The following is a 136,881-nucleotide window of genomic DNA, read 5'->3' on the forward strand; positions in this document are numbered from 1 at the left end:
GTCCATGATATATATTTATATATATATATATATATATATATAAAATTTAAATAATAGATATTTATAATATTATATAATAAATATATATATATATATATATATATATATATATATATATATATATATATATATATATATATATATATATATATATTAATAGAATAAATATAGAATACAATGTACAATATACTAAATTATTTTATATAAATATATATTATATAATAAAATAAATACAAAATACATTATTGTGTTATATATATTATACATTTATGTAATATAATATATTTTATTATATAATATATAATATATATTATATAATAAAATAAAAAATACATATATTATATAAAATATATATTTTTATATTATATATTTATGTAATATAAGATACTTTCATACATACATATTAAAAATAAATATAAAATACAATATATTATATGTTATAGTATGTTATAAATATTATAAAATATAATAGGTATTTATAATATTATATAATGAAAATATATTAATATATACTTTAATATATACATATTAAAAATAAATATAAAATAAAATATATTATATGTTATAGTATGTTATAAATATTATAAAATATAATAGGTATTTATAAGATTATATAATAAAAATATATTAATAGAATAAATATAGAATACAATGTACAATATATTGAATTATTTATATAAATATATATTATGTAATAAAATAAACAAACAATACATTTATGCAATATAATATTATACATTATATAATAAAATAAAAAAGTACACTTTATTATACTATGTTATTTATATATAAAAAATATATTTATATATTATATATTTATGTAATATAAGATAATTTCATATATATATATATATATATATATATATATATATATATATATATATATATATATATATATATATATATATATATATATATATATATATATATATATATATATAGTATATCATTTACTATAGTATGTTATAAATATTATATATTTCTATTTAAATTATTATCTATGTAGATATAAATATAAGATATTTACCATATATCTCAAGAGTTATCAAACACTGAAACTATGAACTTCTTAACTTATCAGGGAGGTTATCAAACACAGAAACAATGAACTTTTTAAGTAACTTCTTATTTACAATTCTTCAATAACTTCAAATTTCCAATTCATGTTCTTGCTTCCTGTTATCAAACACACCCTTAAAGAATAATATAGAATAAGATCATTTACTTTTGGTACAAGGTGAGACATTAATCTTGACTATTGGCTGTGAAATTGGGTGACTGCAACTATTCCATTGATCAAGTTCAAACTTCAAAAAAAATATTCTCGAACTTTGTGACACATGCAAGCTATTAAATTTTACATCGGATGGTTGTAAGTAATTGTGACCACCTTGTATCAAAGCTAAATAGCCTTATTGTATACAATCCTTAAATTTAATTGGATGCTATGGCATGTATATAAACGTGTAACCTTTATTTGGATAAAGTTTAGCCACTTGAAATATAAAAAAAAATTTAAAATTACTTAGCACAAATAAAAGAATTAAATCTTATATATACTTCATCATATATTTTTTTTGTTAAAAATATAGTATTGTGATTACATAAGTATGGCAATGTTCGCATAGCCATAAAAAAATTGAAAACATAAAAATTATAATTGAAATTTATATATAGGGAAAAATTGAGAAGAAAGAAATTGATACATCATTTAACATAAGAATCAAAAGGAACAAAATAATCTTTTTTCTTTAGCGTTAATGATCAATGGGCCTTATCTAATAAGATAAAAGTAACTTATAAAAAATATATATATTACTTCCGAACAGAGATATCAAAAGAAACATAATCTATTTGAAACATAGTTAGAAAAAGCTAAAAGAAAGAATAACATAAATAAATAAGATACAAGAAATTAAAATAAATAATAATAAAAGAATTCAATAAAATAAAATAATAATAATAATAATAAGAGATAAAAATAGAGGTTTAGGATTCAAGATACAGGGCATTATAATGGTTTGATGGAGCGGATGGAAAGAGAAAACCTGCTAGAGATAGTGTTATAATGGTTTGATGGAGCGGATGGAAAGAGAAAACCTGCTAGAGATAGTGTTAGGATAGCTGAGAGAGTTTCCTTATAGGATAAGATTTGACTGTGATAAGCTTTTGGGTTTGTGCGCGTAAGGGTTTTATCCTTTTATTTAGAAAGGATAGGAGAGGTTTTTCTCAAAGAGAGATTTAGGAAAAGAGAGCTTGAGAGAGAGATAAATAAGAAAGAAGAGATTACAGGAGAGAAAATAGTTTTTAAGAAAGAGAGATAGGGAGGAAGAAATTGTGAGAGATTTAAAAAGAGAAGTGAGTGAGAAAGAAGAGAGGTTACAAGGGAGATTCAAGAAAGGAGTTATGACATAAACAAACATTAATTGCATGTTACATAGTGAAAAAAAAAAAAAAAAAAAAGAGAGAAGAAAATAACGGGTGGGAGGTGGATAGGAGCGTGGACATTAGAAAGAGGAAATTAAATTTAAGGGACAGAAAAGTGGGAGGTAGAGGGAATGAATTATATATATATATATATATATATATATATAGACATTTAATTAAAAAAAAATTCTATTTATATCTTTTTCGGAGAAAGAAAGAAAAAACGTGCAAGAGTGATGAGGAAAGAGAATAAAATAAAAAAAATTAAATGGAATTATATTTATACCTTTGTTTTGGAAGAAGAGAGAGAGGAAACGTGTAAGAGTGACATGGAAAGAGTATAAATTAGTAAGAAATTAAATTAGAGAGAAACCAAAGCAAACTGAAATATGAAAAAAATATAATAAAGAAAAAAAATACGTGGCAAAGAGAATAAATTAAGAGAAATTACCGTAGAGAAAGACAAAATCGAAATGTCAAAAATATAATAATAATAAAAAAAGATATGTGGTATAATAACAAGGTAATGCTTCTTTTTATATGATAGATATTCCTCATTTTTTAACTGGCCGATTTCTACCTTTACTTTTATTTTTTTTGGACTAAAACCGATTTATTATCGGTTTTTTAATTTACAAAAATATTATTATTAGCTTGCTCACCATGCCCTTGTTTTTGGAAAAAAATTATGGATTCTTTTTTACAAATAAAGTCGGTTCGGCACAAATTATGCTGTACTGACTTCATTTTTAAAAATAAAGCTGGTCCGACACACATTGTGTTTGACATGCTTTATTTTTACAAATGAAATCGGTTCGGCATCAAAGCCGATCGAGCATATATTGTACGGACATGCATAATTTATAATAAAAAAAAGACAAACAAAAAAGTATGGGTGAGAAAAATATAAGTTTTGAGAGGGTATTTTTGCCTTAAAAATCACTACTTCCTTGTGGGGCTACAAAGGTAATATCACGAAATTGGGTCATGTGGGGATTCATAACTTTTTTTTTGACAAAACAGATTTACCATACTCCTGCAGAAGCATAATGTGCGTCTCATCCCTCGCTCAAAGAATTTTCTTAGCCTAAAATTTTGGGGAAAACGTAATATATTTTGAAAAGAAAAACTTGAATTTTAGGTTTTGGGGATAATTAGATCTAGCCCTTCAAATATTGGACGGTCGGTATTCAATCTTGAGACATAAGTTTCTTCTAGAATATAAAGAGATTATTTTAGATTTTTTTATTTAAATGATTATATAAAGTTGTAACCTTAAAATGTAGAATTAAGATGCACATTAAAAATCCACTAGAAAAGACTGTTTTAATATTGAAAAACTCTCTAATTGATAATCTCGACATTGAGATGTATGAACATGAAGAAAAAAAAGATTTCGAGTTCCAAAAATAGTGTATCTTGCAACACGTTATATAGACCGTCTATTTTCAAGATTTTCATATGTTTATAGATATGCTTGATTTGAACTATTTTAGAGTAAAAATTTTCTAATTAGAAATAAAAATGGACTCTAGGCCATCCTAAGAATTTTTCATACCAAAATTACATGCTACGATAAAATTTGGAGGTACGCCTTAATTTGATTGTTTAAGATTGCAACTTTATGCAAACGACGCCTTCATTTTTTGTTTGCTGAGAGATTAAAAAAGAATACGTAATATGTATATTTGCACCAGGGAGGAAAATGAATGAATAATATCCTCCAGCGGGAGCAAGGAAATCTTTTGGCCATTGAGGGTTTTATTTTGGAATAAGTTTTATATAGAATCGAGGTTCTAAACAATCAAAATATAACCCACCTCAATAACTTCACCAGAAGAAGTGATTTTGATGCCCAAATATCCTCAAATTGATCATCTCGATATCAAGATGCATGGACATGAAAAAAAAATAGATTTCAAACTTTGAAAATAATACATCTTGTAATATATAGAAAGTCAGAGAAACAACAAAGAACAAACCATTTATTTGAGAAAAATAAAGTCAATTTTTGTTTGCTTTTAGAGAAGGGAAAAGTTTGAATAGAGCGGCGGCTCTAAATAATCAAATTCCAACCTACCTCAAAAATTTCACTAGAAGAAGGTTTTTTGTTGCCCAAATATTCTCAAATTGATCATATGGACATCAAGATGCATTGACATGAGAAAAAAAATTGATTTCAAGTTTTGGAAATAGTGCATTTTGTAACGCATTTTTGGACCATCAATTTTCAAGATTATCAAGTTTTCATAGATCTCTCCATCTACACTATTTTTGAAGCTTTAAAATTTATAAAATAAAAATGAAAATATATTTTAAAGCTACAAAAAAAATTCCAGTATTGAAACCACATTTCTTAATACTATTTGAATATATGCTCTAATTTGATTGTTTACATCCTAGGCTCTATACAAACCGTACCCTTTAGAGAATAGTGTGTATTAATTGAATGGTTGCAACATGTTTTTTTTTTGGTAATTCAGTGGGGAATAGAAGCCCCTACCTATTTTTTCAAATAGTTTTAAGAATTAGTTTTTTAAAAGTATTAGTGGGGTGATGTGAAACTACAATGTGGTGACCAGGGTATGGCACATGAAGATCCATAACACCCAACTTGCTTCGAAGAAATTATAATTTCTTGCGACTTAATAATTTGATGAGAATGTCTACGACTTGATGTTCAATAGAGATTGTAGGGATTGAGATAATCATAATTTTTAGAATGTTCAACAAACTAACTAATATATTTTTTACCAAAAAAACGAACTTGTCATATTTCATGGAAGGGTCAGGTTTGTATAAGGCTGATACCCTAAACAATCAAAGACACATTCAAATAGTGTCAAAAAATATTGTTTTAGTACTTAAAATCTTTATGATGGCCTAAAACAAAATTTCAACTCTAATTATAAAATTAAAGCTTATAAAATAGTATAGATTAAACAAATTGATAATCACTTGAAAATCTTGAAGTCTTCAAATCCATAAATACCATCTCGACCTTGAGATGGTCTACATAATGTATTACAATATGTACTATTTTCAAGACTTTAAATTCTTTTTTTTATTTTTTTTACATCCATGTATCTCATGGTCGAGATGATTGGATTTGAGAGTTTTTCAAATTGGAAACAACTTTTTCTGATCAATTATTTAGGTGTGCCCTAATTTGATTGTTTAGGGCCTCAACGTTATATATTTTTTATTCATGAACTTTTTCTTCATGTAATCTAAGTCTCAATGTTGTCAAATTCGTTTTTGGGGTCTTTTTTGGTTTCGTAAGAAAAATGAAACAATTCGGTTCTTCAGGGGAATACTTCGAATTTTTTCTTTTTAATTTAATATAAGTAAATTAGATATTTATATATAACAATATATAAAATAATGAAAAATATCAAAAAAAAAAAATTTCAAAAAAAAAAATGTATATCAATATTTCTTTGCTTGGGTCGAAAAGGTCGAAAAAGACCTGAATCTTATCGAAGCGGCCCGAATCTAATCGAAGCAGCAACACCAACATCAACATATAAAAATAATGAAAAACTTCAAAAAAAAAAATAAAAAAAATATTTTTTCATAGATATTTCTTTATTTTTTCCTCCGAACCTGTCCGAATCTAACTAAAACGACATAAATTTGACCAAAATGGCAGCACCAAACTTCGTTACAGCCTAAGCCTAAAATCCAAAGGCTTTGACCTCTTCGGCCAAAGCGAAACGAATATGACAGCACTGCTGTGTCCATGCCTTACGTAGAAGGTGACATGCCATCCACAAGACTCCTTACTCGAGAGTAAATTAGTCACTGAACCAGGATATAAAAATCAAAAACACCAAACCATTTAACTCATAACCACCTACCTCTCTCTCTCTCTCAAGTTAGGCTTAGAACTAAGCACAAGCTTCACCTTCAACTCTTCATCCCCAAACTCTTTAATGGAGGAAAAAAGAGTTGCAGGGCTCCATGGCTACAAAAAACACCTTCTTCTCTTCCCTCTGCCAGCTCAAGGCCACATAAACCCCATGGTCCAGCTAGCTAACATACTCCACAACAGAGGTTTCTACATAAGCATAGTCCAGACAGATTTTCGGGCTGCTCACCTCAAGCCTAGACCCGGGTTCGCCATCGAGAACATTTGCTTGGGCCTATCGCACCAGGAGATTCTAGTCATGGATATTATGGAGGTTATTTTCAAGCTCAATGAGAAGTGCAACCTCCCATTCCGAGCTTTAATAAAGGATTTACAGTCGAGAGAAGGGAGTTTTCCAATTTCTTGTTTGATTACAGATGCTTTATTGTATTTAACGCAGGATGCGGCTGAAGAGCTTGGGATTATGAGAATGGCTTTGAGAACCAGTAGCCCAACGTCGCAATTGGTTTATGAGTCTTTTCCGGTTCTTATAGAGAAGGGCTATCTTGGAGATGGAGGTGAGAAAATTATTGTGCTTGATCTGAACCTCAACAATATCTTTTTCATAGACGATTGCTTAGTAAATATGATTATTTGTACTCTCCTTTAGTCTTTTTTTAACATGGAAAGTTTTGACAATTCAATATATATTTCATGGGAAACGATCATTCACTCCAGAGAGTCTCATAGATCATTTGAAGAAATGATTGATCGGAAGAAAATAGAATAAAGATAGAGTCTCATTTTACATGTCAATCCCGGCAACAATGCAATTTTTAGTAAAAAGAAAATCGAATGTTGGAAAATAATATCTTTTTGGGCATATTTTCCAAATAAAGAAAAATGCTCTATATTGCAGAAAACATCGAATGTAATATTTAGGGAAAAGTTTTGCCCATCCTAGTCACTTTTTGGGAGTGGAAATATGACAGCATTTTCACTCTTCTTAAACTGCAATGTCAAGACAAAACTGTTCAAATTTAATCTCAAACTTGATCTCTCTAACCCAGCTCTATTCATGATTTTCTTCAAAAATTGCAATTAGAATACAAGGCTGTTCAATACTCTAACCCAGCCCTGTTCATGAATTTTTGCAGCCCAGTTCTCTGATGAGGAGCCGCTTTCCGACCTCTCTCCACTCCGGGTCAAGGATATCCCCTTAATCGATAAGAAACAATCGGAATCCTTATATATCTTTGTCTCCACTTTCGTCAGCAAAACTTACAGTGCCTCTGCTATAATATTCAACTCCTCAGAAGCTCTCGAACACCTCACTCTCCAAAGACTTCAACAGCAATTTTCCGGCAAAGTCTACACCATTGGTCCCCTGGTCTCACCAATTCCTGCGAGCCTTTGGCCAGAAGACTGCAGTTGCATCTCCTGGCTCGATACAAAAACCTCTGGGTCGGTAATATACACAGCTTTGGAAGTGCAGCCACAATTGATTCAAAGCAATTGATTGAGATAGCATGGGGCCTGGCAAATAGTGGGTGCCCCTTCTTGTGGGTGGTGCGCCCAGGCTTGGTTAGTGGGGTTGATGAGGCCGAGCTTCCCAGTGGGTTCATGGATCAAGTGGGCTCGCGTGGGCTAGTGGTGCGCTGGGCCCCTCAGAAAGAGGTGCTAGCTCACCGAGCGGTGGGTGCATTCTGGACTCATTGTGGTTGGAACTCGACACTCGAGAGCGTGTGAGTTGGTGTGCCTATGGTAAGTTTGCGGACCAGAGGGTGAATGCAAGGTTGGTGTGTGAGCTTTGGAGGGTTGGGGTGGAGATGGGGAAAGAGGCGGAGAGAGGAGAGGTGGAGAAGGCGGTGAGGAAGTTGTTGGTGGAGAGAGAGGGGGAGGAGATGAGAGAGAGGGTAAGAGAATTGAAGAAAGCAGCAGACAGAAGCATGGAGAAGGGTGGCTCTTCCTATGAGGCTTTGGAGGCACTGATGGAGCATCTCATGTCTTGCTAAGAAACAATGGTCTCATCTCTTGCGTTAAATTTTAGTATTTTAAACCAATCTTCCATTCAGCATTATAAAGTTAATTTGGCTTTTTGGGACCATAGTTGCCAAATAATTATCTATATTGGTTCATTGGTTACTAGTATTTCTCTTGGGGAAAAATGTTTTAAAAGTACTACTAGTTGATCTCATGGTCAACAGCACCTCAGGTGAAACATGATTTTTTCAAATAGATTTTATTTTTTAAAGTTCCATTTTTTATTTTATTTTTTCTGGTCTTTTCGGGTAAATCAATTTGGATTTGAACCCTATACTATTGCAATTGCACCAACACCCCACCAATAGCAAAGTCTGAATCATCCGAGTGCACCTTAAATGGGACCGCATGGTCAGGGAGCCACAACACTGGCTCACACGTTATATTCTTCAAATCTTCAAAGGCTTCCTTGCACTTGGTGTCCAACTCCCTGGTCAATCTTTCTTGAGTAGATCGGCCAATGGTGCAGCCCTTCTTGAGAAGCCCTCGATGAACTGCCCTATACCTATAACCTATATTATAGATAGTAGGAAACTAATCCCAGGAAGGATCATAAGATCATTTCCTTACTAAAAAAATAAATTAGGGAAATTTTATATAATTATCCAAAAACGTTTTTTAACTGTTTTACTTTGCTCGTGCATTTGATCTTTCAAAGCCGTGTCATAGAACTTGGTATTCATAATTTGTTTATTATCATTAGTCATATTTAGTTTGTGGAATTGATTGCTTACCTTATGATCAGAAACTTTTTTACTCATTGGTTGCACTAATCCTCCCCAGACAAAATTCACCAAATACATTCACATCCATAACTATTTTTTCTAGTTTGCTCTTTAGTCAAATCCGAAATATTCACGTTTCCTTTGTCAAAGTTTCGTTCGTGCTCCATAATCTTGGTTCTCTTTTTTTAATGCAACTTTTTTAGACCAAATTGAATTAGTGTGTATTTTGTTTCTTCATAGATTAGTTATCAATGAGAACTTTGCTAGAAGAAAAAAGTTGACATAACAAATCCATTAAGTAACCATGCCCCTCTCTCGCCCCCAAACAAGAATATTAGGAAGATAGGAGATTGTAATTTTCATAATATGGTGAGAGGTTTTTTTAATCTTTTAACTACTATATATTACATCAAGATTTCTTCATTGAAATCTTTATTCTTATTTGATTAGCATTTAATCTATGCCTGGTTATCCAAGATTATCATTAGAATGTGACTTCGATGAGGGGAAGATTTTTGTAAGGCCATGGCTTAAATCTTAAAGGATATTGTTGTTCTGGTATCGGAAAACCTCAATGATCATCTCTTCCTTTACAATTGTGAATATGAAAGAAGATAGATTTTGAGCTCCAAAAATAATATATATTTCACCATCCACATTCAAATACCAACATATTCTAAAAGATAACAACCACAGTTTGGGCAAAAATAAAGAGAAAGAAAACTAGTGTAGAAGATTACAAGAGTGAAATACAAATATTTACGTGGTTCGACAATTGCCTACATTCACAGAGGCAACAAACTTCTCTTTCACTTAAATAAATAAATAAACAAATCAAATCATACAACCATAGAAAATACAATAGTTTTAAAGCTCTCTCTCACAAGCCTTGAAACAATATTTTTCTCTCTCAATAATACTGTCACACCCCAAGAATTTACAATACTGTTATTCCTGAGATGTGACAAACAAAACATATATACATCTATTGATAGGACAAATTTACAGTGGCGAGGTCTTACAAAGCAAATAAAAAAAGCTAGCACAACAACAGTATCTTCCAAGGTTGATCTTGACTAACACTCAAAATGAATCTGCAGTTATCCTGAAAAAAATGTTTACCATAGTTTGATGAGTTTGGCTACTCAGTAAGTGATCATCATAATCCTAAAAATAATCATGATTGAAAGATATCAATATTTTCCAAAATGAGATCTATTAACAGAAATGCATCAACAACTTCACTTTCAATAAATGGATAATTAAGTATAATCCGAGTAATTGAAATGCTTATAACACTTATAACGGCAGTGCATAATTCAAAGGATTTCACAAAATACCCTACTGGCGTCCCAAGTAGGTCACCTATATACCCCATCAGCATCCTGATGGGTCCGCTTAATCCCTATCGGCGTCCCAGATAGGTCCACTTAATCCCTGCAGGTCCACTTATGCCTCACCGGCGTACCGGATGAGTCCACTTAATCCCTACCGGCGTCCCAGATAGGTCCACTTATACCTCATCGGCGAACCGGATGAGTCCACTTGCATACTTAAATTATTTCTAAATCTCTTTAAACATTCGAAAGCAGCAATATCATGTACTCAACATATCACTGAAATCATTAATATGAATTTCACTTAAACCATTAATAACAGTCACTCTCTATAACATTTCAAAAATAACCAATCAAATATTTTGGGCTCAAATTTAGAAAGGTAGCAGTTTGTAAAGGCATTCTAGCATAATTGCCAATTTAATATGTATAGAAAAACTCTTATAGAAATTCAAGAATACGGAATTATCACAATTTATGGGATATCAATCCACAAATAAACATTTCACAACAATACTATAATCAATTGCAAAAATGACAATTTTTAAATAATAAGGCAGTCATTTGCACATGAATTTTACAATGTCTAAATATTCAAAACAGTAGAAAGAAATATCACAATTTTACTAAAAGCAAAAATATCACATTTATTTCTAATAATTTGATAATATCTAAAATTTTCTAACAATAGCCAAGAAAAATAAATAAATTTATTTTTCTAAGAATTTACAGCATTTAAAATTTCTAACATAGATAAAATATCACAATTTTTATTAAAAAGATTATTTTTCAAGATAATGAGGTCGTGTGCGCATAAAATTTATCGCACCTAAAATTCATGATAATAAGCAGAAATAATTATTTCATTCTATTTTTAAAAAGAATGGATTATTTTTTGAGACAATGAGGTCACTTACATATAAAACTGATAAAATAAAGATCTTAGACGGAAATATCACTATTTATTAAAAATATACTATTTTTCAGAAAGACGATGTCACTTACCTTAACTTCGAAACTGGGGAAGCAGATAGAACTAAGAAAACCAGTCTTCTATTTTTTTTTTAATGGGGCTTTTCTACGATTGATCATATTTCAAATTCAGAGAAAAAGGAAAGAACCCAAATGATTTTCTATTCACTGATTTCAATTTGTACGATGGAATGCCATTAACGCTATTCACATGTTCTTGCCGCCATCAATCACTATTGATCCTAGCCACTTTTGTATTTAGAGAGAGGGTGGGAACAAATTTGTTAAAAGAGATGTGCATAGGAGAGAGAGAGAAAAAGACGTATAAAAAAGGAACACCTCAACGCAAGGTGTGGTTTAAATGGGTGTTCTTATAAACCTTTAAGGTGGTGGACTTAAGGTCTACCCAAGTAAAACTGGACCTTCAAATATATTAACAATAATATCTTTTATTTATTGTTAATATAAAAACAACAATATCCTAACGGTATATTAGTATTATTATTATTATTATCATTACTAAGATATACTTATTATTTTATTTATTTATTTATTTTATTTTATTTTATTTTTTTTTTTTTTTTATTTTTTTTTTATTTTTTTTTGTATTTATTTCTGTTAACAACATTAATATTATTATTATTATTATTATTATATATATATATATATATATATATATATATATATTTGAAAGTTTAGGATTGTTACATTCTTCCCCCCTTAAAGAAATTTAGTCCTCTAAAATTGTGTACCTGATTACTGAAAAAGATAGGGATATTCTTCTTTGATTTCGTCTTCTCGTTCCCAAGTCGACTCTTCTCTTGAATGGTACTGCCATAATACACGGACCACATGAATCTCCTTGTTACGCAACACTTGCACCCTTCTATCCATTATCAAAATTGGTTGCTCCTGATCGGTAAAGGTTCATATTTTAAGATATGGGATGGGTCGGGCTGATATTTTCGTAGTGAAGATACATGATAGACATTATGGATGTTTGCCAATTCGGGTGGTAAGGCAAGTCTATAAGCGACACCTCCGATTCTTTCCAGGATTTCAAATGGTCCGATGTAACGTGGGCTCAACTTTCCTTTCTTACCGAATCTCATAATGCCCTTTATTGGAGAGATTTTTAGGAAAACTTGATCATCTTCCTCAAATTCAAGATCTCTCCTTCGGTTATCGGCATAACTCTTTTGCCGACACTGAGCTATCCTGAGCCTTTCACGAATTAATGCTATTTTATCTGTGGTTATCTGGACAATTTCTGGCCCCAAAAGCTTTCTTTCACCAACCTCGTCCCAACATATGGGTGACCTGCATTTCCTTTCATACAGGGCTTCATATGGTGCCATCTGAATACTGGCTTGGAAGCTATTATTATAAGCAAACTCAATCAGGGGTAAATGGTCATCTCAGCTTCCTGTAAGATCAATAACACAGGCCCTCAGCATATCTTCCAAGGTTTGGATGGTCCTCTCCGATTGTCCATCAGTTTGGGGGTGAAAGGCAGTACTAAAGGTGAGTCTCGTCCCCATGGCTGACTGTAGTCTAGCCCAAAATTTAGAAGTAAACCGAGTATCCCTGTCCGATACAATACTGACAGGAACTCCATGCAATCGTATTATTTCCCTAATGTACAGTTGAGCCAGTCGATCCAAAGTGTACGTCATGCGAATCGGTAGAAAGTGGGCAGCTTTGGTCAACCGGTCCATAATGACCCAAATGCTATCATGTCCTGAATTTGTTCTAGGCAAGCCAAAGACAAAATCCATAGAGATGTGCTCCCACTTCCATTTTAGCACGGGTAAAGGCTGCAACAACCCAGCGGGCCTTTGATGTTCAGCTTTTACTTGCTGGCATGTTAGGCATTTAGACACAAATAGTGCTACCTCTTTTTTCATATTATTCCACCAAAAGGTTTTCTTCAGGTCCGGATACATTTTAATACTTCCGGGATGTATCGTATAACGAGAATGATGTGCTTCTTCTAAGAAAGCTTTCTTTACACTCTTATCATTCGGGACACAAACCCGACCTTTGAATCTTAGCAAATCCTCACTACATATAAAGAATTCATCTCTCTTTTCTTGCTTCACCTCTTCTATAATTGTTATAAGCTGAGGGTCTTTCTTTTGTGCCAATCGAATCTGTTGGATTAATTGAGGTTCCGCCTTAATGTTGGCAATCATACTTACCACACCATTAATGGACGAAGTTGGATGCCAATCCACTATTTCCTCTAACAATCGCATTTCTTGGATCATTAGATGAGCTAAGACTCCCGTAGATTTTCTATTTAAAGCGTCGGCCACAACGTTAGCTTTTCCTGAATGATAATGGATTGTACAATCATAATCTTTTAAGAAATCCATCCATCTTATCTGCCGCATATTTAAATTCTTCTGAGAGAAAAGGTATTTCAAACTCTTATGATCCGTGTATATTACGAATTGCTCACCATATAGATAATGCCTCTATATTTTCAAAGCGAATACTATTGCAGCTAGCTCCAAATCATGAATTGGATATTTTTTCTCATATTCTTTCAACTGTCTGGATGCATATGCCACTACTTTCCCATATTGCATTAATACACAGCCCAAACCTTTATGTGAAGCATCACTATAAATCACAAATCCCCCACTTCCCTCAGGAATAGTTAAAATAGGTGCTGAAGTTAATCGAACTTTTAGTTCTTGAAAACTCTCCTCACATTCACTTGTCCACTCAAATTTGACATTTTTCTGTGTCAATCGAGTCAATGAAGTTGCGATTCGAGAAAATCGTTCTACAAATTTTTTGTAATATCCTGCCAATCCCAAAAAGCTTCGAACTTCAGTCACATTACTTGGCTGTTTCCAATTAACAACGGCTTCAACCTTTGAAGGATCAACTGATAGACGTTCCTTTGATATGACATGTCCTAAAAATGTCACTTGTTCAAGCCAAAATTCACATTTACTAAATTTGGCATACAATTTCTTTTCTCTTAATATTTGCAATACCATTCTTACATGCTGCTCATGTTCCTTCTGATTCTTGGAATAAATTAAAATATCATCGATGAATACCACAATAAATTTATCCAAAAAGGGCTTAAAGATTCGATTCATCAAATCCATAAATGCAGCCGGTGCATTGGTTAATCCAAAAGGCATGACTAAAAATTCATAATGGCCATACCTTGTTCTGAAAGCTGTCTTGGAAACATCTTCACTTTTAATCTTAAGCTGATGGTATCCAGATCTAAGATCAATTTTTGAAAACCCTTGTGATCCTTGTAATTGATCACATAAATCATCAATTCTAGGTAATGGATACTTCTTTTTCACTGTCACTTGGTTCAATTGTCTATAATCAATAGACAATCTCATAGTCCCATCTTTCTTTTTGACAAACAGTACTGGAGCACCCCAAGGTGACACACTGGGCCTGATAAAACCTTTATCTAATAATTCTTCCAATTGTTGTTTCAGTTCTTTAAGTTCTGCAGGAGCCAATTTGTAAGGTGCCTTAGAAATTGGTGCTACCCCTGGCAATAATTCAATGGAGAATTCAATTTCCCTGTCAAGCGGTAATCCTGGCAATTCTTCTGAAAAAACGTCGGGAAATTCTCGAATAACCGGAGTGGTATCCAAATTTATTTCTTCCTTCCTATCTTCTTTGATATAGGCAAGAAAGCCTTGACACCCTTTTCGAAGGAGGCGATTAGCTCGAATACAAGAGATTAAATATGATGGGGGAGTCTTCTTTGACACCATTGAAGTAAAATACTAGTTGATTCGGAATACGAAAGGTAACAATTTTCTTTTAACAATCAATACTTGCATGGTATGCAGAAAGTCAATCCATGCCTAAGATTACATCAAAATCTTGAATTTCAAGGAGTATTAAATCAACCAACAGTTCCTTTTCTTCTATCTTTATTACACATGATTTGTACACTATATTGGTGTTAATTGAATCTCCCATCGGTGTGGCTACCTCTAGAATGTATTCTAATTGTTCTGGTTCTACCTTTAAGTGGCATGCAAAGTGTTGTGACACAAATGAATGAGTAGATCCAGGATCAATCAAAACATGAGCTGCTTTTTGGAAGATAGTAAGAGTACCTTGGATCACTGATTTTGAGGCCTGAGCGTCTTGCTCGGTAATCGTAAATACTCTTCCCTTCATCTGAGGCTTTGGAGCTATCTCTCCTTGCTTTGGAAGCTGTTGTGTCTGTAAGCTAGGACATTGTCTAATCTGGTGTCCCAATTTTCCACATTTAAAACAGGCTCCGGTATTCCAATAACAAGGGCTTGATCCATGATTTTTCCCACATTTTCTACATGGTTATATTGGGTTTTGAAATGGCGAGGGCCTTGGCTTCTTGTTTGGCCTTTCAAACTGTTGTCGATTAGATGATGTAGGTCTAATATGACTGTTCTGATTTTTTGTCTTTTGGTAATCTTCAAAATCTTTTTCGACAATTTGGGCACGATCCACTATTTCAGCATAAGTTCTTAATTTCAAGACTGATATTCTGCTTCTAATAGCTAGCCTGAGACTCCTTTCAAATTTCTTCACCTTTCTTGCCTCATTGTTAATCATATGTGGTGCAAACCTGGCCAATTCAGTAAAGTTGGCATCGTACTGTGCTACTGTCCTATTTCCTTGGATTAATTCTAGAAATTCCATTTCTTTTTGGTCTCGAATAAAATCTGGGAAATACTTTTCATTAAATGCCTCTAGAAATACTTCCCAAGTCAAGTTTTTATTTTCTTTGACCAATACTCCTTTTGTCATTCGCCACCAGTGTTGTGCTTCACCTTCTAACATAAAAACTGCCAAAGCCACCTTCCTATCATCAGGACATTCCATAACCTCGAATATTTTTTCCAATTGCATAATCCATCCCTCGGCTTCCAGTGGGTTTACAGCATCCTTAAAAGAATGTGGGTTTAATTCTTAAATTGTTCGATATTACTCCCACCATTTCCTGTAACTGACTGCCTGGGTGGATTGTTGTTTTCCATCTGATGTTGCATTAGAGCAACCATATTTTCCAAGGCTTTGTGAATTCCTTCCATATTGGCTTCAGCTATTCTGGATCTTGACTTTATCCCGGTCTGTACACACAATAAATGTGATTTTTAAGTACATTCTTTTTAAATTTCCTAAGAATCTTAAACCAACTTGGCTTTGATACCAGAATTGTCACACCCCAAGAATTTATAATACTGTTATTCCTGAGATGTGACAGACAAAACATATATACATCTATTGATAGGACAAATTTACAATGGCGAGGTCTTACAAAGTAAATAAAGAAAGCTAGCACAACAACAGTATCTTCCAAGGTTGATCTTGACTAGCACTCAAAATGAATCCGCAGATTTCCTGAAAAAAATGTTTACCATAGTTTGATGAGTTTGGCTACTCAGTAAGTGATCATCATAATCCTAAAAATAATCATGATTGAAAGATATCAATATTTTCCAAAATGAGATCTATTAACAGAAATGCATCAACAGCTTCACTTTCAATAAATGCATAATTAAGTATAATCTGAGTAATTGAAATGCTTATAACACTTTTAACGGCAGTGTATAATTCAAAAGATTTCACAAAATACCCTACTGGCGTCCCAAGTAGGTCACCTATATACCCTATCAGCGTTTGGATGGGTCCACTTAATCCCTATCAGCGTCCCAGATAGGTCCACTTAATCCCTGTAGGTTCCCTTATACCTCACCGGCGTACCGGATGAGTCCACTTAATCCCTACCGACGTCCCAGAGAGGTCCACTTATACCTCACCGGCGAACCGGATGAGTCCACTTGCATACTTAAATTATTTCTAAATCTCTTTAAACATTCGAAAGCAGCAATATCATGTACTCAACATATCATTGAAATCATTAATATGAATTTCACTTAAACCATTAATAACAGTCACTCTCTATAACATTTCAAAAATAACCAATCAAATATTTTGGGCTCAAATTTAGAAAGGTAGCAGTTTGTAAAGGCATTCTAGCATAATTGCCAATTTAATATGTATAGAAAAAGTCCTATAGAAATTCAAGAATACGGAATTATCACAATTTATGGGATATCAATCCACAAATAAACATTTCACAACAATACTATAATCAATCGCAAAAACGTCAATTTTTAAATAATAAGGCAGTCATTTGCACATGAATTTTACAATGTCTAAATATTCAAAACAGTAGAAAGAAATATCACACTTTTACTAAAAGCAGAAATATCACATTTATTTCTAATAATTTGATAGTATCTAAAATTTTCTAACAATAGCCAAGAAAAATAAATAAATTTATTTTTCTAAGAATTTACAGCATTTAAAATTTCTAACATAGATAAAATATCACAATTTTTATTAAAAAGATTATTTTTCAAGATAATGAGGTCTTGTGCGTATAAAATTTATCGCACCTAAAATTCATGATAATAAGCAAAAATAATTATTTCATTTTATTTTTAAAAAGAATGGATTATTTTTCGAGACAATGAGGTCACTTACACATAAAACTGATAAAATAAAGATTCTAGACAAAAATATCACTATTTATTAAAAATAGACTATTTTTCAGAAAGACGATGTCACTTACCTTAATTTCGAAACTGGGGAAGCAGATAGAACTAAGAAAACCAGTCTTCTGTTTTTTTTTTAATGGGGCTTTTCTACGATTGATCATATTTCAAATTCAGAGAAAAAGGAAAGAACCCAAATGATTTTCTATCCACTGATTTCAATTTGTAGGATGGAATGCCATTAACGCTATTCACATGTTCTTGCCGCCATCATTCACTATTGATCCTAGCCACTTTTGTATTTAGAGAGAGGGTGGGAACAAATTTGTTAAAAGAGATGTGCATAGGAGAGAGAGAGAAAAAGACGTATAAAAAAGGAACACCTCAACGCAAGGTATGGTTTAAATGAGTGGTTTAAATGAGTGTTCTTATAAACCTTTAAGGTGGTGGACCTAAGGTCCACCCAAGTAAAATTGGACCTTCAAATATATTAATAATAATATCTTTTATTTATTGTTAATATAAAAGCAACAATATCCTAACGGTATATTAGTATTATTATTATTATTTTCATTACTAATATATACTTATTATTTTATTAATTTATTTATTTTATTTTATTTATTTATTTTTTTATTTTTGTATTTATTTCTGTTAACAACATTAATATTATTATTATTATTATATATATATATATATATATATATATATATATATTTTTTATTTTTTATTTTTTTTTTGAAAGTTTAGGATTGTTACAAATACCCACCTAAAGGACTTTAAGAACTCGCCCTCTCTCTTTTCCACTAACTTTTTCTATTTACAAAATATCTTTAGGGCACTTTCGTTTCGTATGAAAAATTCACGAGAAATATTTTCACATGAAAGGATTCCCTCACATAGTTAAGTATGAGAATATTTTCACTCAAATAAACGAATTGGTCCCAATGCATCTTTCACACTAATTGACAACAAACTGGTGTGAGAATATTCCCAAGCCTGACCACCTGAAATTATTTTTTCACGTGAGAAATATTTTCAGGCGAACCAATTGTGTCCTTAATAAATATAAACACAGAGGAGAACGGCATGATATCCTCTCATCCCTATCCCCTTTTGGAATAGAAATAATTCTATCTACCATATATTTGTAACTAACTCTTAAGAATAGAAATCCTCATCCATAAGGAAATGTTAGTATTTTTTGTCTGAAAAATATTTGTGCGTATTTCGAAACAACAATATGGTTTTATGGTTCTTTTTTAAACTGGTTTTGTATAGAGAGAAGTTGTGAGTTTGAGTTCCACATTAAAAAAGAGAGAATTTGTTGTGTTATATTTAAGAGCACATATTCCCTTGCATTATTCTATTAATACAAAAGTAAAAGAGATAGTGTATGTCCATGTGCAAGGGATGGGTGCAAAAGTGCTTGATGACACATTTTGAGAGGCAGCCTTCCCTCGAGTACAGGTCGGGCCCGTACTCGAGGCTCGATATCTTTTTGAGAACCCAGCTCGAGAGGGTCACCCAACAATCATATAAATGTTGATAAAATGGAGGAAAAATGAGGTTGTAATAGTAACCATCAAGTAAGTTAAGGAACTGATAGCAACCACCACTATAGAGCCTAAGGCTCGATATCTTTTTAAGAGTCTAGCTTGAGTAATCTTTTTGAAAGCCCAGCTCGAGTGGGTCATCCAACAGTCATATAAATATTGATGAAATGGAGGCAAAATGAGGTTGTAACAGTAACCATCAAATGAGTTAAGGGACTGCAAGTAACCACCACTATAGTAAATGTGCAGCCACAAGTAAGACGGCTCAACAGTCATATAAACATTGATGAAATGGAGGCAAAATGATGTTGTAACAGCAACAATCAAGCGACTTAAAGGATTGCAACTAACCACCACTACAGAGCTCGAGGCTCGATATCTTTTTGAGAGCCCAGCTCCAATGGGTTACCCAACAGTCATATCAACATTGATGAAATGGATGCAAAAAGAGGTTGTAACAACAACCATCAAGTGAGTTAAGGGACTACAAGTAACCACCACTACAGTAAATGTGCAGCCTCAAGTAAGATGGGTCTTTTTCCCATATGACATAGAGTTCCCTAGCCATTTTGCATCTCTCTCAAAACACAATTCTCTGCAATTCCAGTGAACAAAACTAGAGGGATAACCTTTCTCTACTCAATTTTGTCTCTTTCACTATCTAAACTATCAATATTCTGGTGTCTAGTGTGTGGGTTTCAAGTTCGAGTGCATAGATTTTGTCTCTTTCTCTCTCTAAACTATCAAAACTTTGGTGTCCAATATGTGGGTTCCATGCTCGGGTGCATAGAGCTTAGGAATATCTAAGAGACCTTTTTTTTTTTTTGTATCCCAAGGACAAATTTCCCTTCTTATGCACTTCAAATTCAGTATCGCAGTGGGATAGATCTTGAGATACAGCTCCTATGTGTCCGAAAACACGAAGAATTTGAGCTTTTATTTTTTTAAAATCATACCATTTTCTACCTCCATTTCACCCACCAATTTTGCAACAGAAAATATATTTATTTTCTATATAATTTGGCTTACTAAAAACATTAGATTTCATATCCTATTTACTGAAAACATGAGATTTCACATCTTATAAAATAGGAATCATAATAAATATGACAATTTGGGCTTCATGCACTAACACATATTTACCCGTTTCACACCAATTTTGGAGCTTCAATTTTCATAATCATGTGTAAAACATAAATTTGGGGGGCCATCATAAGAGTTTTTGATGTTAGAACTGCATTTAGGGGTGGCAACGGCTTAGGTCGAGTTTGTGTTTGATCGGACCCAGACCCGGACTCAGACCCAATTGGAACTGGATCCGACCCAAAAATAAAAAATATATATATATTTAAATATATTTAAATATTGTGTTAGATATATACCTATATTATTTAAATATTATAATTTCAAACATATAGTTATATTTATTTAAATATTAATTCAATATTATTAAAAATATTATATATTAAATATTATTTAAATAATATCACTATTTGAATCGGGGCAGTTCCACATGGACCCGGACCCGATCCGTTCAATCCAATTATTGGACCCATACCCGGAGCCGACCTAGATCTAGTTGTCAGGTCCGGGCCCATTACCTCCCGTAACTGCATTTTCCAGTGGGGTTTTGAGGTGTTGATTTATTTTCCTGCATCCAATCCCAAGTTTTTGTCGATCTTTATCTTTCTCATATTAATCCAATAATTATACGGCTCAAAATCTTTATGTTTCGTTATATTTCCATCGTATATGGTCTCTCATCGTTAATGTCTCATAGTCTAAGAACTCTCTTACATAGGAAAAGAGTTCGGGCTTAATTTGTTAGTGGTTGACTATTTGCAACGCTACGTCCGAGGCTCAATTCTTATCAAGGGTAGGGGCTCTTTCTCCATTGATTTACCCAAAAAAAACTCTTTTATATGTTATATAAGAAGGACACTGTTACTATACGGACAGCATGTTGTAGAACTGCGGGCTTGGCAATATACAGGCTAGGAGCATTGCTATGCGGACAGCATACTGTAGAACTGCGGGCTTGGCAATATAGGCTAGGAGCAAAGTGGTGTTTTTATTTCCATCAAAATGGTAGTAGCTAGAAGAGGATGGTCTCTTGACCACCAAAATGGTAGTAGCTAGCAGAGGATGGTCTACTGACCACCAAAATGGTAGTAGCTAGCAGAGGATGGTCTATTGACCACAAATAAATATACAGGCTAGAAGCAAAGTGGTGTTTTTATTTCCACCAAAATGGTAGTAGCTAGCAGAGGATGGTCTATTGACCACTAAAATGGTAGTAGCTAGCAGAGGATGGTCTATTGACGACCAAAATGGTAGTAGCTAGACCACCAAAATGGTAGTAGCTAGCAGAGGATGGTCTATTGACCACAAATAAAGAGGATGGTCTATTGACCACAAATAAAGCTAGGAGCAAAGTGGTGTTTTTATTTCCACCAAAATGGTAGTAGCTAGCAGAGGATGGTCTATTGACCACCAAAATGGTAGTAGCTAGCAGAGGATGGTCTATTGACGACCAAAATGGTAGTAGCTAGACCACCAAAATGGTAGTAGCTAGCAGAGGATGGTCTATTGACCACAAATAAAGAGGATGGTCTATTGACCACAAATAAAGCTAGGAGCAAAGTGGTGTTTTTATTTCCACCAAAATGGTAGTACCTAGCAGAGGATGGTCTATTGACCACCAAAATGGTAGTAGCTAGCAGAGGATGGTCTATTGACAACAAATAAAATTCTATACATTAACTAAGTTTGTCGATTGGGGACGACCGACTCGGTTACGGGCTTGCGTTCAGGTTCTAGACAGTATTCAAAAGAATGGATTTGAGAGTCGAGTCAGGTTAGGTCGAAGTCAAGCTTCGACCTAGTCGAGTTGGATCGGGTATAGATTTAAGTCTAAATCCACCCGACTTGTTTTACATATGAAATGTATTTTTTAAACTTTTTGTTTTCTTATAGAGTCTGGTTCTGGTCAAATTGAACCTAATTGGATATGGGTCGGATCTAAGTGCGGTTCCAACCTTGGACTTGTTAGGTTGGTTCTAGATCGGGTCCCACCCGGATGCAGTTGAAAATTACCCACCGCTAATAGCCGCGTTTTAGAGAGAAAAATAAATAACAGAGAAAAAATTAACAAAAAGAAAGCATAGTTATGGGTGCCCGAGTCTTCCGCCACTTAATACAAAGCAAACAAAAAAAAAAACACAAAAGGGCTCTCTCACTCTCTCTACAATAATTTTTTTTTCATTCAACCAAAAATCCATCATCGAATACATTGTATGTTTTCTTTTTTTTATGTACTTAAGAACTTGCTTTGTAAAACTCTCAAAATATATATATATATATATATATATATATATATATATACTTCACTTCATCATTAATCCTAGGGATCTCCATATCAACTGAACTTCCTTATCCACAAGATAAAGAAAGAACTTATTCACAAAAAGAAACTACCAACTCAATCTAATACTTATTAAAAGGAAAGGAAACGGACTTGCTTCATCTTCCTAGAATAACTCAACAAAAACAGACTCCTCCAAAAGAGAACTCCAAATATTTATTCCAATTTAAACATGCTAAAGAAAACGATAAGCCAACCTCACAAAAGAAAAAGATACCCAAAGAAACAAAAGTTTCCTTCTTATACTTCTAAAAAAAAAAACGTTTTTTTTTTAAATAGACTTTATCAAACTAATCTAAAAATCCTGTTTTTAACAATTAACCCTAATAAATAAATAAGTTACTCACATCTCTAAAAATAAAATTAACAAAAATAAAAATAAAATTTTGTAACAATCAGATCTTGATTTGCATCACTCTCTCCTGGTGGGAAAAAACTCGACCTCGAGTTTTGAAATGTGTTTAGATAAATTTTTCAATAGCCTTGCAACCTTCTTGGAGAAAACTCCACCACAAATTTTGAAATGTGTTTAGATAAATTTTTCAACAGCCTTGCAACCTTCTTCAACTCGAGTATTGCAAATACGATTCTGGGACTTGTAGGTAATTGGCCCTCGAGAAATGGGGCGTTTCATGTCGATAGAGTTTATTCAACCATTGCTAAAATAACTCAAGCATAACCTCAGAGCACACCACATATGCATTTTTAAGATGAGCACTAGATTCAACTATTGATTATCTTTTGAAGCCTTCCTTTTTTTCTTCATCAAATATTGGTTTATTCACATAATCTTGATCATCATCACAGATTGGATCTCCTACACGATTCATCTAAGTAAACATTGAAAATTGGTGGTAGATCTCAATCTACAACATGCTGATTCCCGATATGATCAATGTGAAAATCAACCTCAATTCCCTTCAAATCATTTAGATCAACTAAATCTCACGATTCATTCTCCCAAACTTGGGGATCCAGACGCGGAGTATACGCATAGAACGGGTTCTCGAAAACAACGTCCAATTCGCTACCATCATCACAGTGTGTCGGTGCTAGATTTTGGGCCAAGTGCTAGGTCAACTTCTCTGCTGTCTTCTCAAATTTTCGATCTCTATATCCCGGAGGTCTAGCTCTTGCTGGATGTACTCATTCATGGTTCTCGACCATAGACCAGGTCTATGAGCCATGATGTCTATCTATGAACACCTCAATCCACCAGAATTGACTGATGCTAAACGAAAAATAAATTTTTTAAAAAAAAATTAGCAAGAAGAAGGCATAAACGTGGGAGTTCCACTACGCACCATAAGAGCAAAAAGAAAAAAGAAAAACCCACAAAAAGCGCTCTCACTCTCTCTCTACAAAAAGCTTTATTCATTCAACCAAAATCCAATACATTGTAAGTATTCCTTTTTTATACATTAAGCAACTTGCTTTTTAAAACTTCCTATAAAAATAAAAAAAAATAAAAAAAAATAAAAATAAAAAATAAAATAAAAAAAAAAGAAAAGAAAGAAGTCAGTCTACCATTTCAACATTAATCCTAATAAGGATCTCCATATCACGTGAACTTTCTTATCCAAAAGATAAGGAAAGAAGTTATTCACAAAAAGAAAGTACCAACTCAATCTAATACTTACCAAAAGGAAAGGAAACGGACTTGCTTTATCGTCCTAAAACAACTCAACAAAAAACAGACTCGAAAATTTTGAGATGTGAGGAATTAACAATGGAACGTTCGATTAATTAAGAGAGCAGCATGCTTTTAATCTCTATTCATAGAGCATTTAAAACGTTATTGACTCTTTTATATTTTATATGCAACTCTTTTACCAATATTTCCCCCTTTTCTGCACAACTATTTTGATTTTTGACACCCTAACCCTGACCTCCTTGAGTGACAAGACTAAGATGTTAATATTCATCACCACTTTATCTGAAAGTTTGGCCTACTTTTAGTTGAGGACCACCAGGTTTAGTGAACTTTATCAAAGAAAGATTGGCAAGAAACCATTTCAAATTATTTTCTTTCTTGAAACACAACGCACTTAAAAATAATTAGTAATGTGATAAACGTGACACTTAAAAGGGCAACTTTGTTTATTAAGGCATAAAGACCAACACATAATAAACTTCTAGCCTACCTCTAGGGGTAAGGGTGGCAATGGACCGGGATTGGGGTGCCCAGCCTTGGCACTGACCCACTGGCTTGGGCTAGGCCAATTTTGGCCTGGCCCCAGTACAAGGCCACAATCATTAGCCCATACCCCTATCTTTTGCGAGTCAGGTCGCACATGGCAGCCCATTGCCAGAGACCATGAATGTAGTGATAACTTTTGGTACCATAATAATGGCCATCAGAAAACATTATATATGTGGGGCACGGCACTTTTAGATTGAAATGCCAGTGGAAAACGTATCGCAATGTCCCTGAAACTCTCATTTTACTATTTTCTTAGTGGTTCCATCTCCATAGACCGTCATTCTTAATCTATTCTCCTATAGAAGCCACTCCTATTTTTCCCACTCTCCTTTCAGCCATCAACATAACATCGTCATCATTGTTATTATAGTATTTTGATTTGAGGTCAATTACACGAATTTTGGTTTGCCACTCTATTCTATTAAGGCCGACGATAAATCTATTTATCTTTTCTCATTACTTTTAAACCATCATTAACATATCAAAATAATAATAAAAAATTTATAAAGCTTATATAACGAATAATAAAAAAAACCTAAAAAGGTGGTGGGAATCACCTGGAAATGAGTTTGAAAATTCCAGGCTAAAAAAAACTCCTGAATGGTTGTGGTCTCCCAATTTTTCAATATCTTAATTATTATTTTTTTAAGTATATCTCAATCTGATTCGGACGTTGGATGTAAAGAACTCTACGGAGGACATTACCCTACAAGAACTCGGTTCACGTTTTTTAGAAGACCGGAAATAAAACTCGGAACTGGCATGACAACCCCTAATTGGACATAACCGGCCAGCCATCACCGTTATACCGTTGATTTCAACGGTGATGTTAGGGTGTGGGTCCGACAAAAGATGACGCTGATTCACACTTACGGTGATAGCGTACAACGTATACTCAATCAGCGACACCGTTATACCGTTGACGGTGATAGTGTACAGCATGTACTCAATGATCAAAAGTGTCCCATAGTGTACAGCATATACTCAATGAACAAAAATGTCCCACATGACATGATGATAGTTACAAGTGGACGTAGTGAAGGTACACGCACCACATGGTTTGCTACCACTAAGGTGCCCCTGGCATTATTGAAACTTACAAAAACGTGCTCAAGGATATTGTAATTTAATATTTAAAATTTTTTGTACTTTGTATCCATTTTTCTTTTCATTTTTTATACAAGTTGCAAATAAGTTCAGATTCCCTTTATTTTTACATTCAATTTAATATTTGTACATTTCACTTGGGGTAAATTTTAAAAATGTGAAATGTACATGTAAGTCCTGTTTTATTTTTTATGTTTAAAAATAGTTCAAATGTATTTTATATTTCACAATCAAGTTCTATTTTTTTAAGAGTTATTGTAAGTCTATGTCTTTCTCTATAGATCGGATTAAAGTCAAATTTAGTATATACATACTTCTCAACATCAAACACCTACAAAAATATTTTAAAAAAATAAATTACCAAACTCCCCCCGAATATTATCATAGCTAGTTTGGTAATTTTATGTATTTTATTTTCATTTTTTTTGTATAATGATAGTAATAAGCATGGACATACCAAAATTGAGCTCAACAAAATGACAAGAAAATAGATAAAATTAAAATATAGTTTATATTCTCAAAAAATAAGACTGGATTGTAAAATATGAAATACTTTTCAATTTAAAAATATGAAATATTTTTAAGTACAAAAAATATAAGACTACTTATAAGTAAATTTTCCTTTAAAAAGATAAAAAAAGGAAAGCTACAAGGTTTTGCACAATGCAAAGAACTCGAGGTTCGTTTCTTCCCGCTATCTACTACGGGACCTCCGTCCCCGTACAAGAAGCCTGAGGCCTCTCGCAGCAGCTACGCAGTGCAAGGATCCCACAGAGGTTAAGCCTGGCCCCTTAGATCCGAAGTTGTATGCCACTGCCATGCGTGGTGTCGATAGACTTGTCACTCCAGCACCGCAATGGCTGGTCATATCCATCGGATAAGAGATTTCAAGTCCTTTATTGATCAAGCGACACCCGGATTTGAACTGCGGAAAAATGATTTGCAGTGGCCCACCTTACCACTCGGCCATGCAACATAAACACTTTTTCGGGGGGGGGGGGGGGGGGGAGGGCGGAGGAATACCGAATGATTTCTTATTTCATCATCACATTTGAAGGATAATTTTCATCATCACATTTGAAGGATAATTAACTAAAGTAATTGTTAAGCATGATGGGACAATTAAGATGCATTGCACATTGCCTTGCATATCTTTTTGTTTATATAAGGTTGCGAGCTTATGGAAAAAAAGTAGTTTCGTAATTCAAAACCCGTTCGAAAATATTGTTTCGATGATGGTAAAAATCAAAATTGATCATCTGCCTCGACAATTATATCTTTGAAAAGAAAAAAAATCCAAGCTCTAAAAAAAATAAGGCATCTTAACACACAAATGTCGTTCTCCAATTTTAGGTATTCATATATCACTGACTACATCTTTTTAGAGCTTTAAACTTTATAATTAGAATACATGGGTACTTTTTCTTTTTAGAGCTTTAAACTTTATAATTAGACTACCGGGGTACTTTTTTTTCATAAGATCGTCTCGTTATATAAACTGCACCCCTATTTTATTTACATCAATAGCTTTTTGGGTGAGTCAATGGGGAAGAGCCCTTACCGTTGATAAGAATTGAGCCTAAAGCATAACGTCGCAAATCGTCAAGGGCTAACCAATTAAGTGAAGGTTCTGATAATCTAAGTTTGGCTCACGCATTTGCTTTTCTAGTTCTTTTCCTTTTTCTTTTTTTTAGTTCTTTTTCTTGAGTGGGTTAGTTGGGATATGAAAGGAATTGTGCACTGGCCTAAAGACCCAACCACCAAGTTAATACGCCCTCTATGCTTTTGAGTTTGATATATATTAGTTTAGTAAAAGGTTTATTTAGTTTATGCCAGTTGGGGTTATGCCCCTTTGCTGAACTTGCCAGTGAATGAACCTAACTTATCGAGAAAGTTTATATTAAAATTTAGAAAGAATATCAAGAAAGGGGTTGAAATCTTTTATAATATACTAGTGGAATGCACGTTCTTTGCCCGTATGATTTAAGTATCTTTTTAAAAAATTAAAATCTTTATTTAATTGAAAGGGACAAAATTTCAATATAAAATCTTTATTTAATTAAGTTATTTGCAAAATGCTATTTCAAATGAATTACTTCAAAAAAGTCCTTAAAAAGATCATTAACCAAAGTTGATATAAAACAAGGGTTTATTAAAGTCAAATAGAATAACGGCATACTTTATGAAATGCATGATTACTTGGTCATTAAAATAGAAGATTAAAAATTTTTGATTATATTGCACACATTTGAATTTGGATTTGGGTGAGAAGATAAACTAAAAACTGATGCTTCAATATACCTAGTGTAAAGACTTCTCTATGTCCTGATTTATTTCATCAAAAGCTATATTGCTCCAACACCCCTTCCTTCTTTCTAAACTCTTTCTCCTACCTGGTCTTTCATATAGGTTAGAGAGTTGGCTTTTTTGAATGTGTCAGTAGGTGGTGTTAGCAAGATTGAAAACCACAACGTGGTAACTTGATATGAGGGTGCTACTACCAAGACCGAGCCCCTTTCCTAATAGATATGGAAAGGTAACTTCTTTCTTTTAGCAATCGCGATTTTGCAATTAATTGTTATGGCATGCTAAAGTGGCAAGTGCTATTAATTAGTATGGTTTTATATTTATCTCAAGTACAAATAAACTTAATTTCTCCTTTTCTCTCATGTCCGAGGTAGCATAATATTCTAGCCCTGTTTTTTCTATTAACACTAAAATAACAATTGCCTTTAGAAAGGTATCCTCATCCCATTTTCATAGATGTAAGATACGTCGTTTCTCTATCTTTATCCCTTTACGCCCTGGTCAAAGATCGATTTGCTTTGCCCTGGTTGGCCAAAGTCGTTTTCTCCAAAGTCATTTGCTTTCTACTCTGGTACTATCTCTCATTATATGGTTGTCTATCTCTTATTAACATTATAAATTACACTTGAAGGTATGTTTTAAAATTTCTATATCGATCAGATAAGTCCCTCAAAGATATAAAAATATTTTAAACTGCCCTTAGTCAGTGTTGGGAGGTGGAAAGTTTGAACAATTAAAGTTATTTTGATAAATTTAACCCTAAGTTAAGGCCTCTTTGGGGTAAAATTTAAGATTTGATGATGTACAATTCACATTCTCCGGTCACACCAGTGTTGGGAGGTGGGAAGTGTGAACAATTAAAGTTATTTTGATAAATTTATCCCTAAGTTAAGGCCTCTTTGGGGTAAAATTTAAGATTTGATGATGTACAATTCACATTCTCCGGTCACACCAGTGTTGGGATGTGGGAAGTTTGAACAATTAAAGTTTATTTTGATAAATTTATCCCTAAGTTAAGGCCTCTTTGGGGTAAAATTTAAGATTTGATGATGTACAATTCACATTCTCCGGTCACATCAGTGTTGGGAAGTGGGAAGTTTGAACAATTAAAGTTATTTTCATAAATTTATCCCTAAGTTAAGGCCTCTTTGGGGTAAAATTTAAGATTTGATGATGTACAATTCACATTCTCCGGTCACACTTAAGAGGAATGGTAGGTCCAGAGATTGGGGCAACTGTTGAAACTTGTGATCTCGGGGCAATCAATCATAGACGGATGACTACCATCAAAGGTAACGATACAACTCTGGAGTCGGGATAAGTCCCCCGATCAGAGCATGGACTTCGACCTCCCAATGAAGGAATAGACAAAAGGGAGCAGGGGACATCATGCAATGGTGATTGCCTCTCATCCTCCCCAGGAGGTTCAGAATGTCTCCCTCTATTTAGGAAAAGCTTTTAAATATGTAGAAGAACCCAAATTTTTAAAACTTTTTACGGCAATGTGAGACTCGTCTTCAGTTTCCGTTGATGAGGCTTTATCCCCATTCAAGTTTTGATCCAGCAACTTTGGGACGAGAGAAACTGCTTATACCTTGTGTGTGGTCTCGGGCCCAAAAGCTCGGACCGAATGCTTAGATGTTATAACTCAAATCGTTCGAGGCTGCTACACATTTATTTGACAGTAGCAAAAAGGGCTCTTTACTACTAAGATTTAAACTTAGATTCATATAGAAATTTAAAAGCAATACTATCAAGTGTAATTATGGTCAAATTTTCTTTTACTAAATTTGGAATCCAGATGTAATATATAGCACTATTCACGATATTGTAAGAGATTTCAAATGATAGTTTCCGTAAATTTTAATTATTATTTTTTTGGAAATTTTAGTCCAATTTTCTTTTACTAATTACGGAAGGAAATTTGTTTTTGTTAATGAACAAACAAATTTAAAAACATTTGGTCTTACGATTTTGGAATATGGGTTTCCAAGCTTATCCAACTTATCTTGGGGGAAAATACATGTCCTTATGCTAAATTTGGGACTTCTATGACATTCAATACCTCACTGTAGGTCCCTTGAACTTTGTTGTGTTCGAACAAGACAAATTTGACAAAATTGTTTGTAAAATTACTTTATTGGAAATAAATTGGCCGAATATGTAATACAAAAGTAGTTGACTACAGATATTTAATTAAGAGATGATATTTGGTGCATAAGGGACATCAAATATCCATCATGGACCATAAAACCAAAACATAAAATGAACAACAGATGAATAATTTCAAAAAGTATACTTATAAGTTTTAGTTCATATGGAAAGCTCTAAAAGGGGTAACGGAAATGCCCGGCAATGAGAAAAAACATGGTGACTTTTGGTCTTATTGAGGGTATGGCCTCCATAGAGAAGAATGGATGAACATGATTCATGTAACCGACCCCAAATAATTGAGATAAGATTTGGATGATGATGATGAAGACACTTGCAACTTTTAAAATTTATTTTGTTTTTATGTGTATGATTCTCCTGGTCAAGATTATTAATCCCCAAAAATTTAAATCCAAAATCATATCTAAGCTTTAATTCCAATGTTTTAAAACCCTGATTGCTGAGGTGGATCGTTCGTCTAGAGATCTATGTCGAATCGTTGGATCGGAGATCCAGATTAAGTCTAGATCAGTCCGAGTCAGTGACCTATAAAATATTAATAAAATAAATAAAATAGAATAAAAATTCAAATAGGAGTACATGGGGGTTGGGATTTATAGGGACCTAAGAATACATTAGATAAGTTTCAAAAAAAAAAAAAAAAAAAATATAAAAAAGAGTTTTAGGGGTTAACTAGGCCAAGACCCATACCATACCATAATCGATATGGTCTCAACCAATTCTCATCTGAATTGCCAAACTCGATCGAAAATCACCATGAACTTCTTGGGGGGATCCCAAAAATCCAAACAAGGATGAGCCACACCCATTCCAAGATGCGCACATAGTTGACAAGAGATTCCAAGAAGCCATTCACATGGAGGTCGAAACTACCATTAATTTTTTAATCTTAGGGGAAACTACCATATTTTTATGAGTGATGAGGAAACCTATCATGAAAACAAATAAAGAAATGAAGAAGTTGGCATAGAACATAATGAAAGCATGAGGAAGTATGGTCTTATTCTATCTCATCATGCTCATTGACCTATTTTAAACTTGGCCATATTCTAAATTTTAAAATAGGAAAGAGTTTATATAAGTGTGAGGCTCTAAACAATCAAATTAGGGCACATCTCAAAAATTTCACTAATATCCTCAAATTAATCATCTTGATCTCAAAAGACATGGACATGAGAAAAAATAGATTTCAAGTTGTAGAAATAGTGCTTGTAATGCATTTTTGGACCGTAAATTTTCAAGATTTTTTAGTTCTCATAGATCTGCTCGATCTACACTATTTTTTAAGCTTTAAATTTTATAAGGGAAAATATCCTATTATCTCCTTTTTTTAACTTCTATATCTCATCAGACCCAAAAACTAAAAATATTACTTGTAAGCAAAAAGGACTCCATCTTTTCTATCTTCCAACCCCCTAAACCTTTTTAACCATATATTATTGATCTCAACAACTTATGAAATAACTCTATCCCTCTCTCTCTAAAACTCCATCTCTCTCACACATCATCGTCTCTTTCTCTCAAAACTTCATTTCTCTCTAAAATGTAATCTCTCTCTCTCTCTCTCAAAACTCTATCTCTAATCCTAAAACTCAAACTCTATCTCTCTCTAAAACTCAAACTCCATCTCTCTCTCTCTCTAAAACTCTATCTCTCTCTCAGACATATAAGAAGGTATGTTCGTGTTCGTGTTCGAGTTCAAGTTAAACCCCTTTGTCTGGTAAACTCATCGAGAAGCGAAGAGAGAGATAGAGTTTGAATAGGGTGTGATTTTAGTATTTGTTTAAGTAAAAAATTTACGGTCAAAGTGGTCCAAGGGTTGTAAGATAGAAAAGATGGAGACATTTTGCTTACAAATAATATTTTTATGAAATATAGAAATTAAAAATAAGAGATAAAGAGATATTTTTCCATTTTATAATTAGATATGTTAATATATTTTAAGGCTACCACAAAGATTTCCAATATTAAAACGACATTTATCGATGGCTTTATATTACCCGCACCCTTTAAAATAACCTTCAGCCTTGCCTAAATCTATTGACTTGTACCGTATCCCACCTTTGATGACAACAAATCTTACAATCTTACTAATCTAATGTTACCACAGGATATAAATTAATATTTAATTATAATATAGTACTTAAACCTCGGACAGAAGCCACTACTTATAGCATAAAATAACTACCCCAAGTAGAAAATAAATTAGATTTCAGATCAAAATTGGGAAACCCCTCTTTGAATATTGTTAAACAATTAAATAAATTATAATCAATATTTTGACTTATACCTGTTGTTCCCTACCTAAATTTAATACAGCACATGCTAAAGATGAGGACCACCATGCTCACTTTTATCGTCCTAAAGTTTTTGCTGTTTTTTTTTTTTTTGGTTTAGGGAAACTCTCCACAAATATTTAATGCCTATGTGATTGAAAAATCCCAAGTATGGGACAAAACAATAAAATGAGACATAAGTTATATATATCATGAATAATATATGACATCATTGTTAGCTTATTTCTGAATTGAGATTGAATAATTAAATAACATATGTGGATAATAGAGATACCCACAAAAGTCGCCTGAAAAATAAATTCTCCACTAATGACTTTTGTTCATTAATTCTTGAGGTACATTAAACAAGGAAAGTAACAAGAACCTTCAAACTCTACTGGAAGATATTTATGGTGTTAGCAAAATATAAATTCAAAAATCTAGTTTTTCATTTAAATATAAAATTTAAAGTTTTACAAATGGTCCAGATAGAAAATCTTAAAAAATGGGCACTCCAGATAATATATTACAAAATCCGTTATATTTAGTACTTAAAAATTGCTTTTTAAATATTCCCTCGTGTTATCCTGTTCTTCATTTCTAATTGTTTTGTTTTTTGTTTTTTTACTTCTTTTATTTTTGGTGGAGGATTACCCACGTTGACGACCAAAATGTCTTTCACATTTTATTGACGGGTAAATAAGTCATTCTGATGCTCATATTTAATAACTTTCGCCGAGTGCAAAACGACAAAAAGAACGGAAAGTTTCGCCGAAATTTCGAACGATCTCGACAAACTAATGGAAGGGCCGCACAGAACGAGCTGACGCTGCTCTCTTCTCGAACCTAAATCAACGGTTCACATTTTCCCACGTTCCATTACTATTCTGAGAAACGAAATGGCTCCGATCATCTGTCCATCTATATATATATAGCCATGGCAATGGAGAGTGTAAGCATGTGGAAACTCAATCATTGTAGAGAGAGAAAGTAGGTTTTCATGCAGTACAGAGAGAGTTCAGAGAAAGTATTTAGAGAGAAAGAAACAGCTTTTGGGTCTGAAAGGGTAAGATTTTCAGATTTGAATTTTGTTTGAGTTGGAAGTGGAACATATAACTTCGCCTGTGGTGGAGAGAGAAAAGATAGTGTTCCAGCAGTAAAGAGAGAAAACAAAGTTTTCGAGGAGAGAGAAAACGAAGTTTTCAAGGAGAGAAGTTTCCAGGTTTGCATTCTTGGGAGAGAGAGAATTTAGTTTGAGTTTTCCAAATCTAGAGAGAGAAAGTTGTCAATGGGTGAATCTGGAGCAGTCCCTCATGTCCTAATATTTCCTTTCCCAGCTCAGGGCCACATAAACAGCATGCTCAAATTAGCCGAGCTCTTTGTTTCTCTCACTAACTTCCACGTCACCTTCCTAAACTCGGAACACAACCACAAGAGACTCGGTCTGCGAGCCGATTCGTTATTGGAAAGGGTCCATTTCGAGGCAATAACCGACGGTTTACCCGAGTGCCACCCGCGCTCGGCCGACCGGATCATGGACCTATTCGACTCGCTCAAAGCTCGAACAAAACCGATTTTCAGGGAGATGTTGAGAGAGAAAGCGAAAAGGGGCGAGCCACCAGTGACCTGTGTGATAGGTGATGCGATACTGTCTTTTATTTTGGAGATTGGAGAAGAGGTTGGGGTGCCGGTTATTGCTTTTAGGACTGTGAGTGCGTGTTCTTTGTGGGCTTACTTCTCTATCCCTTGGCTTATCGACGCTCGAGTTCTTCCCATCCCCGGTAATTTCTCTACTTTCTCTCTCTGGACATTTTTTTTTTTTCTAAAAATTAAAATTTAAATTAAAAAAGAAAAAAGTTTTTATAAAGCCGAAGCTCTAAACAATCAAATTAGAGTTCACCTCAAAAATTATTAGAGCTCACCTCAAAAATTTCACGAGAAAAAAGTTGTTTTGATGCCTAAATATCTTCAAATTGATCATCTCGACATCAAAATGCATGGATACAAGAGAAAAATGAATTTCACGTTTTGAAAATAGTGCATCTTGTAATGCATTTTGAGTCATCAATTTTCAAGGTTTTTGAGTTTTTATAGATATGTTTGATCTATACTATTTTTGAAGCTTTAAATTTTATAATTAAAAATAAAAATATATTTTAAAGCTATCACAAAGACTTTCAATATTAAAACCACGTTTTTGGACATTATTTTAAGGTAAGTTCTACTTTGATTGCTTAGAGCCAACCCACAAAATTTAGAGCCAACCCACAAAAAAAAAAAAAGGGACATGGTTTCTATGGGTTCCTATGAGTTTCTATATAATGCTTAATATGGAAATTATTAATACGTAAAAAATAAAAAATAAAACGATATTCTTCATAAGGAAATATTTGAGCTGTTAATTTGACTTTTTTTTTTTTTGGACGGACTATCATTTAGGTCACCCATATCCTCCTCTAACGCGGAACAGGTTAGACCAATGATTTAAAAACCGTCGAGGGTTCGACTTGAGAATCGGCACAGGCCGTACTGGTTTCAGCACAAAACCGAAAACTGCCCAGTTCCAGAGCAGAACCGTCGGTTCCCTCCCGGTTCTAGCCTTCACACGTTTGTACACGTCACGCGTGCCACACACACCACTCACACAAGTGTGTACGTGTGACATGAGCCGTATACACTCCCACACGTGCCACAAGCATATACACGCACGTGTGTGCATTACACGTGCTACACGCACCACTCCCACACGTGTGTGCGCGTCACACGTGCGACACACACCACTCCCCGATGTGCCACCGTGCGGCACACATCACTCCCACCCGTGCGACACGCACATGCACATGTGTATGTGCACTGATGCCCTAGTGTTTTCATACTTGCATTAATCTTCCAATTACATAATTATTTGTATAGCATATTTGAGTACGCATCATTCGATGTGGAATAATTCCCAAATATCACTAAATGAAAACATAATGTAAATATATGCTATTAATAGGCAATTTTAAACACATATGTTAAGGAGGCATGATGGTTATCACTAATGTTATTTGTTTTGACATCTTCGAATCCCCTCTTAGGCCATATAATGGTTATCCCTTCTTGAGCTAATTTTTGTTTTCCCTTGGGTATATAATAAATTAAAGTGTTTTTTCTAAAATCTATTTTTATTACTTTTTACATGATAACCAAGTCTTTTATTTTATTTATTAATTTTTACATTATAAATCATGTAATGTACTATTTTTCTTACTGTTGTCAAGAATACATTTTAAATTAGATAATTTTATAAAATATTTTTAATTTGTTATTATTTATCTAATAAAATAATTATAAAATGTAAACTAATAATTATAATTTCAGTATATAATATTATAATTAGTTAGGTTGTAATAATTTTGGATTATAGTTAGTTAGGTTGTAATAATTTGGGATTGTTTAGCAGATTAGGGTTTTTCGTCAAAACGAGATTTTAATGGCCATTCTTTCATTGATTTAATCTATTCTTTATTATAGTCTATGTATAATTATATATTTTATCCATGATAATGCTACGATTTTTTTTTATGTGATGTAAATTTAATACTTAAGTTTATACAAGGAAAGAGCATCTCAATATTCACAAATTGATGAAAAAATTGAAAGTTGATAATGTAGTACCTTCATTTCTTATTGGATTCCTAAAAAACAATATTTATAATGAATTTTAATAATATTTACGGATTTTTTTGAAGCTTTAATCCGACCGATTCTCGATCCGGATCGTCGATTTGCCGATACGGATCGGTTTTTGAGGTGCCCGATCCGGATCACCGATCCGCTTTTTAAATAATTGGGTTAGACAAAAAAAATAAAAATCGAAGAACATAGTAGGACCAATGTGGGCTCCGGCCCATGTAATGTCGGCCCTACAGGCTTCAGGGTAAGGTCGTAGTTTCTTGGGTTTGGCCCAGTCCTCTTGGTTTTCGGGGCCCGGTGCGGCACCCCTCTGATTTTCAGGGTTCAGGCCAGGCGCGGGTCAATTTTTTATTGTAACCCGCCATTTGCAGGCTGGCCCACCCCAATCACGTGGCGAGACACGCCCACTCTTGTTCAGGTGGCCTCCACAGATAACGCCATGCGAAACTCCCCATCGAGTGGCCCCTTGCTAAAAAGAGACAATGCGGGTCTATTGTCCCTTTCTCACAAGCATCGGGTTGCAGTGAAGGGTGAAATACTCGGATCAAAGTAAATATGCTTCGCATGATTCAACTTTTTTTTAATTTTTTTTTTTATATCTTTATTTCCTATTTTTTAGGGGAAAAATATTGTTTTTAAATTTCTTTAATATGATAACATTAAGGGGCTTTATTTTTATTTTGAACTATATGATATGGAAGTGCTTTCTAATATTTTTTTAATCATGTTTATCATAATATTATAATTTATAATTATATATTGATAACCAAATCTTATATTTTATTTAGTAATTTATTTGTAATATAGATTATATAATGTACTTTTTTATTATAGTTGTAAATAAGATTTTCAAATAAGATGATATTATAAAATAAATTTTAAATTTATTCTTATTTGTATATTAAAATAATTATAAAATAAAAAACAATAATACTAATTTCAGTGGATAATGGTATAGTTAGTTCGAATGTGATAATTTGAAAAAAATTTATATAAGATTATAACCTTGTAATGTTGAAGTAAGGTGCACCTCAAAAATCATACAATGGAGAGTGTTTCGGCGTTGAAGAACCCTCTAATGGACCATCTCAACCTTGAAATGAATGGACATGAAGAAAAAAAAGAATTTCAAGCCCAAAAAATAATGCATCTTGTAACAAGTTATTTGAATCGTCTATATTCATGATTGTCATGTGTTTCTTGATATGTTCCATTTTATAAATTTTAAAACTTGTCAATGAGCATAAAAATAGATTTTGAGGCCATCACAAAGTTTTTGACATCGAAACAACATCTCAAAGAAATTTTATAGGTGAGCCTTACTTCTACAGTATAAGGAGGCAACCTTATAAAAACCTCACCCTGATAATTTTAGATGTGTAAAAATAATTAATAAATATTTGATGTGATACATGAATTTTATTTTATAAGAGTATTATTTTTGGGTATGGTTTCTATAAGGTTGCAACCTTAAACAATCCATTTAAGGCGCACCTCCAAATTTTATTATAACATGTAATTGTACTGTAAAAAATTCTTTGAATTATCTGAAAATCTATTTTTACTTCTAATTATAAAATTCTAAACTCCAAAAGTGGTTATAATCAAGTAGATCTATAAACTTATGAAAATCTTGAAAATGGACGGTCTAGATAATGTGTTGTAAGATGCACTATTTCTGGGACTCAAAATCCTTCTTTTTTTCTTTTTTTTTTCATATTCACACATCTTGATGTCAAAATGATCAATTAGAGGGTTTTTCAACATTAAAACAACATTTTCCAATATTTTTTGAGGTGCATCTTTAATTCTACATGTTAAGGTTGCAACCTTATATAAACTTTTTTCATTATTTTTTGGGATGGTATACAATAAGATCATTTATTTTTTATACAAGGTGGTCACAATTACTTATAATCATCCGATGTGAAATTTGGTAGCTTAGGTGTGTCATAAAATTCGAGATTTTTTTTTTTTAAGTTTGAGTTTGATCAATAGAGTAAATGCTACCACCGAATTTCACATCCAACAGTCAAAATTCATTGTTACTACCTCGTACCAAAGGTTAATGGTCTCATTCCATACTTTTCTTTATTTTTTTTATCTCATAATATGAAAGTATTTTTTTAATATTTTTTAATCATTTTGATATAATATTATAATATTATATTATAATTAATAATTATACAAATGTCTAAACTGGGAAGTAACCTCTAAATATTCACGTATATTTTGCAAATAAGGAAAGTACATAATATAAAATCCCAATTTTTTTGAAACTCAAAAAAATTATTTTTGGAGATTTTAATAGATATTTTGAAGTTTTTTTGGCCAAAACAAGTCGATCTGACCAATTCTTCGATTCGAATAGCCAATCCACTACACCGACATAATTTTTGTGGTGGCCGATTCGGGTGATTGATCCGTTTTTTTTTTAAAACCTTTTAATAAAGTAAGGGATTGTATACACAAGCATGAAAGGTCAATGTAAATAATCGAAAACTACTCTTTTTTTTTTTTCTTTGTTCTTTTTTTTTATCTCCAAAAAGATTTACATGTTGTCTATCTACTTCCTCAGCCAAAATCAAAATCCATTCTGCAGGTATACTGAGGACCCCAAAATTTGGGCAAATAACTACTTCAACCGATATGCTATACTCAATAAACAAACTTCCAAATTGCATTCTCTATGGGCTTGAATAAAATCATACCTCAAGTTGAATAGAAACTGACAAGTTTTTTAAAGGCAAGATTTAAAATTTCAATTTTTAATTTTCTTTTTCCTTTTAACTATAATCTAGTGATTTTTACCCAAAATTGCAGATAAAAAACATTTCCTAGTTATTTTTCTGACTGAAGAGTCTATGTGTTTTTTTTTTTCTTTTAAGCATACCAATTTCTTGTGATTCCACAACGACAATCTCTCTCCATGCTCAAATTACATCTCTGTTTTTAAAATGCATTGGTCTGTTTTTGTCAGGCGTCAAACAAAGGCATCCTTTTTGCATATCATGGATTTAGCAACAAATTTAGCAGTATTATTTTTGCATGTTTATAGATAGGCTAATTTTGTGGCTGACCTTCTTACCGAAGAGAGTACTAGTCTCTCTAGTTGTTTATGATGATGTCATTTCCTTTAATTAAAGTCTAATGAAATTATTGATCTTACTCAAAACAAAGGCATCAAACCTTATCCTAACATCAGCCAGAAAAGGTTCCAATTTTGGAAAATGGTCTAATTGATCATCTCGACATCAATATATATATAAATATGAAAAAAAGTATTTTAGATCCTAAAAATAATGTCTTGTAAATATGCTCCATGTATTATTAATATTTTCAAATATTTATAGATAAGGTAGTGGGTAAAATAAGATAGACATTCACATTTTCAAGCAAGTAAAGGCATTGTGTCAAGACAATATTTGAGCCTTAATAATTAAAATCAGTGTCCAAAAGGTTGTACTAGATAAATTAGTCTTCGGGATACATGAAAACAAAAGCAAAGAGTAAATGTAACATGTTAAAATGCATTGAAATAACAAGTTTGTAATGTATTAGAGTTGCCTTATTTTCTAAATAAAAAATAAAAATTCGCAAAATAATGTGATTGTTAAGAGATGCGATTGTTTTGAAGTTAAGAGATGTGATTGTTCGATGAACATAATGTTAGAAAGTGTTTAGTACATCATTTTCTTTTCTTTGTTCTTCAATGTGTGACGCATGGTCTATTGCTAGCTCTATAGCATAGCGACTAATACTAAGTACATGTTGTGTCTTCTATATTTATCCCTCGTGCATGGGAGGATTTTTGCTTTTTTCTTTGAAAGATTTGGATCCTCTTTTTAATGATGTTATTAAATATAAGGAACCCTCCTTATGCTGTACAACCAACGCGAGGTGTCGAAAACTTTATGATTGACTTGAAAAAATATATTCGTTCTTATGAAATTCATAAAATTTCAAAAACGCTATGAATCAAGCAGATCTATAAACACTTGAAAATCTTGAAAATAGAAAGTCGAAGTAACTTATTATGATGCACTACTTTTAAGACTTATTATTATTATGTTTCTCTATACCTATATATCTTGAGGTTGAGATGATCAATTAGAGGGTTTTCCAATATGGAAGTACTCTCTTCTTCAGGATTTTTTTGTTTTGCACCATACTTCAATTGTAGAAGGCACACCTTATATAAACTTTAAAATTTCTTAAAATTTTGTCATGGACTTAGAAAATTGCCGGACCCCAACTGAGCTCACCGTCGTTTGTTGCTTGCAGAGGGTGCTGACATGGACCAGACAGTAACTTGTGTACCAGGAATGGAGGGTTTGCTCCGGCTACGGGACCTCCCAAGCTTCTGTCGAGAGCGGGACATCTCGAACCCGGGCCTCCAACTCGTACAGAACGAGACTCGCCACACAGTCAAGGCTAGAACCCTCATCTTGAACACATTTGAGGCTCTTGAGGGCCAAACACTCAACCAAATCCGCAAGCATTGCAAAACGGTCCGAGCCATTGGGCCACTACACGCGCTACTCCGTGCCCAAGGCCCCAAAGCACCACCACTTTTTCCCTCCATGAGCCTATGGCTCGAGGATAGATCATGTCTCACGTGGCTCGACTCCCAGGCCCCTGGCTCCGTCCTGTACGTGAGCTTCGGCAGCTATACTGTAATCTCCCGCCGTCAGTTAACAGAATTCTGTTATGGAATTGTTAATAGTGGGAAGCCTTTCTTGTGGGTTATACGTCCCGACCTTTTGGATGGAGAGGAGGCGGTGCTGCCCGAGGAACTCGCATTGCAGGCAGAGGCACAAGGAAGGTTCGTGAAATGGGCCCCTCAGGAGGAGGTGCTCCACCATCCTGCGGTGGTTGGATTCTTGACTCACAGCGGATGGAATTCGACTCTGGAGAGCCTGGAGGCCGGAGTTCCCATGCTATGTTGGTCCTTCTTCGCAGATCAACAGGTTAACAGCCGGTTTGTGGAGGGTGTGTGGGGGGTTGGGTTGGACATGAAGGATGTGTGTGATAGGGTGGTCGTAGAGCATAAGGTAAGAGAGCTTGTCGAGAACGAGGGGCCGAGGCGCGCCGCACGTGCTATGGCGGAGCGGGTGAGAGAAAGTGTGAACCCTGGGGGCTCTTCTTTCATGGAGTTTGAGGAGTTGATTGATGATATAAGGTCAATGAGAGCTTGTACCCTCTAGGCACCTGAGTGATACACATGAGACTGGAATTGCAGGAATTTGTTTTGGTGTTGTGCTTTAATTCTTTAAAAATGTTAGGGAAGGTAGGAAAATTTGATAAATATGGTACCAGAAATTTTGAAATTATTCTGTGTAGTTTTGATATGTTTTAGTGGTATTTAAATTATTGAAAAGTTACTTTTGAGTCGGGAGATGCTATTCTACATACCAAGCATCCATCGATCGGCTGCCTCTCCAGTAGGTATTGGTCATTGAAAAGGAAGACACTTAAAAAACTTTTCTTTCTAGGTGTCTACTTATTTATCATTCATCCAATATTCCAAGTAAATATCAAAGAAGTATTTATCATTCATCCAATATTCCAAGTAAATATCAAAGAAGGATAAGTGTAGTACTCTAGGTGAATCCTAAAAAAGGACAACTACATATACCCTCTTCAAAATTCTGACTAAGAGATTTTTTAAAAGAAAAATTATTTCATGCAAGCTAGACTGCATATATACATATTCGGTCTAAAAAGTGTAAAACATCAATATTAAAAATGGATGCAAGTAAGTGTTCTATCTAAAAACAATAGAAACTAACGGTCCAAATGTTTTATTCCTAGAATTATTTTTCTAGTTTTTAAGATTTATTTATTTTTTCATATTTACGATCTCCATGTTAGATATTTACATGTCCTTAAAAATTGTTTTAAAATCCATCTCAAAAATATATTGAAGCCCGCATTCCTACATATGCGGGCTTGACCACATAGAGCTTGGGTCCTTCTTAAAAACCTGACTTTGAGTCTGAATAACCACACAAACCAGATGGATGCATAAAAGTGATGCTCCCACAAAGAACTAAAATGAGTAGTCAAGAATTTTTCTCAAAAAATATTTTTTTAATTTTTTAATTTCAATTTTTTTTACATATTTATGATCCTTGTGTTAGAGAGTTATATAACCGAAAATATTGGATTCAAAATCTATCTAAAAAATAGAGAATGGAGAGAGGCTATTATCTACATATATGAGTCGGCCCCGACTCATACAAAACGTGTCGTTAGATTATTTATCTTAGGATATATGTCCCTTACGGCACCTTAGGGTGAATACTATAGTTATCCACTTCAAGGAGATACATAATTGTCAAAAAACACTTTGGTGATAGGAAAGGGCAAGCTTTCTATACTTCCCCTCGTATGCTTAGAAGTTCTATCCTTCCCCTTATCCAACCGTCGATTCTGAATGGAGGGTTAAGATTGCTCGAATCACAATGTCATGTCTTTATACTATTTTATTTTTAATTTTTTTTTCTATAAACTATTTTGACACCAAATTTTGGACGCCCATTCTTCTATTAAACTCACACTAGCAAAAAATATAAAACAAATATTTTCAATAAAATAAAATGAACAAAATACCCTTGAAAATTTTAAGGGGTATTTTATTGAAAAGTTATTTTTAATATTTTTTATAGGTGCATTCCAATGAGAAGATGACACGTACCAAATTTCATATTCATACAATTTGTACAAAAAAAACTAAAAATAAAATACTTTAAGACGTCGGATCTAAAATCAAACAGTGAGTGGCTCTCTTGATCAAAATTGGACGGCTGGATAGGAGGGAGAGGATGAAACTTCTACACTACAGGGGAGGCATAGAAACTTTTCCCTGTAGTTTATGATTTGTTCATATCGGTTGGAGATCATAAATATACTTGAATGATGGATCCCCATAGAATGTTTCTATGCCTTTTTTTAATTTTGGGAAAGGTTTATACACTTCCCCTACTTCTATCCTACCCTACCATCCAGTCGTCCAATTTTGATCAAGAGAGCCACTCACTGTTTGATCTTAGATCTGACGTCTCAAAGTATTTTAGTTTTAGTTTTTTTTTTATAGAAATTGTATGAATATAAAATTTGGTACATACCATCTTCTCATTGGGGAGCACCTATAAAAAATATTAAAAATAATTTTTTCTAAAATATAATGACCAAAATACCCTTTGAATCTTTCAAGGGTATTTTGGTTATTTTATTTTATTGAAAATATTTTTTTTTAATATTTTTTTCTAGTGCGAGTTTAATAGAAGAATGGACGTCTAAAATTTGGTGTCAAAATAGTTTATAGAAAAAAAATTACAAATAAAATAGTATAGGGACATGACATTGTGATTGGGGCAATCATAGTCCTCCATTCAGAGTGGACGGTTGGATAAGGGGGAGGATAGAAATTCTATACTATAGGGGAAGCATAGAAAATTTTCCATTTTATTTTTGGGTGAGGTTTATATGAAATTAAAACCTTAAACAATCAAAGTAAGATGCACTTCGAGACTTGGTCATAAGATGTAATTTTTATATAAAAATATTTAGAATGACCAGATAATATATTTTTATTGCTAATTATAAAATTGTGAACTTCAAAAATAATTCAAAACAAGCAAATCTATAAACACACAAAATTTTTGAAAATGAACCGCCTAGATAATGTTGCAAGATGTACAATTTTTTAGACGTGAAACATTTTTTTCGTTTTTCTTATCTATATCTCGATGATCAGATGATCAATTATATAGTTTTTCAACCTCAAAATAGCTTTATCTGATATTTTTTGATGTGCACCTTAATTCTAGAATCTAAGATGCGAACTTTATATAATTTTTTCCTTTGTTTTACCATTTCCCTTTTCAGTAAAATGAAGAATAATGGTTTAATGAAAGAAAACAAAAAGGATATACAAACAAATAAAATGAGATGTATGCAAAATTTTAAAATAAAATTAAGAGTAGAAAGATTGGTTATTTTACTTGCTATTAAATAAGAGAACATATCTTTTTACACTTTTTTTTTAGGTTTCATTTCTCAACGGGCTCAAGGTTTCAAAACATATTCGGTGGCATAGAGGTTTCATGTATTAAATCGTTTAACCTCCTAGACCAACTTTATCTCTTTTGACCTCATCTTTTAAACCCAAACAAAAGTTCAAAAAACATCCATTTTTTTTATTCCTTTCTAAATCCCCTTCTACCTATTTTTTATCGCATTTCTCCCCAAACCTCTCCCATTTTTTTCAATATTAAAAAATATTTTTTTGTAATATTTTTTTTAAAAAAAGATAACGATTTGAGGAAAAATATGGGAATGGTTTATAAATGAATACAAACAAATATATCTGTTAAACTTTTGTTTGGCTTAAAAAGACGAGGTAAAGGTGCTTGAGGGATTAGAAGATACAATATATGGTATTTCTGTCCTATCATATATGTTTTGAAACCTTGGGTTTATTGAGAAATGAAATCTAAAAAGAGAGTTAGAAATATTTTTCCAATAAATAATTGTATTAAAAATTTATCTAAATAACCTATTGAAATATTTACCATTTTATCCTAGGTTTTATTTGATAAATTTTAAAGTGCATCATGTTATGTCATTTGATTTGATGAGTTATTTGAATTACGATCAAAAGAAGGATGGGCTATTTGAAATTAGATTAAAAAAAAAAATGCATGATGCTAAATGATTCATGCGTTAAAAGTAGTTTAATAGATTTCCTGCATTATCATTCTTAGAATTTATCTATGAAAATTTATGCATTTCAAATTGGATGGACCAATTTCCTAGAAATTCACCTATGATAAAAGCAAAGCATGCAGGAATAACATGGACAACTGCACTAATGTTCTTTTAAAGCTTGCAACTCTTTCTCATATCCTTGGTCTAAGAAAGGTGAGGATTTTACACTTTTGCTTACCTCTTTCTAAGCCCAAGTAAAAGAGATGGGTTGTGTTATGTAGACAACCAACATAAAATTTTATCAAATTTTTTAATGAATTCTGACTCAACATTATCTACTTATGCTAACGTGTTCTTCTTAATCAACACTAAGGGTATGACTCTTGATAAAGCAGAATGGTAAACCAAGATTCATGTAACTGACCCCAAATAATTGAAAAATAGCTTTGATGATGATGATAAACTCTTTGCCATGGGCTTGTAGACATTTACTATATGCATTTCTATTGTATGCTCCTTAGTGCACATAGCATTTAGTCCTTGTTTGTTGAGTTTGTTTTCCACATAAATGAAAATTCTTCCTTACAACAAAAAAAAAAAATTGGACCATTTCTTGATTTGTGCCGGTCATCATTGAGCCAAGGCTATGCTAATCTTCTTTGTATCGTTTCGATTTTATCCGATGCCGCCAAACAGACGATAAAAGTTGATATGCCCAACAGTTGAAAAAAAAAAAACAAAAAAAAAGTTAAGATCAAAATAAAAAGTACATTAGAACCCATTGGACTCAAAACATAAGTCCTTTACGCCATCAATAATTATAGCTAACGACAAGTAGTATAGAACCAAGTAGAACATGGTGGGCCCTTGATGGGCCCCACCATGCTCTCTAGATCTTTCTAAAGAATTGACACCCTAACACTCAATAATGAGAGCATTTTGGTGATTAGCATCTCCATCTCCGATTTCAGCCACACATTCAAATAAAAGTGATTTGCTATATAGCAAGTAGTTTTTTGGGGGTGACGAGTTAAATTGGTGACATGTTACAAGTGGCGTAGTTTTGCGGTTGAAAATGATAGATTTGGAGAGGGCAAGGAATGAGAAGAAGACGATCTTGTTGGGTTATTTATCGCAAGAGTTTCAGAATACGGATTGATGGTGAGGATTGTCACCTCATAGATCCATGCCATTGCCGAGCCAGATCGGTTTGAGCTAGTGATCTAAAAACTATTAAAAATAAAAAATAAAAAATAATTTTTATTTTTTTCTTTTTCTAAGGGAGACCTAAAAAAACCTTAGATGTGGTTTAAGAAAGAGAGAGAAATAAAGGGTTTTAGGAGGGACCAGTTATTACTTATACCTTCTTAAAACTAGCTTGGTCCCAGCCGACTCTCGATTCAGGTCGGTGGGTTTTTTAAACACTTAAACTCACTAAGAAAATAATAAAACATTATCAATTTATATAAAAAATATATGGGATTGTATACAATGAGACAATTTACCTGTGGTATAGAGAGGTCACAAGTACTCATAACCATCCGATGTGAAATTTGATAGCTTAGGTGTGTAACAAAATTTGAAAAATTTTCTTTTAAACTTGGAACTCGGTCAATGAAATAAATGCAGCTACCTAATTTCGTATCCAATGGTCAAAATTCATTGTGACCACCTTGTACCAAAAATAAATGGTGTCTTTACATACTTTCTTAAAAATATATTAATATAGAAATATTGTATACACATCGTTAAAAGTTGTAAGAGGATATGTTACCCTAATTTTCCCCATAGACAATCTATTAACAGTCCATCATTTCTTAATTAAAATATGATAGAATAGAAACGAGTTGTGGTAAGTAGCATCTATATGCTTAGGCCCAATTTGATCGTAGATTGTGAAGGCGGTGGTATTATGGGAAATTTAAAAAGAGAGAAAAAATAGAGTTTTTGAAGATAAAAGTGTGCACTCAAGTATTTGTATATGTTGTCAACCTTAAAGAGTACTATAATTTCATTAATCTACTTAAAGGGTAATGTTTGTATATGGTGTGTACCTTATGTTATTGAAGTAAGGCGCACCTTAAACCTAATGTTTGTATACGGTGTCAACCTTATGTTATTGAAGTAAGGCGCACCTCAAATCTATGCTGAAAGATGCAGTTTTGATATCGGAAAGTCTTTTGATGGTATACAATCTATTACTACCCCTAATTATGAAATTTAAATTTCAAAAAATGGTAACGATCAAGTAGATCTATCAATATTTGAAAATCTTGAAAACAGACGGTTCAAATATGTGTTTGAATATAAACTTTTTTTTAGGAATTAAAATTCTTTCTTTTTTTTCTTTTTTTTTTCTTTTTTTTTATTTTTTTTTCCATATGCATGAATGTAGAGGTCTTGATGATTAAGGTGAGCGTTTTTTGGTGTCGGAACATCTTTCTCTAAAGGGTTTTTAAGGTATATGTTATTGGAAATTGTGGTCTTTCAGGCCCTTTTATTCAAGATATCCAATTATTATGGGCATAAACATATTTAGTTAATAATATCATAGTATTAACATGAAAAGAGTCACACATAGATATAAATTTTAGTAGGTCTTTAGTGATCTAATTAATCCTAATGAGAGTTTTAATAACTAGGTGACAGCTTTTCAAAACTCCTAATGCCTTTTAAGTAAATAACGATTGTGATGCAAATAAAAATTGAAGTTTATTTATTTTTTATTTTTAATTAGGAATAGGAAGAGAGTCAGGATAAAGATAAAGTTAAGTAGGTGGAGGAAGGAATTTTTATAAGTATTATCAAGTGGGAGATTTTATGCAGATTTTTAAGGGGCTCTAAATAGATTTAGTGAGAGATTTAAGGGGGATTTAAATATGAGAAAGATATAAGATTTAGATATGGGAATGTGTGTTTTAGATGCATCAAAAGTTGAGGGGATGGAAAATAGGGATGGCTTGTGAGGTTAAGAGAGAAGATAGCGATAGAGGTGGGTTATCTTTTAGAAGCAAATCGTCTAAGACATAAAAATAAAGAGAAATAAAGAGATGAAGAGAGAAATGAGAAAAGTTGGTGTACGAGAGAGAGAGAGAGAGAGAGAGAGAGAGAGAGAGAGAGAGAGAGAGAGAGAGAGAGAGAGAGAGAGAGAGAGAGAGAGAGAGAGAGAGAGAGAGAGAGATTTTAGTTTTTTTTTGGAGGTCTATTTGAAGGGATATATCTTTCATTGTAAAGGATCGGAGAATAATATGATAATGGAGTAAAACTGTTTTTGTGAAAATATCTGAATTGATGAAAGTTGATTTTATGAAAAGATCTGAATTGAGGAAAGTTAATTTTATGAAGAGAATATATGTGATGCAGTATCCAAAATCCAACCTTGCGAGTCTAAACGAGAAATCAAGATGGATCTTGAGATCTCTGTGTTTTACTTCGAGATAAGCACCATAAAAAATAAGCACCATGCCTTTGATGAATGAACCAAAAATTGAAAAAAAAGTACCACAAAAAATGGTGGGACTTCACCACCAACTTATGAAAAGACCCCTAAAAGATTTGAATTGATAAGCTCAAGGTTGAGCGTCTCCCAACCTGGGAAGAGTGATGCAAATAAAAATTAGAGCTTATTTATTTTTTATTTTTAATTAGAAATACAAAGAGAGCTATGATAAAGTTAAGTAGGAAGAAGGAGCATTTTTTGGTAAGTATTATTAAGTGAGAGATTTTATGTAGATTTAGTGGGAAATTTTATGTAGATTTAGTGGGAGATTTAACGGGTTCAAAGAGATTTAATGAGATATTTAAGGGGATTTAAATATAAGAAATATATGGGATTTAAATATAGGAAGTTAAACTTTGAATTTATCAGATGTTGAGGGGATGGAAAATAGGGATGGCACATGAGGTTAAGAGAGAGAAGATAGGGATAGAGTGGGTTATCTTTTGGAAGCAAATCTTTTAAGACTTAAAACTAAAGAGAAAATATGGAGATAAAAAGAGAGAATAGAAAAGTTCATGAATGTGTGTGTGAGAGAGATATATATAGGTTTTTTTTAGATATTTGCTTTGAAGTCCATTTTAAGGGAGATATCTTCATTGTAAATGTTTTCGATATCTTGAATCGATAATCTAGAAAAATGGAGAGATCGAAGAAGATGTTGCACGAATTAGAGCTAAGTGAGTGAAGCGGAAATGTGCAACTAGAATTTTATGTGATCGTCACGTACTAATAAGGTTGAAGGGCAAATTCTATAAGACGACGGTGATACCAGCTTTGCTCTATGGGGCGGAATGTTAGGTGGACAAAAAATAATATACGCATTAAATGAGTATAGCTAAGATGAGGATGTTGAGATAGATGAGTGGCAAGCCAAGAATGGATAGAATTCACAATGCATCTATTCAAGATAATTTAGGTGTGGCACCAATAATCGATAAAATGAAAGAGAGTAGACTTTGGTGGGCTGACCATGTGTGGTGCCGACCAAGCATAGCATGTATTAAGAGGTGCGAATTAGTTCAAGTGGAAGGACAGAAAAGCACAAGAGATAGACCCAAAGTTCGAAGTAGTCCGAAAAGATTTGGAGATATATGACTTCACTGAGGATAATAGAGAACCAGGATTCATGGAGCTAACCCCAATTAATTGGTAAAAAGCTAAAATGATGATGATGACGATCATCCTTCATTGTAAACGATCAGATAATGATATGATAATCGAGTAAAATTTATCTTGTGAAAAGATCTTAATTGAGGAAAGTTAATGTTGTAAAAATATCTGAATTGAGTAAAATCATTTGTCAAGTGGATTCCCTTACCGACTTTGAGAGAACATATATTATCTTAACTCTTTTATTTTATTTTATTTTCTTCATGCATAATCTTCTTATCTCTTTTAAATCTTGTACTAAAAAAAAAGAAAAAAGAAAGCCCTAGTGAGGAGAAAACAAAAATGGCAGAGAAAAACAAGGATGACCGAGGAAAGCCTTTCTTCATCACGATCCGACTTCTAGAAAACAAATTAAAATTCAAATAGTGATATGTATTTTGAACCAACCGATGAAAATCTAAATGTTGGGATTCAATCTATATTACTATTTATTATAGATGCCAAGTGTTTGTGATATATAGATATATAGATAGGGAAAAGATTATGTCAGCCCAAGGGCATATTGCCTACAGTAAACGCCAACGACTTAGATTGAATCTGAGCTTATCTGACGATCTCGAATATCGGGGTAGTATTTGAATTATAATTTTTTTTTCTACAAGTCAAATTGATCTAAAATTTGGAACATGTGTACTTAAAAATAGGTGAATCTTCTAAAAATATAAAAAATTATTTTACATGAAAAATATTGACCAAAATACCCCTGTAAAGTTTCGGGGCTATTTTGATCTATTATTTATTGTGGATTATTTTTTTGATATTTTTATTAGGTGCACCTTGATGAGATGAATATACACGTAAAATTTCAAGTGATTTTGATTTATAGAAAAAAGTTCAATTCAAACACGAAAAAAAGTCGTGAACGTTAGATCGGCCTAGATTCAATCTGGGCGATTGGCATTTACTGTAGTGGTCAGCTAGTGGACGTGTATATATATATATATATATATATATATATATATATATATATATATATATTGATTTTTGCTTATCTAGAGTTTTTTAGGTTACCCCTAAATCACCACCCTATAAACCTTTTTTTAAATTTTTAAATTTTTTATATTCTAATATTTTAATTTATCCATAGAATTCGAAATAAATCTAATCAAGAGAATTTAGACATGACACCAATAAACAATAAAATGAGAGTGAGTAACTTAGGTGCGCTGGTCATATGTGGCATCCACCAAGTACAACATCTGTTAGCAGAAGCGAGTTAGTTTAAGTGGAAAGGCTAAAAAGGGCACAGCGTAGGCCCAAAATGATGTGGATGGAAATAGTTCGAAAAGATATGGGGACTTATGATCTCATTGAGGATATAACCTTTAATAGAGCAGAATGAAGAATCAGGATTCATGTAGCCGACCCTAATTAATTAGAAAAAAAACTAAAATGATGATGATGATGATTTTAATATTTCTTGAATCACCGATTCGGATTTATTTGCACCAATCTAAATAGCCAATCCAACAATTTGACACATTTTTGAGGGTGGATGATCACCCTACTAATCCATGCTTTAAAAACTGGTGACTGCAATTCTCATTTGATTTGAATGGAAACCTAACATTACAAGTAAAATTTAGTTTTTCTTACAAATCATTTTGCGATAAAATTTTAGGCACCCCCTTATAAGCAAAAAAAAAAAAAAAGAATTCTGATAATAAAAATGATCAAAAGCTCCTCTAACTTGCATGCAGGGTGTTTTGGTCATTTTTACTGTCAATAATATTTTCCTTACTTTAGGAGGTACACCCCAATGAGAATTTAGATCAGGGGCATCCCAAATTTCTTCTCAACAGCATTTGCAATAAAAAGTTTAAAATAAAATCATATTAGGCATAGTAATGTAACTAAAGCTTAGCCAACCATTTAGATAAAGAACAAGTTTAAATAATGTTGACGTCTTATATTGTGGAATTAAGAAAGATCCATCGAAAAGGCTCGTTTTGACATCAGAAAACCATTTAATTAATCATATCGACATTGAGATGTATGCATATGAGAAAATATTTTGAGTTAAAAAAAAAATACATCTTACAACACATTATTAGGACTTTTTATTTTTTAATATTTTTATGTGTTTATAGATCTACTTGAACCATTTTTTGGAGTTTTAAAATTTATAATTACAAATAAAAATAGATTTTCAAACGTAATTTTCAACACCTCTTATGACAAAGCTTGAAAGTCCACTTTACTTTCTACAAACCACACCCTTTAGATAATTTGATAAATCGGGTGTCAAATATGTTTTGTCTTATACTTGGGTGGCCCATGTAGAAAAGTTTTCAAGGAAAATAGGGTGAAAACCATGAGGAAAAAGGAGATGCCTTGATGATAATTCGCAAAAGGGTATTTAGAGAAATAAAAGATTTAGAAAATTGAATAAGAGAAAATAAAAATAAAAATTTGAGACTCGTCCATGTAAGCTTCAACCATTCACCATTGGTAGCAGGCAGTCCATCATCACTACAAATCAACGGTGAGCGACCTTGTCCCATAAAATATCAAATGTGGTTTTGAAATGAAAGTGACAAAAGATTCCGGGGATTGCAAATATCGCTAGAATACGACACAAATTTGAAGTTCTGACGAAGTTATATATTTTGGTTTCTTTAAGGTTACAATCAATGTGGACCCCATTTTTTTATAATAGTATAATTTATATTATATATATAAATATATAAAAGTTATATAAACAGGCTAGTCTAGAGCGAACGCTTAGGCTAAAAGCATGTAGCGCGCTTTTTGATTCGTGGGTAAAGGTATCTCAACTAACCGTGTTGTTAACTTGGTAAAATGACTTGAGAATCAAGCTCGAGGGCTTATTGCTTACCCCTCTCTAACTTTTTTTTACACTTGAGACAACGAGGGCTTTGATCTTGCTATCACTGCCTTTGCTCGTTGCCACCGTCATAGTCACGAGTACTAATATATATAACAATATTTTTTGAGTGAGTTATAGCAATTTAAATTTTAGAACTTACGAGGCTTAATCCCCACCGTATATTAATTGATGATGAATAGTGATTGATCCAATTCTTTTTCTCTAAACAAAAGATTTAAGGTTTCTATAGGTTCCCAAGCCAAGCGGTTATCGTGTTTCCCCACCTTCCTTGCCTTCTCTCTAATCCAAACACACGAAGAGCCCAAGCTACTGTGTTTGTTTCCCTACCTTCCCAAGCCACCATCGGCTCTCTCTAAAAACATGGAGACGCTCTGTTGTTTGATTTTGGACTGTTTTTGCAAAACGAGGAGACCATTATTGAGTAGGCTTTGAACCTGTAATGCGTGAGACCATTTTTACTGAGTAGGCTTTGAACGCTTCTAATGAATTTCAGTCGACACCGAAAATAAAAGGAATCCTTAACAGTAGTCTTGTGTGACCACCGAATGTTTTGCTTTTTTAAAGAGCATAAAACCCACTCTCAAATCACTATTTTTTGGCCTTTACGCAGTTGTCACGGAGTTAACAAAGCCACCAAATGGACGGTTAAGATCTTTTGCAAATTCCATCACAGTTTTTGTCCGTGAGAGCGATAGGCTCCAACCACCTTCCCCATTTACATTGACCTCCTGTTCCTGGCTTAGGCCTAGAATCTCAGGGTAGAGAGCGAGAGAGAGAGAATTTCTGGCAATTAGAGAGAAAAATAAATAGTTCCACAATTTAGAGTAAAAATAGAGTTCTCCAGCAATAGAGAGGAAAATATAGGAGCTGGGGGGAGCATGAAGAGAGAGAGAGATTAAGTTTTCAGGGTTTAGGGAGAGAGAGAGAGTAGAGTTCACAAAACTTTCAAGCTTATCATTAGAGGGAATAGAGTTTTCAATGAACGTAGAGGTTTCAAGGCAGAAAGATAAAGAAACAAGTGCTCGATAGTGACAAGGAAAAGCATGAATTAAAACGAGAAAAGAGAGAATTTTGAGGTGGGTTTCCAATGGGTGAACTCGCGCCCCCTCACGTTTTGATATTCCCGTTCCCGGCACAAGGCCCCATAAATTGCATGATCAAATTAGCGGAGCTCTTTGTTTCCCTCACTGACTTTCATGTCACCTTCCTAAACTCGGAGCACAACCACAAGAGACTCGGTATCGGACCCGAGTCTGGATCCCAGAGGGTGAGATTCAAGTCTATACCCGATGGCTTGCCGGAGTCTCACCCGCGCTCGGCGAGTCTGTTTTTTGAATTACATGACTCAATCCAGACTCAATCCAGATCAGTTTTTAGAGAGATGCTGGTAAAGAAAGTAAGGGTGGGTGAGCCACCAGTGAGTTGTGTGATAAGTGATGGGCTCATGCCTTTTGTGGTGGACGTGGGCGAGGAGGTTGGGGTGCCCGTTATTTCGTTTAGAACACTGAGCGGCTGCTGCTTTTGGGCTTTTTTCTCCATCCCTTGGCTAATTGAGGCTGGAGTGCTTCCTATTCTCGGTAATTTCTCGTTCTCTCGATGTACATAGAGGGGATTGATACGATGAAACGCTTTATTTTGATACAAAAAGGTCATAATTATTTTTAATTATTGGATATGAAATCGGGTGAAGTGTGGCACCATCCAATAGTCAATAGTAATTCTAACCTTTTTGTATAAAAAATAAATGATCTTATCAAACACATTTTTTATAGAAAAAAAAGCGTCTTCCTCCCGTATATTCCCTCTTACTTATGCTCTAAGCATCTTCTCTCTATTAGGTATAAAGTTCACTTGTGAAAAAACACCATACATTTTTAAAAGCTTGCTTAAGTAATTTTTTTAATATAAATATTTGGGATTTAATTTGATTTAATTTGTAACATCTAGTTCAATATTCTAAAAAAAAAAAAAGAATTTAAGTTCTTAAATGCGTAAATTTTAAATTCTTAAACGCCAAAAATTTATCCAATCTCTATTGTTGTGTGTGTTTGTATTAGTTAGCATAATAAATAAGGGTGCCTTCTCCTCTCCCCATTTCCCTCTCATATTTTTAAATGTCTCTCTCCCTAAAATCCTTTATTGTTGGTTATTTAAGGATTATTTAAAGGGAAATGGTTTGATAGGGCTGCAACCCTATTAAAATAAGTAAAGCCTCACCTAATGACTCATTGAAAATTGTAATTCAAGCATTGGAAAACCTTTACATCAATCATCTCGACTTGAACATTATGGTTATGAAAAAAATTAGGATTTCAAACTCTAAAATATAATGTATATTTTAATAAATTATCTAAACATTTTATTTCGCCCTAAAAATAAATGTTCAAAGATCTACAATATCTTTACAAGTTTTTGAGTTTAAAATTTTATTGTCGGAATTGGAATTGATTTTAGAGCCATCATGGAGATTTATGACTGAAAGTGCTTTCCAAACGAGGATTTAAGATGAGGCTTTATTTAGTTGAGCAAGCTTTCTATGCTTCCCCTACAACATCAAACTTATATACTTCTCCTTATCTAACCATCCATTCTGAATGCAGGGTTAAGATTGCCCCTACTACAATGTCACGTCTCTACACTATTTTTTTTTTTTTTTCTACAAACTATTTTAACACCAAATTTTGTACGTCCAATCCTCTATTAAACTCGCACTAGCGAAAAATATAAGAAAAATATTTTTAATAAAATAAAATGATCAAAATACCTCTGAAAGTTTTAAGGGGTATTTTGGTTATTATAGTTTATTTAAAATTTATTTTTAATATTTTTTATAGGTACACCCCAATGAGAAGATGATATATACTAAATTTCACATTTATACAATTTGTACAAAAAACCAAAAAATAAAATACTTTGAAACGTCGGATTTAAAATCAAACGGTAAGTGGCTCTCTTGATCAAACTTGGACAGTTGGATGATAGAGGAAGCATAGATCTGCAGGGAAAAATATATAAACCTTTCCCTAATTAGTTTTCAGAGACTAGGCCTTCTACAAACTACACCTTAAAATGTGCTACTTTTTTAATGAAAATTAGAGATACACAAGAGAGTTGGAATCCGGACATTAAAATAAAATAAAATAAAATAAAAGAAGACACAAAAGTCAAGGAAAAGATCCCTATAATTGGAACTTTGGATCTTGAACAAGCTTCACAAAAACATATCCAAAGTAGGAACTGCCATCAAAAAAAATAATGAGTCCAACAAAATATGTATGAGATTTTATAATGTCAGCACATCTAAAACATACAAAAAAGTTAAATGTTCAAATAGAGCGTTAACAGCATTTTTGACGAAAATACTGTGCCTTTCATAAGGCTTCTCACCATTATTAGAATTATCAATCCACTATGCTCTAAATACTATGCTGAATAAGCCTCATTAAAGTTCAAGCTGAGCCTGTTCAAATAGAGCGTTAACAGCATTTTTTTTTTAATGGTGCCATCTTGAACTTATTTTTTATGTAAAGAAAATTTAGCAAAATACCTATACGAGATGCATTATTTAACACTTTACACATTTGCAACTACTTCAAGTCATAATCATGTGTATTCTGATAGATATTTTGAAATTAAATTAAACAATAATGATAAAATATTAAATTGTTGAACTGTTTTGATAAATTGTCATTTATTTAATAACAAAAATTTATCGAAATATCTTTAAGATACCGATTATTTAACAATTTATCCATGAGCAACCACTCCAACTTTAAATTATGTGTTGTTTTATTGTTATTATGAAATAAAACCAAAAGATATAAATAAAATGTTAAATTGTTGAAGTCTTATAGATAATTTGATTAAGGGTAGAGTTTGTATAAGGTGCCATTTTATATTATACAAGTAAGGTGCACCTCTAAATTTTATCGGAAGATGCAGTGTTGGTGTCTGGAACCTTTAAATGACTTGAAAATTTATGTTCAACCTTAATTATGAAATTCAAACTTTGAAAAATAGTTCAAATTGAGTAGATTTATTAACTTTTGAAAATCTTAAAAATAGACTGTCCAGATCACTTATTACAAGATGTACTAATTTTAATACTTGAATTTTTCTTCTTCTTTATATACATACATCTCGAGAACAAGATGATCAATTAGATAGTTTTACAACTTCAAAACAGTTTTTTCGATTGGATGTTTTAAGTGCATCTTACTTAAATGAGTTAAACAAGTTGGCATTAGGTGAGATAACGTCAAAGGACTATTGAAAAATTGAATGAGAGTTACCTAGTACCAACTACCAACCACTTGACCAAAAATATATTTATTATTTATCGAAACTTAAACAATAGGCACTATAGTTTGAGAATGGCCTTGGGCCTTGGTAGTAGTATTGCCGAGCCATCATCAAAAAGTAAAGCCCAAATCCTCGCTAACTTACCACTTTTTTTTTGTACTCCATTATCATCAAAGGGTAGGGGCTCAAATCTCCACTGACTTGCCAGAACCCAAGTTTAACTGGTTAGCTCTTGACAATTTGTATCACTACGTCCTAGGCTCAATTCCTACCAAGGGAGGGGCCCTCTCCCCATTGACACCCCCAAAAGAAAAGAGTCAAATGCATGACTCACCTTAGGGACCCTTGAAATACCCATTTTGGACTTTCTCTACTACGAGGATGCATGAGTAGATTCGCTTTGTTTCTTTTTCTTTGTGAAAAAGTGAAAGGGAAAAGATTTGGATTCTGTCCATTTCCTCCCATGGTAAAACATGCTATGGATACTTTTTTGGATCTCAAACTCTGAAGATATAATCTTTACAACTCATAAAACAATCTCGACAAAAAAAAAAAATCAAAATAAACTCTCTATGTACGAGAAAAAATGTATGCCCCCTGATTGACTAGAGACCATTCAATTTTTGAAGGGCTTAATCTAAGCATCACAAAAAACAAAATTCAAAATTCAAAATTTTTCTTTTAAAAATAATCATCTGGTAATTAATATGTGTTTTCCAAAATTTTAGACTAAGAAACTTCTTCTAAGTAGGAGTTTTGAGCGAGGGAGGAGATGCACAAAATCCTCCCTAAAGAGGATATTATATACGCTTGAAGTGAAAATTCACTCCGTTAAATTTGGTAAATATCATTTAATCAAGTCAAAAATATATTTTTGATGAATTAGAGAAAAATACAGCTGTTGTGAAGTAATATGAACGAACTTATTGATAAAGGAAAAATTTTATACAAGGCTATTTTAATTTTGTCATAATCTACAATGTCCATTTTAATTGGAAAATGTAGATTTACTATATCTCAAAAGACATGTTAAATCTATAACATTCAACTAAAACGAACATTGTAGAATACTAACCTTCTATAAGCTTGCCACCTTACCTAAGCAAAAAATTATATGTGAAAAGAATGGTTGTCCGTGCAGGAGCCTGCTCTCAATTTGTTGCCTCAGGTAAAAGCTATAGAGTATTTTTAGGACCCCAAGTTTTCGTGATGCAACTAACCAACCTCCAAAAGGGAGAAATTTATGCTCATATCCACTTAAAAGTAATGTTATTACCATATTCTCTCAAATTTTTATTGTTTACATTCATACCCCATATATATATATATATATATATATATATATATATATATATATATATATATATATATATATATATATTCAAATGCTCATAGTTCAAACTTTCAAGGTCTAAAATGCATAGAAAATTAGCGTAGGATCTTGACGATCCGATATTAAGTCTCAAAGTCTTGAATTTTGACCTTTAAGATCCAAAGCCACTTGACTTCATAAAACGAAAAAAGATGGAGAGATACAATTGACTTCAATTTTGAAAGTTCGAAGTCAAGACTTGTCAACATGGCTTCAGACTTTGAGGATCTATAGTCATTTTAACAGAACTTGACTTCCAAGTTCAAAGTCATGGTTTATTGAAATTGCTTCGGACCTTGAAGATACAAAGTCATTTCAATAATACTTGACTTCTTGGTCTGAAATCAAGACTTGTTGAGATGACTTCAAAATTTGGAGCTCTGAAGTTATTTCAACAAACCTTGAAGGTCCGAACTCATCTCGTCAAATCTTGACTGCAAACTACTACGGTCTAAGTTAGAACAAAAAAAGAAAACTTGACTTTGGACACTTGACATTCAAAAATCATAGTAAACAAAAAACAAAAAAAGAGATTTAGAACTTATATGAAAAGTCACTGACACTTGGGAGTGAGAGAATTGAGAATTGGATAAAAGGGGGCATGCATATAAAAAATGAGAATCAATAGTATAGACAAGAGGGTGCATCCCTAGTGTGAGGGTATACCCAAGTGGACCACACCCCTTTCATATTTGACTTACATTACTACATGAAGAGAGGTGGAGAGAGATTGCACCTCTCATGAGCGGGTTGCCCTCTCATGAATGGCTACACCATGCACCATAAGGGTGCCCATTCATGAGGAGGTTACTCCAACATGAATGAGAGGTTCTTTTTTCTCATTGTAAAAGGGGGAGGGGTGGGGGTCTCTACACATAACAACACTCACGAGAAAGGTGTGAGCGCTCCCATTGAGAGAGAGAGAAATTGTGTGAGAGAGTGTAAGTACAATCCCTCTCCCATTCAAGTTCTAAGGATAGAACCAGCCTTGAGAGATAGAGTTGTGCATGAGAGTCAAGCTCGGACTGCTCCTCAATCGTACTTGTTGGAGTATTTGTGAGCTTCTACTTCGTTCGGGATTTGGGGTGCGAAACAGATTTTGGCAAATTGAGTAGTTGTTGGACGTGCCTACGTAAGTTGATCATTTATCTCCGCATTTGTTCACTGAAACTGTTTTGCAAGCACTCAGATATGATACTCGGTTTCCGATTGATTATTTTGCTTTCGCTTCAGCTCTTGGACCGTTTATTCCAACATTAGTATCAGAGCCATCGTGGAGCCGGGTTCCCGATTGTGCCCGCATTATCGTTCCTGCCTTACTTGTGCAGGCTTGGTTAAGGTTGGCCTATGATGTTGCAAAGAGCATATGATGGTTATATTAAGACCATAGGCATGCGCACGATGTAACCTTATGTACCGACCACATAGTCGTATAGGTTTTATGCATTAAGAAATCGTTGGCCTTATGCATGGGGCTATACAAGTTGAGGCCTCCTAGACTATGAGCATCATGGCTAACTAATCTTGATAGACCTCATATGATAATCCGTGCATGATGGGTCTTACTCATTTTTTTGACACTTTAAGGTCGCATAAAAAGGGCATTTTTTTTATTAGGAGTGCATCTAGGAAGGTGTACTGCTTGCAAATTGTGAGGTATTTGAGATGCTAGATCCAAGAAAGAAACTTAGTATTGATTACAAGCAAGAGTTCAATGTGGCCACTCAAAATTTTCATATCAAGACTTTTAAGAGTCAAGTTTTTTCAAGTAGCTAGACAATTAACAAGTGTAAAAATGATAATCTAAGTGCAATCATGGATCAAACAAACCATCAGACATCACATTAATAGGTACAATTTTGTTGTTTTGACTTAGAATGACATCTAAAAATGTGATCGCGAATCTCACTAAAAGTGATAAGTTGAGTAGGAGCAATTTTCCTATGTGGTATAGAAAAATGCAATACCTTCTAAATGAGCAAAGTACTCTTGAACACTTAACTACCATTAAGTAAAAACTTGAACAAGGTGCCACAGAGGAACTTCTCCGTAAGTATGAGGCATGGGATAATGGTGAATGTAGCACTCGCTTTACTTTGCTAAAGGTTATGGTTGATGACCTCATTCTTGAATTCAAGGGATTCACCATGGCAAAAGTCATGTGAGATGCTTCAGCAGAAGTATATTGGCACTTCTGCTGCTCGATTACAAGCTTTATATATGGCTTTTGATACATACAAGATGCCTTCAAATATATTGATGGCAAACCATGTCCAAAAAATATCTCAAATGATACATGACCTAGAGGCAGCTGGAAACAAACTCAGTCATGAGCAACAAATGCTCGGATTGCTTAGGTCTCTTCTAGAATCCTGCGAAAATATCAAGTCACTCATGTTACGCAATAAAACTGTTACAATTTTTTCCCAACTTTCCCATCACCTTGAGATAGAAGCTGAGTTTCACTCATCTTCTAGAGCTGGAACCGCTCTAGTTGCCCAAGCAAGCAAACCTCGAGACCGTAAACCTCAAGGTAAATCAAAGAACGGGAGTACCTCAAAGGAAAGAGCAACCTAAGCAATAAACTGAGGAAAAGAAAATGCCAAGAATAAATGCAGGAGGCACACAAGTGACAAATCTGAGATAATTTGCTACAATTGTGAGAAGAAATACCATTACGCATGCAAATGTCCTGAACCTAAAAAGGTACGAACTAATTTCCCTAGCTATGCAAATGTTTGCACTCAGGTGCTTGTTGCTCATACACAAGTTACTGGGTGGATTGTTGATTCAAAAGCGATAAGGCATATAGCGAGGGATCGAGAAGGGTTCATTGAGCTACAAACTTTGTCGATTGGAAACCAGAAGATCTTTTATGGGAATTGTGCATCAGAGGATGTGCTAGGAGTTGGAACTTACCAACTCTAATTTTGAAGTGGACGAACCCTTCTTCTACATGACATCCTCTATGCTCCCGAAATGAGAAAAAGTTTGACTTCAATTCTATGTCTAGTTAGAGACAGTTGCTTTATCAATTTCATACCTAGTTATATTACATTTACATTTTCAGGTGGCTTTTATTGTTATGGTCGGATTATGAATGACTTGTTTGTTTTGGATAATGATGATGTTCGTTTTTCAGTTCCTTCTACCTATATGACATCTTCATCATTTTTCACATTTTATATTGCACACAACTCCATAATGTGGAGTGTTAGGCTTGCTCATATAGAAAAACATAGGATGATCCGATTGGCCAAAGAAGGATTGCTGCCTTTATCCAAAATAGACTTGCCTATTTGTAAACCATATATAGCTGGAAAATCAACTAGAATGTCATTTCTTAAAGCAAAGAAAGCAATTGTTCTTCTCGATATAATACATTCTGACATTTGTGGTCCATTTAATGAGATGGCCCATGATGGCTCTCGTTATTTTATCACATTTATCGATGATTATTCTCGCTACGGGTATATATACTTAGTCTTGCATAAATCGTAAGCAATATACTGCTTTCACCGTTTTATGCTAGAGGTTGAAAATCAGTTGGACGGAATAATTAAGGTTCTTCGCACTGATTGAGGGCAAGAATACTTATATGATCAATTTAAGAAGCTTTGTGACAATAAGGGAATCCGTAGACAAGAGATGATATCCTACACTCCACAACAAAATGGTGTTGCAAAAATAATGAATTGTACTTTGTTGGACATGGTGAGGTCTATGGTGGCTCACGTCAACCTCCTAATATCATTTTGGGGAGATGCACTCCTTACTATCATATATGTCCTAAACAACGTGCCATCAAAATCTATTCCCAAGACCCCTTATGAGTAATGGATAGGTAGAAAGCCAGATATTTCACATTTACGTCATTGGGGGTTAGCTGCACACATTCACATCCCTTCTCAATTGACAAGGAAACAGGACAGGAGGTCTCTTGAGTGTATTTTTGTTAGATATTCTAAATACTCGAAGGAATATGTGTCATGTCAAGAACGTGATGGTGGCGGGATAAAGGAAATAGAATCTCGCAATGTAGATTTTATAGAGATGAAATTCCCTAACAGGAAGCGGTCTTGTATGTTTGGAGAGCTCTATGAAGAGCTTGAATCTTGTACAAACATAGAGGTGGTTCCTCCACTTTAGGGTAATAGTGGAAATTTTCATATGATTATCAATAATAATTGGAGTGAGCCACCAGTTGAGAATGAGCAAATAACTCATACTGAGTCACCAACCATGTTAAAGGCACATATTAAGAGTGAATCACATGTCGAACTTCGAAGAAGTCAACGTGGGAAAATTCCTCGTAAACACTTCGAAGTGGAGGGTCTCACATGCATTTCACTTGATGCTGATGAGCCTGGCTCATTCTAAGAGGCTTTGAATTCTATTGTAGTGGATAAGTGGATGTCTGTTATAAAAGACGAGTTTAGTTCCATGGAGCATAATCAAGTATGTAAACATGTGGATCTGCAGCCTAATAGAAGATCAATTGAAAACAAGTGTGGTGTCTTGAAAATTAATAGGAAGACATATAGAACTATAAATAAGTATAAAGCCTGCTTAATGGCGAAAGGGTTCACCTAAATTGAGGGAGTAGACTATGATGAGACATTCTCCCCTGTGGTGAAAATGACCTCAATTTATTTAATCCTAGCAATCATCACACATAGATCTGGAACTCTTCCAAATAGATGTGAAGACTGTTTTTCTAATGATGACTTGATGGAAGAGATATATATGAAGCAACCTAAAGATTTTGTAGCCCATGGCCTTGAGCGCAAAGTGTGCAAGTTCAAGAAGTACATATATGGTAGCAGTCATCAAGACAGTGATATATCAAATTCCATAGGACTATTTTGACTTATGTTTTTGAAATGCTTTAAGAAAACCACTGTGTGTACATTAAGAAGTATACAAAAAACATCCAGATATTGTTTTTGTATGTTTATGATATTTTATTAGCTGGGAATGACCTGGAGCAACTTTTTGCCACGAAGGAGTGGTTGTCCTCTAAATTTGAAATGAAGGACATGGGTGATGCGAGTTACATACTGGGTGTTAAGATACATTGATATCACTCTCAAAGGTTTCTTGTTATGTCACAAAAAACATATATCTAACGGATTCTTGAGCGATTGCGCATATAAGACTCGAAACCCATAGATACTCTAGTTGAGAAAATCTTTGAGGAACCTCGAATCAGATTCTATGTTACCAATGAATTGATTTGCAGTTATAGGGACATAGTGATGCTAGTTGGGCAGCAGACCTAGATGAGCATAAATTGACTTCAAGTTATGTCTTCTTACTAAGAGGCGGTGCAGTCTCATGGTGTAGCAAGAAGCAGTCATGTGTCACTCTCTCCACTATGGAGTCTGAATATATTGCTTATAGTGGAGTAGTATAAGAAGCCATATGGTTGAGAAGATTTTTAAGGAACTTAGGTGTTGTGGCAACTGATAATGAGCATGTCACTGTATTTTGTGATAATACAGCGGTACCTTTTTTTGCAAAAGACCCAAAGTACCATGGAAAGTCAAAACATATTGATGTTAAATATCACTATATTCGAGACATTGTCGCACATGAACAAGTGGTGTTAACTCATATTTCTACAACTAAATAGTGGTTGATCCCTTGACTAAAGAAATTGTTAAGACCACTCATCTGACTCATGTAAGAACTATGAGGCTCAGGACGCTATGAGTTTATGTTACACTGTATGATCTGGGTACCCTATTATAATTATGGATGTCATTTTGTGTTATAATGGATGGTTTGTACACTTTAATACACACAAACGCACAATAGTGTGATATTATTATTTAATTTGTCAGCATGCTAAAGCTCACTACTCCCACGAGCTACCCTCAATATCTAGGCTATTGGAGGATGAGATATACACATGATGTATTTATCACCTCGACCAAGGGTTCGAGATGAGACTCTATAAGGGAAGTGACATGATCTATTCAAATTGACATGATCTATTCAAATTGACACCCTAAAGATCATGTAGCCTATAAGTAGCCTGGGATAAACATCAAGGATGTTCAGGTTGATGCATGGCTATGACTGTGGGGCACTAGGTGGCGACCAATTGCATGGTTGCGAAAAGACTATAACATGCATGGTGTGGATTCTGACGTACATTTGATGTGATCCACCATAACGTGTAATTCATACCACACATGTTATATTAGTGACCAAAATACTTACTCATGTGGAAAAAGATGATCCATACTCCTTTTTTCCACCATGCGAAGTTAATAAGTATGAGACTCGTCTGGGACATCGTTGAGACAATGCCCCGGTCAGAGTAGAATAATGTATGTCATAAGGGAAGACTATTTGATATTACACTCTGTTTTGGTACCACAAGAAAATAGTACACATTACGTGCGCATTGAAAATAATTGTGTATGAATGGGCTAATTAATCTTTTTAGCTGGGCTCCTAAGGAATTTGTTGAGAACTTAGTCTGGTATGGTCAAATCGGATCTAAGGTAGGTGGAGCAGTTTCTGTTTTGCAGGTATTTGAGAGATGAGGTGTTCCATATCAGTTATGGTTCTCTCTAACATAATGTTCACTCCAGCAGAGCGCACACCGTATTTTTTCCTTTGAATGAAAGTACATTCATAATGCGATAATGAACGACAACTCTTATTTGGGCATGTAACCCCTCCCACATACTAGACGAGTGGCAGATATAGACAAGAGAGTGCATCCCTAGTGTGAGGTTATATCCAAGTGGACACACACCCTTCATGTTTGACTTACGTTACTACATGAAGGGAGGAAGGAAAAGGTTGCACCTCTTCATGAGGCGGTTACCCTCCCATAAATGGCATGCACCATGCACCATAAGGGTGCCCATTCATGAGGAGGTTACTCCCGCATGAATGAGAATGTCATTTCTCTCATTATAAAAGGATGATGGATGAGGGTCTCTACACACAACAACACGTACACAAGAAAGGTATGAGAGGTGTGAAAGCTCCTATTATGTGTGTGAGAGAGAGAGAGATAGAGTGTATGTGTGTGAAAGAATGAAATTACAATTCCTCTTTCATTCGAGTTCTAATGATAAAACCAACCCTGAGAGATAGAGTTGTGCGTGAGAGTCGAGCTTAGACTACTCCTCAATCGCCATTGTTAGAATATTTGTGAGCTTCTATGTCGCTCGGGATTTGTGGCGTGGAACAGATTTCGACAGCTCTAGTAGTTGTCAGATGTGCCTACGTGAGTTGATCATTCATCTTCATATTCGTTCATCAAAACCGTTTTGCGAGCACTTAGGTATGATACTCAGTTCCCAATTGATTACTTTACTTCTGCTTTAGCCATTGGACCGTATATTCCAACATATGGGTTCTTTAAAATAACATCATTTTAGGGAACATGAGCATAAATTTCTAGAAAAAAGGAAAAAACCAAATCGTACTCAATGTACATGAAAAAAATAACGTCCCAAGGTTAAATAGAGACTGTTTAATTTGAAGGCAAGATCTAAGTGTTGAATAACAACTCAAAGTCCTATATTTGTTTTCTAAAATAGTTATCTAGTTATTTTTAAGTGGATCTTAAATTCTTTTTTTTTGTTTTTTTAAATCCTGCCAAGTACCAATTTTACCCGAGGGAATTGAGCACAACTTGATCCTGCTAGAGCATGTCATACGTGCTAATTATATTTAACAAGAAAGCTCGAGCACATCTAGATGTTTTCATTTATTGTACTGGACCACTAGATGGGCCGAGTTTTTTTTTTTTTTTTTTAGTAATGCAATGGGGGAAGACAAACCTCTACCTGTTTTTTCAAATCGTTTAGGAGTTAGTTTTTTTAATGTGTTAGTGGGGTGGTGTTAGTGGGAATGAAAACCACAACATGTTGGTCAAGCTGTGGGGGTGCTACCACCACTTCTCCAGCCCCTTTCCAAATAGATGGGCCAAGTTGATTCGATTAGGTTTTTTACTCATAAATGAGCTTTTATTCATTGCAATTATTGGTCTAAGTTTTTCAAGCACGAGTTAAATACCCAGATCGGCAAGGTGGACCAGCCATCCAGGAAACCCAATCTAGGTTTTCAAACACTGGACTACCCATGATTTTTTTAAATGAGCGCCATGTAGCTGAGTGAAATCTTAGTCAAAATAATGTGTTTTGATAACAATCACACTCTGGTTTTTGTTTAGCAGAAGTTTATTTATTAGATCCTATTATTAAACACTTTGATAGATCAATAGTTTGTTACATACTATTTAAAATATATATATATATATATATATATATATATATATATATATATAAGGTAGCCACAATTGATTGGGTGGTTGCATTTATTCCATCATATTTCTCAAACTTTTCTTGAACTTTACCTTTGATACAAGGTGGCTACAAAAATTTTTTGAACTTTGTGACACATCTAAGCCATCAGATTTCACATTTGAGGGTTATAAGTAATTGTGGCCTCCTTGTACCAAAGATAAATGATCTCATTGTATATAAACCCTACTATTTATTACACAATCCTATTGGTTTTTTAATACATCATTCTAATTTATTTTCAAATTTCCTGATTTTGTGAATAAAAATTGTTGACCCTCGAATAATCTCATCTTGATGGTTGCTTGAAGATGGTGCGGACATGGACCAGCTGGTAACAGGCATCCCAGGGATGGAAGGTCTTCTTAGGCTCAGGGACCTCCCAAGCTACTGCCAAGTCCGTGATCTCTTGAACCCGGGCCTCCAGCAAATGCAAGTCGTGACTCGATACTCGGCTAAGGCTCACACCTTGATCCTCAACACCTTTGAGGCCTTGGAGGGGCCAATTCTCGCTGAAATTCGCAAGCACTGCAAAACTACCCGCGCCATTGGTCCGCTCAACGCAATGCTCCAGGCCCGAGCCCCTGATGCGCCTCCTCTGCTTCCCTCCACGAGCTTGTGGCTCGAGGACCACTCCTGCCTCACTTGGCTTGACTCCCATGCCCCCAACTCCGTCCTCTACGTGAGCTTCGGCAGTTACGTTGTCATGTCTCGCGGTCAACTAATAGAATTTTGTTATGGAATTATCAATAGCAGGAAGCCCTTCTTATGGGTCATTCGTCCGGACCTTTTGGCCGGAGACGAGATGGTGCTACCAGAGGAGCTCAGAGTAGAGGCAAAAGCACGAGGGCGGTTTGTGGAGTGGGCCCCACAAAAGCAGGTACTTCAGCACCCTGCGGTGGCCGGATTCCTGACTCATAGTGGATGGAACTCGACCCTTGAGAGCCTAGTGGCCGAGGTGCCAATGTTGTGTTGGCCCTTCTTCGTAGACCAACAGATTAATAGTCGGTTTGTGGAGCGTGTGTGGGGGATGGGGTTGGACATGAAGGACACGTGCGAGAGGGTGGTGATAGAGCATCTGGTGAGCGAGCTGGTCGAGTCCGAGGGGCTCCGAACTGCCACACGTGCTATGGCGGAGAAGGCGAGACAGAGCGTGGACCCTAGTGGCTCTTCTTACCTGGAATTCGAAGAATTAGTCAATGATATCAGGGCCATGAGCACATGTGCCATCTAAGTATTTAGCTAGGAGAACAATCTTGACATAACCTCTCAACTGCCAGACTTTATTTCCTTACTTTTATTTCATGATTTGGCGCAACTGCTCTATTATAGCATTGTAAAATAATGAATTGTTTCATCCCTATCTTTTATTAGTGAAATATCAGGTAGGGGGCCTTCTTCCCTACTGACTTACCCAAAAAAAAAAAAAAAAAACAATCTTTGACGTATTTAGAGGGCCAAATAAGGGATAAAATCGTTTGAAATTATTATAGGCTAATTGTATGGTTTTGTAGTAGGGTTTGGCTTATTTTACAAGATGGGTTTTTGATTGGCCATAGGGAAGATATTGTAGTAATAGTCCTTAGGGATGATTATACTATCTAGTGCTTGTTTGATAGTGTAGACATGACATGAACTCTATAGTCCTGTTTTTTCATACAAGTTGATAAACGTTATGGTATACTTATTTTCATTGTAGAAAAATTGTATTGAAAGTGGATTCCTAATAGAGGCTGATTAAATTTTCCTCCTTGTGGACAATAGTATCTGTTTTTGTTTTGTTTTTTTGGGTAAGTCAGTGGGAGAGAAAGCCCCCTGCCTATTTTTCTATTCATAAAAGTAAGAAGTGAAACAACTCATTAATCTACAAGGGGGCAATGGTATTTGCTCCTTTTAACTGTTGTTTCTTTTTGCAATTACATTTTGAATAACATACATGATGAAAGGGGCTGGTCAACACATATGAATGAGATGAGAATCACTCTGATATATTAGATGTGAAATTTGACTGCAGGGGTATGTTATTGATTGGGCTCAAAGGCCAATATTCAAAGTTTATGACGCGCACTAGGATGTAAGATTTTACACTTGATGGCTAGGAGTGATTGTAATCTCCTTATACTAAAGGTATACAATCCCTAAAATAAAACTATAAAATTCAAAGGAACCAATGTACTCGATCATCCGGCTTATTCAGAGGAGCCAAACTTACAGCAGCTGATTCAGAGGGGCCAAACTCAACAGAATTGCACTCCTGGGGACTAAATTAAAGTGCTCCAAACTCAATGGGGCTAAACTCGAAGGAATTGTACTTGAGGGGGGTGAACACAACTATAAATGACCATAAATAAAATACATTGGCTAAACTCGAAGGGATTGTACTTGAGGGAGGTGAACACAACTATAAATGAACATAAATAAAATACATTATTGAGTTTTGACGCACATCTTAGTTATATTTTCTCAAAAAAATTACGTGTGCATTCAGCATCACAAGCAAATCTATCCTCATAATACAAAGAAATATAGGAACAAACAAATACCTTACTTGTTCAGTGTACATGAGCACTAAAAACAAAAAAGCATAATAGAAATTATAGAATTGCCTATTCTTATAACAAGAGAACAAGAATTCAAGATAGAAGAGAGAGAGAGAAACTGACATTGTTATCAACGTCGTATAGCTCAATGTTTGGCTGCTCGTATATAAAGTATATACTGCTCTTATATAAAGTATATATTGTTAAGTTTGGAAATAGTCAAAGTCACGACACCTGAGTTTTTCCCATGAAAGTGAGTTGCTAAACAGTCATTCTGAGGTAGCAATCGATTCGGTCCCCACCCAGGACTTGAGGGGTAGACCCGATATGGGTTCTAGTATGAATTCAAAAATTGGACCGATGGGTCAGGTCCGAGTTCAAGTCTTGGATCCGAACACTATTTGAGTCCAGCTCCAAGTTTGGTAATATTCTTCGAGTCCTAATATATGAAATATATTCAAATATAATTAAATACATGGATATTTTAATTTTTAGGTCAAGTCCAGTCGAGTCCAGGTCCCACACAAATTCAAGTGGAGCCGAGTAAATGTCCATTAACATGAAGTGAAAAAACCCTACCATCCATGATAAGGAACAATCATTAGATCTCCCGATGTATTAACATAGGGGCAACCTTTTTATGTTTCCCCTACAACATAAAATTTATATATTTCCCTTTATCCAACCGTCCATTCTGAATGGAGGGCTTAGATTGCTCCAATCACAATGTCATGTCTCTACACTATTTTATTTTTAATTTTCTTCTATAAACTATTTTGACACCAAAATTTGGACATCCAATCCTCTATTAAACTCGTACCAACGAAAAATATATATAAAAAAATATTTTTAATAAAATAAAATGACCAAAATACCCATAGGTTTTCAAGGGGTATTTTGGTTATTATATATTATCAAAAACTTATTTTTAATATTTTTTATAGGTGTGCCGCTATGAGAAGATGGCACGTACCAAATTTCATATTCATACAGTTTGTATAAAAAAATTAAAAATAAAATACTTTGAGATGTCGGATCTAAGATCAAACAATGAGTGACTCTCTTAATCAAAATTGGACGGTTGGCTGGTAGGGGAAGTATAAATCTTCCATGTTGTAAAGGAAATATAGAAAGCTTTCTCTTAACATACACCATACACCGTACATTTTTTGTGTGAAAAAACCCTACCATCCATGATAAGGAACAGTCATTAGATCTCCTGCTGATTTAGCATACACCATACACCATACATTTTTGGTGTAACTTTCCTTAACTATTGTTATTGTACAATATAGTCATAAGCATTGGGTGAAAATGCCCAGACCCTTCTAAAACTTTATCTCGATAAAAAGCACCACTAGGACCCATATGATCATATTGAATATGCAGTCCTCCTAATCATAGCCGTCAATCAATGGGATTGAATGGTAAATGAGAAAGATAGGGAACTAACAAACAAACATGACTTTGGTATTATACTTGCATGATCATACATTTCACATGGTCTTGCATATCATAGGAGATTATAGAATGAGACCTTTGGTACAAAGCGGTCATAATTACTCTTGACCATTAAATGTGAAATTGGGTGGTTACATTTATTTTATAGACCAAACTCAAACTTAAAAAAAAAAAAAAATTGAACTTCATGCCATGCCCAAATCATCAAATTTCATTTCATATCAGATAGTTATAAGCAATTGTGACCATCTTGTATCAAAACTAAATAATCTCATTGTATACAATCCCTTCTTTTATTTCCAACTCAGGCACACATGAAATCTCTCAAGAATCAAGATTTCAACTTATTAACCAGAGCCTCAAACGCCTCATAGGAAGAGCCCCCTTTCTCCAGGCTGCTCTCCAAAACCTGCATCAATTCCCTTCCCCTCTCTCTCATCTCCTCCCCTTCTCTCTCCATTAACAACCTCCTCACCACCCTCTCCACCTCTCCTCTCTCTACCTCTCTCCCCATCTCCAACCCAACCCTCCAAACTCCACAAGCCAACCTCGAATTCACCTTTTGGTCCCCGAAACGAGCCCAACAAGCCATGGGCACAGCAGCACACAGGCTCTCGAGCGTCGAGTTCCACCCACAATGTGTCCAAAACGCACCCACTGCTTGATGGGCTAGCACATCCTTTTGAGGGGCCCAGCCCACCACGAGGCCGCGAGAGCCCACTTGGTCCATGAATCCACTAGGAAGCTCTGCCGCATCATACCCATTAACTGAGCCTGGGCGCACCACCCACAAAAAGCGGCACCCACTATTGGCCAAGCCCCATGCTATCTCAGCCACTTGGCTCGAGTCCATTCCCGCTAGGCTCCCAAAGCTTGTGTATATGACTGACTTGGGAGGTTGCGCATCGAGCCAAGAGAGACACTTACTATCTTCTGGCAAGAGATTGAGAGAAATTTGACAGTTTAGGGGACCGATTGCGTAAATGGGGATATGAAAATCATGCTGAATCATTTTGAGAGCCTCATTTTCGAGTGCGGATAGAGAATTCAAAATCAGTGCAGAGGCTTTCTTAGTTTGTTTGGTTAATTGTGAGATACCAGCCCAAAAGCTTTCCAAGACACTGTTATCGGATGAGAAAGCTGGCAGGTCCTTTATTCGAAGCGGTGGTAGTTCAGAAATCCGTTCTTCGGATTCAAAATCTGAAAATCACAAATTGAGACACCAAATTTTCATGTTACTGAATGAGATTGTGGCGTTTGATAGGTGGTGTTGAGAAATCTAGCATTACATAGATGGATCAATGGCAAAAATAATCTTGGCAGAACTACAAATACGGGATGGACAAACCAATTTAAATGGTTTGCTTCTATCGACAAAGCTATGTCAATGTAGAAGATTATGAGAGGTAAGAACGATACTACATGTAGATTGAAAAAATAAACAATAATTGTCAAAAGAAAAAATAAACAACAAACCATTTTTTTGTGAGGTATGAATTGTTGTGTTTTACACAATTAATGATTTGATAAATAGGTTTTGGCCAAAACTAGGTGTCGGGGAGCGCATACTCCCACTCCAGTTGCAATGTAAAACACCGCATAAGCATGGTTCTGCATTATTTTCTATAAGGGATCCAACATTTTTTTCCTCTATCCAAAAATTGATGGTTGGACGAATTTTGTTGGAAAAAACATAGAATTGTTTGCTTTCCCATGTTTTTAGTACGGTGATGCAACTCGAGAATCACTAGAGTGGGATCTATCCACTCTGAATACGTCACTAGCAATTCATGTGATTCCGAATTTTAAAACCCTGGTTTTTCCTATTGAAAGCCCGAACCCGGCTTTAGAAGTACGACTACTTTAGCCAATTTCAATCCCTAACTCCCAAAATATAAGATACATTATATCTAGTTTGATTTTACATGGTATTTGAGGAGGATACAAGACACGAAAAAGCTTATAGAAATTAGGTGTCAATTTGATCATATTGAAGTAAGGTGTACCTCAAAAACCCTCTAGGAGAGAGTTCTCTGATGTTAAAAAATTATGTAAATATCCGTTTTAGTTTCCGTTATTACCAAAATATTGAATACTTCGATTATTACTTATATATCCATTTTTTGGACTTCATAAAAAAATTTAAAAAAAAAGATGAAATTGCCTATTTTTTATTTTTCAAAAACCGAAATCAGGCCAATTTCTGTTTTTTAAAAACCAAAAATTTTAAAATTTAGGTTTTACAAGAACAAAAACTTTAAATTTTCAGTTTTTCAAAAACCGAATTTCCTTATTTTCAGGTTTTTGAAAAACTGAAAAATACAAACCCTTCTCTTAAAACCTTCTTCAACAAAACAGCCTATCAGATAATCACAAATTTCATCAGCACATAATTGCAATCATCATGAGCATCAAGCCCATGCCATGGATCTAAACAAATAGAAATATAAAGCCAAATGAAATTTTCTAGCTCGGGCCCAATGCACAGGAATTTAACCTAAATCATATTTGTTTCTCTCAACCATGCAGTCAATCAAGCCCTAGATCCATCAAACTAATCCTTTCCGTATTTTTTAACTTCAACATATGCATCATATTTAAGACAGTACTTTTAATCAACATCCTAAACCAGGCCAAAAGAGGCGCAAAACAAAAATCTGATATCAAGCTGAACAGAAAACACGAATATAGTATCTAGGAGAAACCGATATATCAAGAGCGAAAGAGACACGCATGTAAAGAAAGCGTGAGCAATAAAACAAATGAATAAGTTTTTCAAAACCAGTCAATTTATGGAGAAGAAGAAGAAACTCGTACCATAACTAATTAAGGTTTGATCATATTTCAGGAGTCGACCTTTGTAGATGAGGCGTTGTTGTTATGTTGGTATGTTGGAAAAATTTTGGTTTTTTAAAAATGGGTAGTTTTGTATATCTTTTAAAGACATTGTTACGCAGTTAAAAAAAACAGACATATGAGTAATAAGGGAGGAAAGTATTCAGTATTTTGATAATAATAAAAACTGAAACGAAATATTTACATAATTTTCCCGAAAAAAAATTTCAAATTTTAAATAGTGGATCTTATAACAAATCACTCGAACCGTCTATTTTCAAGTGTTTCTAGATCTACTCGATTTATATTATTTTTAGAATTTTAAATTTTATAACTAAAGATGAAAACATATTTTCAAACTTATCATAAGGTTTTCAAATCTGAAACGGCATCTCTAGGCTAAGTTCACATGTGTACATTATGTCTACAGTATGAGTGGGAAATGTATGAGGATTGAACGGTTGCTAGATGTTCCGGAGAGGGACCACAATGAGATTTCTATGGCCAACTGTACTTTTCGAAGGACCATGAGTAGGCCACGTAAGCATGGATACGATAAAAGATATCATAAGCCCCTAGATAAGAAAAGAGAAAAGGTCGAAGAAAATTCGAATTAGGCGAGGCCCAATCTGAGTCGGATCGGTCAGAGACCGGTGAATAACTTGCTTTTTAATACTTATCCAAAAAAGAAAAACTTATTTTTTAAGACCAAGGGTAACTTATTCACAGTATCAGGACTCGGCCAGTCGAATTGGACTCGGCTAAGTTAGGGTGAGGCCAAGTACCCATGAGTGGTGTATATAACTCGAGGCATTTAAAAATTTCAAAAAATAAAAAATTATAAAAATGAAGATATGTAATATAATTTTTTTATATGATTTAGATGTATTTGGTAAAGATTGATGAATATTTTTTTATTTTTAAAATGTATATTTATTTTTAAAATGCATTTTTATTTTTTGCCATAAATCAGGTTCTTTGAATACATTTTTCTCTATTTTTTTCAGCTGGATTAAATTTTTAAATTAGTTTTAAATTTGAATTTATTTTTGTTTATAATTTTAATTTTTAAAATTTTCTCATTTATTTCAATTATTTTAGCGCTTTTTGGCCCTCAGCCAAATCCTAAGTGATTGTGTGGAGTGCCGAGACTTGGCCAGAGACTCAGACCGCCCATGTTGAGGTTGGGATGGGAACAGGCAGGGTGGAAGTCTCTTGCAATTTCGGCAAAATTCGGATTCCCCAAGTTGGGATCATTTGGGGAAGTCTCTTGCAATTTCGGCAAAATTCGGATTCCCCAAGTTGGGATCATTTGGAACTCGCACCGTGACACTTCCTTGTGACTCGATGTCCAAAATTTGAATAATGAGTTTTCTAAACATTGATTTATGATTTTAAGAGCAGGGTTTTGAAACTCCGCTTGGTGGACTCAACACCCTGCAGAGGTGAATTCTTTGAAAAAAAGTGGGTATAGAAATTTTTTTGAAAATTATATAATTTTTTAGAGAAAATTATAGATGAATACTCTCAATTTCAATTTTCTACATATCCTACTTCAAATACTTTTTTTAATTATACCCTAAAAAAACGATTATCATATATTCTATTTTTCTAGTTTTTCGTTTGCTTGATATTCTTCAGTTATTTCAAGCTTTTATTTTTATATAAATCAAATATTTATCTGAATTTTGGGCTGTAGGGTTATTTTATAAAGCGAACTCAATAACATTAATTAAAAAATATTTTAAATAATAAAAATGACCAAAATACGCTTAAATTTATTTTGACCAATATTTGTTATTCAAAATAGTTTTATTTCTTTTTATATAAAAAGAAGTTAAATCCCAAATTTCATATTAATATCATTCTTAAATAATAAATTAAAAATCAAAATAAACTTTATTTCTAGTGAGCCTATTTCAATTTGAACCATTAAAAAGGTCCTAGTGCACCTTGGAACATGTGGACCCAATACCATCCGATCATTTTTTTAGCAGTCATTTCTATATACTTTTTTCACGTCATGCATATAATTAGTGATGCACACCCATCATGCGTATAATAAGTGATGCACAAATTTTTTTAAATTATTTTTAAAATTATTTTTAAAATTATTTTTTGGGTGTGGTTTGTTTAGAGCTCAGGCTCTAAACAATCAAATGATAGCCCACCAACAAATAATATAGCTTCAATAAAAGGTTTATATAGAGCCGAGGTTCTATGCAATCAAATTATAGCCTACCTCAAAATTATCTCTAGAAGAGGTTGTTTGATGTCCAAATATCTTCAAATTGATCATCTTGACATGAAGATGTATGGATATTAGAAAAAAGTGGATTTCAAGATTTGGAAATAGTGCATCTTGTAACACATTTTTTACCGTCAAGTTTCAAGATTTTCAAGTTTTCATAGATCTATTCAAGATTTTCAAGTTTTCATAGATCTACTCGATCTACAGTAATTTTAAAGCTTTAAATTTTATAATTAAAGTTGAAAATATTATTTAAGGCTATCACAAATATTTCCAGTATTGAAACCATATTTCTTGATACTATTTGAAGGTGTGCTTTACCTTGATTGTTTAGAGCGGCTCTATACAAATCGCACCTATAATGAAAATATGTGTGATAATCATAAAATATATTTTCATCTCTAATTATAAAATTCAAAGCTTCAAAACTAGTGTAGATCAAGAAAATCTATAAAAAGTTGAAAATCTTGAAAATTGTTTGCCCCAAATTCATTACAAGGTGCAGTATTTCCAAAATTTGAAATCCATTTTTTTCTCATCTACGTGCATCTTGATGTCGAGATGATCAATTTGAAATAAGTTGAGCATCAAAATAGCTTCTTCTAGTGAAATTCTTGAAATGTCCTCCACTTTTGATTGTTTAGAGCCTCGGCTCAACATAAATTTTTTCCTTTAATTTTTGGCAAATTTTAAGGAATTTTTTACGTGACTCGCCCATCACTCGCCACAAACCGAGTTTTTACTAATGGTTAGGCATGTATCATTGCAGCTCAAATACCACGCAAGGCATGGATAAATTCAAGAAACCTTGATTTCTAGACCTCGTGAAGACTCTTTTATAGTTTCTAATTTTCTACCATAGTTCTGGCACTCGGCCGAGGAAACTTGGACTCGCCTGAAAAAATCACCTGGGCCAAAGGTCTGAGTACAATATCCGAGTACCGAGTCGTGTTTAGGAACATTGGTTTTTATCAATAAAAAGCTGCATCAGATTAGAGAGAGAGATGTCACCTCGAATTGGCAAGTAACCCATTTCATGAAGCTTCTCAATGTTGGCAAAAACCGCAAAAGAAGTGGCACTACTCGTCCTAAACGCCATTGCCTTCAATCCCAACTCTGTACCCACCTCTCCAGCAAACCCCATGATCCCATCATAGAAAAAACCAGCAACTGGGTCCTCTTCATTGAGGCGAGACAGTAGAGAAAACAATGGAGCTCGACAGTTGCTGCTTATTGTGTCCACCAATTTTAAGAGATCGGCACCACCTTTTGGTTGCCAATTGACGGGCAAGCCGTCGTCGATCGGGATGAGGGTGAATTTCAGGGGGGATTCGATTTTGGGTGAGTTGAAATGAGTGTGGGCGATGGTGATTTTGAAGGATGGGTTGAGAGAGAGAAGAGATTGGGCGAGTTGGAGCATGGGGGTGAGGTGCCCTTGGAGAGGGTAGGGGAAGAACACTAGCTGGGTGGGCCGGTGGTCTAGGTCCATGGTCTAGAGAGAGAAAGAGAGAGAGAGAGGGGTTACCTCTGTTTCTTCTTATATGTTAATGCCTAGAGAGAGAGAAGGGGATGTTCTTGGTTTTTAGAGAGAGAAAAGGGGTTGCTTGCTGTTGTTGTATGCTTCTTTGCTTTGTTTCTATTCTTCAATGATATATGAGGGTTTTCTTGCGTGTTTTGTATGCTAACTTTCCTTACTCTGTTTTGTGCGTTTACTTATTTACTCTGGAGGTACAACAACTGCCATGACCCATGTGGGCATGTCGATTATCCATGTCTAGAGAGAGAGAGAGAGAAACATGTGTTTTGAGAGAGAGAGAGAGGACATGTGATTTCAACATGTTTCATGCAGACTCAACTTTATGTAATAAAAAATATTTTCCCTTTTTTTTTTTTTTTTTTTTTTTTGGGCAGTCATCCTTAAGCTGCATCCAAATAAAATATGGAGTGTCATGAATAATCCAATAATCGCGCAAGAAAAAAAAAACAGAAAAGTAAGTCAACATGTTTCATGCAGACTCTTAAGTCTATGTACTCAGCTTTTTCTCTTTTGTTTTTTTTTTAAGGGCAGTCATCCTCATGCTGATGGCAGATAAGATATGGAGTGGCATGAATAATCCATTAATCATAAAAAAAATATAATATATATATATATATATATATAAAAATAAAAGACGATAAAAAAAAGAAAGTCAAGATACTATTTTGTCCCAAGGAACCCCATCTATTCTATGAAAATTTATTAGAACCTCTCGTGCGTTGGATTTTTCTTTTTTATTCAAAAAAGCATTTGACTTTCGATGGATAAAGATGATGAAGATGATGGGTTAACCCAACTTTGTAAAACTTATGATAAAAAAAATGTAGCCCATTACTTGAAGTAGCTCTTTTTTATTCTTTTAAATTCACCAATTCAGTATTTCAAATACCGGACCGACTTGAATGATGAAAGCATTGGGTTGGTACTTAAAAAAAGACCGATTGGAACGATGAAAGCATTGGGTTGGTACTTAAAAAAGGACCGACTTGAATGATGAAAGCATTGGGTTGGCACTTAAAAAAGTTCTAGACCGGCTTGGGGTGAAAATGTTGGTAAAGGTCGATACTTCAAGTATTGGAGCGATACTAATATAGAGGTGGTCCGGACTTTAAGTGCTTGATCAAGTTTTGTGGGGAAAAAAAAGAGTCTTAAATGCGATCATGTACTTTTAAGTACGAGACTGGGGTTACTATATGAAAAAAAATTTGACAAAAAAAAAAAGGAATCGTGTGTAAAATGTCAAAAAAATGGGGAATTACTGTTTAACTCCGAAAAAAAAGAAAAGGATTTATACATTAATTTTCCATTGTTTCTTTTACTTTATAATACATAATATAAAAAATTATTCTCTCCTGTTTCTTTCCCATAATTTTTCAAACTTGTCTCCTGTTGATCCTCAATATCTGCAATAGCCACAAAAAGGTTTTTTGGTTCAAAATAGATTTTGGCGAGACGAGAGAGATTAAAAACGAGCCATATACCTCAATCTTTGCCTGAAAATTTTTTTAGAGAGAGGAACTTTTAAGACCTGAAAATTTTTTTAGAGAGAGGAACTTTTAAGAAAAAATAATTGTGCCCTACATAAGTCTTGTTATAGTTCTTTTATTGTATATATAATGGTAATACAATGAAGTAATATACACTTTCATATTTTGTTACACGGTTATATTATTCTCTTAAAAAAAAAAAAAAAATTTAATAATGTATATACAAAAATGAAATATATAGTTTTCATAATTGTCATTTATTGTCATTGTATATTTGTGTAGAGATAATATGGTCTATACTAAATTTATATTTATATATAAACCCTTTTAGGGTTTATAGTTTCTCTCTCTAAACTGTTCTTAAGCTCTACATCTTCTCTAAATCTAACATGGTATCAAAGCAACAAAGATCCGATCATCTCTTCTTGATACTACTCACAAATCGCCAAATTGTCATCTCTTTCTGATACTGCTCACAAATCGCCCAAATTTTCAAGGTCAGTAATCAAATAAATTTTATTTTCTCTGTGGATACCTTAATCTCCATCTTCCGTTTACTTTGCCTAATCATATACGATTGGGGCAATCATCAATCTCTCAAATTTTCGTTGCAAAATTTTCATTACAACTTTGCAAACTTTCGTTGCAAACGGTGTTTGGGTTCATTCCCCTTGCCCGATGCCCCGAACCCTCGATCCACTCTTATTCTCTCTCTAAACTTTCACTGCAAATTTGAAACATTCCAAATTTTTCATTGTACTATTCTCTTTCCTTTGAAACCCTCCCTTGTTGTCTTCATCCATCTTTTTCCCATGAACTCTTTTCTTGCTGTCATTGTAGAACAAGGGCTATTAACCCATTGTCCTGGTATTTATCCATTTCACATCCGTTTTATTTGTGCCTACTCTCTCTTCCTCTAGTATTTGTTGTTCACTTCGTTTATATCCACGCCTACCCATCTGTCTACTGTTTAATTCGTATTGATATCATTCACTTCCTTTGCAAGCATATTAATTTGTATTGATATCATCCACAGTCTATTTTTTTTTTCCAGCAAAATTTGTCCGTCAAAATTTATCACGCCAAGTTTGGCTCGTCCAATCCTACACAATTGATCACTTTGTGCTTGCAAGTTTTTACTTGACGTTTCTTTGTAATGCTTTGCAAGCTGTTGTGCTCTCCCACAGCAACAGTCTTTCGTTGAACCTAGCAATTTGCAGTTGTCATCCATCCTCTTAGCAAACTTTCTTTCTCTCTAAAACAACAACAAACAAAAAAATAATGGCCCGAGTGTTACTATTTATGTGTGTCTTGATGGGAAGAACTACTACTTGTGCTCTTTCCAAATGACACGTTATCTCAAGGGAATGAAGTTATGGAGTTCCATTGGTAGTTTTCTTCGTCTTCCTAAGGAAGAGAATGGGCATAGTGATTGGCTTGCCATAGATAGCTCTATTGTAACATGGATTATGAACTCAATTGAGCCCAAAATTGCGCGTAGCCTCATGTACCAATGCCAAAGCAATGTGGAATTATTTACAGAATAGGTGGAATTATTTACAGAAGATTTATTCTCAAGCAAACATTGCTCGTCTGTATACCCTTAAACAGGAAAGCATGAAGGCACAACAAGGGGACATATCAATTCAAGATTATTTTAATAGTCTTTCAAGTATATGAAATGAGATGGACTCGATGGAGATAGAGTCACCTACTGAAGCTATTACTAAAGCACGAATTCGTTCTCGTTTATTTCACTTTCTTATGGGGTTGCGATCAGAGTTTGAAAGTATGAGAGCATCAATCCTTCATCGTACTCCCACTCCACTGTTAGATGACTGCCTCTCAGATCTCCTTGCTGAAGAAACTCGATTACGCTCTCTTGGGGTTTGCAAATCCACATCACAAGACATCATTGATGTGGCCTTAGCTACATCCAATTTTCCTAACAAAGCTACCAATTATGTCCAAGTCCAATGTTACATATGCAAACAAAGAGGCCACATGCCCGATCGGTGCAAAAAGCGTATTTTTTGAAATTATTATAAGAAGCTCGGGCATGTAATAAATGATTGTCGAAAACGACCTCAAGCACATGGGAAGCCTCCTATACCCAGTCGGACTCAATGGGTTGCAATCGCCTCCATTCCTCATCCCACCAGCATAGAGGATGCCATTCCAGTAACTCTTATTCTGCCTCCATATATGTTACCCCTGTATCCATGCCAGATCTTCACTCTATTGACTCAACCACACTCCAACAATTTGCTCAGGTTTTAGCTGTCATGGGTTTTTCAGGTAACTCAAATCTTTTATTAAATACTTGGATCATAGACTCAGGAGTATCAAATCATTTGACATGACAATTTTCACATTTATCCTCGGTAAAACCCCATTCAAAAAATATAACTTATTTATTGCTAATGGGTCTCCACATCATGTTACCCACATTGGTAATACTAGTGTCTCTGGTCCATCTGGTAACTTTTTAGCATTGAAAGATGTTCAACATATTCCCAACTTTCTTTTAAATTTAATATTTGTTGGCCAGTTAGTTGATAACAAGTGTCTTGTTTCTTTTTCTAATAAAGGTTGTGTGCTACAAGATCTAACAACCGGGAATGTAATTGGTAGAGGCACTAAGCAGGGTCGACTTTTTATAGTTAGTTTCAGCGAAGCTCATTTCCATCTTTGACAACCTCTACCAATTTGTTATCTTTCCCCTTCTCCTCATGAAATAAGTCCATCAAATTCTCTTTGGTATGTTTGGCATCGTAGGTTAGGACACCCACATTCTCAAAAAATGCTTTCTCTTTTAAACTCTGGGCTTTTACCTACTGCCTTCTCTCATAGAAAATTTGATAAAAATATTGTTTGTGAGAGTTGCAAGTTGGCAAAACACTTGGCTCAACCTTTTCCTCATGGCAATAATAAAAGTACACATCATTTCTCTTTAGTGCACTTTGATGTTTCAGGCTCTGCTCCTATTCCTTCAATTAATGGATTTTCTTATTATGTGATATTTATAGATGATTTTTTCTAAATATACTTAGATTTATTTTCTCAAACACAAGTCAAGTGTATTTAATGTTTTTAAGGACTTCCATAATATGATAAAAAATCAATTTAAGAAAAACATTAAAGTTTTTAGGTCTGATTCTGGGGGGAGTATCTATCCAATGAATTTTAAATGTATCTTCGTACAAATGGCATTATTCATCAACGTTCACACGTCTACCCCGGAGCAGAATGGAGTTGCCGAAAAAAAATATTGTCATATTCTTGAAACCACTCGTTTTCTTCTTATTAGTTCTCATTCCACAAAGAACATTTGGGCTGAAGCGATGTCTACTGTTGTCTATTTTATTAAACTTCTTCCTACACCGATTTTACAAAATGTAGCACTATTTCAAAAGCTTTTTCAAAAACCCCCTGATTACTCACATTTACGTGTGTTCAGGTGCACATGTTTTGTGTTTTTACCATCTTCTACCTGTGATAATCTATCGCTCTAAACGTGGTATTTACATCCATCAACAGAAGTATGCATTTGATCTTGTTTCTAGTGCCCGATTGAATGATGCGAAGGTTGTTGATACACCCATGAAAGTTAATGTTAAACTTTCTATACATGTAGGAGATCCTCTTCTTGAGCCTACGATATATTGCAAACTCATCGGCTCCCTCATCTATCTCACTATGACTCACCCAACTATTGCATATGATGTCCATGTTGTGAGCCAATTTATTTCAGATCCTCGACAACCACATCTATCAGCAGTTCATCTAATTTTACGTTATGTTCGAGGTGCTTCCATTCGTGGATTATTCTTTGACTCCACATCCTCTTTAGATCTCAAGTGATCTAAACACTTGCCGTTCTACTACATGATATTGTGTGTTTATTGGGTCATCATTAATATCATGGAAGAGCAAGAACAAGACATTATTTCCAAGTCAAGTATTGAAGCTGAGTATCGTGTCATGTCCTCTGTTGGTAGTGAGATTCTTTGGGTTTATGCTCTTCTCAATGAGTTTGGTATCTCTATTCAAATCCCACACCTTCATATACAGATAACCAAAGTGCGCTCATGATTGCATCTAATCAGTTTTTCATGAGCGGACCAAGCATAATAACGTAGATTGTCATTATGTTTGTGATCGCTATCTTGATGGTACATTATCTCTCCCTTATATATCTTCTACTGCGCAAACGACTAATATTTTCACCAATCTGTTACTCGGAGCCGCCATGAATTTCTAGTGGACAAGCTAATGCTCTACTCATGTCTGCATCCCCTTAAAGGAGGTAATAATGTGTATACAAAAATAAAATGTATAATTCTCATAATTTTCAATTGTTTTTTATTGCCATTGTATATTTGAGTAGGGATAATGTGGTCTACACTAAATTTGTATTTGTATATAAACCATTTTATAGTTTCATTCCTGATTAATGAGAATTGATCAAGATAGTTTCTCTCTCTAGACTGTTTTTTAGCTCTGCTTCTTCTCTAAATCTAGCAAAACTTTCCTATCTTGTTTGAATTTTATTTTTATTACTCCCCGTCAAACTCAGGTGATGAGGCATTTGAAGCCCGAGTTTGAAGCAAAAATCTCGATAAAACATCTCGTGGCAAAAGCTTGATGAAGATATCAACCACTTGATTGCGAGAGGAAAAATATCAAATGATAAGTAATCCAAGAGCAGCACTTTCATGCACAAAATGATAATCTAACTCAATGTTATTTATCCGGGCATGAAAAGCAGGATTAACTGTCATGTAAAGAGCAGTAATATTGTTACAAAAAAATATTGGCGGCTGAAGAAGATACACCCAAATATCCCGAAGAATAAAAGACAGCCACCTCAATTTTGCATAGTGGATGCTATAGATCAGTATTTAACTTCAGCACTTGAAGAAGCCACAGTCGATTGTTTCTTCGCAGTCCAAGATATACAGTTGGAACCAAGATATGTAGTTGTGGTGATTCGTTTATTGTATATATAATGGTAATACAATGATGTAATAATCATTTTCCTATCTTGTTATATATAATATATATTTTTCTATCTTGTTACATTACCCTCTCAAAACGACATAATATATATTTTTCTATCTTGTTTGAATTTTGTTTCTATTAGTACCCTCCAACCTTTTGGTGCCAAACCGCTATCACAAAAACAAAAGGAAAAGTGGCTGCATATAGAGATATTCTCTGTAAGGTAACATGACAGATATTGTTTTTTTCTTTTTTTAACTCAATGTAGATTTTTTTTTTTCTACATGCTAAAATGTGCTTTTTGGGTAAATAACATGGTAAATGTAGACAATATAGCATGGCAAATATTTTTTCCTCTTTTTTTTAAAAAAAAAAACTCGAAAACTCAGTGTAGAGATACTTTATACATGGTAAAATGTGCTTTTTGAGTAAATAACATGGTAAATGTACGTAACGTACCATGGCAAATAATTTTTATTTATTTATGGTAAATTAGCATTGCAAATAAGCATTACATAATTTCAGTCTTTCCGGTAGATTTCCAAAATTGTAGGCTTTTCACTATGATAGAATAGTAGAGTCACACGTGTTCAAATTATCCGTAATTTGGGGGCCCACCACTCAAAATTACAATCGCTGAAGTGTTCACCACACACATATCAGGATAAATTGCTCGGATGCCACGGTTTAGATCAGTAAAATGTGTATTATAAATGGCAGGCTCACGTGGTCTTGTCGGAGTGGAATTGCTACCTCAGGCTAACAGCTACTTAGGAGTTTGTTTTAAATACGAAATTTTGGGATCCATCTAAAAATTATTAAATAATTATTTTCATAAAATATATTCAAAATTTTGAGTTCTTGAACATTAAAAAATTAGAGGGTCTGTATTCTATCTCATGAGGCTTTTTTTTATGTTTTTGGTTTTTTTTTTGGGTTGGTCGCTAGTTTGAAGACGTTACATCCCCAAAAATTAAAATCCTAACTATATTTTTGAAATGGGTTTTTCCCCCAAAGCTTGAATTCTTTTGGCTTAACAAATTAAAACAATTTTTTAGTTAGAATATGAGGTTTTTAAATATTGAGATCCTCTTTGAAATCATTATCTTAGAAAAAAGAGAGGATTTTGAGTTCTTCGACACTTTGATTTGATGTTTAAAATTGGATAGTCTCTATTTATAGTGGGATTGTTTATAAAGAGACTATTTATTTTTTGTATAAAGAAGTCACAATTATTTCTACTCATTAAATATTAAATTGAATTGCTTGAGGTGAGTCACAAAGTTCGAAAAAAATTTTAGAATTCCGTATCTAATCAATATCACTCTTATAATCACCCATTTTAAAATATAAGATAACAAAATGACTGTGACATCTTTATACAAAATGTAAATGGTTTCTTTATAAACAATTTCAATGTATATTTTATCATTCTTCTTTTCCTTCAACGAGGTTGATCACTAAGCTGGTTACAGTCCCCAAGATTTGGAGTTCTAAAAATACTCATAAATAGGGTTTTACCTAATGAAATGACTAGTCCTTGGGAGCATGTAATCTTTATGTACATTTTCTCTTTGTGGTTGTTTGTTTGGGTGTATTTTGGATCAATTTGATTCGCGGCCATTCGATAAACAAATTCATGTCTCACAGGGCCACGGACCAGATACAAGTGACTACATCCACCCAACAACTAGGATTCCAACCCAGAGATGAACATCCAACTTCTCTCTCCACCCAACAAGCCTCGAAAGGTAGGGATAGTGATGAGTTTTTTACTCTGAATTTCATAAATTGATGAAATTTGTTTATAAATCCTATTCAATTTTTTATATTTAAATAAAGAAAAAGTTTATATGAGGTTGCAACCTTAAAATGTAGAATTACAGATGCACCTCAAAAATCTATCGAAAAAAGTTGTTTTAATATTGAAAAACCCTCCAATCGATCATCTCGACATTGAGATGTATGAATATAAAAAAGAAATATTTTGAGTCCCAAAAATAGTGCATCTTGCAGCAGATTATCTAAACCGTCTATTTTCAAGATTTTCATATGTTTATAGATCTACTTGATTTTAATTATTTTTTAAGTTTAAAATTTTATAATTAAATATAAAAATATATATTGAGATAATTTTAATAATTTTTTACACCAAAATTACATGTTATGATAAATTTTAGAGGTGTGTCTTAATTGAATTGTTTAAGATTGCAACCTTATAGACACATATATTTCACATTTAAGTTAACGCTTTGTTCTCCATTTCAGTTGTATTTAAGCCTATTTAAATTGTGGCGAGATTCAAGACACTCCAAACGTCCCGTCAACATGTGTCGACGTTTCCATTTTAGATACAATGAAAAAGTATTTAGAGCGCCGAGTTTGAACGCTTTCTACCAAGTTCATATTATCTATCATTTGCCGATCATACTTAGGTGTAATTGTTTGTATTTTGGGTTTTGTAAAATACATTGCTGTATTTCAATAAAATAATGTTTTGCATGGTTTTTTTAAGTTTTATTTTATAGAGAGAGAGGTGCGGGTGTTTAGTTCTACATTGAAAAGTTTTTTTTGTTTTTTTTGTAAGTAGGAAAAGGGCCCTTATTTTTGGTAAAGTTTTTAGTTTCACATTGTAGAGTTTTTTTTTTCTTATAAGTGGGGAGAGGGTCCTTATTTTTGGTAGGAATTAAGTCCACGACGTAGCATTGTTAATCGCCTAACCAATTAAGCCTCAGCTCTTTTCCTACATATTTTAGAGAGTTGTACTTTGCACTTACACTTTGCATTGGCGTATGAGGTGCCTCTCACCTGAGTGCATGTGCACTTCAGGATCGAGGCTCGATATCTTTTTGCAAGCATAACGTGTGCAAAAAATCTAACGGGCACTAGTCGTTGAAGACATGGAGGTTTGTAATAGATCGCAACTATCGAGATTAAAAGCGGTACATTTAACAGTTGACTATTGGCAGTACATATAACTACTTCAACAATAAATACGCATCCTCATAGTATTTTATATAACGGTTTACATTTCTTATTCGAAACACTATACAGTATACAATATTCTTTATACGAATTTTCAGAAAACAAAGCTCTCATCTCTCTTTCTCTCTCTACTCGTTTCACTCTTTTTCTCTCTCTAAAACATAAGACTGGTGCTTTACAATAGATTTCTAGTTCGAGTGAGTAAAACCTATAAGTACAATGACCTTCTGTTTTTCCCGAAGACGAAATACCATTGTTTATGTACACATTTCACAGTATCGAAGACGGGCGAATATCGTCTTAAGAAACAATAAAGGATTTTGACTGATTCATTCATATTTTTGCCCCTTATTTCATCAAATTGATTCCCAACATTAACAAATATAGGGGATTGTATACAATGAAACCATTTACCTTTGATAAAAGGTGGTCACAATTGCTTATAACTAAATGAAATTTGATAGTTTAGGTATGTCACAAAATTCAAAAAAAAAAAAAAAAAAAAAAAAAAAAAGCATTGAAGTTTGAGCTTGGTCAATAGAATAAATGCAGCTGCCCAATTTCACATCTAATAGTCAAGATTAATTGTGACCACCTTGTACCAAAGTTAAATCGACTCATTTTATTATTTTTCCTAAATATAATCATCAATTATATATACATTGCAATTGCAATTATGCAATTTTATTATAACAATAAGAATTATAAAGACGTATTTTTCAAATTGGCATTATAGTGTCTGTAAGTAACACAGGTCAAAGGACAACGGTGAGAGAGGAAGATTTTCAACTCCATGGTTTTTGTCATTTGGAACTTGGAATCAAGTAATGTACAATGCACAAACAGTATGTTACATGTAGTTTAATAGCTTATAGAACCCATATAAAGGAAGAAAACAAAAAAAAAGGAAAAAAAAAACAACTCATACTCAACAAAGACTGGTCGGAATGTGTCTCAATGGGTGTCCACAACCACATGTCCCCCACTAAATGAACCACTGATGACACCAAATAAATGACACATACTTAGACCTCACCAATGAGCATTGAAACAAGGACCTGTCACAAGTTGTGCACTTCACTTATTAGGCAAATGGGCCACTCCACCGTTCCAATCTCCCATGCTATAGAATTAGGGTTTTCAATGTTAGCCTGCAGAATTGAAGTGTGTTATTCGTATGGATGTTGTTTCTACGGTGCTTAGGTTGAATGAAATCAAAGTAAAGTCTCACTTCGAATCCTTGTATGGAAAGCCCTTTGGGTAGCATAAATCTCCTCGATCGCCCTAAAATCAATTTTCAGCATTGAATATGAAATTTGAAGCCCAAAAGATGATACAAATCTTGCAAATCTGTGAGCACTTGTTTTTGGGGTGAAATATACAGCTTGGATGATGTGTTATAATATACAATATTTTTAGGGTTTTAAATCTCTTTTTTTTTTTTTTTTTAGCCATAATGATCAAGGCCAAAATGATTCATTTGAGAGTTTTTCGATGCCAAAACCATAATTTTTAGTGAGTTTTGAGGTGAAACTTTGTTTATTTTGATAGGGTTGCACCCCTGTCAAAACATTTTCCTATTCATAGATTCAATTTATTGTGTCAGTAGGCAAAACTAGCACATAGGCAAGTGTAAAGCCAAAACGTGGGCTTGAACTTGAGTGGTTAGCAATTAATATTATCAATGCAAAAATGTGGGCTTGAGCTTGAGTGGTTAGCTATTAACACTATGAATATTGTATTTCAAGTTCAAATTCAAAAAATAAAAACCAAAAAAAAAATCCTCACTCGGCATGAATATTACCAAAACAGTAACTTTAGGCCAAAAATAAAAAATCCTCACTCCATATGGTTATTACCAAAAGACTGCCAACTCGAAAGTCAAATCTATCTCTCATCCACCCTCTCAAAGATGGGGTTTTTAATAGTCGGCTGACACCTATGTATACATCCGACCCCCTCTAAAATCTATTTTAAATATGGATTTTTTATTTAAGATTCATCATCTAGCCATGATCATGAATATGAAAAAAAAAAAAAAAAATTAAAAAAAAAATTAAGATTTTTTGGTGCACTATCTACATGGAACCTACGGAGGGTGCACCTTATACAAAGTCCATCTTTATGACGGAGGTTTATGAGGTAGCGGGCTCTGGTGGCCACTGACTTACACGACACTTTTTCTTCTCTCTAGAAGCTTTTTACCTTGGGAATCAATCTCCCAACAAATCAATGTAATCGCTTCATGTGTCTAAGTTCTATTTTTGTTAGTTTTATTTCTTTTAAGATCAATTGACACTTTGATAGGAATGAAACTCTAAAGGTCATGTTATGCCACTTTGCCGCTTTGACTACCTCGGGCCAGAGGTCATTCTTTAAAAAGATTTCCACCATGTCTGATTTATGTGTTATCCATGCACAGGAGCTAAACTAATCTTCTCTGTACCGTTACAATTTTATGTGATATCTTCGAAGAGACAGCGATTCAGACGTATAAATTTGTCCCTTCTATTGTTGCTCTACTAAAAAGAAATATGATTTAAATCGTTGTAGTTATCCTACTTATTTTATACCATGTTTAGAACGCATTTTTTCAAAAAAGACTCCAATTCTCTTGAGAAACACTTTAAAAGGATGGTTTCCAACTTTTCATAATATGTTAAAAAAAATATATATGTTTTCTATTAATCATCATTCAAAAAACTCTTAAAAAAATCTTCATAAAAATTGCATTAAAGTCCTGTACTTGCATCTCTCTCTCTCGGTTTCTTGGACCAAGCCCCGCGTACTCACCACTCTGTCTCTCCCCCTCCTCTCTCTCTCTCTCTCTAAATTTTGCTTTGTTTCTACATTTGATCTTCCAAAGCTCTACCATAGAACTTGGTATTCATATGTATTGCTTTAACTTTAGTTTGTTGAATGAATATTACTGTTAACAAAGTCTTAATGATCAATGTAAAAAAAAGGTGATCTAATATTTGATTACTTATATTATCAATGACAATGTTTATTCATTGTTTTTACTTTTACTGCTACTCCCAAGATAAATTCACCTAAAAACATAAACTTGTACATTCATTTTTAAGTTCAATTATTTGATTCAAGTCCAAATCAATCACATCATTTTTTTCCAAGCTATTTTCGGAATTCTTTACTTTTTAAGTCAGTTTTCAGTATGAATCCTGTAGCCCACAGATTTATTCTGTTACGCAATTTGCTATGTTTTGTTTAGGGGAGGCCATAGGACGGGCCTAGTCCGGGCTGCCCCTGGCCATCGTTCCTGGAGGGCCTGCCCGAGCCCAACTAGCCCTAATACGGCTGAAGAGGTCCTAGGTAGGCTAGATATAATTAACTTCAGCAAAAAAAAAAATAAAAAGAAAAAAAAGTCGGGCTGGGCTGAACTAAGTTGGCTTTGTTGTAGGCCTCACCCAGCCCTTTTCTCAGGCCATGGTTGCCCGACCCTTGAGGGTACCTTATTTTTTTAGGGCCAGCCCTAGTACTTTTTTTCCTACTTTCAAATTATATAATGGACGCCTATTTCATTGCCAGCCCTAATACCTTTTCTCCAACTTTCGAATTATATTATGGACACGGTTTCTATGAGTTTATATAGAAATGAGTCACCTCTTAAAAATCTATTTTTCATATAGATTTTTTTGACCTAATTTTTTAGGACATATAATCTCTAACCTGGAGATCATGAATATGAATGAAATTAAATAAATAAATTTTAAAAATAAAAATTAATAATTTTATTAAAAAAATATGTAAACAGTTAGTTTCAATTAATTTTAGATAGACCATCTATTTAAGATGGATGTTTTATACTTTGGGGACTGCACATGTAGAAATGCGGTCCCCGCCGCATGAAACAATTTTCCTTATATAATTAACAAGTTACGAAGTGATGACATCCACCTCTGTTCCTCCAAATAAATGATTTTGTTTGGGACTTTTGATTTCACCTGCATTGGAGAAGTCTCTCTCGAGCTATTTAGGAAAATTCTCCCCCTCTCTTTCACATGAGAATCATTCTCTCTCTCTCACTTGTTCAAATTTGAGGCCCTGAAGCCACCCGTGAAGCTTACCCATCAATTAATGGAGGTGGATTCAGTACCAGACAAGCCTTGTGATCCATTCCCGATGATTGGGGCCTCTGAGCTTGCAGAATTATCGCAAAACAGTGGTTTTTGTTATGAGTTTGTGGGGCTTCAATGGCTAAGGTCTAGGGTTTTGCTGGTTGGTATTGGATAGTGACAACGCCCTACAGAAAAGGGAAGAGGAATCTAGCCCTGGTTCGCCATCAAACATCAAGTACAGTATGGAGCCAACTCTCCCACATGGCCAGCTTGCAAGAATTTGAAACCAGAAGCCTCCAATTCATGGTGCTCTTTGTGGGTCTCTGTGTTTTGCTTTCTGGCTGAGTGGGTCTCTCTTGTTTCAATGATTTGTGTGCACATTTCATCAGGATAAAGCTCAACCTAACCGAAAAATGATGACACCATCTTACGGGCGTTGATATTCTTGGCTTGGGTTTTGTTTTTGGTTTGTGTTTTGTTGGGTTTCCTGCTTTTCTGCCCCAGACCAAGGGAAATGGCTGAATTGTGTAGTAATGATTTGAGGAGTGAGAGGTTGTCTGGTTTTTATTCCTATTCGAGGAGTTTCAGGGCCACAAGCTGTAAGAATTTGAATTACAGGAATGGAGATGAGAGGCTTTTGCCCTCTAAGAGGGTAATGTTTGAGAATGTAGGATCTTTGAATGCGAAGAAGACCTCAGTTTCAGAAAAACAATTTGGTAATGGAGATAACAGAAAAATGGAGAAGAAGAAGAGTGGGCTTCCTGATTCTAGGCCTGTTTCGCGCTCTTCTTCTTGTTCCAGTGATTCAAAGCAACATAAGAACATGTATTTGGGCTCCCCGATAGGAAACTTATACATTGCAGGAACTGTAAATCGAGATATCAGAAACTTTCCTTCAAAACCGAAGGTTTATAGAAATGAGATTGTGCCAAACGATGAGACCAATCAACTGGCTTGTAAAGACTCAAACCGATCGTTATCCAACCATCATGTTTTGGGTTTTGGAAAGCGAAATTATGGACATGGGAATATCATCAATGGGATGGGAAATATGGAAGCTTCGAGAGCGAGAAGCAGTTCGAGTAGTGCTAATACAAAGAAGGGAGAATATGTTTGTCTTGGTTCAGGAGGAACTCTCTCTAGTTTAAATGCAGAGGAGTTGAAAAATGCAGGCAATGATGCATATAGGAAGGGGTGCTTTGCCGAAGCTATTGCATTTTATGATACAGTCATTGATTTGTGCCCAATGAATGCTCCTTGCCATAGCAATAAGGCTGCAGCTTTAGCTGGCCTTGGGCGCATTTCAGAAGCAGTGAAGGAGTGCCAGAAAGCAATCAAATTTGATCCCTCTTATTTGCGTGCTCATTATAGACTTGGAACTCTTTATACTAGGTATCATCTTTTCTTTTCCTTTTTCAAACTTCTTTGTGCGTTTTACACGTTACTGTGAAATATATGAATAGAGTACCTGGTACTTGCTGTCTAATTGTTCTTTGATTACTAGCATACTTGTAGCTTGGTAAATATAGACTCTCACATGTAATCCTAGCGTTTGAATTGTAAATCGTTGATATTTCTATTGGCACCTAGAAAAATCTCATTTTGGACAAACGCCATGATGCCAACATCTGCTAAGTTCAATCAAAACTAGCTAACAAATCCTATGTTGACTCATAGTTGTGGTGACATGGATAATACCCACCAGATTTACGGGAGATGACTACTTCATAGTTTTGGAAGAAACTCTCTGGAACCTCATGGAGATGGGATTGGCTCCAGTGTCATCTATCACATTTAAGCATGTCTTCTTCAATTTCATACTTGTAGCTGTTTTGCCTACAGTTGAAGTAATTTCTCAGTTAACTCTAAAGAAAAGAGGTGGTTTATCTATTTGATGCTTTCTCTTGCTATGCTGCGCCACTGAGCACTACCAGACCAGGAATCATTGAGTATTCACTCTATAGAAGACATTTGATTTTAGTGTTGATGTGTTCCTAGGTAAAGCTGGTAGAATGTCCAAATTGGGGATATATCAAAGCCGGTAGAATGTCCAAATTGGGGAAATATCTCTTATAATAGAGGAAAACTGCTCTCCATAAAATGGAAATATACAGGACTTTCATTTGAAGTAATATGGTTTTATTGTACTTTCATAGGTAGATAATCGGATTACAGGGATAAGAAGCTCCAAATTCAGGTTCCAATGAAAGTAGAATGTTTTAAGTTCCAATGAAAGTAGAAGTGGTTTACTTACTTGTTATGAATTATTATCTTAGACAAATAATCAAAAGAAGAAGTATAACGTTGTATAAATACTGTGCTGGTGATATCTCTGGTCGTGCACACCTGCTTCCTGATGAATATTGTTGAACCACATAGAGTTTCATGTTCCTATGGTATATTCTATCTGCTGAATTTTTGTTTGATGAGTGCCTCCAATTGCAATAAAAGAAAGATAGGTAATTTACTAAACTTATATGCCTGGTATTCTTTATGAAGACTAGCATATTGTGAATCATTTGAAAGGCATGCTCATCTGTGTCTTTTTTTTTCTCTTTGTTTAATGAATAACTGAGATCTTCTGTTCAAGGTGATCACATAATACAAGATTTGGACATACTTGTGACCAACAATGTAATGGGGAATGATGATGTTTCCAATGCTCTCTTGATGGTTTACTGTAGCCAAAACTGCAATTATCCAGTCCAGATATTACTTTGATGAACTGATTAGGTGCAAATCTTCTTTATAAATTTGAATATTTGAATATTCACTGAAAATTTAACTAGGAGAAGAAAAATCAGGGAGACTATGATCTTACATGTTCTCATCTTCATTACGAACTGCTATGTTCAATTTGTCCATTTACTTTTTGTACATCTTCATTCCAGGCCGCTTAGGTAGTTTGTCACTTTACTTCTAGTATGATTTAGAGATTGATGTTGTGATGTATTAAACGTACCAGGTTAGGCAAGGTTGAAGATGCTAGATGGCATTTCAAATTATCAGGAATGCAATCTGATTCCGACATGTCCAAACTTTTGGCTCTCGAAACCCATTTGATAAACATAAGAAAAGCTCAAGGTGTTCAAGATTGGAACAGGGTATTGATATACAGCAGTTTGGCTATAGAGGCAGGAGCTGATTCTTCATCTCAGGTACCCAGGAAATGCCTCTATGGTGATCTTTTTGTAGACCAACTTATGAGAAAAGAAAGATTCACAAGTAAAAAATAAAAAGAAAAATAAAATAAAAATTCAAAACATTTATGAAAAAAAGGAAATATGGTTTTGTTCCTGTTGCAGCTGCTTGCTTTCAAAGCTGAAGCTCTGTTGAAGCTCAATAAAGCAAAGGAAGCTCTTGATGGTTTGGTGGCAGCAAAAAACATAGATAATGATAGATTGACCCAATTTTACCGAGATGCTTGCTTGCTAATCGTTGAGACACAGATTTACATGGCCTTAGGAAGGTATCAGGATATGTTTTTCCATCCTCGCCTATTGATTTCCTCCACTATTACAAACTTGTTTCAGTTTTGATATCACAGGTTTGAGGATGGAATTAGATCTGCTGAACAAGCATTCAGCTTAGATTGCAAACCTGAATCTTTGATGTGGCTAAGAAAGGCTCAAGCAGTGACTGGTGCTCGTAGGAGTGGGAACGAGTTTTTCAAAGAGGGTAAGTATCTGGAGGCATGCATCTCCTATGAGAAGGGATTGGTGCATGCCCCAACAAATAGTATTCTTCTGTCAAATAGGGCAGCGTGCATGTTGAAGCTTGGGCAGTGGGAGAAGGCCATCAAGGATTGTGATTCAGCTCTCATAAATCAACCGAGCTATACCAAAGCACTTCTACGACGTGCCCATTGCCATGCCAGAGTAAATTTGCTTTTACTCCTTTTGATGTAGTTGAAAACTGATCAGAGAATCAGATATAGTCAAAACTTGAAATGACCGGAGTAATTTTCATTTTTCTTTTTGGTGGATTGAAACAACCGATAAGAATGCAAATGTATTTAGTAAATTGTTATAAGTTAGGTTAGGGGAGCAATTTTTCAGAACAAAATGAGAAAAAACAGAAGAACTTTGTGCCCCCCTAATTGTCTTGGAACCCAAGCACTAATTTGACGTCCTACGAATAAATTTCCACTATATGAATTTATAATTTTTTTAGTAGAGTTAAGGATACATTAGGACTCTTTAGATTCATGGGTCTCCTTAAAGTTTGAACTGTATTGAACTTGTTATTCCGTTGTTCAGCTTGAGCATTGGGAGGAAGCTTTGAGAGACTATGAAATCCTGAGCAAGGAGATGCCTCAAGACCTTGGTATAGCCCGTTCTCTCTCTGAAATACAATTCGAGCTGAAGAAATCCCAAGAAAGGGAAGCTCATAAAATGCAATGTGTCAGAGAAGTCATGAATATATGCAACAATGCCCAATTCGTCATTGCTATCAAATCAGCAGGTGGTCAGAAGGGATTTTAGATCTGGGGCCATTTTGCTATTATTTACTATTCTGCTCCCATTCTTCATTCTTCTTCATTTATTAATCATTCTCTAGAAAAGATAAAAAAGCAGTGCTATCATGTCTCCTTGTGATTCTCTCTGGTTTGACAGGTCTCATGCTTCTGCAATTCTTTAGAAAGTCAGATGAGAGGTGTAGGCAGCTTTCATCACTAGTTAATGAGCTTTGCCATCGATACCCTTCTTGGAGCTTCTTAAAGGTAACTGAATTCATTAAAATCATGTTGCTTGAATTTGCTATATTTGGTAGAACCATATATTTCTCTATTTATGTGGCAATTTTAATCTGATAAAATTTATTGGCATGTTTCACAATCACAAAATCATGAATCAGGTTCTCAAAATATTAGCAACATTCATCTAACTCCAAGTCTCTTCCCTTGGGAAACTGAGAATGATACTATTTACCATTCCGCCCTGTCATGTTTGTAAAACACACACTGAAGGAAGGAATAATTAGAGGGAAAAAGGTTATTTGGCCCCGCTTAATCTCCTACCTGGAACGTACCCACGTCACATTATTCTTTCAGATATTTCAAAAACTAAAGTCATAATCTTGATATTCTCATAACCGACATTGATTTTTATGAAACTGGCCAAAAGTTAATACTAAAGTAGAACTTGGGGATGGTTATTCTATGCAACCCTGGTGCATCAGATCCCATTAGAACTTAAAAAGTGTTGTTGGATGAATGGCCTCATGGCAAATTATTATTCTATATGAAAAATAAAACAACATATTATATATGTTGTTTAAGAAAAAAGAAGGGCCTAAGCCCTTAATGCTTCTTGAAATTTCTGCAGTGTTACTTCCCTCTGAACTCAAACAGGAGTCAAAATGTTCTTGGGAGGATGCTATGATATTTCTCGTACAAAACCTTAATCTCGGCTGAGTTAAACAATGTTACCCTTTGTCCGTTTGCGTAGGTGGATGTTGAAGAGAACCCGGATTTGGCAAAATCCGAAAGAGTGAAATTCGTGCCTGTGTTCAGAATATATAAGAATGGTCTTAAGCTGAGGGAGATTCTGAGTCCAAATCAACAGATACTCGAGTTTGCTTTAAACCATCACAGCCGGTGAGTTTCATGCATATATAAGTACACATGCATATGTGACCATGATGCACAGTAGGAGATACTACAATGGGTTGGAGTGATTATACATAGCAATTGAATCCTGTATTTGAGAGAGAGAGAGAGAGAGAGAGAGAGAGAGAGAGAGATGTGTATTGGAATTAAATTGGTGCATATCATAAGTGAATTTAAATAGAAGTAAATGGAGGATTTTATATTGTTTGGGATTCATATATTGTGGACTTTGAGCAGAGGAATGCACGCACCAGCGGTGAAATGGACATGGGGGGTGTGAAAATTTTATCGAATGAGCTCATTGTAAACATTACCAAAGTAATTTATAATTTGATGAACATGAAATTACTATGGGGGGTGTGAAAATTTTATCGAATGAGCTCATTGTAAACATTACCAAAGTAATTTATAATTTGATGAACATGAAATTACTATGGTCCCTTTCATCGTGCTTTCTCTATCAAGAGCAACAAATCAGCAATCTCTCTATATCTGCAATCCCGAGGCGCTCTATATAAATCTAGAGCCCCAAAGTTTCCCACTTTCTCCACCCTCCTCCCTATTTACCTTTCCACCCTGCATCATTGAGTTCAAGAGATATTTGTTCAGGACCATGTACACACTCTCTTGACTGGACAAACAGGATCGTGAAAAGAGACTTTCTGGAAAAACTAAGAAAATGGATTTCTTGAGGAGAGAAATTGCAGGGAATCCAAACTATTGGATTCAGCATTCTAAATAGATTTTATCCAGGCCATATTGTGATTTAGTGACCCTAATGTTTCTAGATTGCCTCAATATCAATGTGGATAATTGGGTGAATATCAAAACATATGCCTGCATATGTTGCATTCATCCATGCTACAAATCACATGCATTAGCATGCATGAATCTTAGGATATATGCATGTCGCAGTTTTCTTGTTTATCATGTTTTCAGCCACAATTTTCCCTATTTAGTGTGTATCTGCATGTGCACGTGTATTAGCAAGTGTGTGTGAGCATGCGCACACGTACACGTGGGTGTGCCAACAGAGGTGACAGAGAGGGGGACAGGTTACTTAACCTCGAATGATACCTCTCTACTTTGTTAGACCTTCGAAAAGTAGTGAAATATCAATAGCTAATGAAATTAGAGTTGTATACACTAAAACTTGGAATTACGTACAAAACCAGAGGGTAGGGAGTGATGCATTAAAGATTCATTCCATGTTATTAGACTAGCTTCAAGCACATCTCATACCGAATTTTCATCTTTTTTTCTTTTGTGCTGAATGTTATGTTTTTTCTATGCATGCGTGTTAGAGAGAGAGAACCTCAAACCAGTGTTTCGCAAACTCGGATGGTCCAAATCGGAACTGACCAGTCAAATCGGAACTGGGCATTGGCCGATCCAGTTTTGGAGGTCCAACTGAGTATTTTAAAAAATATTCACAAAAATTATATAAAATCCCAAAAAATAAGTATTTTTTTATAATGTGTTTTTTGAATAAGGCAAAGATTGTAAAGTGTTTTGATGATAAATACTTATTTTTATATTTTTTGACCTTTTTAAGAAATTTTTAAAAATCCCCTGGTACAAATTGATTTTTTAAAGTCTATCTTTTCACTTATTTTCAACTTTATTTGGATGTACTTTGTTTAGTTACGCTTTAAATATATTTTTTATAGTTTTATATATATATATATATATATATATATATATATATATATATATATATATATATATTTATGTTTTTTTAACATTTTTTGACCAACCGGGACCTGGCGGGTTGAACCGGCCCGCTTACCGGTCTGTTCAACTTTTCAAACACTGTTCAAACCACGCCTAACATACCACAAAAGTGTGTAGCATCACGAGCGTTCCTTACTTTGGTAGGCTTTAATAAGCTTTTTAGTAAGAAAATATATATTAAACACTCACGGGTGTAGCCACTTAGTGTAGGACCCATTATACATGGGAATCACCCAATAACTTGTTTTTGCCCTTTTCATAGTGTGCATTGCTCTTATTACCCTTGATACTCTTCCTTTAAGTCTAACATAGTGCGTATAAAATGGGTCCCGTCTCTCGATCGATGACTACATATATAAATTGACTCAACCAAATTGTAGGTTTATCAGGATCGAGATTCTCAAATACCGGGATCTCACTCAAGATTGTGTACATGATTGGCTAAATACGAAGTATATGAAAACAATTATAAATCGAGTGCAAAAAATAAAGTAAACATAAAAAGACACGATTTACGTGGTTCACCCTGTAGGGTTACATTCACGGCCTCGGCAACTAGAAATACAATATCATAATAAAAATTACAATTTTGGGTTACAAGAGATATACCTCTTTCTAAACATTGGAAAAAAACCATCACCGATCTTTCTTTCTAAACTCGCTTTCCCAACCGAGCAACACCGTTGATCAATATATTCTTTTTCATCACAATATCGCTATTGAAAAGATAACTTTAAGAGCAACCGAGAGACTTTCTTTTTATATAAGTGAAAGTTAATCAATTCAAAACTCATGGGAATACCGCCTCTTTTTCAGAGGTCATGCCTCTGTCTTTTAGAGACCAATATCCATCTTTGGATATTCATTCCTTTAACCCTAAAAAAATTGAGGTATTATGTCTTTTTTCACTTTCTTGTAGAGATATCACTATCTTGCTTCTTAAAAAAGTCTATTTTTTACTTACCACAATAACCTTAATCTTTATAAAAAAATATGGATATAGTGATTTGGTTGCCACCAAACCTAACACAAATGAGAAATCCCATTGTCAAGTCATTTGTCTAGCATAAGATTGAATATTTTTTGGGCTTTGAATATTAAGGTTAAAATTTGGTGGAGATCAATCCAATGGTAGTTTTCGAATTTTAGACAGTACTACGGGGAAATCAATTTCCACATCCTAATTTTTTTGGATGAAGATGTTAGAGAGAGAGAGAATATTTCACAATTAAAAAGACAAGAAAGAAGCCTGTAATTGATATGGGAGTTTAAGCACTTGCTAATGTTCCACTTTCGAGACAAAATTATATATATATATATATATATATATATATATATGATGAGACCATTTATTTTTGGTACAAGGTGGTTACAATTGATCTTGACCATTATATGTGAAATTACATTTATTCCATTGACCAAGCTTAAAATTTTAAAAAAAAAATTTCGAACTTTGTGACAAATCTAAGCTATTAAATTTCACATCAAAAGGATTTAAAAATCAGTTGCGAGTCGACCCGGAATCGCTCGGGGTCAACACGAAAATCGAACACCTCGTGTCGAGTCCTATCCAATACTGGAAATCATCAAATGGTTGTAAGCAGGGATTTAAAAATCGGCATGGTGAGTCAACCCAGAATCGTTTGGGGTCGACACAGAAATCGAACACCTCGTGTCAATTCCTATCCAATACCAAAAATCGAGCATGACACAAAAATCGAACACCTCGTATCGATTCCTACCCAATACCAAAAATCGAGCATGCACAGAAATCGAACACCTCGTGTCGATTCCTATCCAATACAAAAAATCGAGCATGTCTAGAGAGGAATCGCGAGAACACCTCGTGTCGATTCCTATCCAATACCAAAAATCGAGCATGTCTAGAGAGGAATCGTGAGGATACCAAAAATCGAGCATGTCTAGAGAGGAATCGCGCTACAGTGAATCGGGCGAGTGGACAAGGTGACACTGCTATCTCTACACATGGGCGAGTGGACCCTCAAAACCTCCGGTCACCTCACGCCCCCGTGCTTTTATGAGCATACTTCATTTTCTATTCCATAGTTATTTACAGAGAGAATCCTTATACTCATCTTTCGATGTGGAACTAATATAAGAGTTGATGTAGCAATATAATGTATACATTTATTACAGAAAAAAAAGTATCATATGGTGATGTAGTGAAGTCGGTTATCACTATTGATACTTATGGGTGTCTCAAGTGTTTTATTTTTATTTTTAAAAAAAATAAAAGGAAAAAATAAAAAATAAAAGGTAATACAGCAAGCATTTTTTGTTTAAAAAAAAAAAAAGTAATACAACATCTTTTTATTATTTTTTCAAAAAAAATAAAAAGTAATATAACAAGTATTTCTTGCCAAAAAAATAAAATAAAAGGTAATACAAAAATAAAATAAAAACATACTACAACATCTTCTTATTTTTCTTGTCAAAAAATAAAATAAAAAGTAATAAAATAAGTATCATATTTTTCTTGTAAAAAAAAAAAAAGTAATACAACAAGTATTTATTGTCAAAAAAAAATAAAAGGTATTTATTAATACAACAAGTATTTCTTAATACAACCTAAGAATAAATGATGTAATTATATTTTTTATTTTTATAACATGGTGATCTTTAACAAAAATTTAGGAATATTAATTTAAAAATAGGGTTCATAAAATGAGGCCATTTAAAATCTCTCTCTACTAATAAGCTCTTCCACTAAATTCATTCTAAAACCTAAAAAATCAATTTTTTTTAAATTAATGTGTTATTTCAAAAATTGGTTTGTGATAACTAAATCTTTTATTTTATTTATTATTTATTTGCATTATAAATCATGTAATGTATTATTTTTCTTACCGTTGTCAATAATATACTTTAAATTAGATGATATTATAAGATATTTTGGATTTGTTATTAGTTGTATAATAAAATAATTATAAAATGTAAACCAACAATTTCACTTTCAATATATAATATTATAGTTAGTTAGGTTGTAATAATTTGGGTTTTTTTAGCGGATTAAGGTTTTCCGTCAATTTGAGATCTTAGTGGCCATTTTTTCATTGATTTAATTCATTCTTTATTATAGTCCATGTATGAATATATAATCCATCCATGATAATTCTATGGTTTTTCTTTTATATGATGCAAATTTAATGGTCAACATAAGTTCACACAGGGAAAGAACATCTTAATATTCACAAATTGATGAAAAAAATGAAAGTTAATAATATAGTGCACACATTTCTTATTGGATTCCTAAAAAACAATATTTATAATAAATTTTAATAATTTTTTTATATTTTTTTTAAGGCTTAATTTGATCGATTCAACTGATTTCCGATCCGAATCGTCGATTCACGATTCATATGGATTTTTTAGATGCTTAATCCGGAGCACCGATCCATTTTTTTAACGAGGTTGTAAGTAATTGGGACATTACAAAGTAAATGCTCTCATTGCTTACAACCCCATTGAAAAATTGTGAGTCACCCGTAAGCCTTAACATTCGGCGCGGTTGTCTTAAAACAAGGCAACTGGGTGGTAACCAGTTATACGAACTGTAGCCATAAAAATTTCATTGTTGTTAGGTGTCAGAGTCATACGGTTGAGCTAAAACCAAATGATTCATGCATTTATTTATTGTGGCTGTTTTCCATTGAAATAATTTTTTTATTGAAAATTTGAAATAATCGATGCTTTATTTGCATGAGCATGAGTAGAAATAAAGAAGAGAATATATTGTAATCCATTGGAGTGTGGAGTACTGTGCTCCAAAGGAGATCCTCCCTCCATTCCCAAGACAACAGATATTAATAGCTAGACATGGCCATGAATATTTGATGTACTGATTCAAAAATCGCTTCCCAAACTCGGGAATCGTTTGACTCGGACCAAATTGAGAAGCTAGCCATTCCAAATCTGAAAAGAGTCACTAGAGTCTTCTTGTTTTTACTTCTTTCCGGACTCGAGAATCACCCAATAGAGACTGAGGGAATGATGATCTGACCCTGGAAAGTTGGAGTCCAATTCCGATACCTGAAACATTGATTTCATCCCCCATTGTTAGTCACAGAGATCATGTGGTCTATGCACCATCTTTGTATACCTTCCCTTAAAACACATATTCATGTTAGCTTTATGTAAGTTCACTAGAGAATTTGCGAATGAGTTGGGGCTTTAGCAGTAGTACCAACGAGCTTTACGATGAAGTCTCTGACTCCATTCTCACTAAAGTAAGGGCTCAAACCCCTACTAACTTTACTATTTACGAGAATAGCCTAGGGCTTTGGCGGTAGTATCACCGAGTCTTATAGGGAGGTCTATGACTACATTCTCACTAAAGGGTAGGGCTCAAATCCCCACTGGCATACCACTTTGATAATGGGGTTGGGGTTGTGGTGGTAGCACCACTTGTGCTCTAGCTAAGTTTAGGCTTCTAATCTCACCTAATGCATTAAAAAATCACAAACGATTTCAAAAACGGGTAGGGACCCGTCATCCCTATTGAATTACAAAAAAAAAAAAAAAAAAAAAATTCACTAAAGAGTATGACTTGGTATGTGCATGAATAATAAGATTAGTGCAAACAAATTATTCAGGTATCTCGGGAAATGGGCTGAAGTTGTCGTGGTAGCACACTCCATACCTCAGTTGTATATTGTCACTTCCATTTCCACTTACAGCTTCAAAAACCATTAACTAATTCAAAACCAGGTTGGGGCATGTCCTCCCCATTGAATTATCCAAAAAATAAATTTCTTCATACATCTATAAGGTTAGATGTTGTCATGCGATTTGATGTGCGTGTGTGAGAGAGAGGGAGCACTCTGCCCCCGACCTTAGATTTTAGAATGAAATTAAATTTCCATAACTTAAAAAACGAGAAATGTTTGCCCTTATGCAATAAATTTGTGTATTGACGTTCAATTATCTGGTATAAATATCGCATAAAAGAATGATTTTGCCTTCCGGTATGAAAATGGTTATTATGATGACTAATCCAGTTCATGAAAATTGGAGGGTCAGATTAAGGAGTTCTTCCTCCTTCAATGGAAAGAAGAAATGGCAAAAAAAAAAAAAAAAAAAAAAGGTTTTAAGAAAAAAATATCAAATAAATAAATAAATAAAATGTGATTTTTAGGCTTTTTAGATTATGACTCTAGGTTTCCTCCTCCCCAAGTGCATGCATTAAGTATAGTCTAACAAACATGATTCAGTGGGGCTGATCGTCCACATACAAATAAGTGTCGGACCGTTGGATTGATAATTCGAAAGGGGTCCAGATCGGTCTGGATTGGTGATTCATAAAAATACTAAAAGTAAATAAAAATAAAAATAAAGATTTATGGGATGGAGATTTAAAAAGAACAAAACAAACTGGATATATATATATATATATCTTAATTGCTCACACTATCTAAATAAATTATATGTCGTGGTGCTCACACTATCTAAAGGGTAAAAACATAAAAATGGATGAATATAAAGCCATCATTTTCAAAATAGCCAAATAGTCCACATTGTAGTTCACCACAAATGATATCATCAATGTTGTGTGCGAAAGCTCGAAATCCGAAGGGTTGATTTTTTGACAAATAAAGTACGACAAATAAAGCATGAAATACATACACAAGAACAAAAATATTTACGTGGTTCACCCCAAAAGTGCTACATCTACGAGCATGACAAAATGAAATCGACTATACCAATGAAAGTTACATTAAAGATTTTAGAACAAAGAGTTACATCTCTAAACTTCGACAAAAACCCAAACCGAGCAAATCCTTGTAGAACCACTCTCCCTTCATTATCTTTACTTCTAGCAACCATTACCAACAACACCAGATAGTGACATGAGACCAACAAAAAACTGACTTTCTCTCTAACTAAATGGGAAAAAAACCTAAAATCTCTATGGGAACCGTTTCTTTACAAGAAACAAACTTCTCAATCTTCAAGACCAAAGCTCTCAATTTCTAAGAGTCTACAAGATGCACCGTCACAATGTTTCTATCCATAAGAAGCTCTCTTCTCTAAAAGAGGAAACCATCTTTTCTCTCTAAGAGGAAACCTTCTATGGGAAGCTCTCTTCTCCTTAAGAAAAAACCTTGCATCTTATGCACAGGATGCCTTGTCCCCCCCTCTCTCTAGAAGAATTACCATTCCCAAATGGTGACTTAAATAAAGTATACAAATTCTCTACACTTTCATCCCATATATATAAAATTAGGAATCTATATTAAATAGAAAACTTCCTATTGATGTTGCATATATATCAAAAGATCAAGAGATATATTCAAGAGTCTTAATTCTATTGGATTTATATTTCCTTTAGGAAACTTCTTAACATTAATTTCAATCTCAATCCCACATAATATGGGAATATCTCAATCCCACATAATATAAGATTTATTTATATGGGTAATTTTGAATAGTATCAAATCCAACAATCTCCGCCTTGATATCAAAATCACATGCTCCTCAACATCCATTAGATAGCTTCATAAGTTCTTTATCTTTTGCCAAATAAATTTATTCATTATTCATGTTGAAAAATAGTGTTTACCAACAAATTTCTCCACCTTGAACCTTGCATTCGAAAACTTTATTGCTATACCAAAAGCCTTGAAACCAGGCTCTGATACTACTTGTTCTGTGCGGAAGCTCTAAACCTGACAGGTTAATTTTTTAGTAAATAAAGTATGAAATACATATACAAGAATACAAATATTTACGTGGTTCACCCCAGATTAGCTACATCCACGCATATGGCAAATTGAAATACACTATAACAATGAAATTTACATCAAAGATTTTGGAATAAAGAGTACATCTCTAAACCTTGACAAAAACATAAGTTGAGCAAACCCTTTTAAATCACTCTACATTCATTCTCTCAACCATTACCGACAACACCAGATAGAGATGCGAGACCAACGAGAAACTGATTTTCTCTCTAAGTAAAAAGTGAAACAATCAAAATCTCTATGGGAACCTCTTCTCTACAAAAAATAAGTCTCTCAACCTCCAGGAACAAACCTCTCAATTTCTAAGAGTCTACAAGAGACATCATCGCAATGTTTCTATCCATAGAAAGCTCTCTTATATCTAAGAGGAAACCCTCACTTCTCTCTAAGAGGAAACCTTTCATAGGAAACTCTCTTAACTCTAAGAGGAAACCTTGCATCTTATGCGCAAGATGCTTTATCCCCCTCTTTCTTTAGATGAACTATCATTTCCATATGGTGACCCAAATGGGGCACACAAATTATTTGCACTTTAATCTCATATATATATATAAGATTAGGAATCCATACTAAATAGGAAACTTCTTATTGATGTTATATGTATCTCAAAAGACCAAAAGATATATTCAAAAGTCTTAATTCTATTGGATTTCTATTTCTTTTAGAAAACTTATCTATATCAATTTCAATCTCAATCCCTCATAATATAGGAACATCTCAATCCCACATAATATGGGATTTCTTTATGTTGGTGATTTTGAATAGCATCAAATCCAACAATCTCTACCTTGATATCAAAATTGATAATCATGCAAGCATCCATTGGATAGCTTCATAAATTCTTTATATTTTACCAAATAAATTTATTCATCATTCTTGCTAAAAAATAGTGTTTGCCATCAAATTTCGCCACTTCGAACCTTTCATTCGAAACCTTTATTTCCATACTGAAAACCCTAAAACCAGACTCTGATATCACTTGTGCGTAGAAGCTCTAAATCCGAAAGGTTGAATTTTTGGTAAATAAAATACGAGAAATAAAGCATAAAACACATACACAATAACACAAATATTTACCTGGTTCACCCAAAAAGGGTTACATCCACGAGCATGGCAAACTGAAATCCATTATATTAATGAAAGTTACATCAAAGATTTTGGAACAAAGAGTTACCTCTCTAAACCTTGACAAAAACCCAAGTCGAGCATACCCTTTTAAACCACTCTTCATTCTTTCTCTTTATTTCAGGAACAAACCTCTTAATTTCTAAGAGTCTACAAGAGGCACTATCACAATGTTTCTATCATAAAAAGCTTTTTTCTCTCTATGAGAAAAGATCCATTCTCTATAAGATGAAACCTTCCATGAGAAGATATCTTCTCTCTAAGAGGAAACATTGCGTCTTATATACAGGAGGCATTGTCCCCCTCTCTCTCTCTCTCTCTCTCTCTCTCTCTCTAGAGGAACCACCATTCTCATATGGCGACTCAAATAGGATATACACAAATTCTCTACATTTTTATTTCGTATATGTAAGATTATAAATCCATACTAAATGGGCAACTTCCTATTGATGTTACTTATATCTCAAAAGACCAAGAGATATATTCAAAAGTTGGATTTCTAGTTCCTTTAAGAAAATTATCAACATCAATTTCAATCTTAATCACACATAATATAAGAATATCTCAATCCCATATAATATGGGATTTCTTTATGTGGGTGATTTTAGATAGCATCAAATCCAACAATCACAAGCATTTTGACATTGATCGGCAATTAACAACGTGTTTATATATTTAAATTTTCTCTTTCATTTCGTAGATGATAATGAGCTAAGATTTGCATTCTCCATTCTTCTAGCCCTTACACACGTCCAAAAATATTTTTTAAAAAAATAGAAAAAAAAAGACGAAGTAAAATGATCCAAAAACCTTTGAATCTTTAAGGGTATTTTGATCATTTTTTTATTTTTTAAACATTTTATATATATATTTTCTATAGATTTTCCCACTGGGGCATATAAATCTTCCAAAATTCTTTTAGATTTGAGTTTTATAAGTCAACATAAAAAAGCACAGGAAACAAATTTATAAATAAATCCGCAGTCATCAGCCATTTCCAAACTTCAGTCTTCCATGGGGGCTATGGATCTAGTGGCATCCACTTTTTGTGGAGAATGGAAGATCTAGACATGCCTCCCTTTATACCGCCACTTCATGTTATCAAACACAAAAGTGCTCTGAAAATTCTCCGGGGTTTCTAGAGCCAAAAGTTGGGGAAATTAGATGAGCCACAAGAGAATTGAATAAATTTACTGAAGCAATTTAACAAAGAGAAATTTTGTCATCTATCAGAATCATGCCCTTGCCTCTCCGTCACTTGGGAAATTTATAGATTAACACGATATTTGGAAAGGGAGGGATAATTTGTCTGAATCCAGAGGTCCCTACCAAGAACTGGTGTTTTGTTAGGGAACCGGGTGAGTTTTCAGGGAATCGTGCAATCCAAGTTGGCTGAAATGGCCGGTTTCCGGCCATTGTATCTTTTTATTTTTTTTCAATTTTTTACATACCCATTCTCGAAAGGAAAAAACATTTTGAAAGAGCAATTCAGACAACGTGTCACACCACTCACATATCCGAACCAAATTTCCGGAAAGCCCATTCACCTGTCTCTTCTTTGAAGCAAGGATTAGAACAACAGATAAAGGGTGTTTTCGTCATTCCACCTCCACTATAGTGCGGTATAATGAATAGTATCGACTTTATTGTACTAATTGTACTGTGAAAAATTAATAAAATACTACCGTTTGTGTACCATGAAAACGGCTAAACTTTAAACTTCTCCGAGAGAAAACAAAGTAAATGGAACTCAATCCTGCATTTCTCTCTGCACTATTAGGGCGAAATCTCTCTCTACATTGTACATTGTAGGGAGAGAAATTGGAGGAAGAATTAGTAGGAAATTCTTATGTCAAAAGATTGTCTACTTCCGCCGGAGTATACTATCCATCTTTTATATTATAGTCTCTAGAACCGGAAACCAAAAAAATTTATTTAACTCCCACCTGTTGTTTATCTTAAAAAGATAGCAAGAATGATGTAGAATTTAGAACTCAAAATTTATTTTTTTTAAAAAAAAAAATTATGTAGTTATAATTAGATGGATCTCGTGAAAGTATATATCTCGAAGTAGTAAACATATAGTATGCTCTCGAGTGAGCATAGGCCTATATATTCCCAGTTTCCAACTTAGTTGATTGAGGAAATAAATGGAATGAAACATAAATAGGCGCATAATCCAGTAGAGGAAAGTCAAATTAAGAGAGAGAGAGAGAGAGAGGATAAATAAATAAATAAAGGGTGTGGTGTGTATAAGCTGAGGCTCTAAACACAAATTGCGGGAAGGGGCCAAAGCGCATCCCTAATTTCCCATACGTCCCCGGCCTTACAGGCTTATTTCGCAGAGGCTCGTCTCTCTCTCTCTCTAAATCCCCCTCTCTCTTCCCATCCCCCCCCCCCCCCCCCCCCCCCCCTTCCAAAATCTTTCTCTGTGTTCAACCCTTCACAAGGAAAAATCTCTATCAACCAAAATCCCCCTTTCTCTCTCTCAAAACCAGAAGAATCTCAAGACGATCCATGGCACATGTGGGTGATGGCATGGGTGACATGCACATGCCAGGCCACAACAGCACTGTGATGAGCATGGATGGCCATCCCATGAAGAAGTTGATGATGCACATAACATTGTTCTGGGGAAAAGACGTCTGGATCCTCTTCCATGGATGGCCAGGTGGGAGCCTTGGCATGTATATTCTCTCTGTAGCCCTCATCTACTTCGTCGCCATTCTGCTCGCACTCCCGTCGAACCATAGGCTCGTGCCATCGAGCGTAGTGGGCTCGCGTGGGGGTCGAACCCTGTTGCACGCCGTGCGAGTTGGGCTCGCCTACCTCCTTATGCTCGCAGTCATGTCGTTTAATGGAGGCATTTTGGTAGCTGCGATTGTGGGGAAGGCAGTTGGGTTCGCTATATTTAGTGGTGGGCGCGAGCCTGTGGTCGGCTCTGAGGCCGAGAGGGTTCCGGGGATGAATTGCTAATAGATTTTTTATAGGGCTTGCTATGGGCCTAGTGGAACGACCCTAAAAATTTAGGGCCGGGTCTTCTTTTGTTTGGTTTTGGCCTGGCCTGGCCTGGCCCGTTCCCGGCCCAACCCAATCTTATTGGGGCCGGGCCAGGTTGGGGCCAGCTCCGTGGGACAAGAGCCGGTCAGGGATCAATTTTTTTTCTTAGTTCTTCATTTCCTAAGGTGGACTCGCTTGGTCTAATCTCTCTTTCATTTTGTTCCGAATTTACACAGTTTGTTTTGAATTTACACATAGATATTAGATATAGTCCCATGCGCAAGTTGCCTCCCTTTTTGTTTCTATGCGAATGTACTTCCCTTTCTATCTTATTTTTTAACCATATCTCGGTTGGTGCTGAAACAAACAATTTTGGATGGCAAAGGCTTTTATTAAAATGAAAAGTTTGGTGTTTTTTTTTCATATGAATTCAGCGTTAAGGAAAGATTGGGCAAAGGTGTGCCTCTTTAAAAACCCTAACTGCTTTCCCTTTGCCTTTTCCTTCTCTAATAGCTTAGAGCTCTCTCTCTCTCTAGAGTTTCTATCCATGTTACTTGTTCCTCTCGCACCCCTTTCACCATCCTCTCGCAGCAAAGTACCTTCAAACATATACAGACTTTGAAGTAAAGTTCAAAAGTTTTATATCCAAAACCCCCTCAGGCTACATCTCTTTAATCCACTTCTTAGATGACAGAGACTCATCCTCTAATCCTAGCTAGTGCCCAGATTGTAACAAGGCATAACCTGAGATTGTTGCATGTGGAAGCTCTAAATCTGACGAGTTGATTTTTGGCAAATAAAGTACGAGAAAAATATTCGACAAAAAACAAATAACAAGCAACAAATTTAAAGCAGAAAATAAATAACATAAAAAGAACGTCAAGATTTACATGGTTCATCACAATTGTGACTACATCTATGGGCAAATACGATCGATGTTTTCACTAAATGAAAGAAAAAAAATTACAAGTCAATTTACTTGAGAGAGCCAGATACTCAATCTCCCACAAAGCTTTATTTACAATTTTCTCTCTCGACAAAAACCCCTCAAAAGTTTCCCTCTATTTTTTTTCTATGCACTTTTTCTCTCTACAATAAGAGACGACAAACCCACGATCTACTTTTTCTATACATGTTTTCTCTCTCTCTAAAAAAGCATTTTTATATAAAGAGAATAAAGCCTCAAAGACAAGTACGTCAAACCAATCTCAACTTTTTCTAACTTTATCAAAAATGAACTTTATCCCTATCAAGCCTCATCCTAATCTAAGTAAGAATTATCTATAAACTTAATTAATAAACAATAGGCTCTACCAAATAACTAGGAAACCTGGCAAAATCTTTATCCCCCTATATCTTGCCAATTTAGATATATCCAAAAAATATTTGTTTCTTAAAATATAGGATTCACATCCCAAAAAAATATAGAAACCTAACCGAGACTTATCTTGGAATACAAAACAAATCAACAAATCTCCACCTTGGCTTCAATTCCAAAAGATATTCCCATCAATTGTCTTCCCCTCATGCGCCTCCACAAGGGCTCACTTGGGCAACACATTAGTCAAGTCCAAGCAGAACTTGAACTTCTGAAATGGAACCAGTCTTGTCAACATATCTGCAGCATTCTTCTTAGTGTTAATTTTTAGTAACAAGATATCACCTTCAGTGATGATCTCACGAATAAAATAGTATCTGACATCAATATGTTTCGTCTTTGCATGATATACTTGGTTCTTCGTCAAATGTATTGCACTCTGACTGACACAATAAATAACAGTCTCATTATGTCGTAAGCTCAAATCGCTTACAAGCCCTCTAAGCCAAACAACTTCTTTCACTGCCTCAGTAATAGCCATGTATTCTACTTCAGTCGTAGATAAGGTAACAACGATTTGTAACATCGATCTCCAACTGATTGAAATTCCTACAATTGTAAACATATAACCTGTAGTAGATCTCCTACAGTCCAAATCACCTGCAACGTCAGCATCAACATAACCAACAACCTTGTCACCAAACTTGGTATCTCTATCAAACATCTGACCCACATCTGATGTACTCCTTATGTAACGCATAATCCATTTTACTGCATGTCAATGCTCCTTTCTTGGATAAGTTATATGCTTGCTAACAACACTAACGGCATGAGAAATATCTGGACGAATGCAAATCATTGCATACATAAGACTTTCAACTACACTCACGTAGGGAACACGTGACATATACTCCTTTTCAGCATTTAAACTTGGAGATAATGCTGCCAACAATCTGATATGTGCAACAACAGGAGTACTCAAGGCTTTTAAATTTTTCATCCCGAATCTAACGATGACCTTCTCAATATACTCCTTCTGAGATAGCCACAATTTACCCAACTTTCGATCTCTACGAATCTCTATATCTAATATGTTCTTTGCTGAACCTAAATCTTTCATCAAATTCTCTGATATGTTGAGTTTTCAATTTACTGATTTCTAAAGAATTCTTTGCAGCAATAAGCATATCATCAACATAAAGCAATAAATAAATCAACGAACTATCAATAACTTTCTTAAAATAAACACAATTGTCATACTTACTTCTGACATACCCGTGTCCAATCATGAATGTATCAAAACATTTGTATCACTGCCTAGGAGACTGTTTTAGGCCGTACAACAACTTCTTCAACTTGCAGATATGATCCTCCTTTCCTTTAACAACAAACCCTTCTGGTTAAGTCATATAAATTTGTTCTTCAAACTCTCTATGAAGGAATGCAATCTTAATATCAAGCTGCACTAATTCCAAATCAAACAATACAACAATAGCTAATAAAACCCGAATAAAAGTGTATTTCACAACTGGAACAAAAATCTCATTGTAATCAACACCTTCTTTCTACGCATAACTTTTTGCAACCAAACGTGCTTTAAACCGATCACCTCATGTGACCCATCTTTCTTCTTATAAACTTATTTACAACCAATTACTTTCTTGCCTTTAGCATACTCCACGAGATCTCAAGTACGATTCTTTTTAAGAGATTTCATTTCTTCATTCATGGCTTCACTTCATTTGCTACTGTCGCTATCATGTGTAGCTTCCTTAAAAGTGATGGCTCTTGGCTTGTGGTTGACAATGCATAAGCCACCATATCCTCAAAACTATATCACACAATTGGCTTTTTTATTCTCATTCTATTTCCAAACTGAGGCTATGTCTCAAGTGGAGTAGATTCAACGACCTCCTCATGATCAACATCTTCCTCCACTCTCTCGCAGGGAATTTTTGGCACATAGTGTAGAGTATTTTCTAGAGTTGTCAACTCCACCTCAATTGCATCACTACTGCTGCAAATTTCCATTTCTATCCCATTATGAATGCGCTTTAACATGGCAAATTCACTAAACTTGACATCATAACTAACAATAAACTAAGGCGACTTAGGATCTGGGCACCACATTCTATAGCTCTTAACCCCATTCGCATAACCAAAGAAAATACACTTCTTTGATCTTGGACTCAGGTTGTCATCCTTCACATGAACATAAGCAGAACAACAAAAAAATTTTAAATGAGAATAAGCAACAGATTTATCGGACCATATCTCTTGTGGTGTTTTGTAGTCGATTATTGTAAATGGTGACATATTGACGAGGTAACATGCCGTATTGACCGCATCTGCCCAAAAGTCCTTTGACAAACCAGCATTGCTCAACATGTTGTAGGTTTTTTCTAGAACTGTCATGTTCATACGCTCAGCAACTCCATTCTATTGCGGCGTCTTCGGAGTAGTGAAGTGACGAACAATTCCTTTGCTCTTGCAAAACTTCACAAACTCCGCTGAAGTGTGCTCTCCACCACTATCAGTCCTAAAGCACTTGACCTTCTTTCCAATCTATCTTTCGACCATTACTTTCCATTGCTTAAATGTATTAAATACATTTGCTTTTTTTTTTAATATGTAAAATCCACACCTTCTTAGACAAATCATATATGAAGGAAACAAAGTATAGAGATCCACCTTTTGAGATAACCGATGCAGGGCCCCAAACATCTGAATGGATGTAGTCAAGAATACTTTTTGTGATATGTTTAGACATGCAAAACTGCACCTACACTGCTTACCATAAACATAGTGCTCACAGAAGTCCAACTTGCACTTCTTCATGCCATTGATCAATTTACGAAGTTTTGCCAAAGCTCTCTCACCCATGTGGCCCAAACGCATATGCCACAACTGAGTCAAGTCATAATCACCATCATCAGATACAAAAATTACTGCGTTATTTTTTATAATATTCCTAAGCAGAACATATAAATTCGGTCTGATCTTCTTGTCTTTCATCACAACCAGAGCACCTTTAAGAGTCTTTAGAACTCCACCTTATGCAACAAATTTGTAGCCATTGGAGTCAAAGGTACCTAGAGAAATAAGATTATTCTTCAAATCTGGAACATGTCTAACATTAGTCAAGGTTCAGACAACTTCATCATACATCTTGATAGTAATGGTCTTGCAAGTTGCATCATTCTCCATCAAAACTGATCCACCTACAATACTCTTATATGTGGTGAACCAATCCCAATGAGGGCACATATGATAGGAACATCTTGAATCAAGATCCCATGAGTCTTTAAAGTTATCACAATTTGTAGAGATCGACAACACATTATCTATTCCACTTACCAAGCTTCCATCAATTATATTGGCTGCTTCAGAAGCATATCTTTCTTTCTCTTTGAGTTTCCAACAATCATTCTTAACATCCTCTTTTTTCTTGCAGTAATTGCAATAAATATTATTTTTTCTTGATCTGAATTTGAATCTAGACTAGCCCTATTTTCATGTCTCTTTCCACTTCTCTGTCTCCATCTAGCCATTAAACCATCTACATGTGGCTAAGCATTATCATGTCTCTTTATCAAATCGTTAGCGAGAAGAGTGATCCTCCATCTCTATTGTATCTTTTCCATAAATCAATGTTGTGACTAAATGCTCACACGAATGAGGGAGTGAGTATAACAAAATTATAGTCTTATCATCATCATCCATTTTAACACTAATATTCAATAATTAACAAATAATTTTATTAAAATAATTCAGGTGTTCATGGATATCTGTACCTTCATTCATCTGCAAGTGTACAATTTTTGCTTAAAAACAGTCGATTTATGTAGGACTTCATCATATACAAACTCTCAAGCTTCAACCAAAAATTTGATACTGAATCATCATTGATTATATTAAATAGGACTTCACTCAATAAGCACAATCGAATAGTGCTCATAGCCATCATATCTAAGTCTTCGCAGTCCTTCATCAGACATAGATTCTGGTTTCTTCGACTTTCCTTTCAGAGCTTTATGTAAACCTTGTTGTACTAGCAAATCCCGAACATTGATTTGTCAAATTCCAAAGTTATTTTTGCCATCAAATTTCTCCACCTCGAATTTTGTATTCGAAACTTTTACTGCCATACCAACAACCCCAAACCAGGCTCTGAACAAGAATCAACAAAAAACAAGCAACAAATTTAAAACAAGACATAAATAACCAAAAAAAAAACCAGGATTTACGTGGTTCGTCACAATTGTGACTACATCCACAAGCAAAGACGATCGATATTTTTCACTAAATTAAATAAAGAAAATTATAAGACAACTTACTTGAGAGAACCAGAGACTCAATTTCCCACAAAGGCTTCTTCTCTACAATTTTCTTTCTCTGCAAAACCCCCAAAAGTTTCTATCTATTTTTCTTTATGTACTTTCTCTCTCTACAATATATCTCAATAAGAGAGAACAAACCCAAAAGTGCATCTACATATGGCCTACTTTTTCTACACATGCTTTATCTCTCTAAAAATGCATATTTAAATAGAGAGAATAAAGCCCCAAAGACAAGTATCAAACCAATCTCAAATTTCCTAACTTTATCCACAAGGTATTTTATCCCTTTCCATTTGGACTCAAAGCCTCCTCCTAATCTAAGTAATATTGATCTATAAACTTAGATAATAAACAATAGGCTCTACCCAAATAAATAGGAAACCTAGATAGATCACCTAAAGTCAAAATCTTTATACCCCTATCTCTTGCCAATTTAGAAATATCCAAAAAATATTTGTTTCCTAAAATTTAATATTCACATCCCTACAAAATATGGAAGCCTAATCGAGACTTATCTTGGAATACAAAACAAATCAACAGATATATCATGAAGTATATGTTGCTTTGCAAGATCTTTTACATTCGTTTGACGAAAACGTTCTACTGATCATTACATAAACTATTGAAACCCAATAAAATAAGAGAGAGAAATACAAACTTTGATAGTGATTGAAGCCCTGTAAACAATAGTCTCATATAAAGGAGAGGTAAGATAAATGCAACCCAAATAAATCATTAACATGATGAGAGAAAAATGCAAGCCCAAAAATTCATCATGCGTGCTGCTGAGTCAAAGAAACCCGAAATATCACTATCTATTGATGCCATGTGAAGCTAAGTCTTAAGGAGAGAGATGTTGACGCATAAGCTCTAAAGTCGATGGGTTAATATTTGGCAAATAACGTATGAGAAATAAAACATGAAACACATACAACAAGAACATAAAGATTTACATAGTCCATCCCAAAAAGGCTACATCCACAAGCACGGCAAACAGAAATCCACTATACCAATGAAAATTACATCAAAGATTTTGAAAAAAATATCGACAAAAACATAGTCGAATAAACCTTTTTGGCAATCAATACCAACAACACTAGATAGAGACGTAAGAGCAACGAAAAGCTGACTTTCTCTCGAACTAAAAGGAAAATAACCCAAAATCTCTATGGGAATCGCTTCTCTACAAGAAACCAACATCTCACTCTGCAGTAGTTTTCATCAGGCACCATCAATGTTTCTCTTTATATGAAGCTCTCTTTTATCTAAGAGAAAATATTGCATCTTATGCACAGGAGGTCACGTCCCCTCTCTCTGGAAGAAACCACCATTTCCATATGGTGACCCAAATAGGACACAAATTTTTTGTAGTTCCATCTTATATATATGAAATTCAGAGTTCATACTAAATGGGAAACTTCATATATATCTTAAATATATCTCAAAACCCAAGAGATAAATCAAAGAGTTCTAATCCTTTTTTATTTTTATTTCCTTTAGGAAACTTATTAATATCAATCTCAATCCTTATGGGAATATCTCAATCCCAAATAATATAGAAATATCTCAATCCTACAAAATATGGGATTTTCTTATGTTGATGATTTTGGATAATCTAACAATCTCCACCTTGATATCAAAATCTCTTGCTCACCATGCCAACATCCATTGCATAGCTTCATAAATTCTTCATCTTTTGCCAAATAAATTCCACCATCATTCCTGCTAAAACATAGTGTTTGCCATCAAATTTCTCTATCTCGAACTTTGCATTCAAAACCTTAACTGTCATACCCAAACCAGGTTCTGACAACACTTGTTGTGCACAAAAGCTCTAAACTCAATGGATTAATATTTGGTAAACAAAGTATGAGAAATAAAGCATGAAACACATACACAAGAACACATATATTTATATGGTTCACCCTAAAAGGGCTATATCCACGGGCACGGCAAATAGAAATATATTATACTAATGAAAGTTACATCAAAGATTTTGAAACAAATCTCAACAAAAACACAATCGAGCAAACCCTTTTAAACCAATCTCCCTTCCTTCTCTTTACTTCTGACAATAATTACTGATAATACCAGATAGAGATATGAGAAAAGCTAGAAACTGACTTTCTCTTTAACTAAAAGGGAAATAACACAAAATCTACATAGGAACCATTTCTCTACAATAAACCAACCTGTTACTCTGCTCGAGTCTTCATGAGTCACCATCAATATTTCTCTTCATATAAAGCTCTCTTCAGTCTAAGATGAAATCTTGCATCTTATGCATAGGAGGCCTTGCCCCACTCTCTCTAGAAGAAACCATCATTCCCATATAGTGACACAAATTATTTGCACTTTCATCTCATATATATAAGATTAAGGGTTCATACTAAATAAGAAACTTCCTATAGATATTACATATCTCAATCCCACAAAATATGTGATTTTCTTATGTTAGTAATTTTGGATAGTACAAAATCCAACAAGAAAAACATATAGATGATTTCGGCTTCCTTGACTTCTAGATAGAGAGAGTGGCAGAAGAAAGAAGAAGAGAGAGGAGGGCTACACAGAGTGGCAGAAGAGAGATGAAGAGAGAGGAGGCTTACAAAGGAAAAAGGGTTTCCTTTGAATATTTCGAGGGCAAGGTCACCTCACTTTGATGAATCCTCACTAACTAAAACAATAGAAGGTGAAGAGGGCTGCAACCTTAATTTTTGATTGGGTTGCAGCTCTATCAAATTGTTTTTCTAAAATAAAATGCCAAAATGCCTTTAAAAGTTTCAAGGATAATTTGATCATTTTATTTTATTGAAAATATTTGTTTAAGTGCACCCCATTGATATAATGTCACCTATCAAATTTCATATTCACATAATTTATAAAAAAAAATTAAAATAAAATACTTTGAGGTGTTAGATCTATAATCAAATGGTTAGTGGTTCACTCGATGTACATTGGACGGCTGGATTAGGAGAAGTATATACCTTCTATACAGTATAAAAACATTTGCCATATTATTATTGTTATTATGAATAATAATATTATTGTCCTTATTCAAGAAGATTCGTCCCTTTTGTATGCAATCAAGTGAGTCAAATAGCAATCCACAAAAATTCGGCATAAAAGATGGTGAATGGATGGGTCACCGTTACATTCTAAGTGTCACTCATTTCAATTATAAAATTAAAGGGAAAATATCTCCTTGTCTTCTATTTTTAACTTCCATATCTCATGAGACCCAATAATTGAAAATATTACTAGTAAGCAAAAAGTCTATTTTTTCTATCTTACAACCTTTGGACCCCTTTGACCATAAAATTTTACCCAAACAAACACTAAAATGACACTATATTCAAACTCTATCTCTCTCTCTAAAACTCCATCTCTCTCTTTTCGCTTATCGGTGAGTTTACCAACCAAGGGGTTTAGCTTGAGCTCGAACACGAGCACACCTTCTCATATGTGAGAGAGAGATGGAGTTTTAGAGAGAGATATATATGAAGTTTGGGCTTTAGAGAGAGGGAGTTTTAGAGAGAGAGCGATGGAGTTTGAGTTTTAGGGAGAGAGATGGAGCTTTGCGAGAGAGAGATGATGATGTGAGAGAGAAAGATGGGTTTGGTTTTTAGAGAGAGAAAGATAATGATGTGAGAGAGAGATAGAGTCTTAAAGAGAGAGAGAGATAGAGTCATTTCATAAGTTGTTGAGGTCAATGATGCATTGTCAAAAGGGTATAGGGGGTTGGAAGAAAGACAAATTGGAATCATTTTTCTTACAAGTAATGGATATTTTCCAAAATTAAAATTTAGCAATAAAGGTCAATGTTGTTGGTGGTTTATACAGTGGCCTCAAAATGGCTGAAACCCCATGGTTCATGCATTTTCTATATTCTACCTGTTTGTTTTATTAAAATGCTTTATTTGTGAGAGCATGAGCAATAATAGAAAGGATACCTTAGGAAGTATGATTAAAATATATATTTTTAAAAAAAATTCTTAAAATGTTTTGCATTTTTCAAGTGATCTTCAAACAAACCTATTCGGTTACAAAGCTGGTATAAATGCTCTTTTCATTTTATTTTTTTTTAAAATCCCCAAAATATTATTTCCTAACTTAATGTGTTTTGTTTTTCAATCTTTTTCAAAATTTCCTTTGCCTTCACTTGTTTGGAATCTTAATATTTTGATTTTGAGATAAGCTTTCTAAAAGTGGGATTAAAGCACGAATCTTGGTTCAACTAAAAATATCACCAATGAATCAAAAAATATTTTTCGAGAAAAGTATTCCCCAAAAAAATAGTGATTAATCCAGAAAAAATTATTCTAGAAAATACTATTTCACAAAAAAAAAATGGTGGAGGTACAGGATGAGCCACTCAATAAAAATTACTTTTTCTCTAAATCGATAGCACCACCACATAGAGGAAGAACGTGATTCCCACACAACAACAAATTCTGGTAGCTGAGAATTAGGGGTGAGGTTCTGATATTTTGGTTTGTCACACATTCCTTATTATAATAAAGTATCTCTTTTTTTAGCGAAACTTTGATCAATTTTACCTTTTATGGGTTCTTTGTTTGTTCAACTAGTATACACAACACATCAATTTGGCAGGACACTTGTTTCATTTTTTTTTTCTCTTATTATTTTTGTTAGTCACAATTATGTATTGAGTGTTAGGATATAGATATCTCGTGTTAGTATTGATATACATCATTATGGATACATATTATGGATATGCATCTGTATCGATACATATCTCTTGATAAGATTAGGATATGTATGGATATGCATCTATATAGATACATATCTCTTGATAAGATTAGGTGGTGTCTATCTATAACCATTGGTATTTATCTTTAAATGTTACTGCCTGTATATATATTCTTGATTAATCAATTTAATAGAGTTCTTTACAATATTTTGAAATAATCTTATATGGGGCTTAGGGCCCAAATATACAGAAATACAGTTGAAATAATCTTCTATGGGGGCCTAAGGCCCAAATATACAGAAATAGAGTTTCTAACGTTGAGATCCTATATTGGATTGTTCGCCTTTTATGTATTTTTCTTACAAGGAGTCTAGAGTTTATTAGTTTTTTTATTTGTTAATGTAGATTTTATGTATATTACTGTAGTTGTTGTTTAATTATTTGCACCAAATAAAATCATTACATGCTTTGTGTTGTGACCAGAGTTTTTAAAAGATAACAATCCAAATTGGGAATCGTTGGTAACTGATCTGGTTCTCTGTTAGAATTGAGAATTGGGTCAGTTCCTACATAATCGTCTAGTTCCACTAGGGATCATGTGATCCAAATCGCCCAATTCTTATAATTTATATTTTTATTATTTTCTAATTTTATTATTTTCACTTTTTCATTTTATTTTATTTTATGGATCTTCATATAAGAGAATCAGGCTAATTGATGATCCAAATGGTAATTCACTGATCTGGAATGTTTCCCCAACTGAGCGATTCACCTTGCTGATATGGTTTTTATAACATGGCCGTGACAGTTGAGAAAGCATATAATGTTGTTGTGTTACATAATAATTAGATAAAAACTTTTTTTAATTAGAAAAAAAATAGATAGGGCTTTGTCAAGTAAAACCCTAGATGCTGCTAATTGATGCCATGCAATTATTGTTCCATGAGTTTATTTTATCCTTACATATACCGTAAGTCATAAATCTGTTTTATGACCTTTAATATATATGATTTATTCAGTTTATTTTCTTGAGCCAAATCAGATAACTTCATAATTTTTTAACTTACCCATTCATTTTTTTTCCCCCAATTATTGCCTTCAGGTTTTTGAAACCCATTTATTACCATTTTTTAAATCCACAATTGTAGTTAGAAAATCCAGGAAAAAGAGAAAACAATGGAGAGGGTAACAAATTTGAAATGCGGTGGCCTCATAAAAGGCTAAAGCCAATGCATGAACAATTCATAGTTAACAAATTTGGGAATAACAAAAACTGAAAGACAGTTTCTGTGAGTCTATATGGAAATTAGTCACCTCTTAAAAATCTTTTATTGAGATGGATTTTTTGATCTAATTTTTAAGGACATGTAATCTCTAACATGAAGAACATGAACATGAAAAAATAAATAAATTTTAAAAATTTAAAATAATAATTTTATTAAAAAACATTTGAACAACTAGTTTCAATTGTTTTTAAATTGACCAAACCTTGGGAACCGCAAATGTAAAAATGTGGTTCCCACCGCAAGAAACATTTTTCCAAAGCTGGATGCACTTTTTAACAAGTATATTCATGCATTTTGCTAACAAAATCACAAATAAGTTATTGTATTGGCCTTTTAGTGGCCACCCCATTGGAGAGAGGACCATGGGGTGGCCCCATAAAGGCTCAAACCGGATTATTTTTCATATTTGAGCTGTTTATTATTGAAACAATCATTGCTTCATTTGCAAGAGCAAGAGAATGATAGAAAGAAGAAAGATAGTACATTAATCCGTTGGAGCATGGAGTGCAGTGCTCCAAAAGAAACATTTTAAGAATACTCATCAAAATACACATAAAAGTTCAACTATTTAATATTGGAAATATTAAAAAGTTTATATAAGGTTGCAACCTTAAAATGTAGAATCATGGATGCACCTCAAAAATCTATCGGAAATGTTGTTTTAATGTTGAATAAACCCTCTAATTGATCATCTTGACATTAAGATATATGAATATGGAAAAAAATAAAGTTTTTGAGTCCCAAAAATAGTGCATCTTGCAACACATTATCTAAACCGTCCATTTTCAAGATTTTCATATATTTATAGATCTACTTGATTTGTACCATTTTTGGAATTTAAAATTTCCTAATTAAGTATGAAAATAGATTTTAAGATAATACTAAGAAGTTTTTATAATAAAAATACATGTTATGATAAAATTTTAAGGTGCGCCTAAATTGGGTTGTTTAAGGTTGCATCCTTATAGAAACCGCACCCCTTAACATTTAATCGTATCATTTGATTTAATTTCAAAATTCCAATCAAAACAAACATGACTATGAGTTGGAAGAGATAAAAGAAAGGGAAATTGTTTCATGAATCGGGGGACGCATTATTACATTTAAGTCCCCCGAGGTATAAAGCATCCATTTTAAAGATGGATGCAAATGGGCAGACCATCTAGAACAGTTGAAACTAACGGTTTAAATGTTTTCTTTATAAAATTATTGTTTTAATTTTAAAATTTATTTATTTTTTCATATTCATGATCTCCATATTAGAGATTATACGTTCTTAAAAATTGGGTCAAAAAATCCATTTTGAAAATAGATTTTTAAGATGGGACTCATTTTTATATGGACTCATAGAAACCGTGTGTGACACACTCCAATTTATTAGATCTCGCGTCCATCATCATCAGCCAAACCTTATTCCAATTATTGGGGATTTGCTACTTGAGACATGCTCCTCCGATCTTCTCTATCAAAGGCCATACTTTAAGTATTTTCAACTATTGGATTTCCCATCTACTGGCTAAAAATGATTATGATCTCCTTCCACTAATAATAAATGGTCTCGTAATATGCAATCACACACATTGTTAAATCATTAAAAATATGCGTAATTTGATCGAATTCCCAATTTTTAACGAGAAAATATTCTAGATATATGTTAATACATGTGATATATAGACTTAATTTATGATTTTAGACATCGTATTAGAGGAACAATAGACCAAATTGATCTTCGATCGAAAAAAAGAAGAGAAAATTAGAGATGCATCCCGTATAATATAATGCTTCGGGAAAAGTTTATATGGAGCCGAGGCTCTAAACAATCAAATTTGAGCCCACCTCAAAAATTTCATAAGAAGAGGTTGTTTTGATGCTCAAATATTTTCAAATTGATCATCTCGATATCAAGATGCATAGACATGATAAAAAAATGAATTGCAAGTTTTTGAAATAGTGTATTTTGTAATGCATTTTTGGACTGTCAATTTTCATGATTTTCAAGTTTTCATAAATATGTCGATCTACACTATTTTTTAAGCTTTAAACTTTATAAATAAATATGAAACAATATTTTAAGGCTATCACAAAGATCTCCAATATTGAAAGCACATTTCTTGACATTATTTTGAAGGTATGCTCTAATTTGATTGTTTAGTGTTTAGGCTCTATACAAACTGCACCCAAAGATTTTGGCTTTAATTAAATAAAATTTTGGTTTAATGGTCGGCTCACACGTGTTACCCAATAGATTCCAATAAATCTGCCCGTGCAATTTAACACCCACAAAAACGCCCATAAACCAACGTAAAACTTATATACTTCCCTTTATCCAACCGTCCATTCTGAATGGAGGGCTAAGATTGCCTCAATCACAATGTCACATTTCTACACTATTTTACTTTTACTTTTTTTTCTATAACCTATTTTGACACCAAATTTTACATCAATTCCTCTATTAAACTCACACTAGCAAAGAATATAAAAAAAATATTTCCAATAAAATAAGATCACCAAAATACCCTTAAAAGTTTCAAGAGGTATTTTGATCATTATCTTTTATCGAAAATTATTTTTAATATTTTTATAGGTGCGCCCCAATGAAATGATGACACATACAAATTTTCATATTCATACAATTTGTATAAAAAAAACTAAAAATAAAATTCTTTGAGACATCGGATCTATGATCAGTGAGTGGCTCTCTTGATCAAAATTAGATGGCTAGATGGTAAGGGAAGTATAGATCTTCTACGATGAAATTAGACGGCTGGATGGTAGAAATATAGATCTTCTATAGTGTAAGGGAAGTATACAAACTTTTTACTGTAGATCACTTCTTTTCTTTAGTCTAAATTTGTTCGAAGGCCCGAAAATGTAGGGGGCATTTCCATTATTATTATCATAAACTAAAGGCATTTTCATCATTATTCCTTCTGTGGTAGTGCAGTACAATTGAATTATTCGGAGTCATGTACTCCCAAAACTTAATTATCTTGGTGTCATAAAATCGGGAAATCCGCTTAAAATTATGGCCACTTGTGAATCACTTAAATTTTACGGTATTCTCCACGTCCTAATTGAAAGTAAAGTAAAATTGAAAGCACTTCACCATTCTTAATCCATAGCCCTATATTTGCTCTTGAGAGAGAAATCAAGTAAAAGTAAGGGAAAAATTATAAGAATGAGGACATCTCAATACTCCATTTCTCTTTTATATAATAGAAAAATAGATGGGTGTGATTTGTATGAGGTTGCAACCTTAAATAATTAGATAAACAAGCACCTTCAAATTTTATTGTAAGATGTAGTTTTGGTGTCAAAAATTCTAAAGATGGCATGAGAATTTAATTTCATCTCTAACTAAATAATTGTAAAATTGTGAACTCTAAAAATAGTTTAAATCAAGTAGGTCTATAAACACATGAAAATCTTGAAATTGAACCATCCAGGTAATATGTTACAAGGTGCACTATTTTTTAGACTTGAAACCTTTTTCTTTATAATTCTATACACCTCGATGCCGAGATGGAGATGATTAGTTAGTGAGTTTTTCAACATCAAAACAGCCTTTTAAGACAGTTTTTTAAGTTGCAACTTGATTCTACAGCAAACCTTGTAACTTTTTCCAAAATGAAATAAAATAGAAATAAAGAAGGGGATTGTATTACTGAAAATTGTTTCATGTGAGCTGGACCGCATTTTAACAATATACAGTCCCAAGATATAAAGTATCTATCTTAAAGATGGATGCAAATAGGTGGTCTATCTAAAAACAATTAAAACTAGCAGTCCAAATATTTTTTTAATAAAATTATTATTTTTAATTTTAAAATTTTATTTATTTTTTTATATTGATGATCTCCATGTTAGAGATTACATGTCTTTAAAAATTAAGTTCATATAAATCCATCACAAAAATAGATTTTTAAAAGGATACTCATTTCCATATGGACTCATTGAAAAATTTAAGAGAAAAAAATGATTGTGAACAAAAGATAAATGGTACGGTTTGCATAGAGCCGAGGCTCTAAACAATCAAAGTAAAACACACCTTCAAATAGTATCGAGAAATATGGTTTCACTATTGAAAATTTTGTGATAGCTTTAAAATATATTTTCATCTTTTTATAAAATTTAAAGCTTAAAAAATAACGTAGATGGAGCAAATCTATGAAAAGTTGAAAATTGATGGTCCAAACATATTTTACAAGATGCACTATTTTCATAACTTGAAATCTTTTTTTTTTTTGGCTCATGTCTATGCATATTGATATCGAGATGATCACTTTGAGGATTGGTTTTTTTTTTTGATTCAGGTCCTTGTGGTCTACAATAGTCAATCATGCCGAATTGGCTGCTCTCCTTCAAGGCCTTCATATTATCATCGATAGGAGTTTCATTGGAGATATTATAATTGAAGGGATTCCCTGAATGTTATTAAGTGATGTAGAAAAGAGCAAAGGATCCCCTGATCTGTATTTACTCTTTCGTTAAAAATTCAAGATCTATGTGTCTGCTCTAATTTGAGGATATGCTTCGGCCACACCATGCATGAAGCCAATGATGTCGCCCATGGGCCAGCTAAACATGGTGTTTTTTTTCTTTTTTTGCAAGTTTCTAACGATTTGATCCAATCTTTGTAATCTCATACTCTAAAAGCATTGCTTTAATATAAGTTCATAACATTTGTCAAAAACAAAGATGATTACTTTGAGAATATTTGGGCATCAAAACAACCTTTTATAATGAAAATTTTGAGGTGTGCTCTAATTTGATTGTTTAGAGCCCCGGGTCTATACAAATTTTTTCTAAAGATAAAAAATCAAAGACGGAGAAAGGGGAGGGTCGGAAAGGACACATAAATACTATCCCGTGTGAGGGGACAATGTGAAACGGCCCGCGCGGTAGCTGTTACAGGCTATAAAATCGCACAAACCTCTACGCCCCTTCTTCCCTCTCATTCATTTCCAATCTTAACCTAGAAAGCCCCAAACCTCTCTCTCTCTCTCTCTCTCTCTCTCTCTCTCTATTTCTCAATCATAAACCCACAAAACCCCCTTTTTCTCTCTAAAAACCAGAATAATCTTAAAGGAGAAGCATGTCACACAAGGGGGGCATGGGTGATGGCATGGGCGACATGCCCATGCCAGGCAACCACAACACAGGGATGCATGACCATCCCATGAAGAAGATGATGATGCACATGACATTCTTTTGGGGAAAAGACGTGGAGATCCTCTTCGACGGCTGGCCGGGCGGGGGCCTGGGTATGTACATTCTCTCTCTATTCGTCGTATTCTTCCTCGCCATTTTGCTCGAGTTCCTGTCAAACCGCGGGCTCGTGCCATCGCGCGTGGCCGGAACCCTTGTGCACGCGGTGCGAGTTGGGCTCGCCTACCTGGTTATGCTCGCCGTTATGTCGTTTAATGGAGGGGTTTTGGTGGCTGCGGTTCTGGGGCACGCCGTTGGGTTCGCTATGTTCAGCCGTGGACCCAAGCCTGGGAGCGAGCCCGTGGGCTCCGCGACCGAGACCATGCCGGGGATGAAATGTTAATGGATCATCTCATGTGTCTCTTGAGCTCTGTTTGGCTCTCTTTCTCTCTCTAAATTTACATGTCTCTCTTTCTTGTAGGTCTTGTCTCAATTTCTCTCTCTAAATTTGCATTTTCTCTCTCTAATCCTCTTTCACATACTCTCTCTCTCTATCAGCCCACCGTAATAAAAGTAATATGAGTTAACTGTTGCGCATCATAGATCTTATCTTTTGCATTTGTGTATTTGGATTAATATAAAAAAATCTGGGAATTGATGTCAGGAATGTTTGGTTTCCTCAATTCAAAGTTCTTACGTTGATTATAGAGAGGGTATGAAACCACAGTGGAAATTGAAAGGTATTCTTTTGAGAAGTAACTACCTGCTTAAGGATAAATTGGGTTATTTTCAATTTTCAAAATTTATTTTTAACGACAATTTCCCCATCTTTGTGATTTTTTGGTAATGGGTTTTGTGGAAAAGTCGTGGCTTAGGTTATTGGGACTTTGATTTTTATGTGGAAAAAAAGGGCTGATGTGTGGAAAAGTCTAATTAGATTTTTATGTGGAAAAAAAAGGGTTGCTTTTCATGGGGCGAATTTTGGTCTTGTTTATGGCGAAAGTAACATCTACCCAAAATTTGATGCCCTTGTGTGGAAAAAGAAGATCAAATGGTGCCAAATTTAATGACTGTTTTAGTGCGTAGTAACAGCTCACTAGAAGGAGATTTTTTTTTGCTGCAAGACGTTTATATCAAGGGAAATTTATATATAAATACTGTTTTATACATTAACAGAAAAAAAAGTATTGACCCGGTGCTGGTCCCACCTAAGCAAGGCTTCGAGAGGCGTGGGCTGGTAAGGGTCCTAACTTTTTGTCTTAGGCACTTTTTGGCTTGGGCACAAAGGGCCATTTTTGGAACTCAAACCCATGATCTTGTACCGGCTACCCAAGCTTTTTACGGTCACATCGTCATTACGTACTATTTTTTATAGCATCGAATATATTTTAATTTTAAATTAAGCTAAAATTTGTTTACATTTTCTCTCCATCATGTACTAATAAAAATATTTATATTTAAAATAAATAAAATTATCAAACTGCCCCTAATTTGTAGAGGAGTAATTTGGTAATTTTGTATATTTTAAATTATTTTAAATATTTTTATAAGTGTATGACTGCGAGAAGTATTGACATATCAAATTTGAGCCTCATGTATATGAAGAAAAATAAATTAAAATACTTTTTATGTTACTAAAAAATGGCACTTGATTGCAAAATATTGAATATTTAGGACTATTTTTAAATACAAAAAATGAAATAGAATTTATCTATGAATTTTCCTTATATCAAAGGGAAAAGTTTATATAAGGTTGCAACCTTAAAATGTAGAATCACGTATGCATCTCAAAAATCTATCAAAAATATTGTTTTATTTTTTAAAAACCCTCTTAATTGATCATCTCGACATCGAGATGTATGAAATATGAAAAAAAATAAAAATAAAATTTGAATCCCATAAATAGTACATCTTGCAACACATTATCTAGACAGTCAATTTTCAAGATTTTCATATATTTTATAGATCTACTTGATTTTAAGCATTTTTAGAATTTAAAATTTTTTAATTAGATATAAAAATGGATTTTAAGATGATCCTAATAATTTTTTAGAACAAAAGTACATGATAAATTTGGAGGTGCGCCTTAATTGGATTGTTTAAGGTTGCAACCTTATAGAAACCGCAACCTATATCAAATGCTTTATGCAATGTTATTTTCTTGTGGAAAAGTATGTCCGTTACTATCGCATGAAAGCTCAGCCCAAAATTTCAATTTTGGAAGGATACATTTGGCTTGCCGACCAATAGGCATGGAGCCAACCTCTCGATGGGCCTTAGGAATAGTTATCCGAATCAAATCAGCTATCGAAAAAGACATATAAAAAAAGAGAAATTATTATCCTATAGGACCTTTCTCTACCCATATGGGTAGGACTTCAAAATATCACCATTAAATTTAGCACGGATCTATGGAAAAATCAAATCCCACACCCATGTGATAACTTTTTTAAGAGATCCGTGTCAACTTTAATGTAATCTTTTGGGGTCCTACATACATGGGTGGGGAAGGTTCTATAGGATCATTACCTCCTAAAAAAAACAAGAATAATAATCTAAAAGTATGATCTCTTGTTTAAAATGTTGAACCAATCAAAATAGGAAGATATGACCAGCTTAAATAGATTTAATACTGATTTTGACTCCAATTAAATTATGTTTTTATTTTAGACTAGATTGAACCAAGTGGTCTAATTCAGTCTTCATAACTATAGCTTAGGTACTGTTCTTTTGCCCCAATTTTGTCACATACTTGGGCATAAAAAGAGATTATGAAAAAGAATTTGTAAAGAAGATTCAAAAAATAGTTTTAAAAAAAATTATAGTAAATACGAACAGTGCACTGGAAAGAACGAAACAATATCATTAAGGGGTTAGAATTTTTTGTTTGACCTGGAAGTTTTTAAAATTTTTGTCATCACCAAATGAACAATTTAAGAGAAAAAAAAGAAAGAATATCATTAAGAGGTTACAACCTCTTATAAAAAAACATTTAGAGGGTTAAAAGATCTTAATCAATTTTGGAGCGTTTACTTTTTCATTTTATTTCACATGAGTACCTCTAAAATTATTTTCAAAAATACCAAAGTTATCGTTGTGCTAAGACAACCCTGAACAAGCAGGGACGGTTCAATAATTTGACCTCCCCTAAATAAGCAAGGGTACTCTTGTTATTTTATTCGAGACTCTTGCTGTGTAAAATCCTACTATTAGGGTCAGGTCAGTCATCGAATTGGCAACTAGACTTGTCTTGTCGAATTATAAAGAAAAATATTAGTTATTTATCTTTGTTTAACTAATCGAACCAATCAAAATTGACTAGTCAAATTGGTCAAAACACTAGTTTTGAATAAGTTTTTGCTAAAGCCAATTATTAGTTTAAACCAGACCAGCCAAAGCATTGGGCGACAATCTAATTAGTTGGACTACATGTTCGGTCTGGTCTTGATTATGTTCCAAATTATTAAAATACCCCCAATCCATCTTGAAAAGAAGTAATTTTTTTAAGGAGGTAAGTGAATGGTGTGATAATAAAGAGTAAACCTTGTAATATTAGCTAAGATATTTTGAACCCCTTAATCATTTTGTACAAAGTGGCCCCTTGATTAGCACAAATTTGATATAAATTTTCTCAAAAGCTATGATACATTTTAATATGTTAGATTTCACATCTAATGGTAAAGAAAAATTGTGGCATTCTTGTAATAAAAATGAATGGTCTTATAGTATACAATCCCCCCATAAAAATAGATGGCTTGTGCCAATCAAATTAGAAAAACCATTTTCAGGATTTTATACTTTGGACAAGACTGGCCAAAAAATCGATTAATGGTCCACTTGGTCGGACTACCAACTTGGTCCGAGCTGATAACTATACTTCTTCAACGTTACCAACTCCGAACATGGCTAATTTGAGTATTTTTAGGATAATTTTTAAGGAGGTACTTGAACAGGATGAAAAATAAAAATAAACTCCCTAATATCAGTTGAGATATTTTCAACCCCTTCATATGTCTATGACCTCTTAAATGATATCTTCCTAAAAGTTGATTTTAAAAACTAGCCACGCCATGAAATGGATTCCCTGTGCTAATATTAGTTAAGGAAACTATTTTATGCCAATTTCTTTTAATGGGCTTCTTATTTTAGGGCGAGATGATGTGAATGCAAGGGGGCGAAACAAATGCCCATTAGGCCCCCAAAATGAGGAGGGTGGAGCAATTTAGTCCATGGTTATCAAGACCGGACTAAACAGTAATTTGATTGGTTGGACTCTGAATTAGTGTCTTAGCCAATCCGATCCAAATTAAAATCGACTTTGCTTAAATATCAGTCAAAACTAGCGTTTGATTGATCCGGTCAGCCCATTTTGACCTATTCGACCAGCCCAAACAAGGTTAGGCAATGTTTTTTTAAAATATATGGTATATTTTTACAATATTATTCATATTCTTTTATATTTTAAAATCCAATCAAATTGATTCGACAGGTAGTCAGACCAATTTTGACTAGATCAATTCCCTCACTGGGTTGATCCTGATAATAATAACTACGCCATCTATTAGCTAAGTTGGTTTAACTATAATTTGGGGGTGAAAAGAGTGTCCTTGAGTCCCCAATCTGGGGAGTGCGCTGGAATTTAATTGTGTGTTGAGTAAGTTGGTTGAAGTATGATCAGTTACATAAACTTACATGAAAACATTTTGATGACTATTGATGTTTTTATATCACCTTATCTCAAAATAATAACTTGGGAAAAATATGATTATAATGATGAAAATGTTTTAAAAAAACGAACTAAGGTAATCATATCAACCAATTTATTAATAAAGTGGTTCCTTAAGAAGATCATTTTGATTTTCTTATATCATCTTATCTCAAAAATAGTAATAAAGTGGTTACTTAAGAAGATCATTTTGATTTCTTATATCATCTTATCTCAAAAATAGTAACTTGGAATAAAATATCATTATAATGGTCAAGATGTTTTAAAAAAAGCAACAAAGGTAACTATATCAACCAATTTATTAACAAACTGTTTACTTAAGAAGACCATTTCATTCAAGTACCTTAAGTATTTTTTGGAAATGCCTAAAATTCTCTTGATTTAGATTTGAAATAGTCTTGAACAAACAAAGTTATTTGGATAATTTGACCAAGAAATACATGGACCAAAATCTTAGTCTACCCCAACTTGTCAAAGATCCCAAACCTACAATAAGATATTTTACAAGAAACACATTCTAAATTTGAAATTAGGAACAAGCAGGCGGTAATTTTGTTATTTAGGTTGAGTAACTTAACTCACGCTGAATGACATAAATTGTTTGCTTGTTCTTGGTTCAAAACACAGAATGAGATATTTTATTGAAAATATATATTCCGGGTTTAAAAAATAGAAGAAACAAGTGCATTGCATCATTCGGCTTGGGCCACTTAAAAATGAATAAATTACCAAAATACTCTTCCTCGCTTCAAGATTCAAAATCTGAATCGAGGATATCTTGAGTAAATTACAAAAACATTTCGTTGTATAAATTTGAATCTCACTTTGTATGATAGGGTTTCAATTTTGTAGTCTTCTCCAACCTCTCATTATGATCACACTCTTATTTTATAAATGATGGATCGACTGCGGGTTAGACTCTAAAACCAGCAGGACATGTCTCTATCTTCTTGTTTTCTTTTCTAGGGATATCCTGTTTTTATTTTTTGCATCTCCTTGGAACGTGTGACCGAGGATCCCTTTCCTTTGGACTATGCCTGACCTCAAAATTTACCGAAAATTGTAGTTCTAGCGTCTGAAAACTTTCAAATACATCATCTTGACCTTGACCATTATGAATCTGAGAAAAAAAATAAGGATTTCAAGTCTTAAAATTAGTGTTATATTGTAATAGATATATGGGCTGTCCATTTCGCCCTAAAAATAAGTGTTTACGGATCCACAAGATCTATACAATTTTTTGAGCTTTCAAGTTTTATAGTTGATGTTGAAAATTGATTCTAAAGCTACAATGGGGACTTTCGAAACCTAAAGTGCTTTTTGGACGAGGATTCGAAGTGAGGTTTTACTTTATTTTCATAAAACCTGGGCGGCGTTATAGAAACTGCAACCTTTGATTAATTACTTCCTTTTCTTTAGCTTTGATGATTTGACTTTTCCATTTCCACAGCTGAGTCACTCTTTGGATGAGGCTCAAATAACAAAGAAGAAAATGAAGCAGCTTTGTGTTGGTTGTTTGATAACTTGTAGACAATAAAGAATTATCAATTCGTGAGGGGGACCCATGAGGGAGCCTACAAGAGAAAATGCAGTTTAATAGCAATGAAGAATTGTCAATTCATGAGAAACACCACTTAAAGAGAGAGAGAGCTCAAGGACCACCAAAAAAAAAAAAAAAAGTACTAAATAAGCTGAAGCTCAAGGACCACACAAAAAACATCAAGTAATGAACAAGACCATCAAGAATGCAAGTTGGTAGGACCCTGAAAGTACCACTTTCTTCGCCCTAGCTTCCATTGGGTTGGATTATACTTGTGTTCAACATTATTATATTGCAGGGATTGCTCTTTCTTATGAATCCCTTGATTATTGCAAATCTTTTATCCTTATTTAATCTAATGGAAGATCAAGAGGTTATCACCGTTCATTGGAGTGATTGAGGATGGAGGAGAGCCAGGCCCACCATCAGAGTTATGTCTTCCTCTGATGGGTCCCACCATCTCCACCAAGATTTTGCAGGTCAAATGATATCATTTTCAAAATTCACGGGCGATAAAAAGTAAAGTCGCATCTCAAAACCTCACAAATTTTGGGCTAGAAAACCCCTATGGCATATAATTTTATTTACCTCCTTGATAATGAAATTTGGAGTTCTGGAAATAGTGCAGATCTAATGAATCTGAGAACACTTGAAATGAATGGTACAAATAATGCCTTATGAAATGCAATATTTTTATGGCTTAGAGATCTATTTTTTAAATCTATAATTTTTTTAAGTTGAGATGATTAGCATGTTGTTATTTGGGTTTGGAACATCAATTTACGGCAAGAATTTATTTTGCAACTTTATGCTGACCATGTCCTCCATTTGTAAACTTTGAATGATAATGTCTTCTCAAAATTTGTATGTACTGTTTGTCCTCTTTTGTTTTGGGTAAATATGTACTGTTTGTCTCTTCTTTTTTTTGGGGGGTGAATGTGTACTGTTTGTCATTTATGTATGTTATTTAGCCCTTACAAAAAGCTCCAAATGTCCTGTTTATCAGCTGCAGCAAGAGTGGTAATTTGAGTCCTTGGAAATATGAAACAAACTTGGTGGTCTTAGTAGACCAAATTGTAGATGGGTCGTGTGGCCAAAACACCATGTTACGGATGCGTTTGACATCAAAACTCTCAAAATCATCTGTATTAATTTCTAACACCAATTTAATTAAAGAAAAGTTTGCATTTGAGTTTAAAACCATGCTCTAAATAAACTCCCCGTCCTGTGCCGTCCACATTTGAAGAACTCAAAATTGCCTTGTTTGAGGGTTTTTGCAAGTTTCCATTGTCTTGAACACTTGATACATTTGGAGTAGGGGCTGGGTTGAGCACTCACACACCATAGTCATCACGTTGTTGTTTTCATTCTCACCAACACCACCTACGAACACTTTTAAAAAACCAAACTCCTAAATTATTTGAGAAACCAGGTAGGGTCCTGTACCGAAAATGATAGTCATGTAAATTCGGCAAGGAAGGGCATCAAATCCCCAAGTTTTACGAGAAAGAATTTGAATAGGAATTTTTTTTTTCTTTTTCTTTTTTTTTAATAGTAAATTTTCCTAAGATAATTCAACTTCTTGTTTTGGACACGTTGTGAAATGTATGTTGTCTTTCTCATTGATTTATTGCATGTGAGGGCCTGAGGGACCACAAACTCTTGCATTCTTTAACGCAACGGCTACGCCAAAGCATCAATATGTTGCATTTCAACTTAAATGGCACGATGATTTGGGTTTTGTCAATTTTCCCTCTTAAGATTCTCAATCAATTGATTTCTGAGGATGTAACTTCACTGCTTGATCCTTTTAATAAATTTCGTGAATATTGTCAAAATAAAAAGAATTCTCAATCACTTTTCACAAATGGGATATCATTACCTTGAATTTTTCTCCGTTCCATCTGCTTTTCTTTTTCCTTTTCGTAGTTTGTCTCGTGTGATTTTTCTTATGAATGTGTGTCACGGGCTAAGTTTGAAAACCACCAAATTCAGAGGCACCTCATTCTTAGAATTTCAAGCAAAACTATTCATAGGGAGTGAACATTGCTTTCATTTATGGGTAAAAAAAGGGACATGTAACTATTGATTTGGAGTCTAATGCATAAATGTCGCGTCTATAAGTTTTAGGTTCATCTAGTGATTTGAAAAATGGATCGGTGAACTCGATGGAGCATTGTAAAAATCGGTATGGATTGCCATTTTATTGCATGGAAAAAATAGTGAACAGGTGAATAAACATGTGAAAAAAAAAAGTGAACCGCCCAAAAACCAGCTTGGATTGGTGAATCGATGTTTAACAAAATGTTGCTTTATTACAGCAAATCGCTTGTTTTCTTCTAGGCCCCGATGATTTCCTCGTGTTGCCATAATTAGCATGGAATGACCGATTCCTCGAATTGACATAATTCGACCTCGAATTGATATAATTCGACCAGGCAATTATGTGCCAACCAAGCATTTTTTTAGATTAGTGGGTCAACCCATCGTATTCCTTCTAAATTTCCAGTAGTGTTACATGGATACTGATACGTGTCTAGTGCTTTGGGCCAAAAAGGAGGGCGACAATTAAGTAAATGCAAAAGTTTCGTTATATAAACTGTACAAATAAAATTAAAACTCTCATGAAAAGAAAAGTACAAAGCACCGGAAAATCATAATATATAAAAGAATTTATGAAGTTTTAAACAGCATTAAGTAAATTTGTTTTTATTTTTCAAAATAATGCTATTTGTAATAGCTACTAAAAATTAAATTTCCTGAAGCCAAGTAGCAATTGCTGGTGACCCTTACTAGTAAATTGCAACTCGATATTAACTTTCTGGACTTTAATGCAACTTTATATCACAATTTTGAGACAGACATCTTGAAGGACACGATAAGGCAACAATTACATCTGTTAGCGGTACAAGACCCAAGAGAGAGGGAAAAAAAAAGAACAGGTATACTCTGCTCTCGTAGGAGCATACTATACATTTACTCCCTCACTCAAAACACCTAATTAGGATTTTTTTTTTCTTCTAAATTTTTTATGATCACAGAATAATTAATAGATGATTATTTTTAAAATAAAAATTTAAAATTTTGAGTCATTTGACACTTAAAGCATAAGATTTTTCTAACACATAGAGAGCTCCCTTTTAAAATTTTTTTTATTTTTATTTTTCTTACCGATATTTGTTTGGAGATTGTAAAAATCATATCCCAAAATTTAAGATCTAAACAGTATCCCTAGCATATATTTTGCCCGAGGGAGTAAATCGATAGGAGTGGAAAATCTTTTAAGAAAAAAACAAAAACTGAAAAAGAGCCAAATTCAAGCAGCCAAGTAAGACAGCTTTTCCAAAAATTTTGTTTTCCCGCAAACCTGTTTTTTATTGGGGTGTGGTTTGTACAAGGCCGACGTCGTAAACAATCAAAGTAAGACGCACCTTGAAATAGAAAGGTGCTATTTCAGTATTGGAAATTTGTGGTGGTATGAAACTTTATTTTCATTTTTAATTATAAAAATTAAAATTTAAAAAATAATATCAATCGAGCAAATTTATGAACATTTTATAAACTTGAAACTTGACGATCTAAAAAAATGCAATACAATATGTACTATTTTCAAGATTTGAAATGATATTTTTTTTCATGTTCATGCATCTTGAGGTTGAGATGACCTATTAGAGGATTTTCGAATATCGAAATAACCTCTTCTAGTGATTTTTTTTTATTGTTTCAGGCATCACCCTTTTATAAACTTTTTCCTATTGTAATATAAGAAACGACAATAAAAATTTACTAGCGTTTTATTTTCTGGTTAGTAGCGTTTTATTTGCTTATACTTGACGCTTCATACTTGCATAACACGATCTTTGGAGCAAAGCTCTTGGTCTATATAAAAATTTATTTAAATAGTACAGTTCAATCTTCACCAATCGAAATGATTGCCCATTCAAAAAAGCCTTCAAATCGGGTTGATTCGCGACCCATAACCTCACCTGTCATGATCCATGAAAACCCTTCATAGGCTCAAGGAAACAAAAGATACAATACAATTTGACCCGACCTGTTGCAACTGCGACCAATCTAATTTTGCTTTGGGTCAGATTACTTTAACAGGTTTTCAAGAACCAAGTCAAAGTCTACACGCTACAATAAATGCCAGTAATGGGCGGGCTCTTAGAACCTCAAAGGTTCAAGTCCTTGAATTTTTTCAACCAAATAGATATGTCTACCACCAAGACGAAGTCTAAGATCTACATGATATTTAATGGGGCAACTTAGCTAGCTGAGATGCTCCAAATTATGCGATTGTCTACAACCAAGACGAAGTCTAAGATCTACATGACATTTGATAGGGCAACTTAGCTAGTTGAGATGCTCCAAATTATGGGATTGTTTACAAAGAGGTTATTTATCTTTTGTACGTGGATGTCACAATCATTTTTGTCTTATAAGAGTGTCATTGAATAGACACAAAGTTTCAAAATAAATTTTTCAGACTTCATGACTCATCACAAACCATCCAATTTTACATCTAATTA

The 136,881-nt window shown here is 34.1% G+C and overlaps 5 protein-coding genes, 1 long non-coding RNA gene and 3 other non-coding genes across 11 annotated transcripts; 6 read left to right on the top strand and 3 right to left on the bottom strand.

Annotated features, from left to right (window-relative positions):
• Window positions 1-6,281: 6,281 nt before the first annotated feature.
• On the top strand, window positions 6,282-8,375 carry LOC18440195 (UDP-glycosyltransferase 76F1). Its single transcript, XR_016060370.1, has 3 exons — window positions 6,282-6,611; window positions 6,738-6,855; window positions 7,435-8,375. It is a non-coding gene; the product is annotated as a UDP-glycosyltransferase 76F1 (transcript).
• Window positions 8,376-33,901: 25,526 nt separating this feature from the next.
• Window positions 33,902-68,870, top strand: LOC18440199 (uncharacterized). Its single transcript, XM_088873830.1, has 4 exons — window positions 33,902-34,728; window positions 40,910-41,829; window positions 53,936-54,437; window positions 67,179-68,870. Exons 1-4 carry the CDS (start codon window positions 34,236-34,238, stop codon window positions 68,099-68,101), a joined length of 2,838 nt encoding a protein of 945 aa, XP_088729956.1. The 5' UTR covers window positions 33,902-34,235; the 3' UTR covers window positions 68,102-68,870.
• On the bottom strand, window positions 45,936-46,038 carry LOC148780709 (U6 spliceosomal RNA). The gene has a single exon (XR_016039839.1). It is a non-coding gene; the product is annotated as a U6 spliceosomal RNA (small nuclear RNA).
• Window positions 68,871-71,061: 2,191 nt separating the features above from the next.
• LOC18440202 (UDP-glycosyltransferase 76B1) lies at window positions 71,062-77,573 on the bottom strand. The gene is made up of 2 exons (XM_011627296.3): window positions 76,966-77,573; window positions 71,062-72,068 (listed from the first exon to the last, which is right to left on the bottom strand). Exons 1-2 carry the CDS (start codon window positions 77,441-77,443, stop codon window positions 71,200-71,202), a joined length of 1,347 nt encoding a protein of 448 aa, XP_011625598.2. The 5' UTR covers window positions 77,444-77,573; the 3' UTR covers window positions 71,062-71,199.
• A 1,762-nt stretch (window positions 77,574-79,335) lies between these two features.
• On the top strand, window positions 79,336-84,005 carry LOC148780710 (uncharacterized). Its single transcript, XR_016060371.1, has 3 exons — window positions 79,336-81,276; window positions 82,616-83,287; window positions 83,558-84,005. It is a non-coding gene; the product is annotated as an uncharacterized LOC148780710 (long non-coding RNA).
• A 5,339-nt stretch (window positions 84,006-89,344) lies between these two features.
• LOC148780711 (U6 spliceosomal RNA) lies at window positions 89,345-89,446 on the bottom strand. Its single transcript, XR_016039885.1, has one exon. It is a non-coding gene; the product is annotated as a U6 spliceosomal RNA (small nuclear RNA).
• Window positions 89,447-91,248: 1,802 nt separating this feature from the next.
• On the top strand, window positions 91,249-97,002 carry LOC18440203 (TPR repeat-containing thioredoxin TTL1). 3 transcript variants are annotated; one of them, XM_088873388.1, is made up of 7 exons: window positions 91,249-92,438; window positions 94,012-94,204; window positions 94,352-94,515; window positions 94,594-94,924; window positions 95,306-95,510; window positions 95,663-95,769; window positions 96,374-96,873. In XM_088873388.1, exons 1-7 carry the CDS (start codon window positions 91,561-91,563, stop codon window positions 96,428-96,430), a joined length of 1,935 nt encoding a protein of 644 aa, XP_088729514.1. In that variant the 5' UTR covers window positions 91,249-91,560; the 3' UTR covers window positions 96,431-96,873. The 3 variants fall into 3 exon arrangements, 2 of the variants coding, with proteins under 2 accessions (XP_088729514.1, XP_006850418.3); XM_006850355.4 differs by having other exon boundaries at window positions 96,497-96,873; XR_016060372.1 differs by lacking the exon at window positions 94,352-94,515 and having other exon boundaries at window positions 96,497-97,002.
• Window positions 97,003-108,323: 11,321 nt separating this feature from the next.
• LOC18440204 (copper transporter 3) lies at window positions 108,324-109,547 on the top strand. Its single transcript, XM_006850356.4, has one exon. It carries the CDS (start codon window positions 108,795-108,797, stop codon window positions 109,251-109,253), a length of 459 nt encoding a protein of 152 aa, XP_006850419.1. The 5' UTR covers window positions 108,324-108,794; the 3' UTR covers window positions 109,254-109,547.
• A 16,338-nt stretch (window positions 109,548-125,885) lies between these two features.
• On the top strand, window positions 125,886-126,746 carry LOC18440205 (copper transporter 6). The gene has a single exon (XM_006850357.4). The coding sequence runs from the start codon at window positions 126,031-126,033 to the stop codon at window positions 126,484-126,486; it is 456 nt and encodes a 151-aa protein (XP_006850420.2). The 5' UTR covers window positions 125,886-126,030; the 3' UTR covers window positions 126,487-126,746.
• The last annotated feature ends 10,135 nt before the right edge of the window (window positions 126,747-136,881 follow it).

The sequence above is a fragment of the Amborella trichopoda genome, chromosome 8 (genome assembly GCF_054954075.1).
Source record: "Amborella trichopoda isolate Santa Cruz 75 chromosome 8, AtrichopodaSantaCruz75HAP2 v2.0, whole genome shotgun sequence".
Taxonomy (NCBI): domain Eukaryota; kingdom Viridiplantae; phylum Streptophyta; class Magnoliopsida; order Amborellales; family Amborellaceae; genus Amborella; species Amborella trichopoda.

What these genes read in the sequence shown, in the direction of transcription:
- LOC18440199 (XM_088873830.1), top strand. Translation starts at nt 34,236, where the DNA reads ATGGGTGAATCTGGAGCAGTCCCTCATGTCCTAATATTTCCTTTCCCA. An exon ending in CAATGAGAGCTTGTACCCTC is followed by an intron (nt 41,830 to 53,935) that starts TAGGCACCTGAG and finishes AGAGAATTTTGA; the next exon opens with GGTGGGTTTCCAATGGGTGA. An exon ending in TGGAGTGCTTCCTATTCTCG is followed by an intron (nt 54,438 to 67,178) that starts GTAATTTCTCGT and finishes GGTTGCTTGAAG; the next exon opens with ATGGTGCGGACATGGACCAG.
- LOC18440202 (XM_011627296.3), bottom strand. Translation starts at nt 77,443, where the DNA reads ATGGACCTAGACCACCGGCCCACCCAGCTAGTGTTCTTCCCCTACCCT. An exon ending in GGGTTACTTGCCAATTCGAG is followed by an intron (nt 72,069 to 76,965) that starts GTGACATCTCTC and finishes TGTGATTTTCAG; the next exon opens with ATTTTGAATCCGAAGAACGG.
- LOC18440203 (XM_006850355.4), top strand. Translation starts at nt 91,561, where the DNA reads ATGGCTGAATTGTGTAGTAATGATTTGAGGAGTGAGAGGTTGTCTGGT. An exon ending in GAGCTGATTCTTCATCTCAG is followed by an intron (nt 94,205 to 94,351) that starts GTACCCAGGAAA and finishes TTCCTGTTGCAG; the next exon opens with CTGCTTGCTTTCAAAGCTGA. An exon ending in GTGCCCATTGCCATGCCAGA is followed by an intron (nt 94,925 to 95,305) that starts GTAAATTTGCTT and finishes TCCGTTGTTCAG; the next exon opens with CTTGAGCATTGGGAGGAAGC.
- LOC18440204 (XM_006850356.4), top strand. Translation starts at nt 108,795, where the DNA reads ATGGCACATGTGGGTGATGGCATGGGTGACATGCACATGCCAGGCCAC.
- LOC18440205 (XM_006850357.4), top strand. Translation starts at nt 126,031, where the DNA reads ATGTCACACAAGGGGGGCATGGGTGATGGCATGGGCGACATGCCCATG.